This window comes from Musa acuminata, chromosome BXJ2-4, assembly GCF_036884655.1.
Source record: "Musa acuminata AAA Group cultivar baxijiao chromosome BXJ2-4, Cavendish_Baxijiao_AAA, whole genome shotgun sequence".
Taxonomy (NCBI): Eukaryota; Viridiplantae; Streptophyta; class Magnoliopsida; order Zingiberales; family Musaceae; genus Musa; species Musa acuminata.
The window spans coordinates 27,633,389-27,777,567 of NC_088341.1; the positions used below are offsets into that span (position 1 = coordinate 27,633,389).

Genomic DNA, 144,179 nt, shown 5'->3' on the forward strand with positions numbered 1-144,179 from the left:
CTTTGATTCTTATATTGTCGTTATCTTCGAATCCCAATTTTTAGAAAGTGATCATAAAACTTTATTAGCAAGTTTAAAATTCAAAAAATATTTGCCAAGAGCTTTTAAACCATTGACGATATCCGTAAAATGGGTGTACATGTCTCCAATGATTTTGTTTGGTTTCATATGAAATAACTCAAAATCATGCATTAAAATATTTATCTTAGAATCTTTAACTCTACTAGTGCCTTCGTGTGTAATTTCAAGAGTGTGCCAAATCTCGTAAGTCATTTAGCAAATAGAAACTCGATTGAATTTATTTTTATCTAAGGTGTAAAACAAGGCAATCATAGCTTTAGCATTCAAAAAGAAAGTCTTTTTCTCCAACTCATTCCAATCGTTTATTGGAAGAGAAGACTTTTGAAAACTGTTTTCCACAACACTTCGTAAATTTAAATCCAAAGAAAGTAAGAAAACTTTTATTCGAGTTTTTCAATATGTGTAGTCTATCCCATTGAACATAAGAGGATGAATGATAGAGTGACTCTCTTGAAAGTCAAAAAGAGTCATTTCTCTTGGGTGTTAAACCAAATGAGAATAATGTGGCTTTGATACCAACTGTTAGGATCGAGTCAACACTGAGGAGGAGGGGGGGGGGGGGGGGGGGGGGGGGTGTAAATTAGTGCAGCGATAAAAACCACATCGAATCGGAAATTTCGTTCCAAAAAATCATCTCGATAAAGCCCGTATAGGAAATATGTTTAATTTAAAAGCATACGAAAGCGTAATGAAAGTAAAGCATTTTGCATTGAAAGTAAAGAGCAAAATAGAAATGCAAACTAAATTTTTATAATGGTTCGGTCGTCATGATCTACATCCACTCCTGATTCCTCTTCCGTCGAGGCCTCTAGCATCCACTAACAATCTTCTTTCAACGAGCGAAGATCAACTATCCTTTTACACCCCTCTTCTCCTTTTCATAGGTTTAGGAGATAACCATTTACAAGCACTCACTCATCCCCAAATAGAATTCTAAACTTTAGAACTAGAGAAGGGGATTTCTCAAGTGATTGTTACAGCGTTTTCCCACTTTTATGTTTTCTGAGCTTGTGTTTTTTAATCAGGGATGAGAGGAGTATTTATAGGCTCCAAATGGATTCAAACTTAGAGCCAAAACTAATATCATCCCGGGTCTTCCGGGTATTAGCGGTACCACTGCCAATGCTGGGTGGTACTACCGTTTGTAGCACTAACACTAAGCGATACCATCACCCAATATGAAAGTACAACCACCTGACACCCTACCACTGGGTGGTACCACCTCCCAGACTAGCAGTACCACTACTTGATATAGTCTCAAAGATTGTGTCATCGACGGTTCCACATGTTGGGTCATTGTTTGGGCCTCACTTAGCCCAACATAGCCCAAACTTGGGTCTAATTGGCTCCTAATTGAGTTAGTTCAATTCCAACCCAATTATACCTAAAACCTACTTTAATCTAGATAATTATTACAAAGCTAAATCAAATATTATTCGGCATGTCATTGGTTTATTGACACCTCATCCGATTCTTCGACGCATCATCCTCTCTTGTGGCCTATTGCCCAATCGGCCAATTGACCTCCGCAACTCTGATTTTCTTGGCATAATTTCTGCTCTTCTTGGCCTGATGCTTGAACCCCTGCCCCGAAGCCTTTTGCCAATACGTCGATCGATCCTCCAGCTTGACGTCCAATCTTCTAACATGTTCTACTCCAACCCAACATGATTCTTCCTACTTTAATTGTCTCTCTCTGATCAAAACTTCCTATGTCACTCAAAATGTAGATTAGATCGTAAATACTATCAATTGGTTTTATTATCAAAATCTGAGATTCAACAAGCACTTTTTGCTTCTATTTTGAGATGAGCAATCTAGCAAGTTTTACTCTCCCTTTGTCATTATCAAATAGAAGAGAAGAATACAATGTTATAATTCTTTTCCCTTTACATCAATTTTCAAATCATGACAAAAGGTATACAACCGTCGATATAAAAGAGTTGTACAAAAGAAATTGTAAACATCAAGAAGTCAAGTGATATATTATGGTGTATTTGGATAAGTATAGTAAAAAGAAAGAATCGTAGTAAACGATCTTGATTCATAAAAAAAAATTCTCAAGTTAAGATTTCAAGAAATCAAGAAAAACCATGATTTATATAGATAATTCTCCTCTTTAATAAATGACAAAAAGAAACATAAGAGAATAAAGAAGAGATCTTGATTCACATAAGAAATCAAGAGAATTCATAATTCGATTGGAAAAATCTCATTTAGATTCAAATCATCAAAATCATTTTCATAGTTCAAGAGATTCATAAAAAAAAAATACAAATAGATTCATCAATCTCTTTTTAAAAACTCGATAAGATAGAGATTGAGAAATTTTCAAGAAAAATGCATTCCCTTTTATTTTTATTTCAATTTCGGCAATTGATTTCATATAAGCATATCCTTGTTTTTTATGCTAAATCCATGCATCATTGATTAAAATTAAAAAATATAATAGCATAAAAAAAATCACCAAGATCACAAAAATCATCATGATCAAAAGTGTAACACAATTCCAAAACATAAGATTTCAAATCATCATTACTTCAAATCCTTATGCATAATATAAAATCATCAAGCATTAACAATTTCATTACATCATTAAATCATCATGCATGATTTTATTGAATATAAAGCATCTTTAATTAAAATCATTTTATTACTAATAGTTCTAATTCTAATGATCTTTCCTTTATTGTTTTGGTTAGTGAGCTTTATGAAGTATTTTGGATCTCCAATCATAAGTCTTGAGCATCTACTATCAAAATCTCATTTTTGCTCATAGCTTTTGATCTTAGAGATGTCTACAAGAAAGATAGATTTGTTCTAGGTATCCATTTAGGTTTGGGTCCCTCATGATTGGATCTATCTATTCTAATTTTTGGCATTAAGACATTCATGGTTCCTTTAAGAATCCAAACTAATTTATTTCGGTCATACTTTTAAATAAACATTTAAAAGTAAAATGACCATATCTACCATAAAAATTACACTTAACCTTAGAGGTAACATGCAACATGAGTCTTTTTTGGTAATTTATAGTTTTTACCAACTAATTTAAATTCATCATACAAATCATTGAATACATCAAATAATTTATTGTAAGGTAAATATATTTCGGTTGAGTCATTTATCTCATCGTCGAGGGCCATTAAAGAGAAGTTCACCACTTCGTCCTCATCGATTTGCTCCTCATCTTTGGATGTACTCGATTCATCCTATGTCACCTTGAATGCTTTCTTCTTCTTTGGTAGCTTCTTTGATTTATAGCAAGTTATTGTCATTTTTAAATTCGTTTTTAGAATTAATCTTTTTTATGAATTTTTAAATTTTTTTGTCAAAAGTTCAATGTCATCATCACTTGAGCTTTCGCTCGAGTGGTCTTCTATTGTTTGAAGTGTCAAATCCTTCATATTGTTTGAAAGGTTATTCTTAAGTTCATCATGTGCTATACACGTTATTTTAGGTTTGGTACATAGCATAATATATATAATAGATCCTATCGTAAAGGCATAAGGTATCATATCTATGTCTACCCTTTCTACAAGAGTTTTTTGGGGACATACTCTTGGAAAGTGACATTCCATGTCTCATTGGTATGAGACATCTCTTGAAATTTTTTATGCCAAATTTTTTGATAATGGTGTCTATGTACCTGAATTAGGACAAGCTAAGTATCATCTTAGATCTATCTCTATAGTTTCAAATCTCCAAAATGTAGGATGCTTCCTCTAAGTTCTTTATGGAGTAGTGTTTGAATAATCAAGCCTTAACTATGAAGAGCATTCCTATATTATTCCTAATGATTGGGATGTCATCCATATATAACACTAAAAAGATGATAGCACTCTTAATTACCTTCCTATATATACAAGGCTCATCTTTGTTCTTAATAAAGTCATAAGATTTGATCGCTTTATTAAATCTTATGTTCTAACTTCAAGAAGATTGTTTTAGTCAATAGGTGGACTTAAGCAATCTGCACACTTTATTTGAGCTTTCCTTGGATACGAATCTCTCAGGTTGTATCATGTACACCTCCTCCTCAAGGTTGCTGTTGAGAAATGTTGTTTTCATTTTCATATGTCAGATCTCATAATTATAGTGTGTTATAATGACCAATAGAATTTGGATGAACTTCAGCATGACTACAGATGAGAAGGTCTCGTCATAGTCAACACTTTGCCTTTGATGATATCCTTTAGCCACCAACCTTGCCTTATAGATCTCTACCTTTACATCTACTCTGATCTTCTTCATGAAGATCCACTTGTAATCAATGGGTATAATACCCTCAAGTGCATCAACTAGGTTCCAAACCTTGTTAGAGTATATGGAATCTATCTTGGAACTCATGGTCTCTTGTCACTTTCTAGAGTCTATACTCGTAATAGCCTCATCGTAGGTTTGAGGATCAATATTATTAATGTCATTACCCTTGATATGTCTCATATATCTCTTAGGAGGGTTGGACACTCTATCGAACTTTGAAAAGTTGAAACTTGTGTGCTAGGTACCTAAACAGACTTATTCTATAGAATGGTGCTTGAGTTAGGTTCTCTAACCTCGCTCAACTCTATCTTGCTCTCACTATTTCTACCAAGAATGTATTTCTTCTCAAGGAACACTACCCTCTTAGCAACAAAAACTTTTTGGTCCTCTAGGTTATAAAAATAATACCTATAAGTTTCTTTAGGGTATTTCACGAACTTGCACTGTTCCATCCTTGATTTCAACTTGTCGGGATTATATCTCCTAACATAGGCAGGGTAGCCCCAAATCTTAACAATCTTAAAATTGAACTTCTTCCCTTTCCATATCTTATATAGTATAGACACTATCACTTTAGATGGAACTTTGTTCAGAAAGAAAGTTACAGACTCTAGGGCGTACTCCCAAAAAAAGATGGTAGGTCGACAAAACTCATTATAAACAACACCATGTCCGATAGCATATGGTTCCTTCTTTCCGATACACCATTAAGTTGAGGTGTATAAAGAGGGGTCTGTTGGGATAGGATATCATAGTCGTTGATCTGATTGAAGAGTATTGATATTCTTTTCAGTTTGGTTTTCTATCTCATTCTGGTATTCTCTAAATTTCTCAAAGACTTCGGACTTGTACTTCATTAAATACATATGTCCGTACCTAAAGAAATCATCCATGAATATAATAAAGTATGAATAACCACCTATGTCTTGAGTCAACATAGGACCATGTACATTAGTATGTACGAGTCTTAGCAACTCAATGACTCTCTTTCTAGTTCTACTAAATGGAGAGTTTGTCAATTTTCCTTGAAGGCAAGACTTACAAGTTGCATATGATTCATAATTGAATGGATCTAAGTATTCATCCTTCAATAACATTTGAATTCTTCCCTCGTTGATATGACCTAGCATATAATGTCATAAGTATGCATCATTCACCTCATCTCATTTCCTCTTAGATACACCAACATTCATGACATGTGGAGCAACATCCAACATAAATAAACCATTATTTAATGTTCCTATATTGATAATCTCATCATCTAAAATCAGTGAACAACCATTATTTTTAAAAATTAATTTGTATCTACTATTTGTCAAGCAAGAAATAAAAATAATATTTTTGATGATTGGAAGAACGAAATAGCATGCATTTAATGCAAGAATAGCTCCATCAAGCAATTGTAGGGTAACCTCACTAACGACAATAATAGCAACCTTTGCGCCATTCCCCATCCTAAGGTCTATCTAGCCTCTTACTAATCTCCTAAGCTTTGCTATGACATGCAACGAATTACAGATATGAGATGCACTATCAATATCCAATACCCATGCTTTATCATAACTTTCTAATATATGGAAATCAATTATGAATATACCTGAAGCTTCTATAGGCTTCTATTTCACCTTTTTTGCAAAGTACTCTTTGTAGTTTTTCTTCTCGTGCCCATCTTTGTTGTAGTGGAAGTATTTTCTTTTATCTTTTGTTGGGTCCTTTTTGGCAACCTTTGTTTTTCCTAGCCTACCTTTGCCCTTGCCCTTCTTAAGGGATTTATCTGCCTTACTTTTCTTTATGATCTCACTAACAAACTGGCTTCTCTTTCTTGATGGTGCTCTTAGCCTTTTTCAACATATTAAGGAGCTTAGGAAGAGTCACCTTAAGCTTGTTCATGTTAAAATTTATTATGAATTGTGAAAAAAATCTAGGAGGAACTGAAGTATAAGATTCATACATAGATTATCATCTAGGACCATTCCTAGACCCTTGAGCTTCTCTATCCACTCAATCATCTTAAGGATATGATTATGAACTGATATCCCCTCAGTCATTTTGGCACAGAAGAGACTTTTGGATATCTCATATCGTTGAGTTATTCCCTGTTCCTCAAATAATTTATGAAGATGAAGGAGGATAGATTTAGCATCCATCTTTTCATGTTGCCTTTGTAACTTGGGAGTCATAGAGCCCAACATATAGCATTGAGCAAGAGTGGAATCATCTATATACTTCACATAGCGATCGATCTCATCCTCACTTACCTCTTCCTCAAGCACGAGCATAACTATGCCAAGGACATATACGATTTTCTCCGCCGTAAGAATAATTCTCAAGTTGCGGAGCTAATCGGTATAGTTTGGACTAGTGAGATGGTTGACATTTAGTATTCCACTTCAGGGATTTGCAAGCGACATATTTTTAAAAAGTAAAGATGCAACAAAAAATAAATAACATATAGATTTTGGATTTTATGAAAAAATAATTAAGACATCGATTTTTATCTTAATCTACTCCCACTATTTTCTCACAAAACACATGACACTCTCTAGCATGTGTATCAAAAATCTTTAATAGATTTCTAGTAGTGATCGAGATCCAATTGACGTCTTAGCATGACCTTGAGGGACTCGACCAATCACACTAAGCCTAAAAGGTAGGCAACTCTTATCAATCACAACTCATTATTCCCATCCCGTTTGGCTTCCAAACTATCATAGTCTTGAGGAACTCGAATAATCATAATGTTCGGTTAAGTCAATACCATCATTACAAGATGAGTTTGAAAAATGATATGCCTTTAAACTCGATTAAGCATATCATATCCTTAGGTCACAAGTGACATCTCTATATCATAGGCATGATCTCAAATCCCAATATAAGTGAGTCTCGAGGGATTCGACCAACTCAACCCATATCGAAAATGATTTCCGTCTATAATGATGAAAGGTAACGTGGGTCAATCTAATTGTCTTATGTTTACTGACTTATTATTATTATTTGAGGGGTTTTCAATTTAATATAGTCTCATAGTTAAATATAATGCATCACACATATATATTTAATATATATCTATATCGCATCCATATATATATATATATATATATATATATATATATATATATATATATATATATATATATATATATATATATATATATATCACATAAATAAAAAACCTTGATCTTATCAAGAGTAGGTATAACACTAGAGGAGATAGAATTATATACGAGATATAATGAGAGAGAGAGAGAGGGAGGCTCGCATGTCTCAATAATAATAACACACACATATACACATCATCACACATAGCCCATGATCATTTGTTCACATCATACATCACATGTGTATATATATATGGGACTAACTATGTAATAATTAATTAAACTATTTAATTAATACATGAATTAACTCTTAATTCAATTTGAAAAACTCTGTAGTATCCATACTACAGGGTGTCCCAGGCGGCCTAGAAACCTTGGCTGCATGGGTTCCATGGGCGACTATGAAACCTTCGTTGCTAGGGTCCCCCTTGCGGCCAGCGACCTGGTCGAGGGCAACAAGGTTGCTCTTAGCCATGTAGTCTTTGGCCAAGCCGAGAGCAGTAAGTACTGCTCTTGGGTAAGGCTGCAAGCAGCCTTTGGCCAACACTATAGGGCTGCAATAATTGCTGCCCTTTTTCCTAGTTTTCTGGCAACTATTTTGATGACAAACTAGTGGCCGACATAACCTTTTAAGTGCTAGAATATATGCTGTTCAAATATACGATCGGTATCAAACACAACTACTTTACACAAAAATTGATTCTACGTGATTTAACATAAGATGTAGTTAATAATTGATCTTAGCACGAGTAACCTTGCTCTAATACCATTGTTGAAATACTATAGAGAATATCACATGCACAGTAGAAAATAAAAACAAAAAACTAGTTTCTCAAAATAATCTTATCTAATCGTTGTGTAAAGATTGAGAACGAAAAACTTAAAGCGACAAAACCATATAACTGCATGAATTGGTTTAGATGTTCTCACTTAGGGGAGATCATATATCCCCTAATATGTAAATTTCAGTTCGTTGATGAAGGAGCTCCCAGAAACTCCTCTCTAGCGGTGATTCACACAATTGATACAGCGATGACACACCTCCTCACGTAGCACATTCCTTCCTCGCATTCACGCACCACTACACCGCAGCAGCCAAGGAGGGATCGGTCCCTCTTGCTATCCTCTCACACTAAAGAATGGATAGTCGGCTAGAGGAAGGGGCAGTGAGGAGATGAAGGAGGTGGCGATAGCAATGGTTTAGCTTATGATACTTTAAGCCCCAAGTCATATATAGAGAGCTTTCTTTACTTACCCTAATGGATCATACTTTAATGGGTACTGGATCTCTATCTAATTATCCTGGCTTAATAGATATTAGATCCCTATCCAATAACCACTCTAAGCCTAATTAGGTCTCATCCAATGGATCAAATAAAATATTGGCTTATTGGATATCTCATATCAAATCCTTTACTCGTCACATTGTCCACCATATGTATATGACCCTATAGGCCCAATATCGAGCTAGTCGTTAGTTGTACCTATTAGAACTCCTTTTGACTCAGTGAATTATTATTCCCATAATAATTCACTTAACTCATTGGCTATGGACGTACTAAGCCACTACACTATAGTCTCGAGTCGAGACAAAAGGATCTAATCTATTAGATATGTTTGCTCTCAATTATCATATATCTATGGTCTCTTATCCATCTAATATCCCAAAGGTCGTATACCATATATGGTGCTATCAAACCTATACGATGTCCATCCGAGTCTCACTCTAATCGAATTCTCTCGGAGAACTCATTCTCTCTCAATCTGATTCTCATGCTTATCGATTCATCATGATCCGATTGACCTTGGTTAGAGATTTTCTTGAGTGAGAGTATAAGAGATATTTCTCTCATAATACTAAGAGTGGATGATCCTTTATTGACACTCAATTGGCTTCGTAAGGTTGGCTACCACTCTCGATAACCGATTGTGTTATATCTAGAAGTTCTAAACCTATAAGTCTAGTATCAAAGAAGTGAGTACTCAAATAAGATATCATTGGTGTCTTAAGTCTAGAGACTAAACACATAACTGGGACTGCGGAATCCTTATCTAACGTTGAGGTATCATCAACTATCTAGAATTTCATAAGAGGATCATTCAGTGAACTAATTTTCCAATGAGCACCTATATTATATCTCTTGTGTCTCCACACAAGTAGCTATAAGACTAGTTATCTCCATTATATAATGAGTATATAGCATACCAGTCTATCCGGTTATCTCGATGTCTCTCTCGAGTAACCTATGACCATAAACATTTAGCGATTTATGTTTATAGACGAATTAGTTTCACTATCATAATCTCATCATGATCCAATTCTCATTGTATAGATCCAAGGATATAACAATATATATTTATCATATAATATAAAGTGAAAAAATATCATAATAATAATAGGAAAAAAATTATGCAGCGTATCACATGTGACATCACTCACGTGATTAACTTACAGGGCACTTGTAACTAGCACTCCCAACACTATAAAGGCCCGTCAGGTGACATTAGGAGGCTTTGTTATGGATCCCATATCTAAGAAAATATAGGAGAATCCTAATCTATTTTGTTATTTATAAATCATTAGAATCTCACACTATTTTAAATATCAAAGGGGCTATTGAATCTTATTTTTTTTAAAAAAAAAATTATTAATCAGGATTGTCATTGTCCCCGCTGATTATTTCATTACTCTCTAAGCGACGTGGGATAAAAAAGCTCTTGATATGTATCATTCTTTTATATTTAGATCGAAAGCTAGTATGAAAATATTATTATGTAAGAACTACGGTGTTGGCTTATTATGGTTAAATATATGAATCATCTTAAGTGCATCAGATTTGATCAAAAAAATTACCATACTCTTACTACTTCGGTTCTTGTAGGGCATTCCATATTGCCTAACCTTCAACATGTAGAGGGGTTAGAGGTAGGGCCAGTGTTTTATCCAACGAAGAGGGTAGTATCCATAGAATTCTTGAAACAAATGCTGATATCTACAAGAGAAAGAGTCATTGGCTCTAAGGCCATGGAAAGGCCGAATGAGTTTGAGAGAACTTGCAAAATCTCAACATAGGGGGTTCTATTGCTATTTTTGAGCATGACCAAAATCTTTAACCAATGGAATAGGATTCCGAGTAATGATTGTTAAATTTGAAATTATTTATATTCTTTCATAGAATCCAAATAGCACTACCAATGTTGGATACAATTGACTTGGAGAATTTATTATTTACATGATTTCTTTTAGCCATGCATTATTTTACTATTCATGCATCAAATCCTAAAATTCACTTCACAAGATGATTGTAGTTAAAGGAAATGTTTAACTTTAATTGCATCAAATCCCAAAATCCTTTTGGGAAGTGGTAGGAGAAAAAAAATACGGTTAAAGGATTCTTCTCTCCCTTTACAAATTAGGCAAAGATTCACATAACAATGGACGAAACTAGGTAACTAAATGAAGGTGGATAAGTAATCCCATAATATTTTTTATAAAAATTTTAATTTTTTAAAGAATATTTAGACTCCATACAAACTACTAAATGTTGCTTGAATCCTATCTTCACCACCACCTATGTTTGCCACAAAAAAAAAAATTATAAGTTTCAAAATGATTGTTGGATTCTGATGTTTTAATTTTTGTTTAGAATTCAAATGAACTATAGTAACCATGGTTAATATTTGTTAATCGAAATTGCTTGGATAAATATTAATAATAATTTTAATATTTGAAGGGACACACATTTCATATCAATTTGTAGAGACAAGTACACTATTCCTATCCTCGAAAAGATAAATACATTTCTCCATTCTCCTTAGAATTAACAAGTGAAATTTTAGATAGATGACAAGCTAATTATAAATCTTGCGATAACTGTACAGCTTTGCATACTCAGATAGATTTTATTTTTCTATCACATATTAGATTCTAATGACACTGAGATATTATAATAACAACAATAACCATAACAATGTCATATGTCATAACTATTTAAGATTGGGTATATTAATCTTTTATTAATATTATAATATATAAAAGAAAATATATTTAGTTAAGTCCAAATCACTTACATCTTTATTTATAGTTTCTATTAAACTCTTTTTAAGTCTTTCTTTATCTCTCTTTTCACGATTAATATTAATTAATTTTCTTTTCAAGTCTTTTTTAGTTGTTAATAAATAAAGATTATTCACAAATAGATTTATCTTTTATCAAAACGATATCTAGTTGTTCATAAATAAAAATATTTTTTATTATCTTTGTTAGTAATTTCACACATCAATATTCTCATATTATATCGTCAATATAAATTTTTTGTATATATTTTTTCTTAACTATCAACAAAATATTCCTACCTTGATTTTTATAGGCAAAATTGGAAACTAACTTCCTCAATCACAAGATCGGATGGCTCCTATATTCCCATCACATGTTAGATGATGATATGATGGAGGTATTCTCCTCCGATCATGTCTATGCTTCTTAGGGTAAAAATCATGGACTAGCTGGATGCACGCTGCCAATTTGTTTAGATTTATGGTCATTTGGAAATGATCTTAAGCATATGATCATGGATTTTAATATTTAGCAAAATATATATTTTCCGGAAGCTAATTTTTTGAATAATACCTATGGGTCGTTTAGCCCCTCTTGCTACTCGACGCCCCGCTCCGGTGAGGAATCCTCCTCAGCTAGGTAATACTTGCTCTTTCTTCCTTTTTATTGGCTGAGAGAGAGAGGTTCTGGATAAATAACCATCGTATATATCGGCCATATTATGTTGGTATTATCCATATGCAACTTAGCAACATGTGATCTTGCATTATTACATATCGTTTGCATTAATCTGTTTCATTCAGTTCCAATATGGAACGTTATTGTATATCTGATGTCGGAATAAAATCATTGCCTTGACACTGAACGACTATGATGTGATTGCATTTATAGGAGTTTTATGTTCTTGTTTGTTTAAATTGGCTTGATTTTTTTGGGAAAGTATGTACTATCTACTCTTTATCATTAATAATGTTACTCTACACGAATTTGTTCTTTTCAGCACCAATTCAGACCAATCTCATTGATGGTATCTCATATCTCTAGATGGAGTTTCCTAAACTCATTCGCTCCATCTTCTATGGTACACAGTTGTAGGACACAAAAGACTGGCAAAAGGTTCTTGAAATGTTCAATTGTTAATTACTAGATTTTAATGGAACTGTTTCCAAATGAGAAATTTAATATCTTCGGCTGTTTCAACTTACGTTTGTGTTTTGAAATTTGTGAAAGCTAGTTTGTCATGATGAAGACAAATCTTGTCATTTGTGAACTGTAATATGAAGTACTTGTAATCTGGTTCACCATATTGGTTGAGCTGTATCTGATTTAGCGCAATATTTTAGCTGTTGTAATTAGCTTATCTTGATGCTATTAGATCATTCTGATCTTTTACTTTTTTTCCCTTTTATCCATAGTACTTGAGAAAACTTACTTCCAAACTGAATTGTTTACTGCAGCACATCAGGCACCACCGCCAGCTCCTGCTCAGGGCGGTGGATCAATGAACCCACAAAGAATTTATTGTTGAATACATTTGAACTCTGTCTTACTTTAATTTATCATTGATCACGTATGATATTTTCGTAAGTAAAATTAGTAGTATAAGTAGAAATAAGATTAAATATTTTACTTTTATAAGTATAAACGAAAATATCACGATCATTATTTGGCCTTTTTAAGTAATAATATATCGAGCTTGAGGGAATCGCCTTTTAACTTTGCCTGAAGATGTTTACTGCTGCTCGGATTTGAGAATGTATCAACAACATTTTATTTTGTCGCCTCACTGTCAATCTTTTTTCTTGCTACAGTCGTGATGGTCTTTAAGCACAATTGCTCTTCTAATAGACCAAGTTAGACTTATCACTATGTTGTCGTTAAATTCGTTGGAATGCTCGAATGACAATCTTAAATTGTCTAATTCTCATTTGAAAAAATTGAAACTGATTTTTCCTGGAATTTGTCATGTCAGATCTTTCGAGATTCCTTACACTTTGAAGTCTGCTTTGTTTGGAACAAAAAATTGGAAAATAGCAGTAAGCTTGTGTAGTTATTCCGGTGGCTGCTTCCAGTTTGCTTATGGTCATACAACCTTGTATTCGTATATGGGTAGTTAGTTGTGTTTGGCTTCGTGAAATAATGGTCTTTGTGTTTGGCTTGCAAAAATTTTATAATTATTTAATAATAAGCACAAATGACCCCTAATATATGTGGTAGAAATTATTTATTCAACTATGAATCATTTCCATAAACATGTTTAAATTTGACGTCGAACATTAACATTTGAAATATGTGAACCTAATAAGGGTGAAAATCGATAAAAAGAAAATTATATTCCGGTTTACATCAAATAAAGGATAAAGATTTAGAAATAATTTACTATGCATAAATAAATAAAAAAATTCTTGTTGCTTGAGGAGTTTGCAATAAAATGTATATATGATTTACACATCTTGGAAAAATCATAAAGCATGTAGCAGGCAATTAAAGCAGCTTAATGAATTACTGTTATTGAGAGACCACATGAAAGCAAGTATACCATCTCAATTTTGTACCAGAAGTTGACTGGAACATCACAAAGTAACAAATGAGATGTTAATACATTTTAAAAAATCGATCTTTTCATCTGTAAAATGGGTCTTTGACATTTAATGTAAAAGAGTCTTTTGCCTAGTTTATATTCCACTGACAAATAAAATTCTTATCATCTGACAGAAAAATGATAGGATTGCTTGTAGGGTTTTTTTGTTTTTTTGTTTTTTGAGAAAGGATTGTTTGTTTAGTTGATACAACATGATATAGTTGAACATATACTGTTTGTATCAACTTTACAAGAAGCAGAGAACTTTTAATATTTTCATCAAGACCTGTTCTCACTACATGCATGTTCTTGACTGATGATCCTTGCTTAATTGCCATTTGGATACTTAGAATGATGCTTTGTGTTCTTGGGGTGATGCTCCCAGTGCTAAGATGTTCTCTTCAATTGAAAGAAATTAGACATAGACATCATATGCAAAAGAAGTAATTTTTCTGGGGTAAGTCATCAGCTGATAACATTCCATAAAATCTGGCACTGTTACACAAGGCAAACCTATTACACAATGATCTATGTACAAATCCTGGAGTTGTAAGATGAGATAATTGATAACTTATTCTGGTTCCAATTTGAGATAGGAAGGTTTTGTGGGTAGTATCAATCAGAGTTGGCTCTTGAGAAAGGCCTTGCATAATTTTTTCCATGCCTCTCTGTTTGGTTCTCCTGCCTCTACGCTTGCTTTTGCTGCTTCAGCATGACAGTTCTGCAGGAAACCAAGTCTGGTTACATTGCATGTTCCAAGAAGATCATCATGGCAAAGCCTTTTTAACATAAGAAGGCTTACAAATGCCATTTATGAAAAGTTAGCCAGGAGCAATTTATGGGGGTTTCATGCATCAAATCAGCAGAACTTTTGATGAATGCAGTCATCAAAAGTTACATGCTGACCATCTATAAGAATTAATTTGAATTCAGGAAAATGTTTGAGAACTTCTTTAAATTGACATTTTCAATGTAGTCTCCTATTATCATTTTTAGTATGAATAATCTATCATAGGAGAACAACAAGATCATAAATAACAGTATCAAAAATTGCAGAAACTCTGTCTTAAGAGTACTATTTATACTTAAGAAATTAACAGAGAAAGAGAAGATAGTCTCAGATTGAGACGAGTGATTCAAAGAGAAAATAGTTTTGCAAACTGGATTTGTACGCATGTGTGTCTAAGTATGTGTGTGTGTGTGGTGTGTGTGTAGTCTCCTATTATCATTTTTAGTATGAATAGTCTATCATAGGAGGACAATAATATCATAAATAACAGTATCAAAAATTATGGAAACTCTGTTTTTAGAGTACTACTTATACTTAAGAAATTAACAGAGAAAGAGAAGATAGTCTCAGGTTGTGACAAGTGATTCAAAGAGAAAATAGTTTTGCATTGCACTCTGATATAAAAACTGGATCTGTAGGTGTGTGTGTGAGTGCGGGAGTGCTTCTACAGCTAGTCAATGCATGTTGATTGTGACAAAAGGAAAAGATATCAAATATGATGTTAATCTTACTGCTTAATCTTTCAAGTGCTCTGGCTTTAAAGTTGTATATCAAGGTTTGCATAACATCAAGTAAAATAAGGAATCACAATTGTTCATTTAATGTGTTGTGCTACAACTTGAGTTTTTTCTCTCTTCTTGCGGTCCTTAGTATCAATCCTGAATTATGATCTGTACAGTACATATCAAATTTCCTACTTCCAGAGTATTGAGTGGTAGCATCTCACCTGAATCAGATTAAGTTGGAGGAGCCTATCGATGAGGTGCATGAGGATGTCCTTTGTGTACTCTGGGTGGCCTTGGATTCCCATTACATGGTTGCCATACCTAAATATCTCAATGCCAGTCTTCTCTGACTGAGCCATTACCTCTGCATTAGGAGGCAGCTCCCACACCTGCAGCTAAAACTGGTTATAATCTTACTGAACAAATGAACCATGACTGAATGCATTACAAGTTAGGGGACATGAAAAAAGTTTAGGAACAACTGAACAAGAAACCACATATCAATAACGAACCTCGTCGCGATGACACTCGATGATAGGAAGATGAGAGGGGATGTGGAGAGACGAGAACTGCTTGATGGTGGAATGAGTAGGGTGGATGCAGGTCACTCCTATATCCCACCCTCTTTTGGCTCTGCCAGTCTTGCCGCCCAATGCCCGACTCAAAATCTGCAAGCAGATATAGATGATTCTGAAGCATTAAGTTTCAGTGATGCTGAAGTAGATTGTGAAACAAATATGTCAGAATCAGCAAAAGTCTTATAGCTGCATCATTTTCAGCTTCTCAACAAAACTTAATGAGCAGTGTAAAACAAAAAGGCATGCTTACCACCAGCATCAAAATGAGCAGTCTTGTCAACCATGTCGAAACGAAAAGAGCAAATTATAATTCAAGTTTTTTTATTTGTTCACATGAATCATGTTCCTTTTTTTCATGTCTAATCCTTTAGCTTTAGTTAGAGAATATAGTTGTTTGTCTCATGGTAAAGATTTGATAGGATCTTTATAGTCTTCTCATATGCTCATGGATGTGCATATTTCTTATGCTAGACCATCAATTTTCCATTTTTTCCTTTTTGTTGGAGGAGAAATGCTTCACCATAAATTGTTCCCAATCTGATAACTAAAATTATTCATGCTACAAGTTTGGAACTTGCTAAGACAAGGAATCATGCTTCATTTAATGAACAATTTTCACCAGGTCAGGCTCCATAAATCTTTGAAAAGTGAAGCCAGTGAACTTCGAAATTATTTGTATAGTTCATGTCTACCTTTTGTATATGTTCTTAAGTCAATGCAAATGAGGGCTTTCTTTAGCCAATTAATTAATTTATGCCTACAATTGTCACCTTACTTTGGTCAAAACATTTCTTTTAAAGAGACTTCAGCCAAGTGTTTCTCGTTCTACCTCTGACTTTTATCTCAAAGAACAAAGAAAGAAAAGAGAAGAAAGAAGGTCTCTGACTTGACCTGATCAAATACTAAATTAATTCCAAAGGACAAAGGTGATGTAGAGCCATAGGGACCGTAACAGTACATAATTACTCTTCAATGAAAGCCACCTAAACCATCAAACATATGAACTGCACAATTAAACCATCGATGCTGATGATGACGATGACCGACAAAATTAGAAGATGATTAGTTCTAATTCTCTTCCAAGATGATGCCTTGGAAGCTCAGAATCATCAGATTCAAACTGTGGAATGACCAAAATGGCCTCAATTCCCCTAATTGTCTCACATCTCAGGCATCCCTCGTGAAAACGGGTCGAACACCCGGCGGGCACCAAACCCATGCCTTTGGACTAGCATTCTACAACGGGAGTCGTCAATGAGGAGTACCTGGTGACCGAAGCAGACGCCCAGGAGCTGCTTCTTCTTGGAGACCAACGTCTCGAGCAGGGAGAGGAGGTCGCGGATCCACTGGTCGTCGCCGTGGGCGTCGCTGCAGCTACCGGAGATCACGAAGCCGTCGTAGGCGTCGACGTCCTCCGCGGGGGGCAGCTCGCCGCGCGCCGCGCGGTACACGTGCCACGTCTCGCCTTCCTCCCCCAGCAGGCTCACGAACACCTTGAAGTAGCCGCCATGCACCTTCTTCACGTACTCCGAATCCTCGGCGCACAGGAGCACCGCGAAGCGCCGCCCCTCCGCCTCCCCCTCTCCGTATCCTCCTCCCATATCTTCCTCTCTCTCTTTCTCTCCCTACCTACTGTGTCGCTGTTAGAAGATTAGAGGAGAGAGGAGGAGGTGGAGCTGTCGTCTTGCTTTCTATATACGGAGGAAGACAGATAGCTCTAACGCAACGGAGATGGATGGGAAGGAATGGAATAGGCATTATATAGGGGAAGGAGCATGGAAATGGCCTTGTTGCATGACTTGTATTACAGGAGGAGCCACTGCGTCTGTTGGCATTCGTAGCACCACGAGACATGGGAACGGTGACTAAAGGAAGGCATGTAAAGGGAGAAAGAAAGACACAGAGAATCCAACCAAAAGATTTGCATGGAATTAAGATCTCAGTGCTGTGGTTGGTGGACGTGGCAATGGATGATTGGTGGAAGAGTTTTGTGATGCGTTGGCGTTGCCAAGAGAAATGGTTTTCTGCACTGTTACCAAAATGCTGACGCAGTCAACGCTTGCGTCCACGGTTCTGTGAACCAGTGAGATTAGGGAAAAAAAAAAGAAGCTACATAAGGTTTTTTTTATTTCTCGTAAAAGCAAACGATGGAAAAAAAAATTAAACTCAGGATCATACAATAAATATTAAGTCTTTGTCAATTAAACTAATGAATACCTCGTATGCAGGAAAGTTTAATGCAGGAAAAGAATAATTAACTAAATTTAAGGGATACGGTGGTAAGAATAATCAGCTATATATGCACTCGAAGTCTAGGTTCATAAGCGCGAATAAAATAATACCAAATAGTACATATAATATTAGGTGTATGCGTGTGTTTTTTTTTATTAAAGCATGGGTCTCGGAAAGATCCAAGTTTAAAAACCTTTTACAGATTTTTTTATAAAAATAATTATTTTGCATCACGCCTTTGCCTCCACCAACCTCCCCTCTTCACCATACGCTTAGTAGGCCCACATTATCGATCCCTTGAAAAATTTATTATAAAAAAATAAGTTTATTTAGTGAGATAATACGTAATTATATAGGTGGTGAGAAATAGATTTTCTTCAATCATATGCCCAAATCATATATTAAAATTATGCACTTAAATTTGTAATTGATCTTTAAAACTATAAGAAAGATAAAATTATCATTCCATATTTACCTATATCATGGTCTTCTATCATGCCCTCACAAGATTGAACTTCCGTCAAGGATACTAATCTTGGATTGATGTAATTGAAATATCCTACAGACGAGAGTCTTACGAAGGAGTTTGGTAGTTGACATTTGATAACTTGATCTCTAATAAAGTGGAAGTTGATGGTAACGTGTTTCATACGTGAGTGGAACATCGGGTTAGTGCATAAGTATGTGACATTGATATCATCACAGTATATTATAAGAGTGGATTGAGAGGTAATGTCAAGTTTGTGTAGCAGATTCATAACTCAATTGAATTTTGAGTGATGATAGTGATGGTTTAGTATTCAACTTTAATGATAGATTTTGCGATTATGTTTTGTTTCTTGGAACTTCAATTGATCAGATTTGTTTCAAAGAAAATAACATAAGCTGATGTATATGTTCTATCATCAGTATTGCCTACCCAATCAATATCGACAAAGGCACGAAAATGAAGTTATGATTATTTACAAAGGAGAAGTCCATGATTGAGAGTCCATTTAAGATATCGTAGAATATGTTTTAGTGCAAACCAATACGTAGTGGAGGATTGATACATAAATTATGATAATTTATTAATTATAAATAAAATATCTAAATGTATGAGAAATAAATACTACAAGGAAACAAGTACTTGTTCGTACTATGTAGGATTTGTAGTAGGGTTGTCATCATATAATTTGAGTAACTTAGTTGTGAAGAGTGGGGTGACTATTTTGATATTTTGAATGTTTCTCTTTCATAATAGATCTTGAATGTAATTTTTTTGTAATAAAAAAATCTAAAAGATATAAACATTGCTTCTACTCTCAAAAATTAGCTTTATGTTTTTAAGTTATTGATGGAGAATCGATCTACCAATTGATTAGGGAATTATTTGATCTTCATAAAGTTATTATCTGTAATAATAATGTCATCTATATAGACTAGTAGATATATAATGCATCCCTTTTATTATTGTAGAAATAAGAAGATGTCAGACTTAAAGTTAATAAAGTCAGTTAATATAAAAAATTAGCCAAGTTTGATATACCAAGCTCTTAGAGCTTGGCAAAATCTATAAATAGCTTTTTGTAGTTTACAAACATGATCTAAATTCTAAGGATGGATGAAGCCATGGGGTTGTTGCAAAAAAATATCTTCAGTTAAGGTTTCTTATAAAAAAAATATTGTTAATATGTAGTTGTCGTATATATCAGTCTTGAGTGATAGTCAAGCTCAGAATGAGTCAAATTATCATTAATTTAATAACTAGACTAAAGATCTCTATGAAATCAATACTTGATTGTTGGTAAAATCTTTTGGCCAATAGACGTGATTTATATCTAGAAATGAATCCATTTGGATTTCACTTAATGCAAAAGGTCCACTTACACCTGATGACATTTTATGTTGAGTGAGATGCTACAATTGTTTATGTGGTATTATAGAGTAGGACATCATATTTTTCACATATAGTTTTGCGCTAATATGAAGATTTTTAGGTTTGGCTGATGGTTGTGGGTTTAGTAAACTCAAGTGGAGAGCTTATAGTAATATGGAGATCAAGGATTTGATGCGGTTTAAAGATGTCATTTTTAAAGCATGTTGTCATGTGAAGTCTAGTAGTATTATTAGATTATAGTAAAGGTATGAGAATTAGTGAATAGTTGGTGACATGTACTTGATCGAATTGATGCACTTTGGTATCACTTGGTTGAGGAGAGGATAAAGGTATCATTTGTAGAGAGCATTACTTCATTGGACATTGTAGAGTAATTGGTGGAGAGGTAGATGGAGCAGTTGCATAGGTGGTAAGGTGCTTGGATTAGAGTAATACGAAAGTATAGGTCCAGAGGAGAATTATTGGCTAATATGGTGAGAGGATGTGCTTTAGAGGGTTTGAGGTATACTCATATGAACCTAGTGATAGATAATTATCATAGTGGCTCGTATTGCTAAAGGAGTAAGATTTTGGAAAAGAAAGGTAAACAAAAATAACATGACGTGAAACAAAAACTTTTTGAGTTTGAGGATTGAGCACAGAAAAGTATTATATTTAAGAAAGTACCAAATGAAAATAAAAGACTTGGATTTTTGTGTTAACTTATGTGAAGCATAGGGGCATAGCGAGGGATAACATAAACAATCAAATACTTAGAGTTTATAAAGGTTTAAGGTTTTATAAAATAGTTTTTCAAATGATGACTAGTGTGTTATAGGATTGGGGTGAGCATGCGATTAATAAGATAGACTGTAGTTTGAAAAGCTACTAAGTAAAAGATTAGTGGCATAGAGGCTTAGTGTAAAACTGTAAGATCAGTCTCAACTATATGTTAGTACTTTCATTTGATAGAGCCAACTAATTGAGATATGTATGGTGGTGATTTAAGATGTCATATACCATATAATTATAGATAAGTTATTAAAGCTTAGTATTCATCTCTTCTATTAGAGTAAACTATTTTAGTAGTAGATTAGAAGAAATTCTCGACCAACATTTTATATTTGAGAAGACATAACTAATAATATTTAGTGAAATAATCTATGAAAATGATATAAAATTTAAAATTATCAAAGAAAATGATTGAGACAAGGCTCTATATATTAGTATAAATGATTTCAAATAGTTTGAAGCAAGATATAAAAAATATTTCAAAAGGTACTATATGATTTTTATTATAAAGGCAAGAATGAGTTATAATTCTACTTGATTTAAAAATTAGAATGGAATAACGGGTGACTAAGGTGATGATGTCACATATTGATTGAAGTAGTAATTAAAGTAAGAGTGATTGCCTGAGTGTTTTATGAAGTTGATTACCACTCGTAGATGTTATCTTTATTCTGACCTATGAATAAGGATACCACCGTTCTCAAATCCTTTACAAAAAATGAGTCCGAAAAGAACACAATAGATATGTTATTTTGTTTATAAATTTGAGAGATAGAAATAAGATTTCTTTTGATGTGAGGTGTACATAAAATATCATTGACTTAAAAGTATTTATGTGTGAATTAAGTATTGTGGAACTTGTGTGTGATAGGGATTCCATTACTATTACCAATAATGATATTTCATTGCCTCTATAATCGGTGTGGATAGATAAATTCTATAAATATTAAGTAATATGATGAGAAGTATCCATGTCAATAATCTAATTGCTTAGTTAAGGAATAAGTAATTAAAGTATTCATGATGTTTGCTTGAGGCCAGTTGGGTGTAGTAGTAGGCTTAGGTTGAGATCGATAAATTTATATTGTGTGTCTAATTTTGTCACAAAACTAGTAGATGACTTTCTGTTGATTATTATTATTGAGATGTCAAAACTACTGATAGTTATAGTTGAAATTATTTCTGGAGTTGTTTGGGTTGAAGTTGCTACTATAGTTAGAGAATTGATAGTGAAATAGAGAATGATGGCTTTATTTATTACCTATATATCTAGGAGGTATCTTGTTCGGTCCTTTATTAAAGTTTTTGTTGTTTTGATTGCCTTTTTCATTTGATTTTTTATTGAATTAAGTTGTGATATTTGGCCTCATCTTTCTCTCTTTTCATTTTAGATATGTTTTATGATCAATTAGCTTGTCATATAGTTCTTTAAATAATATTGGTAAGTCATGTGCTCAAATTATTATCGTTAGTTTCTTATATTCGTCTCCTAGGCCATTGAGAATATGAAAAATAACTTCTTTATCACTTAGGAGATAACCTATTAAAATCAAATCATCTATAATAACTTTTAAATTTTGCATATAATCAACAATAGTACTTTCCTCTTGTATTATTTTATTAACATAGATAAAAGGCTTAACATGTAAGCCCAATAGCGATTGGCGAGGGTGATTCATAACTTGGACTATGCTTCTATTATAGTATTATATGAAGAGATCAGTGGGGTATAAAGCTAATGACTAAGGCTTGAATGACTTGTAGAATGAGACGATCTTATCATAACCATAACTTATAATCAAGATTTTCCATTCGAAAGAGTTCTCTTAATATTTAGATTTTTTTATGAATAACTAAGAGAGCTATCGATATAACCTAATAGATCATATCCAAAGAGGAGATTGGTGAATTGTTCTTGCCAATATGTATAATTATCACCTTTGGAGAGCTTGAAGAGAATTAAAATTGTTGCACTGAAAGATACAAGTCTTATAGATTGAGATAAACTATTATTTCCTAAGGAAACAATAATTAGAGTATTAGATGTAGAGGAGAAAGACATGTTGAGAAGATACTATGATTCAATAGGAAAATCTAGAATCAATTGATGATTTGGTTTGAATGCATAAATGGTAGAGATCTAATCTATTGGAGGAGATCAGATTTGAGAAGTCCATAGGGGAGGATTTGATCCGATGAACAAGATCATATTTAAAAAGTTCATAAGGGAGGATCTAATTTGAGATGTGCAGAAGAGATCAATCTCTTCCATTCTCTCCCTAGTCCTCTCGATCATGAGTGTTAATGGTACGGTCGAAAGAATAGTGGTAAGCAATAGACTATCATCGAGAGGTCAACTATGGACCCAAGGCACTAGTGAGTTTGGCAATTGATGAGAAGGGGACGAGGATACAAATAAAGATGCTTAGTAGGTAGGAGTAGAGGGAATGCCCACCAAGTAGAATTGCATAGTGATAAAGGATCGATGGAGAAGTTGGTCGATCATTAGGGGAAGTTGATCAAATCGGCAAAGTGAAGTGGATTTATTACAGAGTAGATCACGCTAAGAGATTGGAAGGGATGTGTCGTGCGTCTTCGTCTTCAATGCAATGCTAGAATTCGAAAGCAGATAGAGTTATAAAGCAGCAACATGGTAGGCGAGGAATAGGAATAGCACTTGCTAGTGGGCGAGAGGAAGATAGCACGAGGAAGAGGGAGCCTTGTTTGAAGCAAGAAGACTTTGATACCATGAAAAAGTTATTATAAAAGGGATTATTTCATTTATTAAGATAATACATATTTATATAGGTTGTAAAAAAGATATTTTTCTTAATCAGTGCTCAAATCATGCACTTAAATATGTGATTGATCCTCAAATTATAGATTGACTGAGGATTAGAACATGCTAAGAATGTAAATTTATTATTTCATATTTGCCTATATCATGGTCTTCTATTACTCTCATCATCCCATCGTCGCTCGTAGCCCTCGTGTGAGAGCATGTCACTTCCCTCCACCATGTACGAGGTCGCCCCCATACACCTATAGCCTTGTGCGAGGGCTTGCCACCCACTCCACTATAACCCATGGTAATTGCCCCCTCCACCATGCACAAGGCTGCCCCCACTACTTCCCAACGAGCACCGCCATCACAAGTTAGGGCCACGACAATCGATGCTAAGATTCGACGGGCGATGGCTAGGCAAAATTTTTTCAATTTTACAAGGGAAAATGATCTTTTCACCCAATTCTCAGTGAGCACCACCACCATAGAGGGCTATAATGAGGGTCATAAGTAGAAATTTTTTAATGTTACGAGGGAAAATGATATTTTCATACAATTAGGAGCCGCTCTATGATAATTTTTTAAACTGAGATGCTTTACGAAAAAAAATATAAATTATAAGCCTTGTTAAAGCCATTTTCCCTTAAAATATTTTTTTATAATGCATAAAATGAGAACTTTAGCAATAACCTTATGGAGAATTTTTTTTATTCTTAGCTACGTGATACTAAAATCTCTATAAGAGACATGTTTCAGTCTAATTTTTAAATTTTCTTCTAAATTTCGATAGGTTTAAAGAACCATCTCATATATTGAAATAATAAAAATAAATATAGTGTTAACATTTAGATTCTTTGTTATGTTAATTTAGTTTATCTCACCTATTATTAGTGTTAGGATCGATCATCAATCTACATCACAAAGTCAAGCCACTCATTCAATGAAGGCTAACAAAACATAAAAACTAAATTTCCAAGGATGGTGAATGCTCTTTTAAAATGACTCCCTTAAACCGAATCCCTCGTGTCATGTGCATCTCCCGTAAAATTAGTATTATGAATATGTCTGATACTATCACTTCATTCAAGTTAGTAAGATGCTCAATGTGCGAGGTAAAAGTAGGATTTTGATCCGAACCATATGAGAGTCTCCTATTTATGAAATAAAGAGTCAAATATTCTTTGAATAAGAAATATTTCAAAGAATATTATCCTCACGAGTTCCTACCAATGTGGTGAGTTTGACTAATGGGTTCCATATGTCAAGTCCCAGCTGACCCAACCTATTAATTGTATCACCTATCAACCTTGTGGTTCTAAACATAGATAGATCCAAATATCATAAAATAGTTTTTTAATCATTGGTTTCCAAGCTTCATGAATCTCAAGGCAATTTATGTATCATATATTTGATGGATGAAAACCCCAAGCGAATCTAATATCAATATTATAAGACCATGGAAATAGAGAAAAAAAATATTAACATTAGAATTTTGAGAAATCTGAAAACTATGGGAGAATGGGAACCTAGGAAGCACCAAAGATGTCTCTTTAAGATTCCTTGCTACTTTGTCCTTTGCTTGGGACAGTCAGGTATGACACAGCTGGTCCTGTTAGGACAACAGAACATAATTATTTTGCCGTGATATAAGATGGATGAGCCTCAACAACACCAATTCGCATTTGCTTGTCTATCACTAAAAAGGGTGTCTCAACGTGTAGATGGATGTAGAGAAAGAGATCGATAGATTATAGGGAGATAAATGCATATAGAGAGAGAGAGAGAGAGAGATGGATTATATGGATTACAGCACACATCCCACGTTGTGGATGAGTTGTTGTTGCCACAGGAGAGAGCGAGAGAGAGAGAGAGAGAGAGAGAGATGGATTACAGCGCACACATACCTTGTTGTGGACTAGTTGGTTGCTGCCAAGAGAGAGAGAGAGAGAGAGAGAGAGAGAGAGATGGATTACAGCACACATACCACGTTGTGGATGAGTTGGTTGCTGCCAAAACTGCGCTACACAAGTGTGTTTCCTCACGAAACCTAAAAAGGAGGAAGATGTGGTGTTGCCGCCCACACAAAGATATCTCGCCCTCATGCTTTCTCGTCGGATGAGACACACTGCCTACTTGCTTTAGAGTTTCCTATTGGACTGTAAGCCGTTGGTAGACTTTGCTTTTATTTTAGTATGTGGATGTTGTCAGGGAATCCTGCTATCCTGTTGGTTCATGCACTAAGAGATCACCTTGTTTTAATCCACATCTAAACTACGGAATTAATTTTTTTTCAATTTATTTCTCTGATCTCTACATATTCTCAAAACTCTTAATTAATTGCATTAAATCTAAAAAATTTATGTCTTTATTAATTTTGTTAAATCTAAAAATTTTAAGTTGTAAATAATATATGATATGACAGCCTGACTCCATAACATAATTGATCTAGTAATTTATCGATACCTAGACTCATATGGAAGTGGTCTAACCTAATACTCGTAAGTTCATTTAAGTCATTTTGCACTTGTGATATAAGATTAGGCTAAGATATTATAATCTCTTTCATTTAAGGGCTTAAAATTAACGACTAACATAGCTTAATCTCTCTTGATATAAGATTTTAATCTCTCTAATCTCTTTCGTTTAACAATTAATATATCTTAAAATTAAATCATGACATATTACATGTAATAGCCAACCTAATCTCTTCCGATATAAGATTAGCCTAATCTCTTCTAATATAAGATTAGGCTAAGATATTATAATCTCTTTAATCTCTTTCATTTAATGACTAACATAGCTTGAAATTAAGTCATGACATATTACATGTAATAGCCAACCTAACGATGGTTTCACGTTACAATATATTTGTTAGCCCCATCCACTAATAACTATTTTTTACTCGAATTCATTATATTATGATCCAATTGGTCATGGCTCAACATGATAAGATAATTTACCTATTAAAATCTTGAACCTAAATGGCTGACCTAAAATACCTAAATCCAAGTTAATGATAGACCTATCTAGCACTTATAAGTCTGTTTAAGTCAACTTCTACTTTTGTTATGAGATTAAATTAAGATATTAAACGATCAAATTTATATACTTAATACTTCCTTCTATATATGGGTGATAAGTAAATTGAAACCCAACGTAAGAAATTTAAATTAATCGGATGTATATATTTAATGTGTTCCTTGGGTGATTATTAATTTTTAATTTAATATTTTATTCTTAACATGATATGTGCATGTGATTGGGAGTGCAACAAGTCATTTCGGTCAGCAAAATTGGAGGTATTTGATTCGAGCAAAATCAAGTAATTCTTAATGTTTGTTTTAGATAGAAACGGAGGCTTACAAGACAAAGCTTATTCCTTGAAGTAGGGAGGTGGGTATATCTTGTACACTTCGCAGTGTGGCTAATTGGTCAACAATGACTTCAACCTAGGCTATCGTGTCAATCACGACACAACAGAGTGTGGTAGTGCATCAAACTGTATCAACAGATGCCGAAAGCAAAATAATGGGATATGGTGGACTAAGTTGTCCAATTCCATGGATTAAGTAAAGACAATGAACGCACGTTTATTGTCTCTTTTACTTTTATCTTTTTTCTTTGTACAACTCTATACCAAAACTTGATGACTAAGACATCATCCACCTTTTTTTTTTTCTATGACATAGAACATGTGTTATGTTGCTTTATGTTTCAAATTACTGGATAAAAATAATTTTTAAGAAATAGCAAGTCATAATATCCTAACTATATGGGCTAAACCATGATAATCAATATTTTGTTATTAAGCTCTAAAGATTTTAATATTTTGAGTTAAATCAAGAACACTCAAATTATTTTATTATTTCTCGTAGAGTCTTTATTATTAATTTTCTCCTTTCACTCGTTAATATTAATTGAGTTATCTTGTTTAACCATAAAAATCTATAACTCTTGTTGAATAATTTGTACCATCTTTAATAACTTTTCCTTTATATTCTCACGAAACTACACCTATTATTTATGGATGCAAATTATATATATATATATATATATATATATATATATATATATATATAAACAAATATACAAAGTATCATTGACCTAACAAATATATTGTTATGATGAAAATACCACCTCTATCACATTACATTATAATTGAATCTATCTTAAACAAAATATAATTTTTTTCACTTTTTACTCTCTAATTATAAATATTCAACTAACACGAGATGTTTCAAGATGATAAGCATGCAACAAAAAATATATATGTCAATAATATAGTAAATGTAGGTGGTACATACCTTTCGGTTAGTTAGTGACACATATCACTTTTTTTTTCTCTTTTCTTTTATTTTTTTTCCTCCACTAACTTAACATAAATTTTTTTACAAATTATATTCAAATTCTATAATTCATAATTTGGTCCCTAACATTAATCTTTCAATATAAAATTACTTAATGTAAGAAATTATTAAATATTTTTATATTAAATAATTAAAATTTATCATATCATAAATAATTCAAAAATAAAGAATATTACACTCCACCCTCTTACAAGAAAATTTAGTCTTCTAAATTATCATATCCCAATCAATAAAAGTATAGAGGTAAGCGTTCTTCATTTCTTATTTTAGCTTCCAAGTAGATTCTACAATAGAATAGAGTTTTCAAACCACTTTAACAAGGAATTATATGATTCCTAAATATCTTTATTCCAATCTATGACATAACCACTAAGTAAATCCTTATGTGTTTGATATTCTTTCAAAATTTGATTATCAGAATCATTAGTGATGTATAATCTAACTCTAATCTTAATATGTCATCTTAATCTAAAAATTAGGGTTCAATCCCTTTTTTCACCTTATTTCTCAAAAACATCAAATATAGATTTGTAGTTGTTCTTCTATAATTTATTCCATTTTTTTTTTTCTCGATCCTACACTTCTCTCAAAATATTTTTAAATTACAAGTTATTTTTAATGTCACACACCTAACATGAGAGCTCTATCTCAACAACTCAACTCCACATGGACAATACGATAATATTATACCAAATAGATCTATTTCATCACCTCAACTTCACGTGGCTGATATGACAAGACCATAGAGTCGACTCCACATGATCTATACATCATATACACGTGAAGGATACCTCAATTCTATATGGATTGGCCAGTGAGCTTCACATGAGCAACACAACGAAGCATTATACAAACTCCTCACAAAAAGTGCATAATAAGAAGGTGTAACGGTCCTAAGTATATGCTATAAAAAGGACTCATAAGTATGTCTTAAGACAATGAACATATTTGGTTCGACTCATCCAACTTATCAACTTAGGTATTAGAAAAGTATTGTCGAGAGTGTCCTAACATAGTTCTATATGGTTTAGATATTTTCTAGAGGAGTTCAGATCGTTTTTTTGTCCTAAATAATCAATATTTATCTTAACATATATGATGAATTTTTTCTTTAATCTTAGGAGTGGCCACATAAAAATCATCTTGGCAGTTTCTCTTGACTTTCATTAGTAAGCTTTTCTTCTATAAATAATATATTATCAATCTTTCAATCCTATTAAATCAAAATAGAAAATAAAGTCGCACACTCACTCATATCCAAAGTTAAATATGAGTCTAGTCCATTCGAAACTATAGTTTAATATGAGAAAACAAACAAATAATGTGAATAAAAGAAGAAAAGAGTTTAACAAAAACAACTCTAATTCAGGAAAAAAATATCGACGAGAGGAATGGAAGTGAAAAAAAGGAAAAATATTCAAAGAAAATGACAAGAAAATTTTCATTATTATCAGTGGCGGACATGTCCGGTCAATCTACAGCAACTGACCAACACATTCTATGGTAGATTTTTCTTTCGAGATGATATTGAAGTGTCCCCATGTAGCCTATAAAAAAGCATTTTAAATCAAAAAAATATTTCACATATAGGTAAGCTAGATGTCACATGATTTTTCTACATATATGAATATGATATATAAACCTTCTTTTTCTTGTTTGGCTAAGTTGACAACATAATGTATGATGACCTCCATACAAATTTGTATACATTATAAATCATTTTCACCATCCCTACTATAAACCACTGCATGCCGTGAGATACTTTGGATCAAAGGAAAAACAAAAACATGCTTCAAGCTCTCGAATATCTTAATCCTCCAACCAAGCATGTACAAATATTTAACATTTATGACTTGTTATTGTCATCGTGAATACGTTAATCCACATATGTGAAGATCAAGTCGGCACTGACATCACAGATCACACAATTAGACGTAGCCATCTCATCGTACAAATCGTAAGATTGTTTTCTCTAAAGATATTTATGATAAAGACAATATTTTATCCACCACTGACCTAGATTTTTCAAAAAATAAAAATAATATATATTTTATGAAAATAAAATCAAGAAATAAGCTCGCATTTCTTTTACCTAAATAAAAATTCAAAAGCGAAGATTATCATAGAGATTATGTTAATCGAGATTTCATATTAGACTCAAGATAAGCATCATATTCTTTGATAAAAATCCATTATGTACTGACAATATTTTTCGTTTTGAAAAAAAAAAACATAAATTCATTTTCCATGTTCTATTTCCAACCTATTCAAGTAGGTATAATAAGATATATCTTAGCTACCCCACCCTAAATCATTGATATATGCCTGCAACCTACTTGGTCAATTAGGATTGTACTCTCATCGTTCCCCACCTCAAAGTGTGCACGGTGTTCATCTTTTGACCAAGTATTATGCTCTCTCTTATCTCCTTCACTTTTACGATGATGGAATCTTTTCATTTCTTCATTGTCACTTGTCTCTCTCATGTGACAATTTGGTAGGATTGTCTCCATGATCTTTTGAGAGCAACATGCACTATGTAGGATATATATTATAGTGAAGTTTAATTTTCCGGTCATTGGAAACACATACTAATTGAATATATTTCTCTTTTTCAAATTTTGTTGAAATAAAAAATATATTAAAATATTAATATCGGGTCTACCTTGGTCATTAATAATAAGAGAAATGTGGCCAAGTATCCAAAAGAATCACAAAATGAAAAACATCAATGTATCTTGAATTAACAATTTTGTAACAATCTTCAAAAAATATATGTATTAGAGTTTATAAAATTTTCATCTCAATTATTTTTCTTTTATGCTTAAGAAAGTATATTATTTGGTATATTTAGGTGTGTACTGGTGCACAATGTTATTACAGTCATTTTATCATGTAACAAAGATTTTTGTTTACTAAAAGCAACTTGTTAAGTCAGAAATACTAACATAAATTATCAGACCCAAATTAATAATAATATACCCATCAAACTCTCATAAATCAATTCAAATATTTGAATACTTCTAATAGCAGATTAAATTGAAGAGTGTTATAGTTATCATAACAATCAAAGAATATTTGTCAATAAAATTCTAATCTTTGGAGGTTATGAGTATGATTTAATATAGAAGAGAGAGATATACAATAGTAAAAATGGGATCTGTGGCTTTAGGAAAAGGCCTAAGAGAACATACCCTAAACCACTACCAAATCTTAAATCAATTTCACATGAAATTATCAAATGGAACAAGAGAAAGAAAGTGTGCATATAATTTCTTTTACTCAAAATTAGAATATGTCAAACTGAGATAAAGTATAGTATAATCACTTCGGTGCAGTAGGCAATGTTGGTTAGAATGCCAAAATTTGATCCAAGTCCAGCCATGAAAGGATGAGACCAATCATCAATCAGATCACTGGGTACTCCAAGTCTCCAATCCATTTAATAATGCAACTTATAATTGCATACTTGACATCCACCCATGGTTGCAGTAGTCACGTAAAGTAGATGAAGGTTCACAACGTAAGTGACAGCGGAGAAGCACAATTATATCAAGCATTTCATCAGTCTATAAGAGAGTCAGCCATCCACTTGGCATTCCTCTCCCATCACAGTGAAACTCATTGGGTTCAGCCATGTAAGGTCCATGAAATCTATCCATCCTCAAAGCCTCGAGGTTACAAATGCGATCAAGTCGTTTTGATTTATTTAAGACCTTACTCGTGCTCGTTTGGAAAGATTGGAACTCGCTCGTTTATAAGTTCATAAATATTTGATATATTCATGAAGTTATTGTCAAATAAATTTTTAAACTGAAGGTGCTAGTGAAATTAGCTTAGCTAGTTAAGATTTTAGCGGACCATCACAAAGTCTTGGACTCAAATATCATCTTCGCCACTTACCTTTTTACAAAAAAAATAAAAAATATATATAAACTCATCAATAAATTTATAATTTATTGGTAAGTTATATATTCACACATATATGGTTTTTTAATAATATTTTTTAACAAAAAAGAAGGAACCCTAATCATTTGTCAGAGCTCAAAAGAGAATACAAAATAGGAGGCCACTTAGACCTCTGGATAAAGTTTATGTGGTTACATTTTGTAAAATTTTACTAACCAGTGGGCACATTCGTTAGCTTCCTTATATATACCAGTGATTTTATAGGTTTGGAGGCTAACACAATTTGTGAGCCTCGTTAAATTATCATAAAACTAAGTAAACGTTTACTTTATTACCTGCATCTATCTTTTACCAAGCTGGTTTTAGTTTCAGAATCACTTTTGTTTGTTGAAAGAGGATTTGAACTTTTATCAATCAGATTTCTAGAGCCAAGTCAAGATATTATGAGATAGTAATATCATGGTCTATGCAGAGTGGTCATTGATTTGGGTTAGCCTGTGGGTCTTAACTCAATTTACCTTAAATACCTTCAGAAATTATTGTAGTATACTAGCTAGAGCTAAAAAATAGTCCATAAGTTTTATCTTTATGAAAGAGTAAACTAAGGAAAGACATTTACATTACATAAGTTTTATTTTGAAAGAAAAGTCGATAATCCAGTTATATTTGTTGGAATAAATATTTTTGGATAGAAAAGAAATCAACTCACAATAATACTTTAATAAAATAAAAAATAATAACTCATCACTAGTTTAAAATCATAAAGGGAAACAAAAAGTTCACTAAACAAGGATACAAAACTAAAAACAAAAGACTTACTACTCAAGGACGCATTCAAGAGATATAGAATTTAAGAGAGAACTCTAAGAGAGCTTATACCAATATCCTTAATTTCTAAACTCTTTTCTAACCCCTAAACATCAAAATAAGTACTAGTGCATGAAACAACCCTTCATGCATAAGGAATTATGAAATTAAGTATTTTATAATTAGTAACCAACTTTTTTAATGCATTCCTTGGTCATGAAGAAAAGTACATTGAAATAGTTGTAACTTTATCCAAGGAATATGCTAATGAGCTGTCATATTTGAGTGAGCTAAGTAAAAGACTATGAGATAATATTATGGGCTGTACAGAATACCATAGTATCAACTAGGTCTACACGAGCTGATTATAGCAAATTAGATGCTCCCGTGTCAATCTCTTCTAGTTGAAAAAGACTTGTCCTCAGATCCTCGTTTGTTTCATCAACATAATTATGATAAAGACTTAAATCAACCACATTAAATGTTGGGGACACTCCATAATCTTCATATAGTTCGATCTCATAAGCATTCTTGTCAATTTTCTTAAGTATCTTGAATGAACTATCAACCTTTGGTTTCAATTTTCCAAATTTACCTAGTGAAAACCTCTCTTTCCTTAAATGAATCCAAACCAAATCATCTATATTAAACTCCACGTGTTTTCTATGTTTATTAGTAGCTTGTATGTACCTCTCATTTTGTTTCTCAATGGTTGCTTTAACACCCTCATACAACTTTATCTACTTACCCCTTTCATCAACATCTCCACTAAATTGCTTAGTTGTAGAATAAGGGATTAAGTCCAAAGGACCAGTATGATTAGTACCATAAATAACCTTAAAAAGACTTTTACTAATGCTATGATGTATAGAACGATTATAGGCAAATTCAATTTGTGGAAGAATAAGATCTCATTACTTAATGTTCTTGCCAATATACTTTCTAAGCAAGTTTTGTAAGCTTTTGTTCATCACCTCAGTTTGCTCATTAGTTTGTAGATGATGCAAGCTACTGAAATTCAAGGAAGTACCCGGCTTCCTCCAAAGAGTTCTGAAAAAATAACTAAGAAATTTTGAATCTTGATCAAGCACCATATTTCTTGAAATACCATATAATTTATCAATCTCCTTAAAATACAAATCAGCAATATGAAATGCATTATTTGATTTATTGTAGGGAACAAATTGAAACATTTTTGAAAATATATCAACAACAACCATGATAGAATCTTTATTCCTTTGAGTTCTTGGCGGTCTCAAAATGAAATCAAGACTCACTTACTTCCATGGAACATTTAGCACTATCAATAGAGTGTACAAACCAGAATTTTGATTTCATGTTTTTATCAAATGACACACTATATATTGTTTTGCATGTCTCTCAACATCTTTGAACATTTTAGGCCAATAAAATTTTGATTGAACAAGAGCTAGAGTCTTGTCCCTACTAAAATGTTCTCCCAAAATACTATCATGACCTTCAACTAGAATTACTTGTCTCAAAGAATAAGATGGAATACACAAGATATTAGCTTGAAAAAGAAAATAATCAAAGATAGAAAATTATTGAAAGGAACCTGATTTTTAATTCTGCCAAATTAAGTCAAAATTTACATTATTCTTATAGAGATCTTTGAATGTCTTAGATCCAACCATTTTAACTTTTATTACTGATAATAAAGAATACTTTATGCTTAATGCATCAATAATTTCTTTTAACAATTTAAAGACATCATCAGCCTCACTAGTCCATTTAAATTTATCACATTTTTAGGCATTTAGTGATTGGAGCAATAATAGAACTAAAACTCTTGATGAATCTCTTGGAAAAAGAGATTAAGCTATGCAAACTCCTCACATCATGCAATGAAGTAGGTGTTGGCCAATTAAGAATAGCCTCTACCTTACTTTGATCCATCATGATTCCATCTTTTAAACTAATATATCCCAAAAACACAATACTAGGAGTAAAGAAATCATACTTCTTTAGATTAGTATAAAGCTTTTGCTGCCTCAAAATAAGAAAGATCTCTTTAAGATGATTCATATACTCTTCTTCACTCTTGTTGTATACCAATATGTCATCTAAGTAAACTATAATAAAACTTCTAATACATGGCTTAAGTATATGATTCATAAATCTCATAAAAGTACTAGGAGCGTTAGATAGTCCAAATGGAATAACCAACTATTCATATAAGTCTTCTCTAATTTTAAATATTATTTTCTATTTATCTTCAGGCCTCATTCTTCTTTGGTGAAAGTCACTCCTCAAATCAATTTTAGAGAATATAGAAGCACCATACAATTAATCAATTAAATCATCTAACCTTGGAATAGGAAAACGATAGTCAATAGTGATTTTATTGATGACACGATTGTCTACACATATTCTCTAAGAATCATCTTTCTTAGGCACCGACAAGACTAGAACCGTATAAGGACTTATGCTCTCCAGAATCAACATATTTTCTATTAACTTATCTACTTACCTTTGAAGTTCTCCATGCTCCTTGGGACTCACTTTGTAGGCTACCTTATTAGGTAGAATAGCCCTCAGAATAAGATCAATATGAAGCTGGATGTCTCTCAAAGGTGGAAGGCCATGTGAAATCACTTCTAGTGTAATATCTTGAAACTTCTCTAGGATTGGTTTCATGATTGCTTGTATCTCCTTGTGTTGTTCTCCACTACTACTACTAGAGTTGAAACGTGACTACACATTTCTAATTCACCCTTGCATTCACCATATGACATAAAAGCACTAACTTTCTTCTTAGGTGGATTAATTTCATAAGGTTATAATAACACTAAAATAATCTTATTTTTATTTATTTTAAAAAAAATAAGTATGTTTGTAGCCATCATATAACACTCTCCTATCACAATGCCAATGTCTACCTAACAGTAAATGACAAGCATCCATAGGGGTAACATCACACCATACTTCATCTTTATAATATTTGTAAATAGAAAACAAAACTAAACATCTTTTAGTTACCTTAATGTCATTTCTTTTTTGCAACCAACAATGTTGATGAGGGATTATATCCAATTTTAGCTTTTGCACTATCTCTAAATATACCATATTCTCAAAGCTGCCACTATTGATGATCACCAAGCATACCTTGCCATGAGAAGTACATTTAATGTGAAACATATGTTTTCTCACCTAACTTTTATTCTTGGTTACATAGGATACTTATAAGCTACATTGCAATACAATAGACAATCCATGATCAACATAAGTAATCTCTTCCTCATCATCATCATATTTTGATCGTCGTTGGTTTTATTTTCTCCTCCATCACTATGATCTTCAACCAAGTAACAATCCTCATATTTGGACAATCTGAAGCAATATGCTCAAAACTATGACATTTGAAGCTTTTTTTGCCACTTGGAGTAGAAGAATTATGTGTTTGTTTATAGCCAGCAGATCCTTCACCCTTATCTTGCACCTTTGATACCACCTTACTCTAGACAATAGGCTTGAAATTTTTTCCTTTCGTATAGCCTTCTTTTGACCTGTACCGAAAACTCTTTTTAAACTTCTATTGTTTTTTAACTTTTAAAGCCAACTTGCTTACATCAGTAAGGACCAATATGGCTACAATTGAATCACTTTAGCAATCTCATATTTTAGACCTCGTAAGTATCTTGCAATAGTTTGCTCTTCTAGTTCCACAAGCTCACCTTTTAACATGAGATTAAATTCTACTATGTACTCCTCCACACTAAGATGTTTTGCTTGAAACCATAGATTTTGAGAAAGATCTCTGGCCTATAATTGTTAGGTAAATATTTTTTCTTCAACTCCCTTTTCATTTTCTCCCATGTCACGATCTTACTCTTCCCTTAACGTTCTTTTGCTTCTTCAAATCTTCCCACCAAAAAGATGCATTCTATTTGAGTTTGAGTGTCATAAGTTTTACCTTTTTTTATTCTAGTGATTTATAAAAATCAAAAATTCATTTTACTGTATTAAGCCAATCGATAAAGTCATCAACATTGATTTTACCTTCAAATTTTGGAATATTCAATCATAAGTTGCATTTGTTCTACCACTCATCTTGAGCTTCATGTCTTATCCGAAATCTTCTTAACTCCTTTAGGTGAGGATACATATCATCATCAGAAGTAAACTCTTGGACTTCATTTTCACACTAGTTATTTTTTCTTTGAAGTTCTTCAATTATTTTATTTTTTTCTTATAGATTATATAGTAATCTTCATAATGATAGTCTCAATGACTCAATATCATCTTTATGGTCAATACCTTCACCAACTACATCTTTTTCGTTCCACCTTATCATGATTTTTAACCTTTAGCTCTGATACCAAACTGATACAAGGGGTAACATAGAATAAATTTTGAAAGAAAGCTGATAGTATAATTGTATTTGCTCAAATAAGTTTTTCGGTTGGAAAAGGAACGAACTCACGATAATACTTTAATAAAATAAAAAAAGATAACTCACAACTAAGTTTAAAATCATAAAGGGATACAGAAAGTTCCCCATCCCAAAGATAATAAGCAAGGATATATAATTAAAAACAAAAGACTCACCACTTAAGGATGCATCCAAAAAATATAAAGTTTAAAGAGATCTCTAAGAGATCTTCTGTCAATACCCTCAGTTTCTAAACTCCTTTCTAACCCCTAAATACTAAAATAAGTACTAATGTACGAAACAATCCTTCATGCATAGGGAATTATGAAATTAAATATTTTACAATTGGTAACCAACTAGTCTTCTTTGATCATAAAAGGTACTTTAAAACAGTTATAACTTTATCTAACGAATATACTTATGAGTAAGTGTCACTATATATTCATTACTTGTGACTGAAAGCACTCGACAGAAAAACTGGGTTGCAAAGCATGTTTGTAGTAAGCTTTTATAAGTCTATATTGTAATTTCACTCGGTAAATGTTAGTTTGGCAAGTCCCATAGTCCCACATCGGAAAAATCAGACTTGTTGTCTCGTCTTGGAACTATAAATAAGGGCTTGGGCTTTGAAGTCAGATGCACCATAAGAAAAACCTAAGTGTTTGCTTTGGTTTAAATCCATACTCAGTTAAATAGTTTGGACTTATAGTTTGGTTTTTCTTGTTTAGTATTTTCGGGTGTTTTATGGCCTAGGAACATCTTTCTAAGGCATTTGTAATTGTCCCTCTTTTGCAGTAGTAATTTGCTCCTCTTTCGTCCGTGGATGTAGGTCAAAGTCAATTGACCGAACCATGTATATCTGGTGTTCTGGTGTTCTTGCCTCGCTTTTATTATTTTCGTTTTATTGTCTTGTTGGGTTGCCAAAATTACCTTGTGTTAAATTTCTTGGGGCTAGCTCTAACAAACTAGTATCAGAGCCTGGTTCTGGTATCTTTTGGCAACGATGACAATAACAAAGATTGTTGTCGAGAAATTCGACAGAAATGTCAACTTCGGCTTATGGCAACTCAAGATGGAGGCCATTTTAATTCAAGACGGAGTTGATTTTGTACTACAGGGAGCCGAGAGCATTCCAGATGATATGTCAAAAGAAGAGCTTGCGGCAGATGATATGTCAAAAGAAGCGCTTGCGGGTATGGATAAGAAGGCCCGATCAAGCATCATTCTAAATCTCTCTGACGAGGTTTTACGGGAGGTAGCTACGGAGACTACGGCTAAGAGCATGTGAGACAAGCTTAAAGCCTTGTACATGAAGAGGACAGTGGAGAATCGTCTCTACTTGAAGCAGAGTCTATATATGCTTCGGATGATTGAAGGTACATCTATACTCTCACATTTTGATAAGTTTGATTCTTTGGTTATGGATTTGGAGAATATAGATACAAAAATTGATGATGAGGATAAGGCTTTGTTACTCTTGTGTTCTCTTCCCCAATCTTTTAAGCATTTCCGTGATACTTTGATTTATGGAAAAGAAACAGTTTCTTATCAAGAAATTAAATCTGCACTGAAATCTAAGGAGCAAATAGACAGGAATATCACTGGGGAAAGTAGAGAGAATCAGGCTGAGGGTCTGGTTGTTAGGGGGAGAATGGATAAAAGAGAATTTGACAGTAGTATATCTAAATCTAGATCTAAATCCAGACATAGAAATTTGGAATGCAAATATTGTCATAAAATGGGACACATTAAATCTGATTGCTTTAAATTGAAAAATAAATTAAAGCAAAAGGAAAAATTTGTTGAGAAAACTATTGAATCCGCTGAAGTTAGTGTAGCAACTGATGAGAATGTTGAAAATATTTTTTTTGCTATTGGTGACAGGACGAGGTCTAAAAATGAATGGATTTTAGATTCAGGTTGTTCTTATCACATGTATCCCAATAGGGATTTGTTTTCCACATATGAATCTTGTAATGGTGGAATTGTTTTGATGGGCAATAATGCCGCATGTGATGTTGTTGGTAGAGGTATAATCCGAATTAAAATGCATGATGGTATTGTGAGGACGCTCACTAATGTTAAACATGTTCCTGATTTAAAAAAGAATCTCATCTCTTTAGGCACCCTAGAGGCCCTTGGGTGTAAATACACAACTGAAGGTGGAGTTATGAAAGTTTCTAGAAGTGCTCTTGTTGTTATGAAAGCTTGTAGGTCTGGTAGCTTGTATATTATGCAGGGAACTACCGTCACAGGTTCAGTTGCAGTCTCGTCATCATCATTGTCTGATTCTGACATTACCAAATTATGACATATGCGTTTGGGTCATATGAGCGAAAAAGGTTTGAGCATATTGAGCAAAAGGGGTCTACTTTGCGGACAGAGTACTGGGCCACTTGATTTTTGTGAACACTGCATTTTTGGAAAGCAGAAAAGAGTCAGCTTCACTTCTCCGGCAGTTCACAAAATGAAAGGTACTCTTGACTATATTCATTCAGATCTTTAGGGTCCAGCTCATGTTCAGTCTAAGGGTGGTGCTAGGTATATGTTGACTTACATTGACGATTATTCCAGAAAAATTTGGGTTTATTTTCTGAAGCATAAAAATGATGTTTTTCTAACCTTTAAACAATGGAAGGTTTTGATTGAGAAGCAAACAAGTAAACAGATTAAGCGGCTTCGAACAAATAATGACATGGAATTTTGTGAAGGTGATTTTAAAGAATTCTGCAAAAATGAAGGAATCATTCGGCATCGCACTATTAGGATGATGCCTCAGCAAAATGGTGTGGCCGAACGTATGAACAGAACACTCTTGGAGAGAGCGAGGTGTATGATCTCAAATGTAGGGTTGGCAAAGGACTTTTGGGCAGAGGCGATTAATATGGCCTGTTACATTGTCAACCGCGCTCCTTCTGCAGCGCTTAACTTTAAAACTCTAGAGGAAGTTTGGTCAGGTACTCTTGCTGATTACTCTGATTTAAAAATTTTTGGGTGTCCAGCATGCATGCATGTAAATGAAGGAAAATTAGAGTCTCGGGCTAAAAAGTGCATTTTCCTTGGGTATTCTTCTGGGGTGAAAGGATACAGATTATGGTGTTCTGATCCCAAATCCCCAAAATTTATAATCAGTAGAGATGTTACTTTTGATGAATTGTTTATGTTATCTTCTAAAGAGTATTCTACTAGTTGTACAAATGATAGTGTGCAGAATCTGGTGGAGCTTGAGATTGGTAGTTTAGATTCTTTTAAGTCGAACTCTTCTATTCAAAGAATGTCAGTAGATGATCCCGAGTCTACTAACGAAGATGATCTAGAGGAAGAGCAATATTCCATAGCCATGGATAGACCACGGAGAGATATTTGACCACCACAAAGATATGCAAATTTCGTTGCATATGCTTTGTCTGTTGCAGAAGAAACAAGTGAAGTTGGTGAGCCTACTTCCTATGCAGATACAGTTTCTTGTGATAATTCCGCTAAGTGGTTAATTGCGATGAATGAAGAAATTGAATCTCTCCATTGGAATAGAACTTGGGATCTTGTGAAGCCGCCTTCTAGTAAGAAAATTGTTGTATGCAAATGGGATATCATTGTTGAGGGAAAAGTCCTTGTTCAGAAAATTCATACGAAGGACAATCCAACTGATATGTTTACGAAGCCTTTTCCGGTTTACAAGTTCAAGCAGTGCTTGGACTTGGTTGGTGTTCATTGTTGGTGATTGCCCGTTGGGGCTTTTATGAAGAAGGTGGAGCAAGTTTTGTTGGAACATGTCAAGGTGGAGATTTGTTACTTTGGCAAGTCCCATAGTCCCACATCGGGAAAATCAGACTTGTTGTCTCGTCTTGGAACTATAAATAAGGGCCTGGGCTTTGAAGTCAGATGCACCATATGAAAAACCTAAGTGTTTGCTTTGGTTTAAGTCCATACTCAGTTAAATAGTTTGGACTTATAGTTTGGTTTTTCTTGTTTAGTATTTTCGAGTGTTTCATGGCCTAGGAATATCTTCCTAAGGCATTTGTAATTGTCCCTCTTTTGCGGTAGTAATTTGCTCATGTAGGTCAAAGTCAATTGACCGAACCACGTATATCTGGTGTTCTTGTCTCGCTTTTATTCTTTCCGTTTTATTGTCTTGTTGGGTTGCTAAAATTATCTTGTGGTAAATTTCCTGGGGCTAGCTCTAATGATAAATGCTAGGACATAATGGTTAGATATGACCCGTGGATCATTCAGGATTGTCCAAAACAATTAGCGAATCAAAATCGCTCTTCACAAAAGCTATTTGAGATGTAGATTTCTGCGTGCTACTCTTGCTCTTTGCTGCAAAACCAAGAGCAACTCAAAAGATCTTTGTGGCTGATCAGTCTGTTATTGGATCTTCACCAGTGCAGCTATCTTGATCTCCTTAGCATCCATGAAAAGTATTCATCAGCGGAAGAAGAAGAAAAGGAAGAAGAAGAACAGTCACAATCTAAAGGCATCAAGCTACCATACAATAGAAGAGGGTGAAGCCACCATCACAATCGAGAACAGTGGTTAAGCCAACCACCTGCAACCGCAGTACTACTCTACTGAAGCTCTAATACAACAACGACAAGGAGAATCCAAGACTCTGCTCTAAACAGGCCTGATGAGCCTTTATTATTCTTAGGAGATGAGATCGATGCCTTGGAGCAGGAGAGCATCCGCCAAGACCTTGTTCGCAGCCTCCGAGGGGTGGAAGCTGTCCCAGAACACGTAACCGGTGGCGTTGCTGCACGTCCCCGGGGACCCCGCGTTGCAGAGAAGCGATGTCTCGATCGTCCCCGTCCCGCAGCACGCCTTCCTAGCCTCGAAGAACCCTTGCAACCACATCACACTTCAATCGCTAGCTTTGCACGTCTATGGAATGATATCACTGTGTGTCGTAGAAGATTTACGTACCACTCTTTCCCGGGTGGTCGATCAGGTCCAGGAGAGGGTTGTAGATGTCGAAGACGACGAGCTTGAGTTCGGGGTGGCTCTTCTTGAGGGCTTGAGCTGCGGCATTCATCTTCTTGTTGAAGGTGACCGCGTCCTTGTTGAGCCGTGCGACGCAGCCGTTTCTTCCGCCGCCGAACAAGGTGACGGCTGCAGGAAGACAGCCCATCGGTGGCAGCGACGTGACGCCAACACGCCTTCCTCCCATGTTGTACAGATTCTGTCTCATGGAGCAGTTCATTATCATTGACAGATCTTGGTGAGATTCCCAGTTTGCATGGCTCCCTATCATGATCTCTAATAGCGTGCTAATACTACACCTTGAATTCCCTACATTGTTCGATCATTTATGGTTCTAGATTCGCAAATTATGTTGGGTATCCAACCATCATGCTCTTAATTTAATGGCATTAAATAGGGTCTTAATGTGGAGTAGATTGGTCACGTAAACGTAGGTGCCCTCATCTTTATGTGCATGTACTGGCAACAGTCATGTGGTCAAAAAGAACGGTCATTTGTACTGCGTGACATCATTCTTAGTCAGATGAGATTGAATAGTTTGGGCACAATTAATACTGAGAAATTAGCAGTATAGTGAAGAAGACTGTGATGGGGAGTAGATGTGGCTACGTGAATGCTTCTGTTCATTGCACTCTGTTGCTCAAGTAACCTCGTCAAGTTGAGAGAGAGAGGAGACCTGAACAAAAGTGGTGAATGATTGCAGCAGCAGGTCGGAGAACTGATCGGGTGTGTAGCTCCCGCTGAGCAGGGGATTGATGTAGTAGTTCTGCACGTAGTCGCTGCTTCCGGCGCTCAGCAAGTAGATGGCACCGGCGAACAAGGCCGCCGCCTTGGGCTTCCCGGCCACGCGCTCCACCTTCGACTGGTACTCCTTATAGTACTGCAGCTGCTGCGTCAGAGAGATCGCTTGCTGCCAAGAAAAAAAAGGAGTCATGGCCATATTATAGCCACAGCTACAGCCATGGAAGATCAAGAAGCACTCACATATAGGTTTGCAGTGCTGTCGAGGTAACCAGAGGCAGCAGAGGCGAAGTTGGCACCGTGCAAGAGATTGTTCCCTGTGGCATCCTGGCTGAGGTAGGCTGGTGGGTATGAGGTAAATCCAAGGTTCTCCACTGCAGGCAGATGATAAAGATGAGCAGGGAGTTACGTGTTCACTGAAGGTATTGAGATCCAAATGGAGACTCACAGCAACAGAGTTTCCTACCGGTGAAGTCAGTGGCCAGCTTGCCATTGCAGAACCTTCCGGTTGGCGAGTGTTGCGCGAAGTCTCTGCCGTAAGGGGGGAAGTTAGCCCTGACAAGGGTGGAGAGGTGGTTGTTGTTTCCGGCGTCGACGACGGAGTCGCCGAAGATGATGACACCAGGGACCAGGCCTTGGCCCGAGGAGACCCCCACCATTGCAGCCAACACATGCACCACGGAGACCAGGATCATGGTGGTTTCTGTTCTACCTCTCCGAAGACCCATTCTCTCCTTCAGCCTACTGGTTGTGAGAGTGGAGTGTGGGTGGTGAGGAGGTAAAGGTTGTGAAATCAGATATTGTGGAGACTCTGAGTACTGGTGGTGACGGATAGAGGGGGATGGGAAGGCATTTAAGAAGAGCAGAGAGGACGAGAGAGGGAGAGTTGGGTGATGAAAAGGTGAGTAGTTAAAGTGCCATAAGTGAGGAGGGGTGGGAGTATGAATGAAGCTTGTAAAACCTCATTGGCCAAAGAAAACTGTGACATGTTGCATTCCCTTGTAGCTCCAATCTGATTACAGCTGCAGGAAAAACGAAATGGCAACTCAATCTGATTAATTTGAGACTTTATTAAGTGCTACAAAGCATAACTAGATTATCTGTTTAAGGAAGAAAAAGCTCTTCACCATTCACATATTTACATTTCCCAAACATCTTCTAATATGAAATTCTTACACCTTGTGTTCCACTAAACCATCTAAGATGCGGTTCAGATACTATTTCCATGAACAAAGTAAGTCACCAACAATTTTATTAAGCTCAAATTCGAAAGAAAAAGATAAGAGAGTGTACAGTGAGCAGTGGAAATAATATGTCCAAGAGGCTATGCTGCCAACTTTGATGGACTGGGATGAAAAGCATGAGAAGCTAAGCTTCACACTCTTAGCCTCTCTGATGGCATGACATGGTCCCAAAACTTGCTGCTTTGGGTGACACCTTCTAACACTTAGCTCTTCCATCATGAAAATAACATGATAATAAAGCTCCTTGTATCACATGCTTGGTCATCATGTTACCATAGGAAGAGAACCCTTGTTGTTCCTGCTGCAAGACATATGATGGTGTCACTTCAATCCCCCAGAGCTTTAGAACCTGACAAGTTATTTCATACCATACAAGTTACAAAGGAACATAAGACGACATGATACTTTTCTTTCTCAAATGTCAGATTGCCCCCTCAAGCCAAAATCATATACAGGTTTAGGTGATGTAATCAAATTCAGAAAATAGAAATTTAATTTTACTGAGAAGCTTCATTGACCCTAAATAGCAAGATCAAGCAATAAAAAGGATTGAACTGTTCTCATCCGAGTACCCTATCACAAGAATTGATAGAGCAAGACCCTGCATTCGGATATCTACTGGGACCCGAAGTATGATGCTAATAAGCCCAGGCCAAACATAAGAAAACAGAACAGCCGTAAGAATAATTTTAAGGAACGATCAGAATTCATAAGAAGTTTCTCCTCTTGAAGCATCCGCGAAGCTTAAGATGGTCATGGCAAGTTTCAGTTTGAAACTTGGGCCACGCTTTCATGCTAAGAAATGGCATGGATGTTTGATCCAGTTACTGGATCAACAGCCGGTAGGACTCATTGCTCATCTCACAAGTAAACTCATATCCAAGTTCCTGAGCTTGATTCTTAAATTCATGCGTATCCTCCTCTGGCCCTTGGATGCCTACTAAGACATTTGCACCGATCTCACCCTGTCACAGAAAATAAAGATACAAGTCATCATCTTTTCCTCCTTTAGAACAACAGCTTGAATGAAAGCATGCCTTCATTATAACACAAATATTTAGATATCATTAGATGAGATTCTTATGGAACTCAATAAAAACTCCATCACTGAAGATGAAGTTGTTTGGTGATCCTTCTGGATATCTATTTTGTTCATTCATAAGTTTAGCTGAATGAATATTGTGTAGGATTTTTTTTCCATTTCTTTCCCTTCATTGAACAAAAAAGAAAATATATTTGCATCCTTGCATGAATACAGTTTCTTTGAAGTATGTTATAATAGGGAATATATAATAAGTTAATGATTAGCATATAGTAGAAGCAAAGAAGTTTCAAACTTGTGCTCGATTATGAAATAGGCTGAAATTCCACTATGATGTTCAAAATTTAGTTAAAATTAATTATGTCATGAGGCACCATTGCATTATCTGTTCGTAAAAAGTTAGCTTAGTTGTAACATCACTTAAATCTCAAAATACCTGTAAAAGTATAAATTGATTAGTTTCGAAAATGAATGACGAACAAATCCCGATATATCCCAAAGATGATATCTTTATAAGTAATCCAATAAACACTTAATGTGCAAGAGAAAAAAAAAAGAGAAAGGAAAAAAAAAGACTTTAGAAGATAAATGAATAGTTACAAGTTCACGAACAACCACTCACGATTGTTAGACATATTGGCAAGTCCCCATATGCTTTACATGTGAATTTGTAAATCCAATAAACGCTCAACACTATCCCAAACCCCCATCCAACCCTATGTCATCCTTGTGATTCTAAGGTACTAAGATGACTGACGTTTCACATTGCACCATAACTCATAGAAAATAAGCCATGACACGTAAAAATTGGGCCATTTTGGGATAATTGTACCTACTCTGGTGAGCGATCACTCTACAACCCTGCAAACTATTTTTGCTCATATTTTTTAACAAAAACATATAAAAACAAGACAAACATGTTATTAAATATATGTACAAGCAAATAAAAGTGACGAATGATCCATTGACGAAGGTTTGCGAGCACATGATGATTGTGAGCGGCATTATCTCCTACTTAAACTATCGACACTCTTATCAATGCTTGTTTGTAGACTTTAATGACTACTTCATTATGTCATAGGGTATCTTCATACTCCTAATTGGCTTTTGCCCAAGGAAGCTTTTGCCATTTCATTAAGTATTTAATCCGCTTTATTCCATTGAATAATGTTAACTCACTTTTCATAAGAGGCTCTGGTAAGGGTAGTCGAGTTAGAATACTTTGGGAAGTATTTTTCAGATCTGAGTGGTAAGCTTTCGAATTGCTCATTTAGAAGATATTATGAACTAGTCCCTTGTGCACTTTATGCATAAAGGACTAGAGTGATGTTGGTTAGAGCTTCACTTGCTAGTTACAAGTGTCTTGCAAACCAATCACGTGTATGATGACACTTGTGATCCACTATACAATCTATTTTAATTAATACTAATAATGATATTTTCTCACTCTATTTGCATGATATATATATATATATATATATATATATATATATATATATATATATATATATATATATATATATATATATATATATATATATATATATATATATATATATATATATATATATATATATATATATATATATATATATATATATATATATATAGTGATGTCATTGAATCTGTGCAATGAAAAATTGGATCATAATGAGATCAAGATAATGAAACCAATTCGCCTTTAAAAACAGATCCTAAATATTCCTGATCATAGGTTACTTGAAAAGGATATCGAGATAACTAGATAAACCAGTGTACTATATATATACCCATCCATATGATAGAGGCAATTGGTCTTATAATTGCTTGTGTGAGGACACTAGGGATATAGTGCAAGTGCTCATTAGAAAATAAGTTCAATGAATGGTCCGCTTACGGAGTGCTAAATAGTTAATGATACTTCATTGTCAAACAGCGATTCCATAGTTCTAGTTGTATCTCTAATCCTTAGAATTGAGACATCAAGGATGCCTTGCTTAAGCACTTCATTCTTTGATACTGGACTTATAAGTCTGAAAGTTTCAAATCTAGTACAAACGGTCATTGGGAATGACAGCCAACCTTACGAAGACAATTGGATATCGATAAAGGATCATCCACTCTCGATATCATAAAAGAAATATCTCGTATATTCTTACTCACACAAATTCCTAGCTAGGGTCACTCGGATTAAGGGAGAATGAGTTCTTCGGAAGAATCCGATAAGAGTGAAACTCGAATAGATTCCACATGAGCCTGATAGTACTATGCCTAGTATATAGTCTTTGAGATATTAGATGAATGATGGACAATAAATATATAGTAACTAAGGGTAGGTAGGTCAAATGGATTAGATCCCTTTGTCATTTAGGGACTTTGGTTTAGTGGCCTAGTATATCTATAGTCAATAAGTTGAGTGAATTATTATGAGGATCATAATTCACTGAGTTAAAAGGAGTTCTGGTTCAGAAGGGGTTCTAATGGGTGTAACTCATAGCCAGCTCAGTAATTGAGCCTAGAAAGTCACACACATATGGTAGACGACTCGATGAATAGAGGATTGGGTATAAGATATCTAATAAGTCTCATTTACCTCTATTTTAATGGATCCATTGGGTGAGACCCAATAGATCATGAAACTTAAATGGGTTATTGGATAAGGTTCCAATACCCATTAATAAGGTTCCATTAGGGTTTTCATGAAGGGGCTCTCTATAAATATGAGTGGGGCTCAAAGGATCATAAGTTGGACCCCTGGAGCCAACGACCTCATCATCTCTTCCACCCATCTCTCCTTTGCCATGAGCCCCCTCCCTAGTGTGAGAGGACAACAAGAGAGTCAACCCCTGCTTGCTTACTACTACTGCGTGGTGGTGCACTGTCATGAGGAAAGAACCCATAGCAAGGAAGAGGTGTGTCACCATTGTCATCCACTGTGTGGATTACCGCTAGAGAGGAGTTCACGAGAACTTCTTCATCCATCGGACCAGGATATGAGTTTTAGGGGATATATGAGCTCCCCTAAGTGAGAACGTCTCACTCTCTTGGTGTAGTTTTTATGATTTCAAGTTTTACACTCACTTTCATCCCTTAAGGATCGATTTTTTAAGTAAACTAGTTGTATTTTTTTATCGATTTCATATTACAACAGTATATATTTTTGCATTTGAAACATTTGAATGGTAAAAGGCTTTGTCATCAAAGAGTTGACGAAAATACTAGGAAAAGGCAACAAGGGTTGCTACCTGCAATTTGCCCGCAAGCGGGTGTGGCCTGTAGCCTGGCTGAGGGCTACTTGTAACCACTTGGCTGAGAACTCCCTAGTCGAGAGCCCTCCTTGGCCAAGAGCCACTTGGCTAAGGGTAGCAAGGAGTCCTAGCAGCCAGGGAGTCTTAGCCTAAGGACTCCTAGTAGCCAGGGTTTCCTAACTACCAAAGGACTCTAGCCACTAGGGTTTCCTAAGGGATTAAGAGTTAATCCAAAATTGATTAATTAAATATTTTAATTAATTATCACCTAGTTAGTTCGATATGTATATGTAAATGTGATGTATGTAGTGGATAGATGATCATGGAGCATATGTGATAATTGTATATATGTGTATATAATTATTTATTAGAGCCGGTAAGCCTCCCTCTCTCTCATTAGATCTGACATGTAATTCTATCTCTCTAAGAATTATACCTCCTCTTGATGAGATCTAAGTTTTTTATTTATATAATATGTACATTTTGGGCCTACGTGCTTGTGATTAAGTTGTAATTACACAAGAAGGTACGGTTGGAGCATGGAGATATATACAGGACCAATGAGGATGAGACGGATAATCACCGAATATGAAGATGCGCCAAGACACACATAGAGCTTTTGTTTGTGACCAAGCTTTTAGCTTAGGCCTGATCACGCTAGGTCCTTGTCCATGATCATCTAGTGTGGATGTTTATGTATATATATAATATATATTTATTTTTGCACCTACTAGGTGTGTGTGTGTGTGTGTATATATATATATATATATATATATATATATATATATAATGTAAATATATGTTAAATATATGTGTGTGCCATGTTATATTTTACTATGAAACAGAGAAAAATCCCTTTAATAATGAAATTAAGTTAGTAAGCGTGAGACAATCAGATTGACCCACATGACTTTCTATCATTATAGGCGAAAATTATTTTTCGATATGGGCTGAGTTAGTCGAGTACCTCGAGGCTCAACTATATTAGGATTTAAGATCTTTGCCTATGACATAAAGATGCCACCAGTGACTTAAGGACATAGTATATTTGGTCGAGTCCCTCGAGGGTATATCATCAAATCAAACTCATCTTATAATAATAGTATTAACTTAACCAAATATCATGGTTGGTTGAGTCCCTCGAGACAATGATGGTTTAGAGGTCAAAAAGGATATGAATCATAGGAAGTGATTAGTAAGAATTGTCTACCTTTTAGGCTTAGTATGATTGATCGAGTCCCTCGAGATCATGCCAAGATGTCAATTGGATCCTAATCCACACTAAAAATCTACTATAAATTTTTTATTCACATGTTAGAGAGTGTCATGTGTTTCGTGAAAAAATAGTGGGAGTATATTAAGATAAAATTCTATATCTTAATTTTTTATAAAATCCAAAAATCTACATGTTATTAATATTTTGTTGCATCTTTATTTTCAAAAGGGGTAATAGGGTTTTTTAGACAAAAGATAGTTTTGCCCCTCGAAATTTTAGAAATTCAGAATTGTATCCTTATGTCCAAATTATGAAAATACCCCTCATAATTCAAAAAATTCCCTATATATCCCTAATTTTAAAAAAATATTATTAATTAATTAAAAAGTATAATTAGCTATTATTATTATTTATCAGTCCTATATAATGATATTTACATGTGATGTACGATATGGATGGATGATCATGGATCATGTGATGTGTGTGTACTTGTGATTATTATTATTATTGGGGCATGCGAGCCACCACTTTATTTCTCATTTATTGTAGGGCTTACATGCCTATGATTAAGTTATAATCACACGAGGAGGTGCAACGGGAGTGTGAAAATGATAGCGAGACCCACAAGATAGAGACAAATGATCGTGACGCATGAAAATGTGTCGAGATACCAACGGAACCGACAAGGACAAGATGGACGATCACAGAGCATGAAAATCCACCGCTGCATATATCGATCTTGATGCAAGTGATTAGGGTATGATCACATTAGGCTTATTGGCTCGGGCCTGATCATATTAAGATATTGTCCATGATCATCTGGTATGATTGCTCATGTGATTTGTGATTGCTTGTATACCTACTAGATATGTATATATATTTACATGCGATGTAGATATATACTAAATATATATATGTGTGACATGTCATATTATAAGACCAAATCAAAATCTCCTCACTCGACAATATTAAATCGGTAAACATAAGGCAATTAGATTGATCAATATGACCTTTCATCGTTATAGGTAGGGACCGATTATCAACATAGGTTGAGTTGATCGAGTCCCTTGAGGCTCACCAATATCGCGATTCGTTATCTTGCCCTACAACATAGAGATATCATTGGTGACTTAAGGACATAGTATGCTTGGTCGAATCCCTCAAGGGTGTATCATTGAATCAGGCTCATCTTGTAACGATGGTGTTAACTTAACCGAACATCATGGTTGGTTGAGTCCCTCGAGACCATGATGGTTCGGAGGCCAAACAAGATGGGAATCACAAAGAGTTGTGATCGGCAAGAGTTGCCTACCTTTACGGGCTTAGTGTGATTGGTCAAGTCCCTCAAGATTATGTTAAGATGTCGATTGGATCCTGATCCCCACTAGAGATCCGCTAAGGGGTTTTCGATTCACATACTGGAGGGAGTTATATGTTTCACAAGAAAATAGTGGGAGTAGATTAAGATAGAAGTCCATATCTTATTTATTTATTTTTTTATAAAATCTAAATGTTATTTATTTATTCTATATCTTTGTTTTTAAAAAATATCTCTTTCAAATCTCTTACGTGGTATACTTGATATGAACCATATCACTGGTCTGAATTATATGGATTGGCTCTGCAGTTTGAGAATTATTCTCATGGTGGAGAAAATCACGTACATCCTTGATATAATGATGCCTACGCTCGAGGAAGGGGCAAGCAAGTATGAGATCACTCACTATATGAAGTACATAGATGATTCCACTCTTGCTCAGTATTATATATTAGGCTCCAAGACTCCTGAGTTATAGAGATAGTATGAAAAGATAGATGCTAGATCCATTCTCCAATATGTCCGTAAATTATTTGAGGAACAGGGGAGGACTCAGCGATATAAGATATCTAAGAGTTGTTAGGATCGGAGCGGCACTAAGAGGCGGGGGTGAATTAGTGCAGCGGATTAAAACGTCGGTTTTGATAAATCTTTCGTACGATAAAAAACGAACTCGGAAGTGCTTAACTTGAAGGCGTATTCGCAAAGTTGTGTAGCAAAGGTAATGAGGAAATAAAGCAAGTAAGAAGGTTTGCAGTAATGTAAATAGCAGTAATGAAATGCAAACCAGAGATTACGCCGATTTTAAAGTGGTTCGGTCAAATGATCTACATCCACTTGCGAGGCCCCTCTTCGATGAGGCTCCCACCTTCCACTAGCAAATCTCTTGAAAGGGAAGGGAAAATACCCCTCTTACAACTTTTTACAAGCGGTTCACTCTCTTACAGATTTTCAGCAAGAAAGAAGGAGGTGAACACTAGCAAATTGAAAACAAGACTAGCTAAGACTTTTCTAAGACCTTTCTCTCAATTAATTGCTTCTCAAAAAGTTGTAATCTCAGCTGAGATTTGAGGGGTATTTATAGGCCTCAAGAGGATTCAAATTTGGGCTCCAAAATTTGAATTCTCTTTGGTTCCCGATGCTGGCGGTGCCACCGCCTGTCAGTGTCTGACACTGACAGTGGACTGGCGGTGCCATCGCCCAACCAAGCGGTGCCACCGCCCAGTCTGGCGGTGCCACCGCCAGACCCTCCGGTTCACTGGTTGGGCTTTAAATTTAGCCCAAACCAAGTCTAATTTTGGGCCTAGTTGGCCCCTAACCAGGATATAGGATTATCTCTTAATCCTAATCCTAATTACATGTGAACTACATAACTAAAAACATCCTAAGCAAGTTTTCAACCGCGAACGTCGAGTCTTGTTTCAGCGAGTTTTCCGACGAACTTCTTCCGACGGACTCCCAGCAAGCTCCCGATCTTATGATGACTTTAACAAGTAGCTGAGCCTTCTCGGTGATCTCCGTGAACCTCCAACGATCTCTTCGGTGAACTTCCGAAAATTTCAACAGGTTCCCGATTTCTTCTCGGTTAGTTCCGACAGCATCTCCGACGATTCTTCGGACTCTTAAACGTCCATCAAACTTGACTCTGGTATTCTTGCTTTGTGTTTTCTGGTTATCGTAGTTAATCCTACACACTTAACTCAATAATATGGATTAGATCAATTAACCCATCAATTGATTTTATCATCAAAATTTGAGATTCAACAATCTCCCCCTTTTTGATGATGACAATCAATTGATGACGGAGTTACACATAACTCCCCCTATCTATATGTCATATTATGAGAAGATAAAAACACTTGAATTCCATCCCATTGAATTCAAGCATAAACCGATAAGTTCTAACCGTTGAACTTATCGTTATTCTCATTAAGCAATAGTAAATACGAAACTTCGATGAAAATCATTTTCAAGTCGAATGATAAGAGACAATTTTTATTACGACAGGAGATAAAGATTTTCAACGTGAATTTCATGATATAAATGTAAGGCGTGATTTCATATGATCAATCAATCTAAAAACTTATGATATACTTAAGGATTTTGCAAGGCATATAAGATGCGATATATTTAAAGATTTTGCAAGGCATATAAGATATTCATATCACACAAGCTTTTGTCATTCATATAAGTCATGATGCGCATAAGATATTTTCATTAAGTCATGCTATCGAAATGGTATAAGTCATCACTTAGTCATCACTTCTCCGCCTTTGTCATCAACAAAAAGGGAATGAGAATTGAAGCACATAATTTGTGATTATAACATCAGGAATTCAACATTGATCATACAAAAATTCATCATTCAAAATTAAGTATGCTAAAATATTCACGCAGAGTTCATCTTAAAAGAAAATTCAGCATTCATTCATTTTATCAAATCTCTTCTTTCTATAAATAATAAAAAATTATAGGTGTACAAAGGAGAGATTGTGATTAAAAAATTTCAAGTAGTAACTCCAATAAGTCAAGATCATAATTCGAATACAAATTCATTCAAATTCATTCAAATCGTCGACTTGAAACTCATAATCAAGCCATCAAAATCAATTTCGAGATTCATAAAATATCATAAAATCATTAATCTTGATCAGATGGGAGCGGTGTTTGACTCAAGATAGGATAAGGTAATTTAACGTGTCATTTAGAATCGAAAGAGAAGGATCAAATTCACCGAGGAACGGAGAGAGGATGAAAAACTTTTACGAAAAATCCATTCAAACAAGTTTATTTTTAGGGACAATTTAACATTCCTAATTCCCTTCTAATGAATTCAAATTGGTCTTCATTCAAAACTTTTGTAAATATATCTGCTAATTGATGCTTTGTGTCAATGAATTCTAGAACAACATTATTGTTAAGGACATGATCGCGTATGAAATGATGCCTAACGTCGATGTGCTTAGTTCTAGAGTGCTGAATTGGATTTTTAGTAAGACATACGGCACTAGTATTATCACATTTTATGGGAACGTTTTTGAAGTGAATTCCATAGTCTTCTAATATATTTTTCATCCAAACAACTTGTGCACAACATGCACTTGCAGCAATGTATTCGGCTTCCACCGTAGATAGTGCAACTGAATTTTGTTTCTTGGAAGTCCAAGAAACAAGTGCATGTCCCAAAAATTGGCATGTTCCAAATGTACTTTTTCTATCTATCCTGTATCCGCCAAAATCGGCATCTGCATAAGCTATTAAATCTAATTTTTCAGATTTTGGATACCACAATCCTAAATTTGGAGTTCCTTTAAGATACCTAAATATTCTTTTAACACTCTTAAGATGAGATAATTTAGGATTAGATTGAAACCTAGTGCAAAGTCCTACACTAAACATAATATCCGGTCTAGTCGCGATGAGGTAGAGTAGACTACCTATCATTCCCCTATATGTGTTTTGATCAAAATTTTCACTATTTTCATCCATATCTAACTTAGTCGAAGTACTCATAGGGGTGTTTATTGCTTTTGAATTATCCATGTTAAATCATTTTAACAATTCTAATGTATATTTAGATTGGTTAAGAAATATACCATCACTAAGTTGTTTGATTTGTAATCCCAAAAATAAAGTTAATTCACCCATTAAACTCATTTCAAATTCATGACTCATACATTTGGCAAATGATTCACATAGTGATTCATTCGAAGAGCCAAAAATAATATCGTCAACATAAATTTGCACAATAAGAAAATTATTTTTAAAATATTTGATAAACAATGTAGCCTTTGGTAAAATAAGAAAGGAACTAAGCCTTTCATACCAAGCTCTAGGAGCTTGTTTCAAGCCATAGAGAGCCTTAGTCAATTTGAATACATGATTAGGAAGAAGAGAATTTTCAAATCCGGGAGGTTGTTCGACATATACTTCTTCGGAAATAAAACCATTCAAGAAAGCACTTTTGACATCCATTTGAAACAGTTTAAAATTATTACTATTAGCATAGGCAAGGAGCATCCTTATGGCTTCTAATCGAGCCACGGGAGCGAAGGTTTCTTCGTAATCGATACCTTCTTCTTGGTTGAAACCTTTGGCCACTAATCTAGCCTTGTTTCTAACCACGATACCATTTTCGTCTTGCTTGTTTCTAAAGACCCATTTAGTACCAATGACTAAATGGTCACTAGGTCTAGGAACAAGCTTCCATACCTTATTCCTCTCAAATTGATTTAATTCCTCTTGCATTGTAATAACCCAAAAATCATCTTTTATGGTCTCGTCAATGCATTTAGGTTCGATTTGAGAAAGGAAGGCGGCGTTAGCACAAAAATTCTTGAAAGAGGAACGAGTTTGAACCCCTTTTGATGTATATCCTATAATTAGTTCCTTTGGATGAGCATCTATATACTTCCATTCCTTGGGTAAGAAAATTTCGGAAGAAGGTGCATCCAAGTTGTAATTTTGAGGAGGGGGTTCATTTAAATTCAAATTATCAAAACCAAGATCATCATCAAAATTATTTTTCTTTAAATTAGAAATTTCATTAAAAACTACATGAATAGACTCTTCTATTACTAAGGTTTTTTTGTTAAAAACCTGAAAAGCCTTAGAAATGGAAGAGTAACCAAGAAAGATGCCTTCATCGGATTTAGCATCAAATTTTCCTAAGGCATCCCTTTCATTCAAAATAAAGCATTTACAACCGAAAACTTTAAAATAGGAAATATTTAGTTTTTTGTTATTCCATAATTCATAGGGAGTTTTTGATAGGGATGGTCTTATTAGGACCCTATTCATGATGTAGCAAGCCGTATTTACGGCTTCGGCCCAAAAATACTTGGGTAGACTATGTTCATTTAACATCGTTCTTGCCATTTCTTGTAGGTTTCTATTTTTTCTTTCAACTACTCCATTTTGTTGGGGATTCCTCGGAGTGGAGAAGTTGTGATTGTATCCATTAACTTCACAAAAATTTTGAAAGTCACGGTTTTGAAATTCGCCACCGTGATCACTCCGAATTGATAAAATCATGAAACCTTTTTCGTTTTGAGTGAGTTTACAAAATTTAGAGAAACACTTGAAACAATCACTTTTGTGAGCCAAGAAACAGGTCCAAGTGTATCTAGTATAGTCATCCACAATTACAAACGCATATTTGTTTCCTCCTAGACTTATCGTGTCAATTGGTCCAAATAAGTCCAAATGAATCAATTGTAATGGTCTAGTGGTGCTAATTTGAGTTTTTGGTTTGAAACTAGTTTTTATTTGTTTACCTAGTTGACATGCATCGTATACTTTGTCCTTAATAAACTTTATATTTGGAATTCATCGCACTAATTCTCTAGATGAGATCTTAGATATTAGTTTCATGCTTGCATGGCCTAGTCTCCTATGCCAAAGCCAAGCATCATCATTTAAAGCGGAGAAGCACATTTCATTACTCAGTTCATCAAGGTTGATGGTGCAGACATTATTTTGTTTTAATGCAATCATAGTTATGTTATGATTTGGTTTTTCAATAATACACACGTTTGATTCAAATCTAACGATATAACCTTTATCGCATAATTGACTAACACTCAAGAGATTATGTTTCAATCCATCAACTAGTAAGACATCATCAATAGAAAATTTTAATTTGTTACCTATGGTTCCCTTGCCAATGATTTTGCCTTGGTTGTTGTCAACGAAGGTGACGTACCCTTCTTCTTTGCTAGTGAGCATAGAGAAATGAGATGGATCTCCAATTATATGTCTTGAGCATCCACTATCTAGATACCATCTCTTGCTCCTAGCTTGTGATGGTGTATGTTTCTACAAGAAGGGATTATTTTTAGGTACCCATTTTCTTTTGGGTGCCTTAAAAACTGATTTAACTTGTTCATCATATTGCATAGAATTGATCATGGTTCCTTTAGGAAGCCAAATTAGTTTGTTCGGACTAATTTTCTTGAATGGACATTTATAAGTTTTATGTCCATATTTGCAACAAAAGTTGCAATTGCTTTGGTGCCGAACATGTAAGATGGGGCCTTTAATGAAGGTGGTTGGATTTTGGTGAGGACTTCTCACAAATCCGATTCCACTTCTTTTAGGAATGTGCCCCTTATTTGTAAGGATCATGTTCAAAGACTTACTACCAACCTCGAATTTCTTCAAGATGTCCTTAAGTAGCAAGTTCTCCTTTTGGAGAGATTCTAGATCATGGCATTTTACACATGGAGCTAAACTATCATGATATTCAGCTTTTACTTTATCAATATCACAAGTGAGACTATCATGCTCCTTTTTTAGCAATTTATATTTTCTACTAATTGTCTTACATTCATCAAATAACTCATGGAAGGCATTTAATAATTCATAATAAGATAAATCTGCATCAATTAAATCCGTTACCTCTTCTCCGATAGCCATTAGGGCGTAATGAGCAACTTGCTCGGTGTTGGACTCCTCTTCTTCGGACGCGCTTGAATCATCCCACGTTGCCTTGAGCGCCTTCTTCTTTGATGTTCTCTTTTTGGCTTGAGGACAATCGTTCTTGTAGTGTCCCAGTTTTTTGCACTCATAGCAAATCACTTGGTCCTTCTTGTGTTCAAATTTATTTTTTATATTATTTTTAAATTTATTCTTTCTTAAATATTTTTTAAATTTTTGAGTCAAAAGTGCAATGTCATTATCACTGTCCTCATCACTTGATGTTCCTTTCAAGTGGTCTTCTTGTGATGTGAGTGTCATATCCTTCCTGTTCTTTGGAAGGGGGTTCTCGAGCTCGTCATGAGCTTGACATGTCATTTCGTAGGTCATTAGAGACCAAATAAGTTCTTCAAGAGGGAATGTTTTAAGGTCTTTGGCCTCTTGAATGATCGTAACTTTTGGATCCCAACTTTTAGGGAGGGATCTTAAGATTTTAGTTACTAGTTCAAAGTTAGTAAAATCTTTACCAAGAGCTTTGAGTCCATTGATGACATCCGTGAACCGGGTGTACATGTCTCCGATGGACTCACTTGGTTTCATTCGGAAAAGTTCGTAAGAGTGCACAAGGATGTTGATTTTGGACTCTTTCACTCGGCTAGTGCCTTCATGAGTGACCTCAAGAGTTCTCCAAATATCAAAAGTCGAATCACAAATTGAAACACGATTAAATTCATTTTTGTCTAGTGCACAAAACAAGGCATTCATAGCCTTTGCATTTAAAGCAAAAACATTCTTCTCCGATTCATTCCATTCGCTCATTGGAAGAGAAGATTTTTGAAATCCGTTTTCAACAATAGTCCAAAGCTCGAAATCCATGGAAATGAGGAAGATCCTCATACGAGTCTTCCAATAAGTATAATCCGACCCATTAAACAAGGGTGGACGTGTGATAGAATGACCCTCATGTATGCCGGAGTAAGCCATCTCTCTTGGGTATCAAACCAAATATGAGAGTGAGCCTAGCTCTGATACCAATTGTTAGGATCGGAGTGACACTAAGAGGGGGGGTGAATTAGTGCAGCGGATTAAAACGTCGGTTTTGACAAATCTTTCGTTCGATAAAAAATGAACTCGGAAGTGCTTAACTTGAAGGTGTATTCGTAAAGTTGTGCAGTAAAGGTAATAAGGAAATAAAGCAAGTAAGACGGTTTGCAGTAATGTAAATAGCAGTAATGAAATGCAAACTAGAGATTACGCCGATTTTAAAGTGGTTCGGTCAAATGACCTACATCCACTTGCGAGGCCCCTCTTCGATGAAGCTCCCACCTTCCACTAGCAAATCTCTTGAAAGGGAAGGGTAAATACCCCTCTTATAACTTTTTACAAGCGGTTCACTCTCTTACAAATTTTCAGCAAGAAAGAAGGAGGTGAACACTAGCAAATTGAAAACAAGACTAGCTAAGACTTTTCTAAGACCTTTCTCTCAATCAATTGCTTCTCAAAAAGTTGTAATCTCAACTGAGATTTGAGGGGTATTTATAGGCCTCAAGAGGATTCAAATTTGGGCTCCAAAATTTGAATTCTCTTTGGTTCCCAATGCTGGCGGTGCCACCGCCTATCAGTGGTGGTGCCACCGCCTGTTAGTGTCTGACACTGACAGTGGACTGGCGGTGCCATCGCCCAGCTCTCGGGTGCTGGGCGGTGCAACCGCCTAGTCTGGCGGTGCCACCGCCAGACCCTCCGGTTCACTGGTTGGGCTTTAAATTTAGCCCAAACCAAGTCTAATCAGTTGGCCCCTAACTAGGATATAGGATTATCTCTTAATCCTAATCCTAATTACATATGAACTACATAACTAAAAACATCCTAAGCAAGTTTTCAACCGCGAACGTCGAGTCTTGTTTCGGCGAGCTTTCCGACGAACTTCTTCCGATAGACTCCCAACAAGCTCTCGATCTTGTGATGACTTTAACGAGTAGCCGAGCCTTCTTGGTAATCTCCGCGAACCTCCGACGATCTCTTCGGCAAACTTCCGAAAATTTCGACAGGTTCCCGATTTCTTCTTGGTTGGTTCCGGTAGCATCTCCGACGATTCTTCGGACTCTTAAACGTCCATCGAACTTGACTCCAATATTCTTGCTTTATTTTTTCTGGTTATCGTAGTTAATCCTGCACACTTAACTCAATAATATGGATTAGATCAATTAACCCATCAACTGATTTTATCATTAAAATCCGAGATTCAACAAGAGCCTCTTTTGTGCTAGGATAACTAAGGGGACACTAGTTCAGAACCATGTTCTAAAGATAATTGAGTGGATAGAGCAACTCACAAGTTTGGGAATGGCCCTAGAGGATAACTTATATGTGGATCTTGTGCTTCAGTTGTTAGGACCGAGAGCACTAAGAGGGGGGGGGGGTGAATTAGTGCAGCGGAAATCTTTCAGCGATTAAAAACGAAAGCTACGTTCGTTCGATAAAAACTATTTTGATGCAAAAGCCGATTCTAAGATTACTTATGATTAAGTGCAGTTTACGTCTAAACACAGTTTGCGTCTAAGCGCAGTTTACGCAGTTTGCGTCTAAATGCAGTTTGCGTCTAAATGCAGTTTGCATCTAAATGCAGATTGCATCTAAGCGCAGTTTGCATCTAAGCGCAGTTTGCGTCTAAGCTCAGATTGCGTCTAAGCGCAGTTTGCGTCTAAGTGCAGTTTGCATCTAAGCACAGATTGCGTCTAAGCGCAGTTTGCGTCTATACACAGTTTGCGTCTAAGCGCAGTTTACATCTAAGCTCAGATTCGGAAAGATCTGAACTTAGACACTCGTTCGTAAAAGCGCAGAAGGCAGTTTGCAGTTATAAATGGAATCAAAACGTAAACGTAAACTGCAAAGAAACTCGTTCGTAAAAGCGCAGAAGACAGTTTGCAGTTATAAATAGAATCAAAACGTAAATGTAAACTGCAATGTAAAGATTGTACGAAAACACCGATTTACATCTGAATGCAGATTCGGAAAGATCAAAACTTTGAAACTTGTTCGTAAAAGCGCAGAGAGCAGTAGCTATGTAGGAGGTTTGCAGTAATGATAAAGTGCTCAAAATAAAAGCAAACCAGAGATTTAGAGTGGTTCGGTCAGTCTTGACCTACTCCACTTTTGGCTTCCTCCACCGACGAGGTCACCGACGTCAACTAGAGGCCTTCCTTCAATAGGCGAAGGCCAACTGCCCTTTTACAATTTCACTCCTTTTGACGGGCTCAGGAGACAACTCTTACAGAACCTTTCTCTCCTCTCTTTACAACTCAAGACTTAAAGAACAGAAAGAGGAGAACTTTTGGACTTTACACAAATTTGAGCTCTTAGAATCACAGAAAAGATCAAGAATTCGGTGTAGGTCTGTATCTTTTCAGTGCTGAATGGGTGGGGTATTTATAAGCCCCAACCCAGTTCAAATTTGGAGCTCAAAACGATCAAATCCCGGAATTCCGGGATCAGGCGGTTGCACCTCCTGACTGGGGCGGTTGCACCGCCTGGCAGAGCTCGAAGACTAAGCCTCTGGGCGGTGCTACCTCTGTCAGGGGCGGTTGCACCTCTCTGCTAGAGCTCGAAGACCGAGCTCAGGCGGTTGCACCGCCTGACTGGAGAGGTTGCACCGCCTGGCAAAGCTCGAAACTTGAGCTCTGGCGGTGCTACCTCCTGACAGAGGAGGTTGCACCGCCCAGTCTCGCTCGGAGACTGAGCCCTGGGCGGTTGCACCTCTTGGCTGGGGCGGTTGCACCGCCCAGTCTCGCTGGGAGACATAGCCTGGGCGGTGCTACCTCCCTGCCTGGGCGATTGCACCTCCCACAGCAACCTGGGTCCGAATGGGTTGAACCATTCGACCCAATTTGAGTTCTTCATGGGCCCAATTTCCCCAGGATTAAGCTAATGGGATCACCTCCCATTTCTAACTTAATCAAAGTGCTAACTACGATTAGTTCCTAAGACATATTCTGCAGCTTGCTTCGGTGCGTCACTCGCTTCTTCCGGCGAGTTTCCGGCGAACTTCCGTCGATCATCCGATGAACCCTCGGTGATGCTCCTGCGGACTTCCGGCAAACTCCTGGACTGCGACGATCCACTTGGCAAGTTCCGACGAGCTCCTTTGGCAAGCTTCTGGACTTCTCGGATTTGTTCCCGCAGAACCTCCGACGACTGTCCGAACTTCCGTCGAGCTCTCGAACTCCCAACGTGATCATTATCATGACTCCGGCGCAACTCCTGGCATATCTTACTTTCATCGTAGTTAATCCTGCACACTTATCTCAACACATACATTAGACAACAAATAACAATTGACTTCATCATCAAAATCCGAGATTCAACAATCTCTCCCTTTTTGATGATGACAATCAATTGATAATGGAGTTAACCTTAACTCCCCCTGTCTATATGCCATACTTCTTGAATTTAAAAACTTTATAAATTCAATAGACATATTCCCATCATGATTCCTATCATAATGTATCTCTTTGAAGATGATGTCAAGGCTTGACATACATTTTCAAATATAACAAGTTTGAATGATGGTTATTGTAGCAATTCATCATACTGTATGATATCGACATGTAAAGCTGTGAAGCAAGATTTTGATATCATTACATGATGTACACATTTCGAATATTTTAGCAAGTGTAGCATTGCATCACATGGTAAGATATCAGTTCGTACGATGCAAATTTTTGTTTGATATCTTGATACAGGGCATATGGCAATCATATATTTCTTGGTGATGCAAGTATGGCCTAATCATAGCATCAGTGATAGCAACCATATCAACATCAGTAATAGCAACCATATCATTATCAGTGATAGCAGGTATGGCCTAATCATAACATCAGTAATAGCAACCATATCAATTCATATTTTTCTCCCCCTTTATCATCAACAAAAAGCATGGTAGCATTATCAAAAAGCATGGTAGATGTGATTCCAGCAGGTTATCAAGCACATAAAGGAAGGCATGACACATATAATACTTTGAATATCTCTTCTCCTTGTTATGTTATAGTTCGTTGCTTGAAGGAGGAAACTCATTTTTCAAAAAGTTTTCATAAGAGTGTACAGGAAAATCCTATTTTTAGCATTCAAACCGAAAATAAGATGAACTTCTTACATGCATTCGGATATGAGTAAGCTACTGATTTTCAAAAACATTTGTCACATAATTTCCAACATGTTATTTGATCAAGTGATACCAAGGCATGTAATAGTAATCAATAACGTCCGAAAAATAATTTTAACTAGTTTAAGTATTCGGACACATCAACATTCCTAATTCTCTTCTTATGAAATCAAATTGTTCTTCACTTAGAGGTTTTGTAAAGATATCAGCTAGTTGATGTTTCATATCAATGTCATATTGCTAACTTATCAACTACATTGGTATGTCACTTTATATTTATCAAGGCATAAGGTTTTCAAAACATTTAGTTTCAATGTAAAATCTGAGATAAACAACAAGAGATGTTTGTAACTTTGCATATGCTTACAGATCAATGTAAAGAGTAACATATGGAGTTTACAACATATCAGGTAACCATATCAAAGACAAAGTCCTTCATGATGAGTAACATAAGGAGTTTTCAACATGCCATATTAAAGACAAAGTCCATGAGGAGTTTATAACAACAACGGATGATTGTGTTCATACAAGCTCATTCATGAGGTGGAAGGTTAAAGTGCCTAAATAAAGAGTCAAATTGTCGATGAATTTGCTGCAACTCAGTTAGGATTTGATCTTGTCGAAGCTCAAGCCGTTCTTGTCTTTGTTCAAATCGGTCCATCCGAATCCCAATATCTTCGATAGATGATGTGTGAGTTTGCTCAAACGGATGTGTTTCCTCAAAGGGACAGATCGGAGGAGATTGGGTACCCCTAAAGACTGGTGTTTCCGGTTCTGGTTCAGGTTGACGGGGATCAGTTCTTCTTGGCATTCTAACCCAGTTACCGTTTCTATAAAAACATCTTAATCGGTGAAGTAGATTTTTATTAATTATGCTGAATCTATCTACTTTTATTACTTCTTCTTCCGGTGGTATTAGAATATCATAGGCATTCATTATTCTAGTTATTATACCACCATATGGGAGCATCATGTCTTTCTTAGATAGTTCCAACATGTTTTGTTGGATAAGATAACCAAGACAGATGTCATTTCCTTTCATGATCATATACATAGTTCCTAATTCTAATTGGCTTACTTCATCATGATGATATTGTTTAGGAAGAATGATGCTAGTTAGGATGTGATGAAGTACCTTAGTGTTTAGAGGCAGTAAATGTTCACAACTTTTAGGAACAAATTCTAAGTTCGGATTGGCAAAAATTGTTTGTAGGGCTTCAACGTATGTTGTTCCAACATTTTCATCATCCCATGATCCTCTAAAGTAAAGTCCTCTACTTTTCATGGGAATGCCTATCATGTCGCAAATGAATCTATCCGTAATTGAAATATGTTATCCTAAGAGATAGGTGGACATCCTTTCTTCTTCATCTACTAGTATGTTGTTGTAAAACAATCTTACTAGTCTTGGATAGATGAGTTCATTAATTTATAAGATAGGGAGTAGATCTAAGTTTGCAAACCACTAGATTGTCTCTAAGTCTCTTAGCTCACTTAAATCTACGTATTTTCCCTTGTTGACATTCCTAAGTTCAAAAGAGGAAAATTTTTCAGCATGGTATTTTGAATCGAAAAGGGTGGAATCAAAGTCTTCTACTAATCTCCTCTTTCCTTTGTCCCTTGAGGATCTTCTAGATCCCATAACTACTGCTGTTTAGAATAATAGTGATGAGCAAAAGTAAATGAATCAAGAACCAGAGTTTAAGGGCTTCTTAGAGAGTACCTTAATGAGATCTTCAAGAGAGGGATCTTCAAGAGAGGGAAGGAATGTTGATGCTTTGCTTCGAAATGAAGAGTATTTGGGATGCTAAGATGGGGGAAATGGGGATGGAGGAGACTTAGGAGAGTAGAGGAGGGAAGGAAATGAGTTGGGGTCGGTTTCACCGCCGGCCCTAGCTTGAGTTATAAAGGGGCAGAGTTGCGGACGGTTGCACCTCTGGCTGGAGCGGTGCAACCGCTTGCAACACGTGACAGCTGGAGGTGCTACCTCCAGCTGGGGCGGTGCCACCGCCTGGTGAACACTTGTTCTGATCTGAGAATTTTTCTGTCTTGAGGAGAGTTTTCATTCCCAGTAATCAACTTTACTTACGTAATTACGTAAGAATTTTCATTTTAAGACAGGGACTTTGGCACGATCAAGGTAGATTTTTAATGTGCACATTCTCAATGTTGTACACATGTTTGTGATAGTTTCTTCAAGTTGATAAGTCTTGCAAGTTCATGACAGAGTTAGTCATTTCATGATACGAGTTAAATTAGAAGGTTATGAAAGGATGAAATTGATGGGTTCAAAAATCCAAGGATATGTGAATTTGGGAATCATACGTTTCTAATTCTTGAAAAGTTAAACAGGATTGTATCTAGGTTGCATTTGTGATTTTACCCTTGTTGTTGTTTCCGAAGGTGACATAGCCTTCGTCTTTGCTAGTGAGCTTAGAGAATTGAGATGGATCTCCGGTCATATGCCTTGAGCATCCACTATCAAGGTACCATCTCTTGCTCCTAGCTTGCGATGGTGTGGGTTTCTACAAGAAAGGATGATTTTTAGGTACCCATTTGCTTTTGGGTGCCTCAAAGATAGATCTACATTGTTTATCATGTTGCATAGAGTTTATCATGGTTCCTTTAGGAACCCAAATCAATTTGTTTGGACTAATTTTCTTGAATGGACAATAATGCGTCTTGTGTCCAATTTTGCAACAAAAGTTACATTTTGCTTGGTGTTGAACATGTAAGATGGGGCCTTTTATAAAGGTGGTTGGATTTAGGTGAGGACTTCTCACAAATCCAATTCCACTTCTTTTTGGAACGTGACCCTTGTTTGCAAGGATCATGTTCAATGACTTGCTACCAACCTCGAATTTCTTCAAGGTGTCCTTAAGTAGCAGGTTTTCTTTTTGGAGAGTTTCTAGATCATGACATTTGATACATGAATTTAAACTATCATGATATTCAATTTTTAACTTATCAAAATCACAAGTAAGACTATCATGCTCCTTTTTCAGCAATTTGTATTTTCTATTGATAATCTTGCATTCATCAAATAAGTCATGGAAGGCATTTAATAATTCATTGAAAGATAAATCAGCATCTAATAAATTCGTTACCTCCTCTCTGATGGCCATTAAGGCGTAATGAGCAACTTGCTCGATGTTAGACTCCTCTTCTTCAGACACGCTCGAATCATCCCATGTTGCTTTGAGCGCCTTCTTTTTTGTTGTTCTCTTTTTGGCTTGGGGACAATCACTCTTGTAGTGTCCCGGCTTTTTGCACTCATAGCAAATAACTTGGTCTTTCTTGGGTTCAAGTTTACTTTTAGTGTCATTCTTAAACTTGTTTCTTTTAATGAATATTTTAAATTTTCTTGTTAGAAGTGCCAAGTCATCATCACAGTCCTCATCACTTGAGTTTTCTTTCAAGTGATCTTCCAAAGTTCTAAGTGCCATATCCTTCCTGTTCTTTGGAAGGATGTCTTCTTGCTCTTCATGAGCTTTGCAAGTCATCTCGTAGGTCATTAATGACCCAATTAGTTTTTCAAGAGGGAAGTTGTTTAGATCTTTTGCCTCTTGAATAGCAGTGACTTTAGGATCCCAACTCTTAGGAAGGGATCTTAGAATCTTATTTACGAGCTCAAAATCCGAAAAACTTTTTCCGAGTCCTTTTAGACCGTTGACAACATCCGTGAAACGGGTAAACATGTCGCCAATAGTCTCACTCGGTTTCATTCGAAAAAGTTCGAAAGAGTGTAACAAAAGATTGATTTTTGACTCTTTCACTCTACTTGTGCCTTCATGAGTCACTTCGAGTGTGTGCCAAATATCAAATGCAGTTTCACAAATCGAAACACGATTAAACTCGTTTTTATCAAGTGCGCAAAATAAGGCATTCATAGCCTTTGCATTAAGAGCGAAAGCCTTCTTCTCCGAATCGTTCCAATCGATCATTGGAAGAGAAGACTTTGAAAAACCATTCTCGACAAGATTCCAGAGTTCAACGTCCATAGAAATAAGAAAGATCCTCATTCAGGTCTTCCAATAGGTGTAGTCCGTCCCATTAAACATAGGTGGACGTGTAATGGAATGGCCCTCTTGGTTTCCGGCGTAAGCCATCTCTCTTGGGTTTTAATCCATTTGAGAGTTAACCGGGCTCTGATACCAATTGTTAGGATCGAGAGCACTAAGAGGGGGGGGGTGAATTAGTGCAGCGGAAATCTTTCAGCGATTAAAAACGAAAGCTGCGTTCGTTCGATAAAAACTATTTTGATGCAAAAGTCGATTCTAAGATTACTTATGATTAAGTGCAGTTTACATCTAAACACAGTTTGCGTCTAAGCGCAGTTTACGCAGTTTGCGTCTAAATGCAGTTTGCGTCTAAATGCAGATTGCGTCTAAGCGCAGTTTGCATCTAAGCGCAGTTTGCGTCTAAGCTCAGATTGCGTCTAAGCGCAGTTTGCATCTAAGCGCAGTTTGCGTCTAAGCGCAGTTTGCGTCTAAACACAGTTTGCGTCTAAGCGCAATTTACGTCTAAGCTCAGATTCGGAAAGATATGAACTTAGACACTCGTTTGTAAAAGCGCAGAAGGCAGTTTGCAGTTATAAATGGAATCAAAACGTAAACGTAAACTGCAAAGAAACTTGTTCGTAAAAGCGCAGAAGACAGTTTGCAGTTATAAATAGAATCAAAACGTAAATGTAAACTGCAATGTAAAGATCGTACGAAAACACCGATTTACGTCTGAATGCAGATTCGGAAAGATCAGAACTTAGAAACTTGTTCGTAAAAGCGCAGAGAGTAGTAACTATGTAGGAGGTTTGCAGTAATGATAAAGTGCTCAAAATAAAAGCAAACCAGAGATTTAGAGTGGTTCGGTCAGTCTTGACCTACTCCACTTTTGGCTTCCTCCACCGACGAGGTCACCGACGTCAACCAGAGGCCTTCCTTCAATAGGCGAAGGCCAACTGCCCTTTTACAGTTTCACTCCTTTTGACGGGCTCAGGAGACAACCCTTACAGAACCTTTCTCTCCTCTCTTTACAACTCAAGACTTGAATAACAGAAAGAGGAGAACTTTTGGACTTTACACAAATTTGAGCTCTTAGAATCATAGAAAAGATCAAGAATTCGGTGTAGGTCTGTATCTTTTCAGTGCTGAATGGGTGGGGTATTTATAGGCCCCAACCCAATTCAAATTTGGAGCTCAAAATGATCAAATCCCGGAATTCCGGGATCAGGCGGTTGCACCTCCTGACTGGGGCGGTTGCACCGCCTGGCAGAGCTCGAAGACTGAGCCTCTGGGCGGTGCTACCTCTGTCAGGGGCGGTTGCACCTCTCTGCCAGAGCTCGAAGACCGAGGTCAGGCGATTGCACCGCCTGACTGGAGAGGTTGCACCGCCTGTAGATCTCGAAACTTGAGCTCTGGCGGTTCTACCTCCTGACAGAGGAGGTTGCACCGCCCAGTCTCGCTCGGAGACTGAGCCCTGGGCGGTTGCACCTCTTGGCTGGGGCGGTTGCACCGCCTAATCTCGCTGGGAGACATAGCCTGGGCGGTGCTACCTCCCTGCCTGGGCGGTTGCACCTCCCACAACAACCTGGGTCCGAATGGGTTGAACCATTCGACCCAATTTGAGTTCTTCAGGGGCCCAATTGCCCCAGGATTAAGCTAATGGGATCATCTCCCATTTCTAACTTAATCAAAGTGCTAACTACGATTATTTCCTAAGACATATTCTGCAGCTTGCTTCGGTGCGTCACTCGCTTCTTCCGGCGAGTTTCCGGCGAACTTCCATCGATCATCCGATGAACCCTCGGTGATGCTCCTGCGGACTTCCGGCAAACTCCTGGACTGCGACGATCCACTTGGCAAGTTCCAACGAGCTCCTTTGGCAAACTTCTGGACTTCTCGGATTTGTTCCCGCAGAACCTCCGACGATTGTCCGAACTTCCGTCGAGCTCTCGATCTCCCAACGTGATCATTGTCATGACTCCGGCGCAACTCCTGCTGCATGTCTTACTTTCATCGTAGTTAATCCTGCACACTTATCTCAACACATACATTAGACAACAAATGACATTTGACTTAATCATCAAAATCCGAGATTCAACATCAGTCCCTATCATATTCCTTTGTACAGTTCATAATGAGTTTTAATATAAACAAGCTTGAGGTGACTATCCTTGAGCTCCTCAATATGTTAAGGGAGGTCAAGAGTATTATAAAAAAAGAGAAGCCAGTTCTCTATACTAGTGAGACCAGAAGAAAAATGAAGGCAAAAAAGTCCCTTAAGAAGGGCAAGGGCAAAGGCAGACCGGGTAAAGCAAAGGTTACTAAAAATGACCTGACAAAGGACAAAGGCCAATGTTTCCACTATAACAAATATGGGTACTGGAAGAGGAACTACAAAGAGTACCTTACAGAGAGAGTGAAACAGAAGCTTGGAGAAACTTAATATACATTCATGATCAGCCTCCATTTGTTCGACTCTTATGATAACACATAAGTATTGGATACCAGTAGTGTTTATCATATTTGCAATTCGTTGTAGATTCTGGCAAGACCTAGGAGATTGGCGAGAGGCGAGATGAAACTTAAGATGAACAATGGAGCAAAAGTTGCTGCAGTAGCTATTGGTGAGGTCACCCTACATCTACTTGGTGGAGCTATTGTTACATTTGATGTATATTATTTTGTTCCTTCTATTATCAAAAATATTATTTTCATTTCATGTTTGACAATTAGTTAGTGGATATAAATAATTTTTGAGAATAATGGTTGTTTAATACTATTAGATAATGAGATCATCACAAGAGGAACATTGCATAATGGTTTGTTTATGTTAAACACAACTCTACATATCATGAATATAAGTATGTTTAAGAGGAAACGAGATGCGGTGAACAGTGCATACCTGTGGCATTATAGGCTAGGTCATATCCATGAGGGAATGATTCAAAAGTTGTTAAAAGATGTATATCTAGATCCATTCGACTATGAGTCATATGCAACTTGCGAGCCTTTCTTTCATAAAAAACTTACCAAAATATATCACATAGTGATATATGTGGACCAATGTCAACTCATGTCATAAGTGGTTACTCCTACTTTATTAATTTTACTGATTATTTCTCAAGGTATAGATATGTGTACTTAATGAAGCACAAGTCTAAGGTCTTTGAGAAATTCAGAGAGTATAAGAATGAAGCGGAGAACCATATTAGAAAGAGTATCGAGACTCTTCCATCAAATCGAGGAGATGAGTACTTGAGTACAGAGTTCACTCAGTTCCTTAAGGACCAGGGGATTCTATCGCAATGGATACCTCCTTATATACCTCAACTTAATGTTGAATCTCGGATTTTGATGATGAAGTCAATTGTCATTTGTTGTCTAATCTATGTGTTGAGATAAGTGTGCAGGATTAACTACAATGAAAGTAAGACATGCAGCAGGAGTTGCGCCGGAGTCATGACAATGATCACGTTGGGAGTTCGAGAGCTCGACGGAAGTTCGGACAGTCGTCGGAGGTTCTGCGGGAACAAATCCGAGAAGTCTAGAAGCTTGCCAAAGAAGCTCGTCGGAACTTGCCAAGTGGATCGTCGCAAGTCCAGGAGTTTGCCGGAAGTCCGCAGGAGGATCACCGAGGGTTCATCGGATGATCGACAGAAGTTCGCCGGAAACTCGCCGGAAGATGCGATTGACGCACCGGAGCAAGCTACAGAAATTGTCTTAGGATTTATCATAGTTAGCACGAATGATTAAGTTGAAAATGGGAGGTGATCCCATTAGCTTAATGTTGGGGCAATTGGGCCCCTGAAAAACCCAAATTGGGCCGAATGGATCAACCCATTCGGACCCTGGTTGCTGTGGGAGGTGCAACCGCCCAAGCCAGGAGGTAGCACCACCTGGGCTAAGTCTCCCAGGGAGACTGGGTGGTGCAACCGCCCCAGACAAGAGGTGCAACCGCCTGGGCTCAGTCTCCGAGCGAGACTGGGCGGCGCAACCTCTCCTGACAAGAGGTGGCACCACCTGAGCTCAAGTTTCGAGCTCTGCCAGGCGGTGCAACCGCCCCAGTCAGGAGGTCAACCGCCTAAGCTCGATCTTCGAGCTCTGGCAGAGAGGTGCAACCGCCCCTGACAGAGGTGGCACCGCCCAGAGGCTCAGTCTTCGAGCTCTGCCAAGCGGTGCAACCGCCCCAGTCAGGAGGTGCAACCACTTGATCCCGGAATTCCGGGAATTGACAGTTTTGAGCTCCAAATTTGAACTGGGTTGGGGCCTATAAATACCCCACCCATTCAGCACTGAAAGGAAGAACTTACACTCGAAATCTTGATATCTTTCTGTGATTCTTAGAGCTCAAAACTGTTGTGAAGACCAAAAGATCTCCTCCTTCTGTTCTTCAAAGTTTGAGTTGTAAAGAGAGGAGAGAAAACTTCTGTAAGGGTTGTCTCCTAAGCCCGTCAAAAGGAGTGAATCTGTAAAAGGGTGGTTGGCCTTCGCCTATTGAAGGAAGGCCTCTAGTTGACGTCGGTGACCTCGTCAGTGGAGGAAGCCAAAAGTGGAGTAGGTCAAGATTGACCGAACCACTCTAAATCTCGGTTTGCATTTCCTTTGAGCATTTTACCTTCACTGCAAACTTCTCAATAGCTTACTGCCTTCTGCGATTTTACGAACGAGTTTCTAAGTTCAGAATTTTTCGAATCTGCGTTTAGACGTAAATCGGCTTTTCTCGTACAATCATCATATTTCAGTTTACGTTTACGTTTTGATTTCAATCATAACTGTTTACTGCCTTCTGCGATTTTACGAACGAGTTTCTAAGTTCAGAATTTTTCGAATCTGCGGTTAGACGTAAATCGACTTTTCTCGTACGATCATCATATTTCAGTTTACGTTTACGTTTTGATTTCAATCATAACTATTTGCTGCCTTCTGCGATCTTACGAATAAGTTTCTAAGTTCAGAACTTTCTAAATCTGCGTTTAGACGTAAAACAGTTTTTATCGAACGAACGCAGCTTTCGTTTTAATCGCTGAAAAATTTTCGCTGCACTAATTCACCCCCCCCCCTTAGTGCTCTTGATCCTAACAATTGGTATCAGAGCTCGGTTAACTCTCAAACAGATTAAAACCCAAGAGAGATGGCTTACGCCGAAAACCAAGAGGGCCATTCTATTACACGTCCACCCATGTTTAATGGGACGGACTACACCTATTGGAAGACCCGAATGAGGATCTTTCTTATTTCTATAGACTTTGAACTTTGGAATCTTGTCAAGAATGGTTTTTCGAAGTCTTCTCTTCCAATGATCGATTGGAATGATTTGGAGAAGAAGGCTTTCGCTCTTAATGCAAAGGCTATGAATGCCTTATTTTGTGCACTTGATAAAAACGAGTTTAATCGTGTTTCGATTTGTGAAACCGCATTTGATATTTGGCACACACTCGAAGTGACTCATGAAGGCACAAGTAGAGTGAAAGAGTCAAAAATCAATCTTTTGTTACACTCTTTCGAACTTTTCCGGATGAAACCGAGTGAGACTATTGGCGACATGTTTACCCGTTTCACGGATGTCGTCAACGGTCTAAAAGGACTCGAAAAAAGTTTTTCGGATTTTGAGCTCGTAAATAAGATTCTAAGATCCCTTCCTAAGAGTTGGGATCCTAAAGTCACTGCTATTCAAGAGGCGAAAGATCTAAACAACTTCCCTCTTGAAGAACTAATTGGGTCATTAATGACCTACGAGATGACTTGCAAAGCTCATGAAGAGCAAGAAGACATCCTTCCAAAGAATAGGAAGGATATGACACTTAGAACTTTGGAAGACCACTTGAAAGAAAACTCAAGTGATGAGGACTGTGACGATGACTTGGCACTTCTAACAAGAAAATTTAAAAAATTCATTAAAAGAAACAAGATTAAGAATGACACTAAAAATAAACTTGAACCCAAGAAGGACCAAGTTATTTGCTATGAGTGCAAAAAGCCGGGACACTACAAGAGTGATTGTCCCAAGCCAAAAAGAGAACAACAAAGAAGAAGGCGCTCAAAGCAACATGGGATGATTCGAGCGCGTCCGAAGAAGAGGAGTCCAACACTGAGCAAGTTGCTCATTATGCCTTAATGGCCATCGGAGAGGAGGTAACAAATTTATTAGATGCAGATTTATCTTTCGATGAATTATTAAATGCTTTCCATGACTTATTTGATGAATGCAAGATTATCAATAGAAAATATAAATTGCTAAAAAAGGAGCATGATAGTCTTACTTGTGATTTTGATAAGTTAAAAACTGAATATCATGATAGTTTAGATCCATGCATCAAATGCCATGATCTAAAAACTCTCCAAAAAGAAAACTTGCTACTTAAAGACACCTTGAAGAAATTCGAGGTTGGTAGCAAGTCATTATACATGATCCTTGCAAACAAGGGTCACGTTCCAAAAAGGAGTGGAATTGGATTTGTGAGAAGTTCTCACCAAAATCCAACCACCTTCATAAAAGGCCCCATCTTACATGTTCAACACCAAACCAAATGCAACTTTTGTTGCAAACTTGGACACAATACGCATTATTGTCCATTCAAGAAAATTAGTCCAAACAAATTGATTTGGGTTCCTAAAGGAACCATGATAAATTCTATGCAACATGATAGACAATGTAGATCTATCTTTGAGGCGCCCAAAAGCAAATGGGTACCTAAAAATCATCCTTTCTTGTAGAAACCTATACCATCGCAAGCTAGGAGCAAGAGATGGTACCTTGATAGTGGATGCTCAAGGCATATGACCGGAGATCCATCTCAATTCTCTAAGCTCACTAGCATAGACGAAGGCTATGTCACCTTCGGAGACAACAACAAGGGTAAAATCGTTGGCAAAAGAACCATAGGTAACAAATCCAACTTCTTTATTAAAGATGTTTTGTTAGTTGATGGCTTAAAACATAACCTCTTGAGCATTAGTCAATTATGTGATAAATGATACATTGTCAGATTCGAATCAAATGCTTGCATCATTGAAAAACCACACAAAAACATGTCTATGATTGCATTAAAACAAAATAACGTATACACTATTGACATCAATGATTTGTGTAATGAAATATGTTTTTCGGTTTTGAATGAGGATGCTTGGCTTTGGCATAGAAGATTAGGTCATGCTAGCATGAAACTAATCACTCAAATATCATCTAAAGAACTTGTAAGAGGAATTCCTCATATCAAGTTCATCAAAGATAATGTATGTGATGCTTGCCAATTAGGTAAACAAATTAAGGGTAGTTTCAAAACTAAGAATCAAATAAGCACCTCTAGGCCCTTTCAATTGATCCATATGGACTTGTTCGGACCAATCTCTACATCGAGTCTAGGAGATAGCAAATACGCCTTTGTCATTGTTGATGACTATAGCAGATATACATGGACCTACTTCTTAAAACAGAAAAATGAATGCTTTAGATATTTTACCAAGTTTTGTAAACTTGTTCAAAATGAGAAGGGTTCTATGATTTCGTCAATTAGAAGTGATCATGGTGGAGAATTTCAAAACCATGATTTCCAAGAATTCTGTGAACTCAATGGATACAACCATAATTTCTCTACTCCAAGAAATCCTCAACAAAATGGGGTAGTAGAAAGAAAAAATCAAAATTTACAAGAAATGGCAAGAACCATGTTGAATGAACATAGCCTACCCAAATACTTTTGGGCCGAAGCCGTAAACACTGCATGCTATATTTTGAATAGAGTTCTAGTAAGACCCTTACTCACCAAAACTCCTTATGAGTTATGGAATAACAAAAAACCCAATGTTTCATATTTTAAAGTCTTTGGGTGTAAGTGTTTTATCTTGAATGAAAAGGATAACTTAGAAAAATTTGATGCTAAATCCGATGAAGGAATCTTTCTTGGTTATTCTTCGGTTTCTAAAGCTTTTCGTATCTTCAATAAAAGAACTTTAATTATTGAAGAATCCATTCATGTTGTTTTCAATGAGATTTCCGAAATTAGGAAAAATGATCTTAATGATGATGTTAATTTTGATTCTTTGAATTTAAATGAAACCCCGTCTCCAACTAGCAACTTGGATGCATCCACTTCCCAGATTTCCTTACCCAAGGATTGGAAGTATGTAGATGCTCATCCTAAGGAGCTAATCTTAGGAGACACATCAAAGGGGGTTCAAACACGATCTACTCTTAAAATTTTTGCGCCAACGCCGCTTTTCTCTCCCAAATTGAACCCAAATGTGTTGATGAAGCCATGAAAGATGATTCATGGATTATCGCAATGCAAGATGAATTGAATCAGTTTGAGAGAAATGAGGTGTGGATGCTTGTTCCTAGGCCAAATGACCATTTAGTTATTGGTACTAAATGGGTCTTTAGAAACAAGCAAGATGAAAATGGTATCGTGGTTAGAAACAAGGCTAGATTAGTGGCCAAAGGTTTCAACCAAGAAGAAGGTATCGATTACGAAGAAACCTTCGCTCTTGTGGCTCGATTAGAAGCCATAAGGATGCTCCTTGCCTACGCTAGTAGTAATAATTTTAAGTTGTTTCAAATGGATGTTAAAAGCGCTTTTCTTAATGGCTTTATTTCCGAAGAAGTCTATGTTGAACAACCTCCTGGATTTGAAAATAATGGTCTCCCTAATCATGTGTTTAGATTAACTAAAGCTCTCTATGGTTTAAAATAAGCTCCAAGAGCTTGGTATGAGAGACTTAGTTCTTTTCTTATTGAAAATAATTTTATAAAAGGCAAGGTTGATACTACATTATTCATCAAGAACTTTGAAAATAATTTTCTCATTGTTCAAATTTATGTTGATGATATTATCTTTGGTTCTACGAATGAATCTCTCTGTGAATCTTTTGCTAAAACTATGAGTCTTGAATTCGAAATGAGTTTAATGGGAGAGTTAACTTTCTTCTTAGGTTTACAAATCAAACAACTAAGCAATGGCATCTTTATTAGTCAAACTAAATATGCTATGAATTTACTAAAGAAGTTTAATATGAATAACTCAAAAGCTATTAACACTCCTATGAGCACCTCCACTAAGTTAGAAATTGATGAAAGTGGAGAAAGCTTCGGTCAAAAAACTTATAGGGTTATGATAGGAAGTTTATTTTACCTCACTATAATTAGACCAGACATCATGTTCAGTGTAGGACTTTGTGCTAGATTTCAATCAAACCCTAAGATATCTCATCTCAAAGCAGTTAAAAGAATACTCAGATATCTTAATGGTACCACAAATCTAGGATTATGGTACCCAAAATCAGAGAATTTTGAGTTAATTGCTTATGCTGATGCGGACTTTGCTGGCTGTAGATTAGATAGAAAAAGCACATCAGGAACATGTCAATTCTTAGGACATGCCCTTGTTTCCTAGTCATCTAAGAAACAAAATTCGGTTGCACTATCGACAACCGAAGCTGAATATATTGCAGCAAGTGCATGCTGTGCACAAGTTGTATGGATGAAAAATACCTTAGAAGATTATAAAGTTCATCTTAAAAATATTCCCATTAAATGTGATAACACAAGTGCAATATGCTTAACAAAGAATCCTATACAACACTCAAGAACAAAACATATTGATATTAGACATCACTTTATACGAGATCATGTTACTAATCATGATGTAATCATAGAGTTCATTGACACTAAACATCAACTAATCGATATTTTTACAAAACCTCTAAGTGAAGAACAATTTGATTTTATAAGAAGAGAATTAGGAATGTTGATGTGTCCGAATACTTAAAATTACTTTTCGGACTTTATTGAATGATCAAATCACTTGATTGCCATGTGTTGAAATGTTTTAGTTTTTGTAGCATAATCTTGTCCGAATGCATGAAAGAATTCATCTCATTTTCGGACTCGCTTAACAATTGGAATGACAAAAATCAAACACACTCTTATGAAAAATATTTTTTTTGGATTTGATAAAATGACTTTCCTCCTTCATGCACAAAGAATTATAACATACAAGGAGAAGAAGTATTCAAAGCATTATACTTATCATGTCTTCCTTTATATACTTGATAACTTGCTTATATTGTTCTCCTGGTATCACATCTACCATGCTTTTTGTTGATGACAAAGGGGGAGAAATATATGAATTGATTTGATGCTATAAACACTGATGCTATGATTACGCCATGCCTGCATCATCAAGAGATACATGAAGAGATGCCATATATAGAAATGCAACACTTGCTAAAATATAAGAAATGTGTGCATCATGTAATGATATCAAAATCTTACTTCACAGCTTTACATATTGATATCTTACAATATGATGAATTGCTACTATTACCATCATTCAAACTTGTAATGTAAAATTTGAAAATGAATGTCAAGCATTGACATCATCTTCAAAGAGATACATCATGATAGGAATCATGATGGGAATATGTCTCTTGAATTTATAAGGTTTTAAATTCAAGAATGACTTATCTCAAGTATGGCATATAGACAGGGGGAGTTAAGGTTAACTCTATTATTAATTGATTGTCATCATAAAAAAGGGGGAGATTGTTGAATCTCGGATTTTGATGATGAAGTCAATTGTCATTTGTTGTCTAATCTATGTGTTGAGATAAGTGTGCAGGATTAACTACGATGAAAGTAAGACATGCAGCAGGAGTTGCGCCGGAGTCATGACAATGATCACGTTGGGAGTTCGAGAGCTGGACGGAAGTTCGGACAGTCGTCGGAGGTTCTGCGGGAACAAATCCGAGAAGTCCAGAAGCTTGCCAAAGAAGCTCGTCGGAACTTGCCAAGTGGATCGTCGCAAGTCCAGGAGTTTGCCGGAAGTCCGCAGGAGGATCATCGAGGGTTCATCGGATGATCGACGGAAGTTCGCCGGAAACTCGCCGGAAGATGCGATTGACGCACCGGAGCAAGCTGCAAAAATTGTCTTAGGATTTATCGTAGTTAGCACGAATGATTAAGTTGAAAATGGGAGGTGATCCCATTAGCTTAATCTTGGGGCAATTGGGCCCCTGAAAAACCCAAATTGGGCCAAATGGATCAACCCATTCGGACCCTGGTTGCTATGGGAGGTGCAACCGCCCAAGCCAGGAGGTAGCACCACCTGGGCTAAGTCTCCCAGGGAGACTGGGCGGTGCAACCGCCCCAGCCAGGAGGTGCAACCGCCTGGGCTCAGTCTCCGAGCGAGACTGGGCGGCGCAACCTCTCCTGACAAGAGGTGGCACCGCCTGAGCTCAAGTTTCAAGCTCTACCAGGCGGTGCAACCGCCCCAGTCAGGTGGTGCAACCGCCTGAGCTCAATCTTTGAGCTCTGGTAGAGAGGTGCAACCGCCCCTGACAGAGGTGGCACCGCCCAGAGGCTCAGTCTTCGAGCTCTGCCAGGCGGTGCAACCGCCCAGTCAGGAGGTGCAACCACCTGATCCCGGAATTCCGGGAATTGACAGTTTTGAGCTCCAAATTTGAACTAGGTTGGGGCCTATAAATACCCCACCCATTCAGCACTGAAAGGAAGAACTTACACTCGAAATCTTGATATCTTTCTGTGATTCTTAGAGCTCAAAACTGTTGTAAAGACCAAAAGATCTCCTCCTTCTGTTCTTCAAAGTTTGAGTTGTAAAGAGAGGAGAGAAAACTTCTGTAAGGGTTGTCTCCTAAGCCCGTCAAAAGGAGTGAATCTGTAAAAGGGTGGTTGGCCTTCGCCTATTGAAGGAAAGCCTCTAGTTGACGTCGGTGACCTCGTCGGTGGAGGAAGCCAAAAGTGGAGTAGGTCAAGATTGACCGAACCACTCTAAATCTCGGTTTGCATTTCCTTTGAGCATTTTACCTTAACTGCAAACTTCTCAATAGCTTACTGCCTTCTGTGATTTTACGAACGAGTTTCTAAGTTCAGAATTTTCCGAATCTGCGTTTAGACGTAAATCGGCTTTTCTCGTACGATCATCATATTTCAGTTTATGTTTACGTTTTGATTTCAATCATAACTGTTTACTGCCTTCTGCGATTTTACGAACGAGTTTCTAAGTTCAGAATTTTCTGAATCTGCGTTTAGACGTAAATCGACTTTTCTCGTACGATCATCATATTTCAGTTTATGTTTACGTTTTGATTTCAATCAGAACTGTTTACTGCCTTCTGCGATCTTACGAATAAGTTTCTAAGTTCAGAACTTTCTAAATCTACGTTTAGACGTAAATCGGTTTTTATCGAACGAACGCAGCTTTTGTTTTAATCGCTGAAAAATTTCCGCTGCACTAATTCACCCCCCCCTCTTAGTGCTCTTGATCCTAACACTTAATAGTGTATTTGAAAGGAGGAATCGTACACTGTTAGATATGCTGCAATCCATGATGAGCTTTGCCGACCTACCCATCTTATTTTGGGGATATGCCCTAGAGACCACAGCTTACCTTCTAAATAAAGTTCCAACTAAGTCGATAGTGTCTACACCATATAAGATAGGAGAAAGAAAGAAGCTCGATCTTAAGATTGTTAAGATTTGGGGCTGCCTTGCCTACATTAAAAAGACACAACCATGATAAGTTAGAATCGAGGACGAAGCGATGCAAGTTCATGGGATACCCCAAGGAAACTTATGGATATTATTTCTATTATGTTGAGGACCAAAATGTCTTTGTAGCTAAGAGAGCGGTGTTCCTTAAGAATGAACACATTCTTAGTAAAGATAATAGGAGTGCGATAGAGTTAAGCGAGGTTAGAGAACCTAGCTCAAGCACCATTTCACAGCCCGAGTTTGTTCAGGTACCTAATACACAAGTTTCAACTTTATGCAGGTCTGATAGAGTATCATATCCTCCTGAGAGATATGTGGGACATATTAGAGGAGAGGATGTTGAGGATATTGATCCTCAGACCTACGAGGAGGCTATTATGAGTATAGACTCCGGGAAGTGGCAAGAAGTCATAAATTCTGAGATGGATTCTATGTACTCCAACAAAGTTTGGAACCTAGTTGATGCACCCGAAGGTATTGTATCCATCGGTTGCAAGTGAATCTTCAATAAGAAGATCAGAGTAGAGAGAAAACTAGAGACCTATAAAGCAAGGCTAGTGGCTAAGGGGTATCATCAAAAGCAAGGTGTTTATTATGACGAAACCTTCTCACCTATAGCCATGCTAAAATTCATCCAAATTCTATTGGGCATTACAGCACACTAATTTTAGCCATACTAAAATCCAACCAATATTTATTGTGAGTTCTTGGTTCCTCTTCGAGAAACTAAAACCATGTAGTAGTCATCACCTCCCATTAAGCATAGAGAGTTTAGGAATGGAATTGGCACTATCTTCATCATGAGCATGAACTTCATTCCGACATCACCTGAAAGTTGTCCAACAACATCGCCATCATGTTTGTGCTACTGCTCTATATCCCAATTTTGATAGGGACCACCTTTACTAACCCGGAGATCTGCTTAGCCTTTGAATTCACAGTCTTCATCCGACTTTGACTTTGATCTAGGTTCATCCCAATTCGCCTTGCTTCTTAGTCAGCTTTGAAATTATAGGTAGTGCTAGTGTCCACTATCGCATGGGTTGTTTAGTCATTTAGCTTAATGTTCCCATATATTAACTCACTGCTCCCTACTTTCTATTACTTCATCTTCATGTTCTCTCCCACTTGACCTCGCAATAAGTTTAATAAATGCATTGCTCTTATCTATAGTCCTTGCGACTTCTTATCGTCGTTATTGGATTCTGAACTATTCGAACTAAGGGTGACGACCTTGTCTTTATTCGATCTAGGGTGATGGATTAATGTTGTCATTGTTTTGAGTACTTATTTTTGTCAGCAATCCCTCACCATGTGTGATTCTCCACATAAGAAGCATTTGCCATGGTTTGGGATCCTGTCTTTTGAACTCAGCCCTTTGTGGAAACTCTTTTTTTGTCGCTCGATTACGACTCCTTCCCTCGTGAATACTTAGATGGGTGATTATTTGAATATTGCTTCTTCTTCCCCAAGTCTTTCGAAAAAATAAAGTCAGTGAGATTTTCTGTAACTATGATTGTTCCAACTAAATCAATGATATTCCGTTGATGCAATTCCTATTGTACCTATGACTTTAGGCCATGGATGAAATTGAATAACTTATCCTTCTCAGACATGTCTTGTATATCCAACATCAATACTAAAAACTACTTTATGTAGTCTTGAATGGAAGTGCTTTGGTGGATTGTCTCAATTTTCTTCTTATAATGAACTCAATGTTCTTGGATAGAAACTAAGTAATTAACTCTTGCTTCGAGTCCTCTTATGTGTCCACTTGACATTGATCTCATTGGATCTCTTTCCATTGTGTTTGTCACCAAAGTTTTACATCCTCATTCAGATATATAGTTGCTATCAAAACTTTAATTTCTTCATAATCGGGCATTATAGCTTGAAAGTACTATTCCATGTTAAATAAAAAATTCTCAAGCCCCTTCGCATCCCAACACCCCTGTAGCAATATGACTCAAGTGCTCTCAATTCTTGTGACAAAGCAATGTGGGTATTATTCCCTCTCACATTAAAATCCCATGTGACAACATAATCTAGGACATGAGTTTCGCCACAACATCATGTAGGTGCTGTATAAAGTCTTTAGTATCTTTTGTTAATCGATCTACTCATGACTCGACTTGTTGATTCGAGATTTCACCTCCTTTTACGAATTCTCTATGCCAAGAAACCTTCGTTAGCCCTAATATAATTCCTCTAGACTTGCTTCGAGAATATCAAAGTAGGTTTTCATAGTTGTAAGCCTCTCCTAATGGTTTCTCTTTCTAGTTGGCACTCTAGATTGCACTTCCTCTGCTATAGAGGATAGCCAATTTCTTATTTGTTATTTTCACTATAGTGCTCCTCTTCAGTGGTTTCAACAGCTTGAAGTGAATTTGTCTTTATAGCATACCTTGTCTTGCTCGATTCACCATGGTGCTTCGCTATAGTGAGTTTGCAAACTTTCGCTCTTTGCTCAAATTATTTTTTCACTCTAATACCATAATTTTATGGACTTAGCTAGAATTATCTAAGTCATGAAGCACCCTTGTATAATCCATCCATAAATGGTTAGCCAAGTTGCAACCTCGCTTAGGCCTCAAAAGACTTATAAAAGAACAAATTGATTAGTTCCGAAAACGAGTGATGAATAAGTTCCAACATCTAGGAAAGATGATAGCTTTACAAGTAATTCAGCATCTGTAAAAAAGAAAAGAGAAGAAGGAGAAAATAAGGGTTTTAGAAGGTAAATAAATATTTACAAGTCCACAAATGACTACTTGTCGAGTATTAAGTATATTGGCAAATCTCTATAGGTTTTACGTGTAAACATATAAATCCAATTAACGCCCAACTATCACAGACAAACTTTTAAACATGATGTTTGATGCAATGCTTATGTATGTCCGTATCTTTTGGTATGTTCATGCTTTGCACAACATGTAGAGGGACGGTCGAAGGCTTAATAGTCCCATTCTAGTTGGGTTTGGTGGCCGCTTTAGGCTTGTAAATAAAGGTTGTGTCATGTCGACACTTGTGAGAGATTTTCAATCTGTAATAGACCATTTTTACCCTTTGTTGTGCCACTGTTCAGAGCTTGTAAAGTCTGTTGTTAATTTGCATTGTCTATAAAGTGTTTTCGGAAATGTTTACTTGTGGATCCCGAGTGAGGTATTTTCTCTAACCCGTTTTCTCTTTTGTGAGACCTAAGAGACCATGGGAGGCTTCGGGGAGGCTGACCTTTACGGACGGACATGTAAGGGTGCCACACGACTTAAACAAATCCAGCTAAGTCCGTGACAAATGGTATCAGAGCGGGACAAGCACTCATAGAAACACTTGGCATGCAAACATGGGGGACCTAGCGGGGCTGCGTTAAGGGTAGTCAGCACACGCGCGACCGTTTGGGGGAAAACATACATGGAGATGTAGGGAAAAAGAGTCACTCAGAGGAGCGGGCATCTGAGATTGGCATTTAGAGGAATGGCCAACCCTTCGCACAAGAGGCACCACGAGAACAAGCAAGCTTGGAAAAATATGGAGCACACAAAGGTTGGGATGGTTGAGTTTGAGCTACAGCTCAACGTTGACAACTATACTTGATGATACTTAAGGCAAGCGAGGCGCTTGGTAAAGGATGAGACCATGCAAGGGGGAATGAGTTGCTCAATGACCGAAAGAGTTGTGCAAAGCTCACAGAAGTGAGGGGAATTGCTAACTCGAAGTATTTGGTACTCATGCATGGGCTTGTATGCGGATGATGGAATGTTCGCGGCCATCCCAAGGCGACCGAAACTCGACGCCATGGAGCATTGAAACTTTCTCTTCGACATTTGAAGGATACGTCCAAAGGTAGTTGAAGTGCGCAATGAGTTCAACATGTTGCTAGGCCTTGAGTGGTGCAATGGGGGCTATATTGACGTGGAGTCATAATCTAGTAAGTGCGTTTGCAGGAGGCAGAACAATGTATAATTTGTTCAGCAAATCGGAGTAGTCCAAGGGGATGGTGGTCTCCGAAACGAAGAGAGATGTTGCTCCAATGGTACAGTTATCTAGGATGGATAGATCCCGGTTTCTCCAGAGAAAGAATCATGTGCAACAGACTGCACATGTTGAGGAGGAGTACCTCAAAAAACAACAACTCCACGAAGCTTAATAGACCAAGCAAGCAGCGAGGAGTCGTCACATAATCTCGCTTGAGAGAATGCATTGGTGGATGCATTGCGAGATCAAGTGGGGGAGCGACCCAAAGCAACATAAATGAAGGCACACTTGGAGTCGATATGGAGATCGGACTCAAGGGAGGGCTGACTCGTGGAATGGTGGGTGTGAGGGCCACCATCAACTCAATGCAAAAAGAGGAGCGGAGCAACTTAGGTGTAACTTGGTGAAGTACCCAAGCCGCATGAACGGAGCCAGCATAGAAGATGGAATATGAAGCGGAGGCACAGTGCTTTCCTTGGACAGAGGCCAAGGACATAAATTCTTGTAGAGGCAAGAGCAGGATTATGTTGTTCCATGGGTCCTTCATTCTGACAGAGTGAACACATCTTGCATGGTACCAAAGACGAAGGGAGCTTCTGGGCACATGCACCTTATCTCGGAGAAGCATTTGATGGAGGAACTAAGGCGACTCAACTTGCGAAGGCAAAGTTAGGTTCAGAAGGCCTTGGAACGGAGCAAGAGGACGCGGAGGCGGGTACTCTTGAAGAATATGCCATAGTGTTGCTAGTCAAGTTGCTAGGCAGGAAGCGGTGTGCAGCAGAGATTGTGTTGGTAGGGGCAAAGGCCTAGGATCTAGACAATGGTGCACCATTTTCAGCGAAGTCAGTGGACTTCGGGAGCTACTAGGCGACGGACTGTCCTAGAGTGGTGCTTCATCTAGGTGTGACCCAAGAGTGGGTGGATGAAGGTCAATTGCCAAAGGAGCGAACAAAATCGAAGATGGAAGAGACCCTGTGATGTATTGGCAGAGGCCACACATTGAGGGATCACAATTCGAGTTCATCCCACAAGGATCAGAATGCAATAGAGATGTCACCAGGAGGCGACATGGTGCAACGGATCGTGGTGGAATAGTTCGTGGCAATGCGATACATACGACATAGTCTCGTGAGGGACTAGATCATATAGAGGTATGATCGGGAGCTACTGGAAGCTCCACTTCGGTGAACAACACGACGGTAAGAAGGACTATGGATTCAAGGAGTGAAGGCCATGGTGCCGTAGAGGCGGTTCTTCCGTACGTGCATTGAATTTTGCATCGGATGGAAGCCTTGGTCATCAGCATATGGGGGCTATGTTACACCAAGGGAAAAGTTCGAATGCAAATACCAGTGAGTCCCATGGGAGGGACTTGATCATGCAAAGGTATGATTGAAGTAGTTGGAGAGTTGGACTGCACCAGAGCCCATATTCGCTTAAGGGAGCCCGACAAGTCAAAGGACAAGGTCAAGTAAGCGAACATTACTACCAAGGAAACTAAGGAGAACAGAATCGGTGCAAACCCTACAACATAATGGCAGAGGCCATGCATGGGAGTTGCAGTCTGTCTTTCCATCGACCAAAGGGAGTTGCTTGGAGAACACAGAGGTGTTGAAGCAGGGGGTTGAAAGGGGTAAGGAAGCGACGATGAGTCCAAAGGGACTTAGCTACCCAAAATCAAGCATTAGTTAGAATGGAGGTGGACTTGGAGGAGTGCCACAGAGACATATCTACTGATTGTGAAGAAAAGGGATGCAGATGCGAGACAACGGATAATAGGGCCATAGGCATGGCAGCGCCATGGTACCGCAGAGGCAGGACTTCCGTGAAAGTCATTGATCCCTTACTCTCATGGAGGGAGAGCGCTTGGTCATGAAAGGGGCCGAGGAGGTGGAGCATGTAGAGGCAAACTCCAAGTACCGAGACAAGGCTGAAGGGTAGAGGCCATGAAACTTTATAAGACTGGTGTCAATGACTTCGGGTCATGCAAGAATGTACGACTAATGAACGAAGCAGGCAGTACGCGGTGTTGTACCTTTGCTACTCAATAGAGTATGCGACCGAGTTGATGGAGAAGACGATACAATCCCAAAGGCAACCAAAACTACTAGAGACTTACTCCAAGTTGGGGTGAAAACTTCCTGTATTCCAAAAGTTTGATAGCATTGAGAAGGTGAATCACAATAACTAACTCAACACAAGGAGTACAAACACTTCAAGTGCTTTAGAAGTGTGAGCAAAGAGCAGACGAAGGACAATAACCAGCTCGATGCATGGAGTACAACCTCGAGGAGGTGAGCGAAGTCAAGTAACCTTTCCCTTCTCAACTCTTAAGAGAATGGGCAAAACTGAGTACCCCAATTCTCTTATCTATCCAATAAAGGAGCTCTACACAAGTTCAAAGACCCTTGATAATGGAAGACAATAGTTATCAAATCCTCACCAACGGTGATCACTACTGAGAGTAGATTGTCTGCTTCATTTCCCAACGAAATGCCAATTGAAGGCGGAAGTGATGCGAACCTACTTGGAAGTGACAACTAAGTGAAAGAAGAGTCAATGGGAAATTTTATGGAGAAAAGACCCAAAACTTCATAAGTTTGTGAGACGATGCTCGTTAAAGCTCCAACAAGTATCCACCCAGTTCAAGCAGCATGAGGCATTTGAGAGACTGGCGCATAGTAAGGATGGTCTTTTTCCTTCATCTGGAGGATTCGCAGGAACCAACATGGATCAACACAACTCAGCCAACCCCACACTAGAGTTAGAGTCATTGGCGAGTTGAAGTAGCATGGTGGATCGACGGTTCGACTACTCAAAAATAACAGCGGAGAACAGTTGGGAGCCAAGAGGCGCATTGCAGTTGGAGTAGAAGATTGAAGACTCAGCAAAGGCGAGCAGTTGCAATGTTGGCAAAGGCTTCGACAAGGACGTCGAAGGAATAAGTGGGGGAGAATGTCACGGATAAACTTCTAAACAGGATGTTTGATGCAATGCTTATGTATGTCCGTGTCTTTTGGTATGTTCATGCTTTACACAGCATATAGAGGGACGGTCGAAGGCTTAATAGTCCCATTCTAGTTGGGTTTGGTAGCCACTTTAGGCTAATAAATAAAGGTTGTATCATGTCGACACTTGTGAGAGATTTTCAGTCTATAGTGGACCATTTTTACCCTTTGTTATGCAACTGTTCAGAGCTTGTAAAGTCTGTTTATAATTTGCATTGTATATGAAGTATTTTCGAAAATGTTTGCTTGTGGATCCCGAGTGAGGCGTTTTCTCTAACTCGTTTTCTCTTTTGTGGGCCCTAAGGGACCATGGGAGGCTTCGGGGAAGCTGACCTTTGCGGACAGACATACAAGGGTATCGCACGACTTAGGCAAAAACAGCTAAGTCCATAACACAACGCTACCCCAAACACCCATCTATCCCTATATCACTTGAGTGGTTCTAAGGTGCTCAAATGGTTGATGTTTCACACTATCATAGCCTATAGAAAATAAGCTATGGTACGTAAAGTATTGCGAGTAAATGATATTCATCCGTGACAATAAATTTAAGGAGTGCAAGAATTATGTAACAGCACCTGGCTTCTTTGGGAAAATAAAATAACAAATTAGTTTATCTAGGATATTTGACCAACCTCCCATCTGAATAAGCATTGGAGATAAGTTGAATAGTTGATACCATCACAAGCCTCCAAGCAACAAGCACAAAAACATATACAGAATACATGATGAACCAATTATAAATTAAAAACAAATAGTGGAATAATTAGACCAAAAATATAATACAAAGGAAAAGTTTTATACTTGTCCATTGAAAAATAAAAATATAGGGATATAAAGAGAAATAAACTTTTGTATATGAATAAATACTAGTAGGCCATAACACGCAGTGGAATTAAATGAAATCACAATCAAATAGTGTTGAATCTCGGATTTTGATGATGAAGTCAATTGTCATTTGTTGTCTAATCTATGTGTTGAGATAAGTGTGCAGGATTAACTACGATGAAAGTTAGACAAGCAGCAGGAGTTGCGCCGGAGTCAAGTTCATGATCATATTGGAAGTTCGAGAGTTCGACGGAAGTTCGGACGGTCGTCGGAGGTTCTGCGAGAACAGATCCGAGAAGTCCAGAAGCTTGCCAAGCGAAGCTCGTCGGAACTTGCCAAGTGGATCGTCGCAAAGTCCAGGAGTTTGCCGGAAGTCCGCAGGAGCATCACCGAGGGTTCATCGGATGATCGACGGAAGTTCGCCGGAAACTCGCCGGAAGAAGCGATTGACGCACCGAAGCAAAGCTGCGGAAATTGTCTTAGATTTAATCGTAGTTAGCACGTTGATTAAGTTGGAAAATGGGAGGTGATCCCATTGGCTTAATCTTGGGGCAATTGGGCCCCTGAAAGACTGAAATTGGGCTGAATGGAACTAATCATTCGGACCCTGATTGCACCAGGAGGTGCAACCGCCTAGGCCAGGAGGTGGCACCGCCTGGGCTAAGCCTCCCAGCGAGACTGGGCGGTGCAACCTCCCCAGCCAGGAGGTGGCACCGCCTGAGCTCAGTCTTCGAGCAAGATTGGGCGGTGCAACCTCCCTGACAGAGAGGTGGCACCGCTTGAGCTCGGTCTTCGAGCTCTGGCAGAGAGGTGCAACCGCCTCAGTCAAGAGGTGGCACCGCCTGGGCTCAGTCTTCGAGCTCTGCCAGGCGGTGCAACCTCTCCAGTCAAGAGGTGCAATCGCCTGATCCCGGAATTCCGGGATTTGATCGTTTTGAGCTCCAAATTTGAATTGGGTTGGGGCCTATAAATACCCCACCCATTCAGCACTGAAAAGATACAGACCTATACCGAAATCTTGATCTTTTCTGTGATTCTAAGAGCTCAAAAGTGTTGTTAAGCCTTTAAGTCTCCTCCTTCTGTTCTTCAAGTTTTTGAGTTGTAAAGTGAGGAGAGAAAGGTCTGTAAAGGTTGTCTCCTGAGCCTTCAAAAGGAGAGAAACTATAAAAGGGCAGTTGGCCTTCGCCTATTGAAGGAAGGCCTCTAGTTGACGTCGGTGACCTCGTCGGTGGAGGAAGCCAAAAGTGGAGTAGGTCAAGACTGACCGAACCACTCTAAATCTCTGGTTTGCGTTTATTTTGAGCACTTTATCATTACTGCAAACCTCCTTCATAACTACTGCTTTCTGCGCTTTTACGAACAAGTTCTAAGTGCTGTTCCTTCAGAATCTGCATTCAGACGTAAATCGATGTTTTCGTACATTACAGTTTACGTTTACGTTTTGATTCTGCAAAACTGTCTTCTACGCCTTCACGAACAAGTTTCTAAGTGCTGATCTGTCCGAATCTGCTTTCAGATGTAAACCAGTGTTTTCGTACGATATTTACATTGCAGTTTACGTTTACGCCTTGATTCTGCAAAACTGTCTTCTGCGCTTTTACGAACGAGTTTCTAAAGTTCAGATCCTTTTGAAACTGCGTCTAGACGTAAAATTGCGTTTAGACGTAAAACTGCTCAAACTGTATTTAGACGTTTTAAACGTAAACTGAGTTTAGACGTAAGTCTGCGTTTAGACGTAAATCTGCGTTTAGACGTAAATCTGCGTTTAGACGTAAATCTGCCTTTAGACGTAAAACTGCGTTTAGACGTAAACTACGTTTAAACGTAAAACTACGTTTTAGACGTAAACTGAGTTTGGACATAAATCTGCGTTTAGACATAAATCTGCGTTTAGACGTAAATCTGCGTTTAGACGTAAAACTGCGTTTAGACGCAAACTGCATTTAAACGCAAATTGTGTTTAGACGTAAACTACATTTAGACGTAAACTGCACTTAGTCATAAGTTATCTTTGAGTCGGCTTTTGCTTCAAAACTGATTTTTATCGAACGAACGCAGCTTTTGTTTTTAATCGCTAAAAGATTTCCGCTGCACTAATTCACCCCCCCCCCCCCCCCCTCTTAGTGCTCTCGATCCTAACAATTGGTATCAGAGCAAGGTTAACTCTCTAACGGATTAAAACCCAAAGAGAAATGGCATACGCCGAAAACCAAGAGGGGCATTCTATTACGCGTCCACCCATGTTCAGTGGGACGGACTACACCTACTGGAAGACCCGAATGAGGATCTTTCTTATTTCTATGGATTTTGAACTGTGGAATCTTGTCGAAAACGGATTTTCGAAGTTATCTCTTCCAATGATCGATTGGAATGATTTGGAGAAGAAGGCTTTCGCTCTTAATGCAAAGGCTATGAATGCCTTATTTTGTGCACTTGATAAAAACGAGTTTAACCATGTTTCAACTTGTGAAACTGCATTTGATATTTGGCACACACTCGAAGTGACCCATGAGGGCACAAGTAGAGTAAAAGAGTCAAAAATCAATTTTCTGTTACATTCTTTCGAACTTTTTCGGATGAAACCGAGTGAAACCATTGGCGACATGTTTACCCGTTTCACGGATGTTGTCAACGGTCTAAAAGGACTCGGAAAGAGCTTTTCGGATTTTGAGCTTGTTAATAAGATACTAAGATCCCTTCCTAAGAGTTGGGATCCTAAAGTCACTGCTATTCAAGAGGCAAAAGATCTGCGAAATTTCCCTCTTGAAGAACTAATCGGGTCATTAATGACCTACGAAATGACTTGTAAAGCTCATGAAGAGCAAGAAGACATCCTTCCAAAGAACAGGAAGGATATGGCACTCAAAACTTCTGAATGCCACTTGAGAGAAAACTCAAGTGATGAGGACTGTGATGATGACTTGGCACTTCTAACAAGAAAGTTTAAAAAGTTCTTTAAAAGAAACAAGTTTAAGAATGATGCAAAAAATAAACTTGAACCCAAGAAGGACCAAGTAATCTGCTATGAATGCAAAAAGCTGGGACACTACAAGAGTGATTGTCCCCAAGTCAAAAGGAGAACATCAAAGAAGAAGGCGCTTCAAGCAATATGGGATGACTCAAGCGCATCCGAAGAAGAGGAGTCCAACACCGAGCAAGTTGCTCATTACGCCTTAATGGCCATCGAAGATGAGGTAACAAATTCAATAGATGCAGATTTATCATTCGATGAATTATTAAATGCTTTCCATGAATTGTTTGATGAATGCAAAAATATCAGTAGAAAATACAAATTGCTGAAAAAGGTGCATGATAGTCTTACTTGTGAGTTTGACAAGTTAAAAGTTGAACATCATGATAGTTTACATTCATGTATCAAATGTCATGATTTAGAAACTTTCCAAAAAGAAAACCTGCTACTCAAGGACACCTTGAAGAAATTCGAGGTTGGTAGCAAGTCATTGAACATGATCCTTGCAAACAAGGATCACGTTCCAAAAAGAAGTGGAATTGGATTTGTGAGATGTCCTCACCTAAATCCAACCACTTTTATAAAAGGCTCCATCTTACATGTTCAACACCAAGCAAAATGCAACTTTTGTTACAAAATTGGACACAAGACACATTGTTGTCCATTCAAGAAAATAAGTCCAAACAAATTGATTTGGGTTCCTAAAGGAACCATGAAAAATTCTATGCAACATGATAAGAAATGTAGATCTATTTGTGAGGCACCCAAAAGCAAATGGGTTCCTAAAAATCATCCCTTCCTATAAAAACATTAAAATTTTAGGCCGAAACAAGAAATAATATTCTGCTCCTTGACTCTCGATAGGCATAAACCAAGAGTCAAAAAGGAACTCACAACGCTTAAGTAACAAGTGGAAGTTGTGAAATCACAAATACGATTTGGATACAACCTTATTAGAAACATATGATATCCAAATTCACATATTCCCTTGATCTTCGAACCCGTCAACACTATCATCTACGAATTAATTCTTGTATCATGAAGAAACTAAATATGTCATGATCTTAAAAGGGATACCAAACAAACTATCAACATACGTATGACATATGCACGTTAAAAGACCAATCTTAATTGCTCTGAAATGAAAAAACTCTCCTCAAGGCAAAGACTCCCTGATCAAATCACATTAGGTGCTCATTGGCTGCAGGCGGTGGCACCTCTCCAGCTGGCGGTGGCACCTCCAGCTACCACGGGTTGCCAGAGGTTGCACCGCTCCAGCCAGAGGTGCAACCGCCCGCAACTCTGCTTTTTTAAACCCACGCTAGGGCCGGCAGTGGAACCGACCCCAACTCACTCCCATTTCCTCCTCTACTCTTCCAAGTCTCCTCCATTCTCATTTCACTCCTCTAAGCCTTCCAAATACCTCCCATTTCGGAGCAAAACATCAAGAATCCTTCCTTCTCTTGAAGATTTCACAAAGGTACTCTCTAAGAAGCCCTTAAATTCTGTGTTGTTCTTCATTTACCCTTGCTCATCATCATCCCTCTAAACAGCAGTAGTTATGGGATCTAGAAGATCCTCAAGGGACAAGGGAAAGAGGAGTTTAGTAGAAGAGTTTGATTTCACTCTTTTCGATTCAAAAAACCATGCTGAAAAATTTCCCTCTTTCGAACTTAGATGTATCAATAAGGGAAAATACGTAGATCTAAATGAACTAAGAGACTTAGAGACTATCCAATGGTTTGCAAACCTAGATCTACTTCCAATCTTGCAGATTAACGAACCCATCTATCCTAGGCTAGTTAGATTATTTTACAATAACATACAAATAGATGATGAAGAAAGGATGTCCACCTATCTTTTAGGACAACACATCTCAATCACTGATAGGTTCATTTGTGATATGATAGGCATTCCCATAAAAAGCATAGGACTTTACTTTAGAGGATCATGGGATGATGAAAGTATTGGAACATCCTATGTTGAAGCCTTAGGAACAATCTTTGCCAATCCTAACATAGCATTGGTTCCTAAAAGTTGTGAACATCTATTGCCTTTGAACACTAAGATACTTCATCATATCATGACTAGTATAATTCTTCCTAAACAATACCATCATGATGAAATAAGTCAATTAGAATTAGGAACTATGTACTTAATCATGAAGGGACATGACATCTGTCTTGGTTATCTTATCCAACAAAACATGTTAGAATTATCTAAGAAAGATATGATGCTCCCATATGGTGGTATAATCACAAGAATAATGAAAGCTTACGACATTCTAATACCACCAGAAGAAGAAGTAATGAAAGTAGATCGATTCAGCATAATAAACAAAAATCTACTTCACCGACTAAGATGTTACTATAGAAACGATAACTGGGTTAGAATCCCTAGAAGGACTGATCACCCTCAACCTGAACCAGAACCGGAAACACCAGTATTTAGGGGTACCCAATCTCCTCCGACCCTTCCCTTTGAGGAAATACATCCAGTTGAGCAAACTCATACATCCATCGAAGAAATTGGGATTCGAATGGATCGATTCGAACAGAGACAAGAACGGATTGAACAACGACAAGATCAAATCCTATCTGAGCTGCAGCAAATTCATAGTCAATTTGACTCCTTGTTTAGGCACTTTAATTTTCCACCTCATCAATGAACTTGTTGAACACCTATTGTTGTTGTAAACTTCTTATGTTACTTCTGATGTGCTGGCTGTAAACATCTATCGTGGGAAACATATATCTTGCGCCTTGTGGTAAAAGTTATCTCAGATTTTTATGGTATCATTATTGCTTGGTATGTGATGTGTCCAAATTAAGAATGTTGTGCTTTGAAACTAAAAGTTTTGAAAACCTTGTGCTTTGATTTCATTCTGAATTAAGAATGTCGATGTGTCCGAATAGATAAATTTGTTAAAATTATTTTTCGGACTATGTTGAATGATCAAATCACTTGATTGCCATGTTTCTATGATTATATGTGAAAATCTGTAACAAAATCTTGTCCGAATGCATCTTATTCAACAGATTTTCTCATACACCTTCATGAAAAATAAGTTTCTGAAATAAATTTGATGAAGTGATTCATGTGTATGTATTCCATCCTGCAAAATCTTTATAAAAGGGGAAGAAGTATTTAAAGCAATCAATGTAAAATTCCTCTATAAGCTTGCTATTATTACTTTCCTGGTATCATAATGTTTTTTGTTGATGACAAAGGGGGAGATATATGAATTGATAAACACTGCTATGATTATGCCATCCTTGCATCACCAAGAGATATATGAACATGTGCTAAAGTTTGCATTATGCCTTGAGTTGATATCTTATCATGTGAAGAAAATACAAAACTTGCTAGAATATTTCAAATGTGTGCATCATGTAATAGTGCTTCACAGCTTTATATGATAATGTTCAAACTATATGATGAATAGTTACAAACACAATCATACAAACTTGATGATGTATGTCAAGCCTTGACATCATCCTTGAAGAGATACATCATGATGAGTATCATGATGGGAGTATTGATAAGTTTAACTGATCTAACTTATCAATACGTCACTTGAATTCTTAGGTATTGAATTCAAGGTTGACTTATCTCAACTATGGCATATAGACAGGGGGAGTTAAGGATAACTCCATTATCAATTGATTGTCATCATCAAAAAGGGGGAGATTGTTGAATCTCGGATTTTGATGATGAAGTCAATTGTCATTTGTTGTCTAATCTATGTGTTGAGATAAGTGTGCAGGATTAACTACGATGAAAGTTAGACAAGCAGCAGGAGTTGCGCCGGAGTCAAGTTCATGATCACATTGGAAGTTCGAGAGTTCGACGGAAGTTCGGACGGTCGTCGGAGGTTCTGCGAGAACAGATCCGAGAAGTCCAGAAGCTTGCCAAGCGAAGCTCGTCGGAACTTGCCAAGTGGATCGTCGCAAAGTCCAGGAGTTTGCCGGAAGTCCGCAGGAGCATCACCGAGGGTTCATCGGATGATCGACGGAAGTTCGCCGGAAACTCGCCGGAAGAAGCGATTGACGCACCGAAGCAAAGCTGCAGAAATTGTCTTAGATTTAATCGTAGTTAGCACATTGATTAAGTTGGAAAATGGGAGGTGATCCCATTGGCTTAATCTTGGGGCAATTGGGCCCCTGAAAGACTGAAATTGGGCCGAATGGAACTAACCATTCGGACCCTGATTGCACCAGGAGGTGCAACCGCCTAGGCCAGGAGGTGGCACCGCCTAGGCTAAGCCTCCCAGCGAGACTGGGTGGTGCAACCTCCCCAGCCAGGAGGTGGCACCGCCTGAGCTCAGTCTTCGAGCAAGATTGGGCGGTGCAACCTCCTTGACAGAGAGGTGGCACCGCCTGAGCTCGGTTTTCGAGCTCTGGCAGAGAGGTGCAACCGCCTCAGTCAAGAGGTGGCACCGCCTGGGCTCAGTCTTCGAGCTCTGCCAGGCAGTGCAACCTCTCCAGTCAAGAGGTGCAACCGCCTGATCCCGGAATTCCGGGATTTGATCGTTTTGAGCTCCAAATTTGAATTGGGTTGGGGCCTATAAATACCCCACCCATTCAGCACTGAAAAGATACAGACCTACACCGAAATCTTGATCTTTTCTGTGATTCTAAGAGCTCAAAAGTGTTGTTAAGCCTTTAAGTCTCCTCCTTCTGTTCTTCAAGTTTTTGAGTTGTAAAGTGAGGAGAGAAAGGTCTGTAAAGGTTGTCTCCTGAGCCTGTCAAAAGGAGAGAAACTATAAAAGGGCAGTTGGCCTTCGCCTATTGAAGGAAGGCCTCTAGTTGACGTCGGTGACCTCGTCGGTGGAGGAAGCCAAAAGTGGAGTAGGTCAAGACTGACCGAACCACTCTAAATCTCTGGTTTGCGTTTATTTTGAGCACTTTATCATTACTGCAAACCTCCTTCATAACTACTGCTTTCTGCGCTTTTACGAACAAGTTCTAAGTGCTGTTCCTTCAGAATCTGCATTCAGACGTAAATCGATGTTTTCGTACATTACAGTTTACGTTTACGTTTTGATTCTGCAAAACTGTCTTCTACGCCTTCACGAACAAGTTTCTAAGTGCTGATCTGTCCGAATCTGCTTTCAGACGTAAACCAGTGTTTTCGTACGATATTTACATTACAGTTTACGTTTACGCCTTGATTCTGCAAAACTGTCTTCTGCGCTTTTACGAATGAGTTTCTAAAGTTCAGATCCTTTTGAAACTGCGTCTAGACGTAAAATTACGTTTAGACGTAAAACTGCTCAAACTGTATTTAGACGTTTTAAACGTAAACTGAGTTTAGACGTAAGTCTGCGTTTAGACGTAAATCTGCGTTTAGACGTAAATCTGCGTTTAGACGTAAATCTGCCTTTAGACGTAAAACTGCGTTTAGACGTAAACTACGTTTAAACGTAAAACTGCGTTTTAGACGTAAACTGAGTTTGGACGTAAATCTGCATTTAGACGTAAATCTGCGTTTAGACGTAAATCTGCGTTTAGACGTAAAACTACGTTTAGACGCAAACTGCATTTAAACGCAAATTGTGTTTAGACGTAAACTGCACTTAGTCATAAGTTATCTTTGAGTCGGCTTTTGCTTCAAAACTGATTTTTATCGAACGAACGCAGCTTTTGTTTTTAATCGCTAAAAGATTTCCGCTGCACTAATTCACCCCCCCCCCCCTCTTAGTGCTCTCGATCCTAACAAATAGAACACTAAGATATACGTGAAAAATCCCTCCAATGTGAAGGGTAAAAACCATGGAGCAAACTAGAGATAATCTACTAAAAGAATAATGAATATACAAATCTTAATCTCTTTTCCAAAACCCTAGCAACAATCACAAGAGAAGAACTGGGATACAAAGATCATGTCACTATGCACAAAATTCTAAATCCTCCATAATTCTCCTCAAGTAATCACAGTAAGAATCTACTATAGATTTAATCTAACCTGAGATGAGAACACTACTGAATGATTGAAAACAGTCTCTCTACGTTGTCCTTATTTTCTTCCCTTTCTTTCTCCTTAGATTTCTGTCTTTTTCTCCTCCTTTTTGCTGCTGCAAGGATCTCACCTGCTACCCTTGTTGTTGCCCTATTTATGCCTATTTTCGTAGCCACCACACATCTCCCTAATATAAATTAGGGTCAGGTTAAGAGAGGAGGTGAGCTGTGGGCTGTTTAAACCCACTATGGGCTGAACCATGGGCTGTCAGCCCAACAACCTCCACCTTCAACTCATAAAGGAGACTATCCCATGACTCCTCAATCTGAAGCCATGCTGACCAGTTGTCGACATATCTCTTATCTTTCTTTTGGTAAAGTCTTTATCAACATGTCTGCTCCGTTGTCATCTGTGTGAATTTTCTGAAGCTGCAACTACTTCTCTTCAAGTACATTTCAAATCTAGTGGTATTTAACATCTATATGCTTTGGTTTGGAATGAAACATTGGGTTCTTACACAAATGGATGACACTCTGGCTGTCACAATGCACCACATAATTTTTCTATTTTAGCCTCAATTCTTGTAAGAATTCTTTCATCCATAACATTTATTTACAAACTTCTATAGTAGTAATATATTCTGCCTCTGTGGTGGAAAGAACAATACACCTTTGCAATTTGAATTGCCATGACATAGCTCCCCCTACAAAAGTAAGTACATAACCTGATGTGGACTTCCTCGTATCTATATCTCTTGTCATATATGCATCTATGTAACCTGTCAACATAGGTGATCCACCTCTAAAGCTTAAACAAACCTTGGAGCTCACTCTAAGATATCTAAAAATTTACTTCACTACTACCTAGTGCTCTTTGCTTGAATTTGCAAGAAATCTGCTAGTAACACCTGTTGCATATGCAATGTCTGGTCTCGTACATACCATTATATTTATTAAACTTCCGACTACTGAAGCATAAGGAACCTTTTGCATCTTCTCCTTCTCCTCATCACTTGACGGACTCTGTTCTGAGCACAACTTGGAGTGATATGTAAGTAAATAACCAATTAGTTTTGCATTGCTCATACTGAATCTTTCCAATACCTTCTCGGTGTATTTCTCCTGTGACAACAAAATCTTCTTATTTTTCCTATCACGAGAAATCTACACACCTAGTATTTACTTTGCTGGCCCTATGTCCTTCATTGCAAAAGACTCACTCAGTTCCTTCTTTAACCTGTCAATTGTAGACATATCTTTCCCAAGAATAAGCATGTCATCAACATAAAGTAAGAGAATAATAAAATTCTCACTAAACCATTTGATGTATACATAATGATCTGAAGCCATTCTTTTGTGTCAATTTTCTGTCATAAATGAATTAAACTTTTTGTACCACTGTCTTGGAGCTTGCTTTAGCCCATACAAGCTCTTCTTCAACTTACAAACAAAGTTCTCTTTACCTTTGACTTTGAAGCCTTCTGGTTGTTTCATATAAATTTCCTCCTCCAAATCACCATGAAGGAAAGCTGTCTTCACATCTAATTGATCAACCTCTAAGTCCTGGCTACAGCAATACCAAAAGCAACATGAAAAGAAGACATTTTAACAACAGGAGAAAAAATCTCTTCAAAGTCAATACCTTTCTTTTGACCAAAGTCTTTCAACCTGAAAACCCACTTATTCTTCAAGGTCTTCATTCCATTTGGTAGTAACACCAAATTATAAGTGTGGTTCTTCTGAATAGCATCCATCTCTTTCTACATAGCAACTAACCACTTCTCTTTCTGCTCACTTTTAACTACTTCCTAGTAACTCTCTAGTTCACCTACATCAGTAAGCATCATATACTCATCTGTAGAGTATCTTCTGGAAGGTTGACATTGTCTAGAAGATCTTCTCAACTGAGGTTTTATAGGAAGTTGCTCTTTAACTTCTTCTTGCTCAACATATCCTATAGATAGATCAACATCAGGCTCTACACCATCTTCCTACACATCTCCCCCATCACCCTGATATACTGGAGGAGTAACTAGGTCACAATCGGCTAATCCTTCTACGAAAGTCTTGGCAGGTGTCTTCTTCTTCAAATCCTCAAAGGTTTGATCATCAAAGAATACCACATCTCTGCTTCTAAACATTTTTATGTTTTTCTGGATCCCAAAGCCTATAACCAAACTGATTATATAAGTAACTAAGAAAAATACATTCTTTAGTCTTACCATCCAGCTTGGACCTCTCATTATCTAGAACATATGCAAATGCACGACAACCAAACACTCTCAAATGCTTGTAGAAAATATCTTTTCCTGACTGTACATACTCACATCAACTATAGTCCTCAAGGCCTCATCTCAAAACCTTTTAGGTAGCTTAGCTTGTGAAAGCATACATCTAATCTTTTCCATAATGGTGTGGTTCATCCTCTCTGCAATAGCATTATGCTGAGGTGTACCAGGAACTGTCATCTTATGTTAGATAATATGTGACATGCAATAATCATTAAATAATCTTGTGTACTCACCACCATTATTTGATCTTATGTATTTCAATTATCTTTCTATCTCTCTTTCAACTCTAGCATGAAACTCTTTGAAGATATTAATAACCTGATCTTTGGTCTTCAAAGCATAGACTCAAACTTTTCTGGAAAAATCATCTATAAAAGTGACAAAATAAAGTGCACCACTGATATCAGGAACATCAACAGATCCACCAAGAGTTTTTATCCTCAAAGGATCACATACATCTATATAAACACGATCTAAGACATGTATTTTTCTAGACATAGCAAAATTAGCAAATGAAACTCTATGTTGTTTACTAGCCAAACAATCAATACAAAGGTTCAGATGTGTACCTCTAAGGTTTGGCAATACTTCTCTCTTGGAAAGAGCTTGCAGCCCCTTCTTGCTCATGTGTCCTAGTCGCTTATGCCATAACTCCATGCTGAAATCTTTCTCTATAGCATTTAATTGCTTACCACAAGCTTTGGCCTACAACCTGTATAAGGTGTGACATTTCTTTCTACTAGCCACAATAAGAGAACCCTTACTAAGCTTCTATTGCCTTCTGTGAAATCTACTTTCATAGTCTTCATCATCTAGCCTTCTAACTGAAATTAAATTCAGCCTCAAGTCAACCACATGTCTCACATCCTTAAGCACCAACTTGCAGCCAAGGTTGGTCTTTAAATGGATATCATCCATGCCAATGATGTCTGCCATGTCATAATTGCCCATCTTGACAACACTTTTCCAGACCTGTATATAGCAAAAAACTTCCTCCGTGGTGTAGCATGATAAGAAGCACCTGTGTTAATTACCCACTCAAGATTCTGATACACATAAGAAAAAATATCATCAAAATGAGACAAAATCAAATAATCACCACCCTGCACTATAACTGTAGTATTATATTTTGATTGTAGACTCTACTTCTTTTCCCTTTTTCTTGTTCTTCTTAGGTTGCTTACATTGATTCTTGTAATGTTCTTTCTCATCATAGTTATAGCAAACAATATATTTTCTTGATCTTGACTTGCTTCTACCCATACGTGAACTGCTTCTAGACTTTGACTTTTCTCTGTTCTCTGAGATAAATGTTTATGAATCATTCTAAGATGTTGTTGAATTCTTTCTTCTAAACTCCTTATATAATAAACTGCTTGTTACTTGACTCATGGTGACAACACCATCTGGCATAGAATTACTGAGGGAAATCACCAATCTCTCCCAACTTTCTAGCAATGAATTAAGAAGTAATAATGCTTGCAACTCATCATCAAGAGACATTTTCATAGAGGATAACTCGATAGTGATACTCTACATTTCATTCAAATACTCAACAATATAAGCACCCTCTCTATATTTTAGGTTCATAAGTTTTCTGATCAAAAAAGCTTTGTTGCCACCTATTTTTCTTTCATAGAGACTTTTCAACTTTTTCCAAAGAGAATATGCAGAAATTTCAGTAGAAACATAATGAAAGACACTATCATCAAGCTATTGTCAAATAAACCTAACTGTTTTTCGATCTAACCTCTTCCACTCATCATTTGTCATAGTTGTGGGTTTTGCACTATCCCCCTGCAAAGGTCCATACAAATCTTTGTAATACAAGATATCTTACATTCTTAGTTTTCATATCATCCAATTATTTTTATTCAAACTAATCATACGAGAAACACTACTAGCCTCCATGTTCAAATACAAAAATTAAATCACCAAAACCCCTGATATCGGTTGATGGGATATAAAGAGAAATAAACTTTTGTATACGAACAAATACTAGCAGGCTGCAATAGAATTAAATGGAATCACAATCAAATAAAATATCATGATATACGTGGAAAACCCCTCCAATGTGAAGGGTAAAAACCACAGGGCAAACTAGAGATAATCCATTATAAGAATAATGAATATACAAATCTCAATTTCTTGCCCAAAACCCTAGCAACAATCACAAGAGAATAACTGGGATATGAGGATCATGTCACTGTGCACAAAATTTTAAATCTTCCCTAATTCTCTTCAAGTAATCACAGTAAGAATCTACTGTAGATTTGATCCTGAGATGAAAATACTGTTGGATGATTGAGAATAGTCTCTTTGCATTATCTTTGTTTTCTTTCTTTTCTTTCTTTTTGGATTTCTATCTTTTTCTCCTCCTTTTTACTGCTACAAGGATCTTACTTGCTACCCTATTTATGTCTATTTTCACAGCCACGACATACCCTCCTAATATGAATTAAGGTTAAATTAAAAAAAATAGGTTTGTGAACTGTTCAAGACTAAACTATAGGCTGTCGCGCCATTAGCACTAAAACCCATCATAAATATCTTTTTCCAGATATCTATATATGAAATTTGTGGATTAGGTTCTTTAGTATTCAGCACCTGAATATTTCTCTTTTTATCAAGGAAGATAAATACCATAAATATTTATATTTTTCCAAGAATAAATTTGAAATTTTAAACTCGATATTAGAACAATTGAAATTGGATCCAGAAGATGCCATTTGAATGAAAGAAGATAATGGAATTTATCTCTCCACTTGATGCTCTACAATCTATATGGTTTCTCTATGTTCTGGTTAATAAAATCAAACGAATTACTACTGTTTCAGTTAGAAATGGCCTAAAAAGTTTTATAGAAAAAAATCTTCCTACTAAGCTGATGATGGACGTGATCTGACTCATGGCCCTGCAGACCTTGTTCAGGCATAGTCGAGGTCCAGACTTGCTCGGCTGCAAGTCCTTTACAACAGTTGTACATCCCTTCAGTACCCCTGTTGGTGTTCTGCTGACAATCCAACCACCAGCATTATATCTCTTATGGAGCTCCCTGACACGAACCACAGGCCCTTTGGTTGATGCTTGCCACCACTGCCTACGTATCTGTGCAAGGCTCTCGCCCTCCAGTCATAATTGCATGTCCAGCTGCACCCATTGACCGTACTTGCCTGAGCTCATGAAGAAGGTGGGGCCTTCTGGTTGCTGAGGTCTAGCAGCGGCAAGCTGAGCCAATAACAGTGGAGCAGTTGCAAAGGCAGAAAGCAGTGGTGTGGGGGAGGTGCTGTTCCATCCTTCAACGGAGATGTACATCGGCATGGCAGTGATAATGGTGTAAGAGTGCGATGATGGGTAACAGCCATCATTATGATCATCATATCTCTCTCTCTCTCCTTGTTGTCTTCTTTCGATTTACTAATCTAACCAAACTTGCGTCTGAGTCGAGCTGAACCGGGCTAAGGCCGAACCAACTACAGAATTGAAACTGCTGCTTTCTACCACAAATGAGGTGAATCATAAATCATGCCTTTCCTCCGAATTACTTATTACAAATGGGTGTTCCTTGTGCCATGTGCATCACCCTATTACATAGTACAATAAATGTATACATTTGCATATATATATATATATATATATATATATATATATATATATATATATATATATATATATATATATATATATATATATATATATATATATATATTGAAAACACACATGCAATTGAACAGACATTAGGACATAAGTTGAAACACTAATCTAATTGACAAGCCTCAAAAAGAATTCAAACCAACAAATATCATATACGGTAAACCCATATCCAGACCCAGAAAATATACATTCTGATAGAGGAAGTGACTTGTTGATATGGCTAATTTGCTTCAATTGCCATTTTGGCAAGCAGGCATGGAAAAAGGCAACCAGCCAGTTAAAGTTAAATATGACATGCTACCTTTATGTGATCCTAATTGTCTCGAGTGATTGGAGAACCAAAAAAATAGATAGAGAAAATGAGAGGCTGTGTCATCTCAGTTTTTTTTGGATCTTTTGGAACTCAGGAGAAGAAGAGAAAAAGTATTTCCCAGTATCATAGTAAAGGACAGAACCAATCTCTGAAGGATGATTCATGGAAAATAAATATTTTAGACACATACACAATCTTATAAAACTTCATCTGTTGTGAAACCTATTCCATTCATGCAATACTTCTCCAGCTTTGCTATCTCTTTTCACCCTTTACGCCTCCCCCCTTCTCTTTTCTGTATTACATAATTCTTGTCCTCTACGTAGTAAGTTTGATATTCTTACTGTCTTTTGCGTCAGAAGAAAAGAAAAGAAAACTTCACATCATCTATTTGTTCTCTTGCAAAAGTGTAGCATCAGCTTAAGCCAATAGGGTAATCCCAAGTGTATTAATACCCAAGTAACTTATGAAGTATCTGAGATGATCCTTTGTCAAGTCATCGTTAGTAAGATTGATGATACGAAAGTCAGTATGAAGTCCGACACTGCAAATATCAACTTCCAATTGCCTTTAACAAAAGAAGCAAAACATCTTAACACCACACAAAGTGCAAGACCATATGTAAACAAGATATCCAAGGAAAGGAAGAGTGAGCTAAAATAATAAAAGATGAATTGTGATGTGCTTTTTACTTTCCATATGAAAATCCTATTGATATTATTTTTCTAAATCTAAAATTTGTTGGGCTGATGGCCCATATTCAGCCCATGTGGGCTTTATCAGCCCACAGCCCACACCCTCTCTTAACCTAACCCTAATTAAGATTAGGGGGGTGTGGTGGCTGCGTTTTAGAGGCAGATTAAGGCTATAAAAAGGCAGCAACGAGGCAGATCTTTGAGGTCACGGGATTCCAAAGAGAAGAAGGAGATCAAGGCAGAAAAGGAAGAGAAAGAAAGGGAAGAAGACAAGGACAACGCAGAGAGACTGTTCACAATCATCTAGCAGTGTTCTCATCTCAGGTTAGATCAAATCTACAGTAGACTCTTGCTGTGATTACTTGGGGAGGTTTTAGATATTGTGGGCAGTGACGTGATCCTTGTATCCCAGTTATTCTCTTGTGGTTGTTGCTAGGGTTTTGGGCAAGAGATTGAGATATGTATATTCATTATTCTCATAGTGGATTATCTCTAGTTTGCCCCGTGGTTTTTACCCTTCACATTGAAGGGGTTTTCCACGTATATCTTGGTATTCTGTTTGATTGTGTTTCCATTTTATTCCGCTGCGTATTTTGTTCTTCTAGTATTTGTTCCTATACAAAGGTTATTCCTCTTTTTATCCCCATCAACTGGTATCAGAGCGGGGTTTTGGTGATTTAATTTTTGTATTTGAACATAGAGGCCAGTAATATTTCTCGCATGATTAGTTTAAATGGAAATAATTGGATGATATGGAAACCAAGAATGGAAGATCTCTTGTATTGCAAAGATTTGTATGGACCTTTGCAGGGGGATAGTGCAAAACCTACAACTATGACAGATGATGAGTGGAAGAGGTTAGATCGAAAGACAATTGGGTTTATTAGACAGTGGCTTGATGATAGTGTCTTTCACCATGTTTCTACTGAAATTTCTGCATATTCTCTTTGGAAAAAATTGGAAAGTCTCTATGAGAGAAAAACAGCTGGCAACAAAGCTTTTTTGATCAGAAAACTTGTGAACCTAAAATATAGAGAAGGTGCTTCTATTACTGAGCATTTGAATGAAATGCAGAGTATTACTAACCAGTTATCCTCTATGAAAATGTCTCTTGATGATGAGTTGCAGGCATTGTTACTTCTCAGTTCATTACCAGAAAGTTGGGAGACACTGGTGGTTTCCCTCAGTAATTCTGCGCCAGATGGTATTGTCACTATGAGTCAAGTAACAAGCAGTTTGTTGAATGAGGAGTTGAGAAGAAAGAGTTCAGCAACATCTCAGAATGATTCACAGTCACTTATCTCAGAGAACAGAGGAAGGTCAAAGTTCAGAAGCAGTTCACGTATGGGTAGGAGCAAGTCAAGATCAAGAAAAGATATTGCTTGCTATAACTGTGGTGAGAAAGGACATTACAAGAACCAATGTAAGCAACCTAAGAAGAACAAGAAAAAGGGAAAAGAAGTGGAGTCTACAGAATCAAAGGATAATACTACAGCTACAGTGCAGGGTGGTGATTATTTGATTTTGTCTCCTTCTGATGATATTTTTTCTTGTGTGTGTCAGGATCTTGAGTGGGTGATTGACACAGGTGCTTCTTATCATGCTATACCTCGGAGGGAGTTTTTTGCTACATACAGGTCTGGAAACTTTGGTGTTGTCAAGATGGGCAACTATGGCACAGCAGACATCATTGGCATGGGTGATATCCATTTAAAGACCAACCTTGGCTGCAAGTTGGTACTTAAGGATGTGAGACATGTGGTTGACTTAAGGCTGAATTTAATTTCAGTTGGAAGACTAGATGATGAAGACTATGAAAGCAGATTTCACAGAGGGCAATGGAAACTCAGTAAGGGTTCTCTTGTTATAGCTAATGGAAAGAAATGTCATACTTTGTACAGGTTGCAGGCTAAAGCTTATGGTGAGCAGTTAAATGCTACAGAGAAAGACTTCAGTATGGAGTTGTGGCATAGGCGATTGGGACACATGAGCGAGAAGGGGCTGCAAACTCTTTCCAAGAGAGAGGTATTACCAGATCTCAGAGGTATACATCTGAACCCTTGTATTGATTGTTTAGCTGGTAAACAACATAGAGTTTCATTTGCTAGTGCTGCTTTGTCTAGAAAAATGCATGCCTTAGACCGTGTTTATACAGATGTATGTGGTCCTTTGAGGACAAAAACTCCTGGTGGATCTGTTGATGTTCTTGGTATAAGTGGTGCACTTTATTTTGTCACTTTTATAGATGATTTTTCTAGGAAAGTTTGGGCCTATGCTTTGAAGACCAAAGATCAGGTTATTAATGTCTTTAAAGAGTTTCATGCCAGGGTTGAAAGGGAGACAGAAAGGAAATTGAAATGCATAAGATCAGATAATGGTGGTGAGTATACAGGATTGTTTAATGACTATTGCAGGTCACATGGAATCCAACATGAGATGACAGTTCCTGGTACACCTCAGCATAATGCAATTGCAGAGAGGATGAACCGCACCATCATGGAAAAGATCAGATGTATGCTTTCACAGGCCAAGCTACCCAAAAGGTTTTGGGATGAGGCTTTGAGGACTGCAGTTGATGTGATCAACTTATCACCATGTACAGCCCTAGATGGTGATGTTGCAGAGCATGTATGGTCAGGGAAAGATGTTTCCTACAGGCATTTGAAAGTGTTTGGTTGTCGTGCATTTGCACATGTTCCAGATAATGAGAGGTCCAAGCTGGATGGTAAGTCTAAAGAATGTATTTTTCTTGGTTACTCACATGATCAGTTTGGTTACAGGCTTTGGGATCCAGAAAAGCAGAAGGTGTTCAGGAGCAGAGATGTGATCTTCTTTGAGGATCAAACCTTTGAGGATTTGAAGAAGAAGGCACCAGCCAAGACTTCTACAGAAGGATTAGCAGATTGTGACCCAGTTACTCCTCCAGTATATCAGGGTGATGGGGGAGATATGCAGGAAGATGGTGTAGAACCTGATATTGATCTACCTTTAGGACATGTTGAGCAAGAAGAAGTAGGAGAGCAAGTTCCCGCAGAACCTCAGTTGAGAAGATCTTCTAGACAACGTCAACCTTCCAGAAGATACTCTACAGATGAGTATGTGATGCTTACTGATGCAGGTGAACCAGAGAGTTACCAGGAAGCAGTTGAGAGTGAGCAGAAAGAGAAGTGGTTAGCTGCTATGCAGGAAGAGATGGATGCTCTTCAGAAGAACCACACTTATGATTTGGTACTGCTACCAAATGGAATGAAGGCCTTGAAGAACAAGTGGGTTTTTAGGTTGAAGACTCAAGAATATTGTTCTCAACCAAAGTACAAAGCTATTGGTTGTGAAAGGCTTTGGTCAAAAGAAAGGTATTGACTTTGAAGAGATATTTTCTCCTGTTGTTAAAATGTCTTCTATTCGTGTTGCTCTTGGTATTGCTGCTAGCCAGGACTTGGAGGTTGAGCAGTTAGATGTGAAGACAGCTTTCCTTCATGGTGATTTGGAGGAGGAAATTTATATGGAGCAACCAGAAGGCTTCAAAGTCAAAGGTAAAGATAATTTTGTCTGCAAGTTGAAGAAGAACTTGTATGGGCTAAAGCAAGCTCCAAGACAGTGGTACAAAAAGTTTGATTCATTTATGACAGAAAATGGATACAAAAGAACGGCTTCAGATCATTGTGTGTACATCAAATGGTTTGGTGAGGATTTTATTATTCTCTTACTTTATGTTGATGACATGCTTATTCTTGGGAAAGATATGTCTAAAATTGACAGGTTGAAGAAGGAAATGAGTGAGTCTTTTGCAATGAAGGACATGGGGCAGCAAAGCAAATACTAGGCATGCAGATTTCTCGTGACAGGAAAAACAAGAAGATTTGGTTGTCACAGGAGAAATACATCGAGAAGGTATTGGAAAGATTCAGTATGAGCAATGCTAAGCCAGTTGGTTCTCCTCTTACAGGTCACTTCAAGTTGTGCTCAGAACAGAGTTCGTCAAGTGATGAGGAGAAGGAGAAAATGCAAAAGGTTCCTTATGCTTCAACAGTTGGAAGTTTAATGTATGCAATGGTATGTACGAGGCCAGACATCGCATATGTAGTGGGTGTTACTAGCAGATTTCTTGCAAATCCAGGCAAAGAGCACTGGGCAGCGGTGAAGTGGATTTTTAGATATCTCAGAGGGAGCTCTAAGGTTTGTTTAAGCTTTGGAGGTGGACCACCTGTGTTGACAGGTTACACAGATGCAGATATGGCCAGAGATATAGATACGAGGAAGTCTACTTCAGGTTATGTACTTACTTTTGCAGGGGGAGCTGTGTCATGGCAATCCAGGTTACAAAGGTGTATTGCTCTCTCCACCACAGAAGCAGAATATATTGCTGCTACAGAGGTATGCAAAGAAATGTTATGGATGAAAGAATTCTTACAAGAATTGGGGCTGAAACAGGAAAATTATGTGGTGCATTGTGACAGCCAGAGTGCCATCCATTTGTGTAAGAACCCAATGTTTCATTCCAAGTCAAAGCATATAGATGTCAGATACCACTGGATTCGAAATGTATTTGAAGAGAAGCAGTTGCAGCTTCAGAAAATTCATACAGATGACAACGGAGCAGACATGTTGACGAAGACCTTACCAAAAGAAAGACAAGAGATATGCCGACAGTTGGTCGGCATGGCTTCACATTGAGGAGTCATGGGACAACCTCCCTTATGGGCTGAAGGGGGAGGTTGTTGGGCTGATGGCCCATATTCAGCCCATGTGGGCTTTATCAGCCCACAGCCCACACCCTCTCTTAACCTAACCCTAATTAAGATTAGGGGGGTGTGGTGGCTGCGTTTTAGAGGTAGATTAAGGCTATAAAAAGGCAGCAACGAGGCAGATCTTTGAGGCCACGGGATTCTAAAGAGAAGAAGGAGATCAAGGCAGAAAAGAAAGAGAAAGAAAGGGAAGAAGACAAGGACAACGCAGAGAGACTGTTCACAATCATCTAGCAGTGTTCTCATCTCAGGTTAGATCAAATCTACAGTAGACTCTTGCTGTGATTACTTGGGGAGGTTTTAGATATTGTGGGTAGTGACGTGATCCTTGTATCCCAGTTATTCTCTTGTGGTTGTTGCTAGGGTTTTGGGCAAGAGATTGAGATTTGTATATTTATATTCTCATAGTGGATTATCTCTAGTTTGCCCCGTGGTTTTTACCCTTCACATTGAAGGGGTTTTCCACGTATATCTTGGTGTTCTGTTTGATTGTGTTTCCATTTTATTCCGCTGCGTATTTTGGTCTTCTAGTATTTGTTCCTATACAAAGGTTATTCCTCTTTTTATCCCCATCAAAATTGACATCAAGATTTTTCTTGTAAAGAACAAAAGCATCTTCTCTACGTGAATCGTATTTGTATTTGAACGCTGTAAATATTCATAGAACCTACCTGCAAAGGTTTTCTGTGTTTAAAAGAAAAGGATTGATCATTAAAAATAAAGTAGATTGAGGTAATTCTGCAGAATACCAGTTTACAAAATGTCTTAAAAATCCCATGCTTTTCTGGTAGAATGGCTGCAAGTACAGCCTCTCGTTTCCGACCAACATCAGCAAGTTCTGTTACCAACCTTAGCCTATCAAAGTTCATATTTTGCTCCAACAACATTTGCATCTTTCAAACCACAGAATTTGCAGTATGCTTCTGCACCAGCTAGAGAGAAAGCACTCGCTGGTTCTATAATGCTCCTTTTCTCCTCAAACATATTCTGTATCGGAATGTAAACTTTTAGTAATCCAGCATCAATTAATTATTTTGAAATGCACTGCTGGAAAGAGAGCCAAAATTCAACAAGTGGCAAGAAACTAATGTTCAAAGTGATAGGAAATTGAAATAACATGAAGAATAATAACACAAGCATCGAGGATTAAGAAATTGTCTTATGTTGACCCTCCTGTACAGACCATAAGAGGCTTGACGGTCAAAAATATAATTTAACTTAACAAGATCAATCAAGGTCTCATAATTTGATAGTATACAATTGTAAAAAATACATCACCTTGATAGATGCACAAATAGCATCATGACAGACGAGAACCACTCCATCAACTAATTCCCTGCACAAACGAAAGGTCTCTTCTCCAACATCTTTAACAGCCACACCATCTGCAAATCCACCTACTTCCTCTAGCATGATCCTCTGCCCATGATGTAAAGACAATGCCATTGCATTTGTATCGGATGGTTCAACTCCAATTATCTTCACCTGGAGAAGTGAACAAGTCAAATATCACACCAAGGATCACCATCAAATAAAAAATTAACTATATTTTAATAATATCCTAAATAAGCGATGAGGATAGTCTTATAAGATTATTAGACACAAAATCATCTTGATGTATTCCTGTAAGTATACCTAAGCAAACAGTACGAACAATGAAAGCTTATAATAAGCAACATACAATCTGTGTTAAGAGTAACTCGGTTCCCATAGGGAACCTTAAGTCTAAAACTTTGCGAGTTTGCTGTCCGCACAAGATACATAAAATATCATAGTATTATATAAGTTATAGAAAGCACAGCCAAAAAAGATATAATCGGGTTATTCAATAGCTTATGAGTCCTAATATAAAAGTAAAAGTAAGGGTTAAAGGTTTATTTTAGCTTATGTAATTTTGATCATCGACCTTTTAAGCCATTAAGGTTTACTTATGTCTAAAATAATCCTTACAATTTCAAAAATATAAAATATAAGTTCTTCCCATCAAGTCTGAATTAACAAATGTTAGAGTCTACTTACGTAGTATGCTGACTCACAATAAATTATTAATATAATGACATATGTAATTTAGTGGTAAGGTCCATTTAACCCTTGTAATTTTGGTCATGAACCTCTTAAGCCCTTATGGTTTACTTATATCTAAAACAACCCTTACATTTTTAAAAACATAGCATATAAGCCTCTCCCGTCAAGTCTAAGTTTGTTGATATTCAAGTTTGCTTACGTGACATGCTATCTCATAATAAATCATTAATATAATGACACATATAATTTAAGTTTAAAAAAACTATGACTTCCATCAATGGTGGGAGGAGATGTCAGCATAGAAGAGACCACCAACAACAGCACCAAACTGTCGCTGCCTAGTAGGGCGTTGTATACACGCAACCTCTCCCGCACTAGCGATGAGCTCAAGAACTTTTGATCCTACCTTAGGTAAATATGCGTCGACTAGTTTGACACTAGGCACACAGTGGTCTCCTGATCCCTCTTTCTCCTCCCAAGTGTCTTCGTCCCTATCGCCTCCCATTTTATCATCTCCTGCACCCTCACTCGTCGTGCCTATAATATGGTGATCCAACTCTCCTTCACCTTTGCCTCCAATCTCTCCTACCTTTGCCTCTTCGCCTTCGAATACTTGATAGAGGCCTCATTTTTTTAACTTAAATTATACGTATCATTATATTAATGATTTATTATGAGTTAGCATGTTATGTAAGCAAACTCTAATATATATTAACTCAAACTTAACGAAAGGGGCTTATATACTACGTTTTTAAAATTTTAAGAATTATTTTAAATATGGGTAAATCATAAGGACTAAAGAGATCCATGATAAAATCACATAGGCTAAAATGAACCTTAACTCTAAAAACGGTTATCAAGAATATGTCCTTTGTGCATCAACTAGAGACAATTTTAAAAGTAACAATCAACTTATTTTTAATTCAACAAAGTGCCTATATCCTTATGCCCTTCCATTCTCATTGAATCTTTACAATCAACTTAGCACCACTTAGAGGAACCATTTCCACTAGCCATTTTTAACACAGCTCTATTTAGCCAAATGGTAGAATTAAATTTACACTTAAAATGAAACCAAGTTTTACCATATGAAACCATGTTTCTTGATCTGCCATGGAATAGAAGCCCAAACAATACATATCAGTAGACCAAAATAGGAAAATTGAATGAGCTTAATAGTGCAATTTGATTTCACTAGAATAAGAATTGAAACTCTTAAAATATAGATGTATTTCAAAAAGATCAAGTAATACTGTGAAAGAATATCAAATAATATCATGATGGAACTTCTTAGTGAGGAACCATACTTGAAGAAACATATCAAAACTATCCACAAACAGGCCTTTTTCAATTTTTTTTTCCTTTAGTTTGGAAAAAGAAAATTCTAATCTATATTTGGCTTAGTAAAATATATACATGTGCTCAACGAACCACTAGTTTCAATCACAATGTGCTACTCCCTTTAGATTAAATATGCATGATTTACTCTTTAAGACAGAAAAAGTGAGATGCCTGATTAGCACCGACACAAACAGAACTTCATTAAATTCAATTTAGGGTCACATCAAATTTTGAATTTTGATAAATAAAACATATAATATTGTTGCAATGTGTTCCAACCACGAGCATATTCATTCCTGCCAGTCCCAGGTGTTGCTTGGTCTTGTTTGGCTTTAGATCAGAACTTTCACTATCAAAGAGACCAAAAGAGAGGTCAGAAACTCTTGGTATGGTTAATGTATGACATGGACAACCTGTAATGCTTGATAATTCAGCCTATTCAATCAAGAAAGAATCCACCAAGGACCACTCCAACAGCAGGGATGCAAGTGAAGGTGAAAGTAATTTTTAGATTCAAGTATGACAAGTTTAGCACATACCTAATGGAATAGGGGTGGGAAAAGATTTCCCAACTACTCCTGAATGAGATACCAAGGGAGAGGGCTGACCAAGTCTTTTCAATCTCTCAACTAGAATTAGTTTAGGCTATCTACCATTCATTTTCTTTTGACAGGTTTCTGTAATTACTCTTACTATCTATTCCAAGGAGTTTTTAGAATATGTTCTTAGTCTATTTGGAGTCTAAGAGGCCTAGTATGCTTATAATATAGACTAAGCAAGCTGCTTACCTATTAGTACAGGCATTTTGAGAGTTTTAGATGTCTTATTTTGCAAGATTATACATATCCAGCAGACATTATAGTAACCCAAGAGGCTACTTTTGGATATAATTTCTTTAGGCAATTAATTATGTGGTGGTCCAGTACCAATCCTAGTCTCTATTTTGTCGGAAGGCCTTCTCTCCTTCAAGTTGCTATAACTCCGCTAGGAGGGTTATATCCTGTTAAGTAGTCTATATAACCATAAATAACCAAGCATTTAAGAACAAAATACTCTTTGTTAGTACTTCTTGATAACCAGTTAAGTAGCATATCAATCTATGATCTTTGGTTGATAGAATATATGACTGAATGTTCCAATAATAAAAGGATATTTAAGTAGCAAAGGGTAATACGGACATGTATCCAGACAATATATGAACTCTTTTTACATAAGAAGCAATTACTGCTATAAGCCCCTCACCTCCAACTGGTACAAATATTGCATGAAGAGGACCCTTCAGTTGGTGAACAATTTCCATTCCAATAGTTCCTTGACCTGTAATAACATCAGAATGATCAAACAGGTGTATGAATGTGCGGCATTCCTGCTTGGCACGCTGCTTAGTGTATGACTGTGCTTCATCATATGAATCTCTCTTGAGGACAAGTGTTGCTGCACCCAACCTCTCAACAGAGCGCCACTATAAATAAAAAAAATGAAAAATAAGAGGTCGACAACAACTGAAAGCAAAAAACAAAAACACACATGTTAATTTTCACCTTTGTGAATCCCCATCATAGGAAAAATGATGGCTCTGAGCGATTCAGATACCTTAATTTCTGGAGTGTAATTGGCATTAAAATCACAGCATCACAATTCACAACCTAATTTCTGAACAGATAATGCAACCCCTTGTGCATGATTTCTGGCAGAAGAGCATATAACACCTCTATCCAACTGCTCTCTTGAAAGCTTAACCATCATGTTATAAGCTCCCTGTAGCTTAAACGAGAAGACCTGTCAAGAAAGTTCAAGTGTCATTCTAAGAAATAAATTTTCAGAATTCACATAATCAGTAAACTGGAAACCCAATTTCTAAACTTCCTTCAACTCAAAATTTCAAATTTCTCTTATGGTGGGTTAATAGTACAAGAAGCACTCTTTTGTGTATGTTTATACATCCTGTGGTTAGTGCACAGTTGAGTCCATGTAAGAACATCTTATACGCAGTTTAATATGCAATTTAGTGTAATACCTATGGAAAAAAATTATTAAAAAGAAAGAAGCCCTCCTTTTCAATCAAAGGGAAAAAAGGAGTTTCCTTTTTCATTTTGATTGAACCACATTACTTATAGCACCTGAATCAGAAGCAAGAAAACAACCACAAAGAAGAAGACCTGAAAGGGTAAGAGCAGTAAAATGGCCTAATATCTTCTTAAAAGCTCTGGCATTTTGCGCAGAATACTCGACTGGACACTTGTGTTTTTGGAGTGTAAACCATTTTTTTTTTGTTTTTGTTGAGATTAAGACTCATTAGGTTGGTTTATATTATTTTCTTAACTATTTATAATGGTTTTTGGTAAGTTGTTAAAAACACAATATACGTTACATAAAACACTATATAATGATTTAAGATAACTTTATACATGGTATGATTCTCTATCTTTTTACCATATCGTTGATCTCATAACACTAAAACAAGACATTTATAAGCTTCTCATTTTTTCTAGTTGAGGTTAAGAGTCATTAACTAGGTTTAGAATGTATATAGTGTTTATTTGGCAAGATGTTCAAAACACTAAATAGGTTATATGATTCTTTGCATCATATCATATCATTATCATATCATTAGTCCTAGAATATTAAAACAAGACATTTGTAAGTTTCTTTCCTTTTTTTTTTTGCTGAGGTTATGATTCATTAGGGTAGTGTACAATATTTTCCTTTAACTCTTTACGGTGTTTCATGGTCAGGTGTCTAAAATACTATATAGATTACGTAAAATTATATATATTGATTTAAAATAACTATATATGACATGATTCGTTATCTCTTATCATATCATTGATCATAAAACATTAGATTAAGATATTTGTAAGCTTTGTTTTTTTTTTTTTTATTAAGGCTAAGACTCGTTAGGCTAGTTTACAGTATTTTTTGATAAGTAGTTGAAATTATTATATATGTTACATGAAAAACTATAAAATGATCTAAGATAACTATATATAATATGATTATCTATTTCTTACCATATGGTTGGTCCTAAAGCATTACAACAAGACATTTGTAAACTTCTATTTTTTTTTGTTGGGATTAAGACTAATTATGGTGGTTTATAGTATTTTCCTTTAACTCGTTGCAGTGTTTCTCGGTGATGTATCCAAAAGTATCAAAAAATAATATTTATTCATTGCCACTATTTACCTATTAAAGACCACGTTTGAAGGATTAGTCTACCTCTCTTTCTCAATTTGACAAATCAGGATACAACTATCATTGGGATGTTTTTAATCCTTTCCATGCATTCATTAAATTTGTATATATTGGTAGCTCTAGTTGCATCTGAAATAATTTTGCCACTTCACAAAACATTACTAACAAGATTTTTCGATATATATATCATGTAATATCCATGTTGAACTTATGAGAATATCTTCTTAACAGATATAAGAATACCTGAGTTTCAATTACAGAACTATCTAGATATAATTTCACAATTATAATAGAAAACAACATTAAAATTCTTATTTTCAATATCAGAAACGATAAATATAAGTAAAAATAATTTATCTATATCATTTACCCCGATAGGAATGATTTTACCCCATGCCAATTCACCTGTCACAAAAATTGACACCTAAGTAGGGCCCCAAGTCACCAGCCCAAAAATGGTGTCGCAATGTGTCCCGATGTACCCTACATCAATGATTAGTAATAATCATTCTACCTTATTAAGATTAATAACTGTTTTATCTTATCAAGATCAAAGACCATAATGATTAAACGATTAACCTAATCTTATCCTAGGCCACCAGTAAGAAGACCCAAGGATCATGTATAAAAAGAACCCATTAGCTTACCCCGAAAAGGGGCTCTTTCTCCCCTCTTCTCTCTCTCTCTCTACATACTAACTCAGTCATATAGTTTACACTGTTATCTTCTCCCCTTCACTAACTTAAGCATCAAAGGGGCTACATCGGACAACGCTTGGCATTGGCTGATCATGTAGGATCGTCGACCTCCCGAAGATGCCCGGATGACCTAGCCTCTAGAGAGGAACCTTGTAACCAGAAAGATCCCAATCCACCTACTCGACCATCTTGAATTGGGTCCTCACCAATATAATAGCTTCAGATCGAGCTTATGTGATCTCACCTTACCAAGTCTCCTACGTCAACTAAGAAGAGGTACCTAGATGAGCCTACATCTTCAATAATGAATCAACAGAACCGACTCATCAATCGACGACACTCATGATATCATCATTCTAGCATTAGAGAAAGGGTTGAATGTCACAAGCACATCCTTTTGTTACTCCTCCCAACAAATGTTTGAGTGAAAAAATGTTACCTCCGCTCCCAAGACCCTAAAGAAGAGAAGCCACACACCATATATATATATATATATATATTACATAAGAATATAAAAAAGTTATTGTCATCTTCATGTCATCATCTTTTTCCCCTCATAACAAGAAGAAATAATTCAGGACCTGAAGTCGACTAATGAAAAAAATCAGACCGACTATCTTTATCATTTAATAATTAAAAATTCCATGCATGGTGTATTGATTGATCCAAGCACGATTCAAGTATCTATTTTTTAAACTCGATTTAAGTTATACAAATAAGCATGCAGACCAAAAAAGAAAAACCAGAGTAACTCAATAAAAATAATTAATTTATTCTCCTTTTCTTTTCTTTTTATTTGCCTTGCAGTTGATACTTGAGTTTGACTCATCCATTAAATCTAAACCAATTTATAGGTCAGAGAATCTATCGTTAGAATCTAATATTCGATCTCGTCCCCGGCACAATCTTTACGAATCTTGAAGCTGTTTCACCTTGCCGGTCCCTCCTTTGGCCCAACTTTTGAAATTGAACAGCGATCTTGTCTTCTTCGCCCCTGAAGGTTTCTTCCTCGCTGCAGCATCCGAGCAAGCTTCATGATCAATGTCGTCTGCTGGTTGGCTTGAGCCCGAGTGCTTCTTCCTTGCTGCTTCTGCTGCATCCGAGCAAACTCCATGGCCAGGCTCTGCGACTGGCGAGGGATCATGGAATTCAGTACCCTTGGCCTCATCATCTGCTGGCAGCTCCATGCTCTTCTGCACTGGTTCTACCTCTTCTTGTTTCATCAATAGCTCATGCCTCAAGCATGCGAGCCCCTCCTCCATCTCCACGTACCACCGACGCATGCACTGCTCTTGTTGATCAGGCAATTCCTCGATGGATGCCATCCTCGTGTTGTCATCTCCTTCAATCTATGGACATGAGAGGAGGACACAATCGATCAGACAAAAAATATGATGTACTCAATACCTGAAGGATTGGGAGTTTTGTGACCTTCGATGCAGATAGATGTTTTGCTGTCAGTGAGTTCATCTTTCGGTCTAATGCTGTCTTCTCCTCCTGTAGTTGATCATCTGCATCCTTGACTTGTCTCAGCTCCGCTTCGATCTTCGACAACTCGATCTCTCGATCGCCCAGGATTCGAGTCTGCAGATGAAGCTCATCTACTTCGGCCGACTTCTTCTCATTCCCCAGTAGCCATTTGAGCTCTGCTCCCATTTCCTTGAGCGTTTCGATGGCTGCTTGTTGATCGGCAATGACCGCCTCTAGCCTCTGGTTTCGAGCTTCGAGGCAGTCGAGCCGGAAAGCCAGGCAGATCATCTGGAGCTTCGGCAACAGCGATTCCTTCTCTGTCGCACCGCGGTAGTCCCGGAACTCGGATTCCGCTTCGCCTGCTCTGTCCTCCATGGCAGATACAAGACGCTTCAAGCTCTCGTTCTCTCCTTCCATGTTCTTCGAGCACTGCACCTTCACAGGTTCTCTTTGTGCTTCTTCCTGTCCTCGTGAGCTCAATTCAGAGGAATCCATTATGAGGCTTTCGTCTTGGTTTGAGGCATTGGAGGAGGCTCTGTTTCTTGTTCTACTCTTTCTAGTGATAGTGGAGAAAATGAAACCAGCGACAGGAAGGGATAAAGGAACGACAAGATTGAGAAAGTGATGAGGTTGAACTCTGTCTCTCTCGTTCTTCCCCATCTTCATCATACGGCGTCAAAGATTAATTTATCTCTACCATATATAATTATATGGTTGTTCACAGAAAGTGTATAAAATCTAAATACAGTGTTTCCTAATGTGTATAAAATATATTCATACTTAAATAAAGTTTATTTACATTAAAGATATAATAACTTCACAAAAAAATACTTTCTCAATTTATTATGCTCTCACAAAATAGTAATCTCATTGAAAGTTATGTACATTATTTAATGTAATTTTTTTATTTTTTATTTTTAATCCATCGTCTACAAGACGTACTATATAGCATGAGATAAATTATTCAGTGTGCATTTACTATGAAATACTCAACAATATTTTGGGAATGGGTGGATGAAACATGCTCCCAAGTTCCTTTTTTTTTAAAGCAAAGTATTAAATTCATCAGCCATAACATTACGCCAAGATGGCTCCTTGATAGCTCGAGAGACACATGTCCTGGGATTTATGAGTGTGGATGAGTAATTCCTGTGATAATGAAGTGAGTGAAAATGAGTGTGTTAGGGGAAGATTGAGAGGATGAATGTATAATGTCTACAGAATAGTCCATTGACATTGATATTGTGATAGCACCTTGAGTACCTACCCAATCATAAGAGTGGGCGTATGAAAGATAGAATCAATGAAGTTAATATAACATAATGAAAAAAAAAAAGAAGAAGCCAATGATGAGGATTTATACTACCATGTCTGAAAAATATTGTTGGATAACAATATATATATATATGCACTCTAATCACTCACATATCAAAGTGGATTTGGGTTCTAATTTGTGTTTGGTATAGAGTCTTAAGAGGCCAGAACAATATAATTAACTGTGATGAAATTGGATTCCCCATCAGTATTAATGATGGGAGGATGTGCTGTAAGGGAGTTTTATAAAAGAACAAAATTGTAAACCTCTATTTAGGATAAATAAATATAGAGTACACAACATACTTGATGATGGAGAACAATGAGGATGGATGTAATTATCTATAGAGTTGTATATAATTATAAATTCTATAAAACTTTGATATCATATAGAAAACATATTTGTATAAAAGTATAATTGTATCGTTAATTATGACAAATGTATAAATCTAAATAATATGTTTCCTGACATGTATAAGACATGTTCACATCTAAATATAATATATTTAAATTAAAGAAAGTATATTCACACTAAAGTGAACCTTAATCAGGTTGGTAATGGAATGTTGATGGTGCCTTTTATTCCATGCAATTTGACGGCCTATGCAAGGCTTTCCCATTCTTGTCTTGCTTCAAGGGATGTCTCCATGTTGTGCATCTCCTTCGCCACCTCCAAAAGGAGTTTAGCATCCAACTTGTTTTTGGTTTGCACAAGAGAAAAACAACAAAGATAATAAAAATAAAAAGAAAAAAAAACTTAGCTTACAAGTATATCATCCAACAGAAACAAAAATACTTCATTGTACAAAAATTTATGTCAGATGGCGGAGGAAAATATATTTCATAATTTTTTTTTGTACAAATGTCTCATTAACATCTTTATTATATTTGTAACAAAAACAGTAACAAATAAGGATGAGCTTCAACAACATATAAGTCCGATGATATGTCAATCCGTCAATTTGATGATGTGCATCCGATTCTCTTTAGAAAATCAGTTGTTCGAGGTAGTCTTGTTCGAGATTCATATTTCAGCCCGTTATAGATTGAAATATCTATAGAAAAATCAGTTGAATTGTTAGACTATTTTGTTATAATATAAATTCTAAAATTTAAATGAATTAAATAATCACATATGTAGATATACCTTATTGTTGATTACTTGATTCTACCACCAAAACGAACGACAGGCCTCCACGGGTGATGGATCGAGGTCCTCGATCCGATACATCTGCATATCAATATGATACGTTTGTTGGACTCAATCATGAAATTGATCCCATGACATAGTGTATTGATACACCGTATGCCATTGATGTATCAATGTGGTGCTGATCGTAGACTGATCGTCATGAATCATATTTGTCCGAGGTAGCTCTTGAGACATATATTGGTAAATGTCAGAACTTCTACTTTCGCTACTGATCTGCTGTTCTGTATCATATTGTTGCTTAGAGAAGGATGACCAACTATCATCATATTGTTGTTGCCCGTATGATTCTCCATAATACGATGGCTGTGAATACGATGAACCTTTTTCTGTGTCTATATTATGTATGCTCTGTCGTATTTGTTCATATTCATCCATTGCCTTCCCTTCCCCTTCCCCTTCCATGCATAAACTTGACCAGTACCTTGTCGAGTTCCACGATCTGAATCTTGAGTGGTATATATAAAATATTTCTCCTCAGTCCATTCACCACCCTCAAGTTATGTAGACGAGACCAACGACTGCCCGGCATCACCGCCATCATCTGTCGAGGCACTGTTGTTCGTGTTGCTATCATATCTCTGGACCGAGTGAGAAAGAGAATGTGATTGTGAAGGTGTCTCATCGTCCGACTCGATTATTTCTAATGATGCAACTGATGCTACTGCCTTCCCCTTTGGGTTAAATAGGGGAGAGAAGAATGGCTTAAATAGAATGAGAAAGGGCTCCAACGGTCAAATTGACCGTTGGAGCACTGTAGCACTACTATAGTGCACTAACGGTCGATTTCGACCGTTACCGAGCGATACCGGGTGGTAACAGTCGAAATTTCGATCGTTACCACCCGATATTACCCCGTATCGTCTGATACGGGTTTTTTTTAATGTACCGCCCGATAGTAGGTGATCCGCATACCGATAGCCTGTCGGATCGATATATACCACCCATACCGGGCGGTACGATTCGGTATGACAGACCTTACTTTGAAGTGTGTTTCCTAACCTTGTCTTCAAGCCGGCACTGACAGCAGGCCAACCTACTTACCAATGGAGGTTTTTGCTTAGTGTGGCAATCTTGTGAATTTGTTCTGAGTGTTGATATCCATGGTTTCTTATGTATGTGTGAATGACTAGGTCTGCAAAATTGTTGAAGGATCAATTTTCAAAAAATGCTGAATGAAAAGAAAGTTACTGAATTATTGAGAGCAACATGTCAGCGGCAACCAGATAGGGAAAGAAGCATTTTGGAGGTGTCTTTTTTTCGCTGACTTGGTTATCTATTTAGTATTATAAATGTTAAATTTGATCAGCAAATAATGCTCTCTATTAAAAAAATTAAACCATTCTGTCAGGTTATCTTTTTATCGGTTACTGTAATTTAGAGGACCGAGTGACTTATCTGCACTTGCTTATCTTCCTACATGTTATGATTTTCGAAATTTGCAGATGGTCCACCAAAACAATTACAATAATGATGATTTCACGATGGAGTTTGGCATCAAGATGAAGTATGAACTCACTTCTGTCGAACCTCGTGTTTTAGCTGCACCAAAGGTTGTTTTGGTATCATGTCTGAATGTGTATGCATATTATAAAAGCAATATATGTGCCTGTGTTATCCAACAGTTATGGCTATTATGCATATGCATGTATTCCGTGTAGTTGTACGTTGAACTGTAACATGGAACTGTCATGTTCTGGTTGGCAGCTGAAGTACCATGACTCAGGGCGAGAGAAATCCTGAGTCATGTTAATATGCTCTTTAAAATTATTTACTCTGTTGTTAAAGTTGATCATATTATACTACTTTGTTTTAAGTTATAAAATTGTTGAACGAATTCTTTGTGGTTGTACAGAAAATGGTGAATGGTCGCGCTATTGAATATTGGACATGCTTGAGTTTTTCATCACGTTTAGGTAGGATGAAGTATTTCGGTTTTGTGGTGATCTGATTGCCATTTTTAATAGTGCTGGAATGGTTAGGAGTCTTTCTCTTAGCAATTTGTTGATAGTATTTGTTCATTAACATATGCTGCATATGACTTTTGTATGAACTCTGAAAGGTTATCAATCCAAGGCCTTTTGTTGATATTCGATCTGCTCGTTCTGATCATTTGGAATCTGCATTCCTAGACATCAGGAACCAATCCATGGAAACATTGCTATAATGGGAGTAGTTGACAAAAATATTCAGTTACTAATTGTGATTTTGCCCTAGATGCGAGGCTTTTATGGTATGTATTATATTCTATGTTTCTACATACGCTGGATTGTCCAAGTATAACATCTCATGGTATGTACTTTTCCATTTATATTCAGAGGAAGGATCAAGCGAATATGTGAATCTGAGGTTGTAATTGTATCACAATGTTGCATGCCTGGACAGGTGTCTAGGTGTAACAAACAATATCTAGAAAATGTTACTCTAAAAATCAATGTGAAGGTCTGTTACTTTATGTCTATGGAGCTGATGTCACATATCCATTACCAGGCGAAGATTCTTCTCCATCCATCAGCAAGCAGTTCCTAAGAATGCAAGAAACCACCTTGAAGTTGGACTTGCTTACACTCACATGTTATAGTGCTTATTCTTATTTTTGTAAACTATTTTTTTTATGAAAGTGTCACAAAGTTTGTTATTTCGAAAGTGCTAAAAGAACTGCCATATACATTGTTGATTCAATTTAGCTCGTTGCATCTATTGATTAGCCTGAAGTTACCAAGTACGGAGGTCTATTTTCTGGTCAGCAACACAGGCAGGAAATGATCCAAGACCTGTTTACTGTTATCAAGGACACAAATGAAGGAACTCTTTGTGGAGGGATGATAGGTAACTTTGCCCCATGTCAGTCTTGCCTTTTACAGGAATCAGAAACCCCACAGAATAATCTTTCACAGGTTACATATGAATTGATTGTATCATAATGACCTTTGTTTTCATTATATTGCTGAAAATTCCTTCTTATATGCAGGGACGGGGTAAGCAAAGGCCAATTTAGCCATGTCTTACTGTATGAAATGGATGCCATTAGAAAGGTGCTATTTATTGTTCTCAGTGTTACTTTTAACCAAACATAACAAATGATTGATAGTTTCCTAACTAAACATTATAGGCCTATGCCTCTTTGCAACAAGGTTACCTTCTGTAACATCTGTGGACGTTCAGAAGAGTCCCCACACTAGGCTTTTTCCTGAGGTCCACTGTAGTCGTGATTCGACAGATAGAAGCGGAAATACATTACCAGGTTGTTTATTCTGTTTCCATGATTTTAGCTGCTTGTAGGAACTAATTTGGAGTGGCAACTTTAGGAACTGTGGTTGACAAGAAGATCTGCTGTCCCACTGAGTTTGATTTCTATCTTTGTAGCCGTGCTGGCATACAGGTACTTTTGATGACAAGCAAAGGGGGCCTACAACCAAGAATGTTTTCTCAATTCTTGATAGATCCAACTGGTTGTTGCCTTGCACAGGGGACCAGCAGATCCACTCATTATCATGTTCTTATGGATGAAAATAAATGTTCTGCAGATGGCTTGCAGATGTTAACTCACAATTTGTATTATGTGTAAGTGACAATGATCTGTTTAAAACAGTTTTAAACAGCCTTCTTAGTTAACTTATGCACATAATTATCTGCCTATTAAATTGAGTTATGCTTTGCTTTCGATCTGTCTCGGTAGGTAAGTTATGGACCTTTTCTTGTAGCTCCAGCTTGCTTACTCATCATTCCTGTCTTATAAGATGATACCCTTTCTTTTTGACAGTTCCACCAGCGTATTGTGCCCATTTGGTTGGTACTGATAGAGATATAAACAGGAATAACTTTTGTATATGAACAAATACTAGAAGATCATAATACTCAGCGGAATTAAATGGAAGCACAATCAAACAGAACACCAAGATATACATGGAAAATCCCTCCAATGTGAAGGGTAAAAACCACGGGGCAAACTAGAGATAATCCACTATGAGAATAATGAATATACAAATCTCAATCTCTTGCCTTAAACCCTAGCAATAATCTCAAGAGAATAACTATGATACAAGGATCACGTCACTGCCTACAATATCTAAAACCTCCCCAAGTAATCACAGCAAGAGTCTATTGTAGATTTGATCTAACCTAATATGAGAACACTGCTAAATATTTGAGAACAGCCTCTCTGCGTTGTCTTTGTCTTCTTCCCTTTCTTTCTCTTCCTTTTTTGCCTTGTTTTCCTCCTTTTCTTTGGAATCCCGTGGCGGTTTCCTTCTCCCACGTTGCTGCCCTATTTATGCCTTTTTCTACCTCTAAAACGTAGCCACCATACCACCCCTAATGTTAATTAGGGTTAGGTTAAGAGGGGGTGAGCTGTGGGCTGCCCAAGCCCACTATGGGCTGAATCTGTGGGCTGCTAGCCCAACAACCTCCCCCTTCAGCCCATAAGAGAGGCTGTCCCATGACTCCTCAATGTGAAGCCATGTCGACCAGTTGTCGGCATATCTCCTGTCTTTCTTTTGATAAAGTTTTTGTCAACATGTCTGCTCCGTTGTCATCTGTGTGAATTTTCTGAAGCTGCAATTGCTTCTCTTCAAATACATTTCGAATCCAGTGGTATCTGACATCTATATGCTTTGACTTGGAATGAAACATTGGGTTCTTACACAAATGGATGACACTCTAGCTGTCACAATGCACCACATAATTTTCCTGTTTCAGCCCCAATTCTTGTAAGAATTCTTTCATCCATAACATTTCTTTGCATACCTCTATAGCAGCAATATATTCTACTTATGTGGTGGAGAGAGCAATACACCTTTGCAACCTGGATTGCCATGACACAGCTCCCCCTGCAAAAGTAAGTACATAACCTGAAGTAGACTTTCTCGTATCTATATCTCTTGCCATATCTGCATCTGTGTAACCTGTCAACACATGTGGTCCACCTCCAAATCTTAAACAAATCTTAGAGCTCCCTTTGAGATATCTAAAAATCTACTTCACTACTGCCTAGTGCTCTTTGCTTGGATTTGCAAGAAATCTGCTAGTAACACCCACTGCATATGCGATGTCTGGCCTCGTACATACCATTGCATACATTAAACTTCCAACTGCTGAAGCATAAGGAACCTTTTGCATTTTCTCCTTCTCCTCATCACTTGACGGACTCTGTTCTGAGCACAACTTGAAGTGACCTGCAAGAGGAGAACCAACTGGTTTTGCATTGCTCATACTGAATCTTTCCAATATCTTCTCGATGTATTTCTCCTGTGATAACCAAATCTTCTTATTTTTCCTGTCACGGGAAATCTGCATACCTAGTATTTGCTTTGCTGGTCCCATGTCCTTCATTGCAAAAGACTTACTCAGTTCCTTCTTCAACCTATCAATTTTAGACATATCTTTCCCAAGAATAAGCATGTCATCAACATAAAGTAAGAGAATAATAAAATCCTCACCAAACCATTTGATGTACACACAATGATCTGAAGCCGTTCTTTTGTATCTATTTTCTATCATAAATGAATCAAACTTTTTGTACCACTATCTTGGAGCTTGCTTTAGCCCATACAAGCTCTTCTTCAACTTGCAAACAAAGTTCTCTTTACCTTTAACTTTGAAGCCTTCTGGTTGCTCTATATAAATTTCCTCCTCCAAATCTCAATGAAGGAAAGCTATCTTCACATCTAACTGCTCAACCTCCAAGTCCTGGCTAGCAGCAATACCAAAAGCAACACGAATAGAAGACATTTTAATAACAGGAAAGAAAATCTCTTCAAAATCAATACCTTTCTTTTGACCAAAGCCTTTCACAACCAATCTAGCTTTGTACTTTGGTTGAGAACAATATTCTTGAGTCTTCAACCTGAAAACCCACTTGTTCTTCAAGGCCTTCATTCCATTTGGTAGTAGTATCAAATCATAAGTGTGGTTCTTCTGAAGAGCATTCATCTCTTCCTGTATAGCAACTAACCACTTCTCTTTCTGCTCACTTTCAACTGCTTCCTGGTAATTCTCTGGTTCACCTGCATCGGTAAGCATCACATACTCATATGTAGAGTATCTTCTGGAAGATTGACGTTGTCTAGAAGATCTTCTCAACTGAGGTTCTGCTGGAACTTGCTCTCCTACTTCTTCTTGCTCAACATGTCCTGTAGGTAGATCAATATCAGGCTCTACACTATCTTCCTGCACATCTCCCCCATCACCGTGATATACTGGAGGAATAACTGGGTCACAATATGCTAATCCTTCTGCAGAAGTCTTGGCTGGTGTCTTCTTCTTCAAATCTTCAAAGGTTTGATCCTCAAAGAAGGCTACATCTCTGCTTCTAAACACCTTCTGCTTTTCTGGATCCCAAAGTCTGTAACCAAAATGATCATGTGAGTAGCCAAGAAAAATACATTCTTTAGTCTTACCATCCAGCTTGGACCTCTCATTATCTAGAATATGTGCAAATGCACGACAACCAAACACTCTTAAATGCTTATAGGAAACATCTTTCCCTGACCATACATGCTCTGCAACATCACCATCTAGGGTTGTACATAGTGCTAAGTTGATCACATCAACTACAGTTCTCAAAGCCTCATCCCAAAACCTTTTGGGTAGCTTGGCTTATGAAAGCATACATCTGATCTTTTCCATGATGGTGCGGTTCATCTTCTCTGCAATTGCATTATGCTGAGGTGTACCAGGAACTGTCATCTCATGTGGATCCCATGTGACCTGCAATAATCATTAAACAATCATGTATACTCACCACCATTATATGATCTTATGCATTTCAATTTCTTTTCTGTTTCCCTTTCAACCGTGGCCTGAAACTCTTTGAAGACATTAATCATCTGATCTTTAGTCTTCAAAGCATAGGCCCAAACTTTCCTGGAAAAATCATCTATAAAAGTGACAAAATAAAGTGCACCACTTATACCAAGAACATCAACAGATCCACCAGGAGTTTTTGTCCTCAAAGGACCACATACATCTGTATAAACATGGTCTAAGGCATGCATTTTTCTAGACAAAGCAGGACTAGCAAATGAAACTCTATATTGTTTATCTACCAAACAATCAATACAAGGGTTCAGATGTATACCTCTGAGGTCTGGTAATACCTCTCTCTTGGAAAGAGCTTGCAGCCCCTTCTCGCTCATGTGTCCCAATCGCCTATGCCACAACTCCATACTAAAGTCTTTCTCTGTAGAATTTAACTACTCACCATAAACTTTAGCTTGTAACCTGTACAAAGTATGACATTTCTTTCCACTAGCTATAACAAGAGAACCCTTACTGAGCTTCCATTGCCCTTTGTGAAATCTGCTTTCATAGTCTTCATCATCTAGCCTTCCAACTGAAATTAGATTTAGCCTCAAGTCAATCATATGCCTCACATCCTTAAGCACCAACATGCAGCCAAGGTTGGTCTTTAAATGGATATCACCCATGCCTATGATGTCTGTTGTGCTATAGTTGCCCATCTTGACAACACTAAAATTTCCAGACTTGTATGTAGCAAAAAACTCCCTCCGTGGTGTAGCATGATAAGAAGCACCTGTGTCAATCACCCACTCAAGATCCTGACACACAAAAGAAAAAATATCATCAAAAGGAGATAAAATCAAATAATCACTACCCTGCATTGTAGTTGTGATATTATCTTTTGACTCTATAGACTCCACTTCTTTTCCCTTTTTCTTGCTCTTCTTAGGTTGCTTACATTGGTTCTTGTAATGTCCTTTCTCACCACAATTATAGCAAACAATATCTTTTCTTGATCTTGACTTGCTTCTACCCATGCGTGAACTGCTTCTAGACTTTGACCTTCCTTTGTTCTCTGAGATAAGTGCCTATGAATCATTCTGAGATGTTGTCGAACTCTTTCTTCTCAACTCCTCATTCAACAAATTACTTGTTACTTGACTCATAGTGACAACACCATCTGGTGCAGAATTACTGAGGAAAACCACCAGTGTCTCCCAACTTTCTGGTAATGAACTGAGAAGTAACAATGCCTGCAACTCATCATCAAGAGACATTTTCATAGAGGATAACTGGTTAGTAATACTTTGCATTTCATTCAAATGTTCAGCAATAGAAGCACCCTCTCTATATTTTAGATTCATAAGTTTTCTGATAAAAAGGCTTTGTTGCTAGCTGTTTTTCTTTCATAGAGACTTTCCAACTTTTTCCCAAGAGAATATGCAGAAATTTCAGTAGAAATATGGTGAAAGACACTATCATCAAGCCACTGTCTAATAAAACCAATTATTTTTCGATCTAACCTCTTCCACTCATCATCTGTCATAGTTGTGGGTTTTGCACTATCCCCCTGCAAAGGTCCATACAAATCTTTGGAATACAAGAGATCTTCCATTCTTGGTTTCCATATCATCCAATTGTTTCCATTTAAACTAATCATGCGAGAAACATTACTGGCCTCCATGTTCAAATACAAAAATTAAATCACCAAAACCCCGCTCTGATACCAATTGACGGGGATATAAATAGGAATAACCTTTGTATATGAACAAATACTAGAAGACCATAATACGCAACGGAATTAAATGGAAGCACAATCAAACAGAACACCAAGATATACATGGAAAACCCCTCCAATGTGAAGGGTAAAAATCACGGGGCAAACTAGAGATAATCCACTATGAGAATAATTAATATACAAATCTCAATCTCTTGCCCTAAACCCTAGCAACAATCTCAAGAGAATAACTGGGATACAAGGATCACGTCACTGCCTACAATATCTAAAACCTCCCCAAGTAATCACAGCAAGAGTCTACTGTAGATTTGATCTAACATGAGAACACTGCTAGATGATTGAGAACAGCCTCTCTGCGTTGTCCTTGTCTTCTTCCCTTTCTTTCTCTTCCTTTTCTGCCTTGTTTTCCTCCTTTTCTTTGGAATCCCGTGGCGGTTTCCTTCTCCCACATTGATGTCTTATTTATGTCTTTTTCTATCTCCAAAACGTAGCCACCACACCCCCTTAATATTAATTAAGGTTAGATTAAGAGGGGGTGAGCTGTGGGCTGTCCAAGCCCACTATAAACTGAATCTGTGGGCTGCCAGCACAACAGGTACTACATGCAGGGCGAGCACTCAGATACTGGATCTTCTGGCAGAACAAGAGGCAAGCCGGTGGAAGTGCAGCATCTTCCCCTAGTGAAGGATAATGTCAAGGTAGTAATGTTCTCCTGCTGAAGATCTATTTTAGGGTTTTTTGTCTTGGCCAACCTGAGATAGTCTGTGTTTTCTACACCTAGCTGGAAATATGAAATCTCTTTTGGATTTTTGTCTTTCTTTTGTCCCCAGTATCTTCTAACTTAGATCTTCTTGACAGATGCAAACTTTTTGAGACAGTGCAAACATATTTAAAGCTTTTGGTTACGTGAATATGTATACGACCTTGGAAAAATGAAATCATGATAAACTTTTTCTTTTCAATGTATTGTTATACATTGGATGCATATTTATGTGAAGAGTCGCTGCTATTGTTGTTTTGATCATATATTTTTCCAAGTCTGAAGTAGGAAATCTGAGTATTTCATGTACATATCCATTCAAAATTTGACTTATTACTGTTTTGTATTATCTGTGTTCATCATAAATTTGACTTATCCGTATCCATTGTAAATTTGACTAATGGAAGGCTTTTAATTAGATCGTGTGATCATGAGTATTCATGCCTTCAACAAGGCAACAAATGCCACTTTAACTAATGTTTGTTCATTGCCAATCAGTCTTATGTACAAGATTATGGGCAGGTTGATCTTTTACGAGTTGCGTGGTTATTCTATCTTCTGATATAAATAAGAAGAGTATATTCTATGATATGTGATACTAGTATAAGATGAAAGGGATATATATATATATATATATATATATATATATATATATATATATATATATTATAATATAATATAATGAGAAAGATGATATGTGATACAAGTATAAGATGACACGCACATCAAGTAGAAAGTTTCAAATCAAACATTTCACATTATTTTTTTATCAAAGGATAAGGGGCAAAGGTGAGATTTAAGATTTTATTATAAATTATAAAGATCATTATCAACTAAACTAATTAACAATCTTTGAGGAGCATGAGGATTTAAATCTTTGATAACTGAATTTGGTACATGATCACCAAATCAATATTTAAGATGCATATTAAGAATTAATTTTTTAAATTTTAAAAAAAATATAAATATTTTTTAGAAGGAATACACCAATGTAGGTCTGATTAAGGTTTCGGAAATGTGGATTTCGGTTTGGCAAAACCTAAAATCAAACTCAAACTGATAAGGGTCAAATTTGAAACTAGAATTGGAATTTTCGATTTCAGGCTCCACTAGTTTCGATCTGATTCGAGCCAATAAATTTTTAATATTTTTCAAAATAATTTATAATATAAAATTTTATAATTTTATTTTTAAATAAAATATTGATTTACATTCATAATGAGTGTAAATGTGTAATGATATAACAAAAATTAATATAAAATTGAGTAAAATTATAAATATTTAATTACTATCGATGATATACATTTCAATAATCTCTTTGGTTGATGTGTTGAATAGGAGGTTATTGTCTTTATTAATGATCTTTTAGTTTCGTTTTATCGTCTTTGTTTAATTATTGATATATACTTGAATCTCAAATAGTTCAGAGGTCATGCTCGTTTTGGTTTCATGTAGGATTCATTCTTTTATGTTGAAGGCTTACTCGACAGCTACCATCGACGTTAGAGTTGATAGTATTTGTCTTGTAATCTTTGCTAAGATTGAAAATGTTATTGTATATTATGCCTACTATTCTAGAATAGAAAATTTTATATCTATAGTATTGTCACCAAACTCAAAAGAAATTGTTTGTTACATATCGAGCTTGGAGTTGAAGCTTGAGGATCCCTATAGTTTTTTTTTGTTTACTTTGTATTAATAATTTTTCTCCCTTAAAGATTTTCTCAACCTTGCTAACATGATCAGTAAATACAAAAGTTTTGGAGCTACCATGTCTCTGCTATAGTTAGTACTATAATAGTCATATAAGTTAATGTTAAATTTTTCAATATATCTAATTTTATCACCAATATCAAAACTTTTGTAATAAATAGATAAATAAGAAAGTTCAATATATTTTTATCTCTTTCATCAATTCCTTCTTAATTTCTTTCATCGTTGTAAGTTGTGCATACTTGTATTTCTTTTTAAAGTTGTGCATTAATGGTAACCATAGAAAAATATCTATGTATTTTTTTAATGAAATCTCATAAAATAATGTGACTTGCATAATAATCAGGTATTTTTTTCTTTGAAGTATCTCTCAAATATGTTTTTATAATTCCAATCTTTAATATGAAAGGTTAGAACTATTTCCTTTTTGTCTTTTATTTGATTCATTGTCATCTTTTTTTTTTTCTATGAGTAAATAATTTGCCAAATTCATAGATTGAATTTGAATAGTCCATTTGTGAATAATTTGATAATTATTATTTTTGAATCTTTTGCATTTTCATTTGGTTCATGTACTTTTTCCTTAAATAATCACCTAAACTATCTAATCCAATACATATGTAACTAAATAAACCAATGAAATTTCAAAAATATAATTTATCCGTTTTGATTTCATAGTCATTATTATCATATTTAAATCATTTTTATTTTGATATTCTTCTAATGCACCAATAATATTAATACAAACAACTAAAATATTATGTATAGTAGGATAATAAACACCATATAAAAGTATATATTGTATTGTTAAAACTTTTATAATTGTTAAAATTCTTTCACATGCATTCGAATGCTATATATATAAACTAATTTGGTTAATATTACTTATAATAAAATATGTAATAATAATTTTTTAATTCAAAAGATTCTTTAATTAATTCATATATAGAATTTCATTGGGTAGGAAAATGTTTTGGGCCTTTTGCTATTTAATTTATAAAATCTAGTTCATATTTTCATTACTTGTGGATGACCCCATAAGAATAAAATAACTTAGTTAATAGGAGAAATAAAAGTTTCAAAAAATCTCTAAGTTCATCTTATACACATAAATTCAAAACACAGCAAACACATCTAACATGAAAAAGAAAAAATCATGAAAAGCAAGTTGACAATCTTCTTGTAATTATGGAATACAAACAGTATTTGTCGTTGCATTATCAAAACCAATTAAAAACTTAAAAAATCAAATAATACTTTTTAAAATTATTTTATAGTTCTATAAATATTATCAGGTACATTGTTTATCAAAAACTCTAAAAACAATAATTTATTTTTACATGGTTCAATCAATATGTATCCAATGACAAGTGACTACCATTTAAGAGTGCATTTGCTAGTGACACTCCAAATATTAGTACAAATAAAAATATGATCATCTAAAGCTCAAAATAAAAATTATAATTTTTTTAAATAAAAAATATGTAAAGTACGAATAATAGTGATACGAGGAACTCGTTGTGCGAGATTTAAAGCCTCTTGATGGTAATAAAAAAACTTAACTTTTCACAAAAACTAAAAGATATGTAAATTGAAAGAAGGAGTATCACACCCTTTAAATTAACATATTTAAGAGGGATGATGATACCGGGGGGTAATGCAGAATAGATTTCGGAAGAAAGTTGATAGTAAAAAAGGAACGAACTGACGATAAATACTTTATAAGATCAAAAAGAAAGTTCATCACCAAGTTTAAAATTAGAAAGGGATACAGAAAGATTATCACCCCAAGGATAATAAATAAGGATATAAAACTAAAAACAAAAAACACCACTCAAGGACACATCCAAGAGATACAAAGTTTAAAAAAGTACTCCAAGAAAGCTTCTGCCAATATCATAAGTTTCTAAAGTTCTTTCTAACCCCTAAATACCAAAATAAGTACTAGCACATGAAATAACCCTTCATGTATAGGAAATTTTAAAATTAACTATTTTATAATTGGTAACTAACTTCTTTAATTCATTCCTTGGTCATAAAGAAAAGTACTTTGAAACAACTATAACTTTATCCAAAGAATGTGCTCATGAGCTATCATATTTGAGTGGGTTGAGTTGAAAACTATAAGGCAACATTGTGAGCTAAAAAATATATCATATTATCAGCAAGATCCATATGAGCATATTGTAGCAAATTAAGCACTCCTATGTCAATCTCCCATAGTTGAAAAAGACTTCCTCAAGTCCTTGTTTGTTTCATCGACATGATTATGAAAAGGACTTATATCAACCACATTAAATATTAGGGATACTTCATAATCTTCAAGCAGCTTGATCTTATAAGCATTTTTTCCAATTCTCTTAAGAACCTTGAATGTACTATCAACCTTTGGTTTTAAATTTTTAAATTTACTTGATGGAAACCTCTCCTTCCTTAGATGTTTGCTGGTAGCTTGCATGTACCTCTTATTTGCTTTTTTATAGTTGCTTTAACACCCTCATGCAGCTTCTTTATCTACTTAACTCTCTCATTAATATCTCAATTTAGATGTTGAATGAGGGTCCAAGTCCAAAGGACCAGTAGGATTAGCACTATAAGGAAACCTCTCCTTCCTTAGATGAATTCAGACCAAATCACCTACATTAAACTCCATATGTTTTCTGTGTTTGTTTGCAGCTTGCATGTACCTCTCATTTTGCTTTTCTATGGTTGCTTTAACACCCTCATGTAGCTTCTTTATCTGCTTAACTCTCTCATCAACATCTCCACTAAATTGCTTAGATGTCGAATGAGGGACCAAGTCCAAAGGACAAATAGGATTAGCACTATAAATAACTTTAAAAGGACTCTTACCAATGCTATGATGCATAGAATGATTGTAGGCAAACTATATTTATGAAAGAATGAGATCTGATTGCTTAATATTTTTGCCAACATAGCTTCTAAGTAAGTTTCCCAAGCTTCTGTTCGTTACCTCAATATGTCAATCGGTTTGTGGATGATGTGAGCAGTTGAAATTCAAAGAAGTACCAAGTTTCCTCTAAAGAGTTCTTTAAAAATGATTAAAAAATTTAGAGTCTCGATCAAACATTATAGTTCTTAGAATATCATATAATTTAATAATTTTCTTAAAATATAAATCAATAATATGAAATGCATCATTTGATTTATTATAGGAAACAAAGCGAGTCATTTTAAAAAATCTATCAATAATAACTATGATCAAATCCTTGTTCCTTTGAGTTCTTGGTAGTCTTAAAACGAAATCAAGACTCACATCCTCCTAAGGAGCATTTGGCACTGGTAATGGAGTGTACAAATCAGAATTTTGACTTCTTATTTTTGTCAAATGACACACTCGATATTACTTTACATGTCTCTCTTCATATGTCAGAACATCTCAAGCTAATAGAAATTTGATTGAAAAAAAACTAGAGTTTTGTCCCTACCGAAATGTCCTCCCAAAACACTACCATAAGCATCAACTAGAATTACTTATATCAAAGAACAAGATGGAACACACAATGTATTAGCTCGAAAAAGAAAATCATCAAAGATAGAAAATTATTGAAAGGAACCTGATTTATAATTCTGCTATATTGAACCAAAATTCATATCATTCTCGTAGAGATATTGAATGTGTCAAATACAACCACTTTAACTTCCATTGCTAGATTATGTGGCTCTATTGTAATTCATATCATAAAAGTTTATCATCCAAGGTTACTTTGGCAGCTACAAGTCAGATAAAACTTAAGGAGATGAATTACAAATAATATTCATCAAATTTCTTTAATTTATGCTAAGCAGTTCAATAATAGAATAATAACCATGATAATTATTAAACATTAATGCTAAGCAGTTCAATAATAAAATAATAACCATAATAATTATTGAACATTAATCAGCAAAAGAAAACTCATGATAATCATGATAACATATAAATCCTTGTTCCTTTGAGTTCTTGGTAGTCTCAAAACGAAATCAAGACTCACATCCTCCTAATGAGTATTTGGCACTGGTAATGGAGTGTACAAGCTAGAATTTTGACTTCTTGTTTTTGTCAAATGATACACTCGATATTACTTTACATGTCTCTCTCCATATGTCTGAACATCTCAAGCTAATAGAAATTTGATTGAACAAAAACTAGTGTTTTGTCCCTACCGAAATGTCCTCCCAAAACATTACCATAAGCATCAACTAGAATTACGTGTCTCAAAGAACAAGATGGAACACACAATGTATTAGCTCGAAAAAGAAAACCATCAAAGATAGAAAATTATTGAAAGGAACCTGATTTATAATTTTGTCATATTGAACCAAAATTCATATCATTCTCATAGAGATATTGAATGTGCCAAATACAACCACTTTAACTTCCATTGCTAATAATAAAGAATACTTTCTACTCAATGCATCAAAAATTATGTTTTGAACACCAAATTTATGCTTGATTATAAAATTATAAGATTACAAGAACTCTACCCAAGCTGTATGCCTCTTGTTTAGCTTATACTGGTGATTAATGAACTTTAATGTCTCATGATCAGAATATAGGACAAATGACTTAACAAGAAGATACGAACTCTAATGAGATAAAGCTCGATAAATGGCATAAAACTCATTGTCATAGGTAGAATATTTCCTTCTTGTATCATTTAGCTAATCACTAAAAAAAGTAATGAACTTTCCATCTTGACTCAAAACAACATAAATTCTCACATTAGATGCATCACATTCAACTTCAAACACATTGTCAAAATTATGTATACTAAGATAAGAGTTTCAGCCACATTTCTTTTTAAAAAGTCAAAAGTATCATTAGCCTCATTAGTCTATTTAAATTTATCATATTTCATATATTTGGTGATTGGAGCAACAATAGAGCTGAAACCTTTGATGAATCTTCTGTAAAAAGAAGTTAAGCCATGGAAACTCCTCACATCATACAATGAAGCAAGTGTTGGCCAATTGAGGATAGCTTCTACCTTGCTTTGATCCATCATGATTCTAATTTTTGAAATAATATACCCCAAAAACACCACACTATGAGTAAAAAAATTAAACTTTTTCATATTAGCATAAAGCTTTTGCTATCTCTAAATAAAAAAACTCTTTAAGATGATTCATATGCTCCTCTTCGCTCTTGTTGTCCACTAATATATCGTCAAAGTAAACCACAATAAAAGCCCCGATGCAAGGCTTAAGTATGTGATTCATAAATCTCATAAAAATATTAGGAGCATTAGATAGCCCAAATGGCATAACCAACTATTCATCTCCAGGCCTCATTCTTATTTATTCATCCAAATGCCACTCCTCAAATCAATTTTAGATAAAATGGAAGCACCACACTATTGATTAAATAAATCATCTAACCTTGGAATGAGAAAATGATAATCCATTGTGATTTTGTTGATGGAGCAGCTATCCACACACATTGTCCAAGAACTATCCTTCTTAGGCATCAACAATGCTAGAACCGCACAAGGACTCATGCTCTCCCAAATTAAACCCCTTTTCACCAATTCATCCACTTGCCTTTGAAATTCTTCATGCTCCTTGGGACTTATTCTGTAGGCTACCTTGTTAGGTAGAATAGCTCCCGGAATAATATCAATATGATGTTGGATGTCTTTTAAAGATGAAAGGCCATATGGAATCTATTCTAATATAACATCTTGAAACTCCTCCAGGATTGGTTTTATGATTGCTGGTGTCTCCTTGTGTTATTCATTCTCCTCTACTACCACTAGAGCCAAAACATGATAACCCCTATCTAATTCACCTTTGCATTCACTATAGGACATAAAAGTGCTAACTTCCTTCTTTGGTGCATTGATTTCAAAAGATTATAATGGAACTAAAATAATCTTCTTTTTATTCACCTTAAAAGAATAAGTATGTTTGTAGCCATCATACAATGCCCTTCTATTATAATGCCAAAGTCTACTCCAACAACAAATGACAAGCGTCCATAGGAGCAACATTACACCATACTTCATCTTTATAATACTTACTAGTAGAAAACGAAAATAAACATCTTTTAGTTACCTTGATGTCATTTCTTTTTTGTAGCCAACATAACTAGTAAAGATATGGATGAGAGATTATGTCCAACTTTAGCTTCTACACCATCTCTAAAGATAATACATTCTCAAAGCTATCATTATCGATAATCACCAAGCACACCTTACCATAAGAAGTGTATTTAGTGTGAAACACATTCTTTCTCACCCAACTTTCATTCTTGGTCACATAGGACATTTGTAAACTACATTACAATATAATAGACAAATCATGATCAATATAAATAACCTCTTTCTCATCATCATCATATTTTGGTTTGTCGTTGGCTTTATCTTCTCCATCACTATGATCTTCAACCAAAGTAACAATTCTTCTAATTGGACAATATAAATCAATAAATCCAAAACCATGACATTTGAAGTATTTTCAGCCATTTGGGATAGAAGAATTAGGAGGTTTTTTTGCTATCAATAGATTCTTCACCCTTGTCTTGCACCTTCAATATCACTTTGCTTTGGACAATAGGCTTAGAATTTCCTCCTTTTATATAGCCTTCTTTTAAATCATACCGAGAACTCTTTTCAAACTTTTGTTGCTTTTCAACTTTTAATGCTAACTTGCTTACATCATTTAAAGACTAATATGACTGTAGTTGAATAACTTTAACAATCTCATACTTTAGACCTCCTAGGTATCTTGTAATGGTTTGCTCTTCTAGTTCCACAAGCTCTCCTTTTAACATGAAATTATCAAATTCTGTTGTGTACTCCTTCACACTAAGATCTTTTTGCTTGAAATCATAGATTTTGAGAAAGATCTCTTGCCTATAATTGTCAAGTAAATATTTTCTCGTTAACTCCATTTTTATTTTCTCTCATGTCATGATCTTATTCTTCCCCTCACGTTCTCTTTGTTTCTTCAGATTTTTCTACCAAAATGTGGTTCAATCGTATTGCTTTTTCATGATCGAAATTAGTCCTGCATCACTTTTTTCAAACCGTAGATTATATCATAAACTCATCAATTGATTTCATTATCTAAATTTGAGATTCAACAAAAAGGACATTGTGAGCAGTAAAATTGACACATATTAGAAGCATATGCAAAACAACAAAAAAATATATATGCCTATATGAAATAATAAGATACAAACATAAACTTTCATATAATATAATCAAATATAAAAAAATTAAGGATAAGAGCATGCAAGAGCTCAAAGAAATCACATAAGGCTTTATTGAAGAAAAAATTCTAGATGAATTCAATTTCAAAGAGATGAAACAAGAAGAATAGACAAAATTGATAGAAGTTTTATTCTGACAAAATCTGGGAGACATATTGCATGAATTATTTGAATAACTAATTATGTTCTAATTTACTCAATCAAATATTGTTTGAAAGATATATTAGTATACTTTTAGATTAACTGAGTTTTGTATAAATTGAGCCTCTAATAGGGAGTTACAAGTAATTTAGTATCGAAAGGTCAAAAATTATCATCCTTATTTTGTAGAATCTATATAGTCAATTGGATGTTTAAATATAAATTTAAACTCTAAATCTTTTACTTAAAATATAAAAAAAAATATCTATAAGTCTAGTTTTTAAATAATTAAGTTTCATATGAATTAGGATTCCCAACAAAGAGTTACAAATAATTTAGTAATAAAAGATCTGAGAACATTTCTGTTTTACAAAATCCATAGAGTCGATAGAAATAATTTTTTTAGTATATATTTATACTCCAAATCTTTCAAGTAAAATATCAAAAGATAGATCTATGAGTCTAATTTTCAATAAAGTATGTTTTGCCTAACGAGAGTTTCCAAGAAGGAGTTATAGGCAGTTTAGTATCGAAAGGTTAGAAATTACAATATCTGTTTTGCAAATCTATAAGATCAATTGAAATAGAAGTTTGGGCAGTCATTTAAACTCTAAATCTTTTAATTAAGATATAAAAAGAAAGATATATAAGTCTATTTTCAGATGAAATAAATTTTGTCCAAATTATAATTTGATGCAAAGAGTTATGGCTAAAACAAGACAAAAAGGTCAGAATCTCAAAAAATTCTAAATTCAGATTTTTTTATCTAAACAGGATTGATAATAGGTGCAATGCCAAAACTTTTCAAATTTCTTATAATCAAGGTGAAAGCAGATATCATAATTGCTATAGGAAGGTGTTAGAATACTTGCAAAGATTAAATCTCAAATAAAAGAAATTGCTCCAATACCCTAAGCCCAAATCCTTCTTCTTCTTTTCCTTCTTCTCCTCTTCTCCCTTTTCTTCCTCCACTGAATGCTGCCTCTTAGGTTTCCTTCAGGCTGAAGCCAAAGGTAAGAGGCTGTGAGAAATTTTTTTTATTTTGTATGTTTTGTAATCTAGTCCTTGTAATTATCTATATTTACAAATAGGTTCTCAGATTTTTTCAAATAGATCCTCATATTTACAATTAGATCCTTATAAACAATTCAAAATAGGTCTTTATATTACAAATATGTCCAGATGAAAAATTTCATAAATGAGAGATATTACAAGTAGGGCACTTGCAAATTTGCATTTGAATTATCTCCATACCAACTTGTGTTAGATGTTACTTGTGTTAGATGTTTCTTCACAATATGCTTTTGGAATGTTTCATATCCTCCTCCTTTAAATTAAAAAATTGACTATAATAATTACATATGAGATGAAAAGAGCCAATGAATCTTCTTCAAGTGCAACTTGAGGACATCTGGCTTTAGTTTGGTCATGTGTTGGTTTTTTCCGAATCAATATCGATGTTAATATGTTGGCTTTCTTGAGTTGCGACAATCGAATTTTGAAAAGCCTCGTCATTAGTAAAGAAGAGAGCTTAAAAGAGACCAAATAAGCGTTGAAAGTTCAATGAGCGCTTAAACAAATGCATGAGAGAAAAATGAGGAATTTGAGAGATATTTATAGGGTTTTTGAATATTTTTCATTCTAAAATACCTCTAAAACTAGTTATTATATGGTTGTTGTAAGGGGAAATATATTTTTTAATTTTTTTTTTAATTTTAAATTATAAAATGACTAAAATACCCATAAGTAAAACCATTTATATGGTTGTTGGGAGGGACAAACGGATCATTTACCCCTTGGTCAACCATTGGGCTAAACTAAGATTGTTGGGCTCGAACATTTAAGCCCATGATCAATCAACTACTTATTGATTTAATGCTTTTAAAAAAAATGCCAACCAACCATTCTGGTTTCCCAAACCTAGGAATATAAATCGAATATCTACTTTATCACGGATAAAGTTATAAATAGGGTGTTTAATATAATGTTCATGTGTATCCACATCTTTTGGTTTTGTTCATGCTTTGCACAACTTATAAAGGGCTTGCAATAGGCTTAGCAACCCTAGTTTGGTTAGATTTTGTGATCATTTCAAGCTTGTAAATGCAGATTGTATGTAGTCATCATCACATAGAGGCAAAACTGCCTAGAAACATACTATCTAGGTAACTATTTTAAGAGTTTTTTTTAGTACCATAGAGTGGTGTTGAGTGTCAGCCAACCAGCACAACACTCAAGAGCTACTCGGGTGGCACATGGCTGCATAGGACTTTGGGGTAGTGTGTAGGGCTAGTTCATTGTCTTATTCCACAATAATGTCATGTGAGTACTTGTGGGGACTTTTAATCGCGGCAAACCACCTTAGACCCTTTGTCATGCGATCATTTAGAGCTTGTGAAGCTTATATTTATAATTTACATTGCATATCAAGTGTTTGCTGATATGATTGCTTGTGGATTTTAAGTTAAATACTTTCTCTAACCCATCATATCTTTTTTAGGTCTTAAAGAGACCATAAGAGGTTTCAAGGAGGTGGATCTTTTGCAGATGTACATAGGGTGTCATATGACTTAGACAAAACTAGCTAAGACCGTGACAAATGATATCAAAGTAGGACAAGCATACTTAGAAACACTTGACATGCAAATATGAGAGGACCTAGCAGAACTGCATTGTGGGTAACTAGTGTTAATCATAGGTGCACTACAAGTCAATCACGTGAGTGATGACACATGTGACACGCTATGTCATCTTTTTTGCTTATTATTATTATTGGTATTTTTTTACTTTATATTGCATATTTCATATATTATGATGTCCATAGATTTGTGTAATGAGAATCGGATCGTGATGATATCACGATAATAAGATTGATTTGCCTTTAAACACAGATCCTAAATAATCCGTCATAGGTTACTTGAGAGGGATATCAAGATAACCAGATAGACTAGTGTGTTGTATACCCATCTATATGATGGAGACGGCTAGTCTCATAGTTGCTCATGTGGGGACACTAGGGATACAGTGCAACTGCTCATTGGAGAATGAGTTCGTTGATTGATCTGCTCATTGAATACTGGATGGTTAATGATACCTCATTGTCAAACAACGATTCTGTGGTCCCAATTGTATATCTAGTCTTTAGACTTGAGATACTAAGGATGTCTTGTATGAGTGCTCCACTCTTTGATACCAGGATTATAGATTTGAAAATTTCAGATCTAGTACAATCGGTCTTCAAGAGTGGTAGCCAATCTTACGAGAGAAATTGAGTGTCGATAGAGGATCACCCACTCTTAGTGTCAGAAGAGGAATATCCTATGTGTTCTTGCTTAGGTAAATCTCTATCTAGGGTCATTCAGATTGAGAGATAAAGAGTTCTATGGGAGAATCCGATTAGAGCTAGACTCAAGTTGATTCTATATAAGCCTCACAGTACTATGTTTGATATATTATCTCTAGGATATTAGATGGATAAGAGACTATAAATACATAGTAACTGAGGACAAATATGTCTAATGGATTGGATCCCCTGTATTGTCTAGGGACTATGGCGTAGTAGCTTAGTACATCCATAATCGATGAGTCGAGTGAATTATTATGAATATAATAATTGACTAAGTCAGATGAAGTTCTAATATATACGACTCACGACTAATTCTGTTAGGATCAGGAGCACTAAGAGGGGGGGTGAATTAGTGCAGCGGAAAACCTTTTAAGATAAAAACTACGTTCGTTCGATAAAAGTGATTTCGGTAAAGAAGCCGATTCATAAATCACTTCAACTTTTGATTAAGCGAAATGCAGCAATGATATAAATGCAGTTTGCAGTTATGATTCAAATCAGATAATAGGCGCAAACTAAAATATGATATTCGTACGAAGAAACTGATTTACGTCTAAATGATGATTCGTAAATCACTTGATTAAGCGAGATGCAGTTTAAGCAAGGATATAAAGGCAGTTTGCAGTTATGATAGAAATCAAAACGTAAACGCAAACTGAAATATGATGATCGTACGAAAAAGCTGATTTACGTCTAAGCTGATTCGGAAAATGCAAAGCTTGAAACCCGATCGTATATGCGCAGAAAGTAGTAAGCTTTAGAGGAGGTTTGCAGTAAGGGTAATATGCTCAAAGTAAATGCAAACCGAGATTTAGAGTGGTTCGGTCAATCTTGACCTACTCCACTTTTGGCTTCCTCCACCGACGAGGTCACCGACGTCAACTAGAGGCCTTCCTTCAACAGGCGAAGGCCAACCACCCTTTTACAGTTTCACTCCTTTTGACGGGCTTAGGAGACAACCCTTACAGAATTTTCTCTCCTCTCTTTACAACTCCGAACTTGGAAGAAAAGAGGGAGAAGAACTTTTGGCCTTTACAACAATTTTGAGCTCTAAAAATCACTGAACAAGATCAAGATTTCGGTGTTAGTTCATGCCCTTTCAGTGCTGAATGGGTGGGGTATTTATAGGCCCCAACCCAGTTCAAATTTGGAGCTCAAAACTGTCAATTCCTGAAATTCCGGGATCAGGCGGTTGCACCGCCTGGCAGAGCTCGAAGACTGAGCCTCTAGGCGGTGCCACCTCTGTCAGGGGCGGTTGCACCTCCTGCCAGAGCTCGAAGACCGAGCTCAGGCGGTGCCACCGCCTGACTGCGGCGGTTGCACCTCCTGCCAGAGCTCGAAAACCAAGCTCAAGCGGTGCTACCTCTTGTTAGGGGAGGTTGCACCGCCCAGTCTCGCTCGGAGACTGAACCCAAGCGGTGCCACCTCCTGGCTGGGGCGGCTGCACTGCCCAGTCTCGCTCGGAGACTTAGCCCAGGCGGTGCCACCTCCTGGCTTGGGTGGTTGCACCTCCCAACAGAAATCAGGGTCCGAATGGGTTGATCCATTCGGCCCAATTTGGGTTTTTCAGGGGCCCAATTGCCCCAAGATTAAGTTAATGGGATCACTTCCCATTTCTAACTTAATCATTGTGCTAACTACGATATTTCCTAAGACAATTTCTGCAACTTGCTCCGGTGCATCAATCGCTTCTTCCGACGAGCTTCCGGCGAACTTCAGTCGATCATCCGATGAACCCTCGGTGATGCTCCTGCGGACTTCCGGCAAACTCCTGGACTTGCGACGATCCACTTGGCGAGTTCCGACGAGCTTCTTTGGCAAGCTTATGGACTTCTCGGATTTGTTCCCGCAGAACCTCCGACGATTGTCCGAGCTTCCGTCGAACTCTCAAACTCCCAACATGATCATTGTCTTGACTCCGGCGCAACTCCTATTGCATGTCTTATTTTCATCGTAGTTAATCCCGCACATGTAAACAAAACTTCGATCGAGACAATTAATCCTAAGCAATTAACCAAGTTGACCGGCATGTCATTGGTCCCTCGACGCTTCATCCGATTCTTCGGCGCATCGTCCTTTCCTGCGGCCTATTGCCCAATCGGCCAGTTGGCTCTGCAACTCCGATATCCTTGGCACAATACCTGCTCTTCTTGGCCCGATGCCTGAGTCCACGGCCCGAAGCCTTATGTCGATACGTCGACCGATCCACCGGCCCGACGTCCAATCTTCTGACATGTTCCTCCGGCACAACATGATTTTCCTGCTTTAATTGTCTCATCCTGATCGAAGCATCCTGCATCACTCAAAACGTAGATTAAATCATAAACATATATCAAGTAGTTTCATCATCAAAATATGAGATTCAACAAATTCGATATTAGGCCTAGAGAACTACACACATATGGTAGGTATTATGATGAGTAGAGATTTGAATATGAGATATATGTTGGAGCCTCTATCTTATTGGATATCCAGTAAGCCCCTGAATTATTAGATCTTATGGATAAGATCCAATAAGAGCCAATGAGAGATTATTGGATAGAGATCTACTAATCCAAGAGGCTTGACTAATTGGATAGAGATCCAATACCCAATAGGGCAAGATCAATTAGGGTTAAGTGGTAGAAGCCTCTATAAATAGAAGGGCCCAAAATATGTTATAGGTCAGTCACCTCTTGGCCACCCCTCCTATTCTCCTTCCTCTCCTCTCCTCCTTAACTGACAGTCTCAGTTGAGGGCGTGTAGACAGCAAGAAGGGTCGACCCCTTCTTGATCACATGGTGTGCATGGAGAGAAAGATCGTGTAGCGATTTGAGGAGCGTCTTCGCAGCATCTACCATATAGATCACCACTAGAGAGGAGGACAGTTGACCTCCTTCATCGACTCCTATAAATATGAGATTTTTCATAGATATATGATCTCTCTGTAACAAATCTCACTTGATATGTGTGGTTTTTAGTTTTCATGTTTTATGCATTAATCTTCACACAATGACAAGATACTTTTTTTTTTAGAAATCTATGATTTTTGTTTTATATTCTTCTGCTATATATGTGATACTCTAATTAGATATCTTAACACATAAAAAAAAGAAAGGTCTTTTCCTTCATCTGAAGGATCAATAGGAACTAATAAGAATTATCAAAACTCGGTCGACCCCACACTAGAGTCAGAGTCATCAATGAGTTGAAGCAGTACGACAGATTAAAGTTTGACTACTCAACAACAACTATGTGGTTAAGAGCTAAGAGGTATGTTGCAATTGGAGTAGAAGATTAAAGATTCAATAAAGGCAAGGAGATGTAGTATCCACAAAAGCTTTGATAAGGGTACCAAACAAATAAGTGAGGGAGAATGTCACAAATAAAACTATAAATATGGTATTTGATGTAATGCTCGTATATGTTCGTACCTTTTAGTTTTATTTATTCTTTGCACAATATGTAGAGGGATTACAGTAGACTTAGCAACTCTATTTTGGTTAACTTTTGTAGTTGCTTCATACTTGTAAATGCAGGTTATGTGTAGTCATCACGCAAAGGCAAAACTGCCCAGATCCAAGACATCTAATAGCCATTTTAGGAGTTTTTAACTTCGTAGAGTAATATGGAGTGTCAACCAGCACAACACCTAGGAGCTACCTAGGCGACACATGG

At 36.7% G+C, this 144,179-nt stretch overlaps 2 protein-coding genes and 1 pseudogene across 2 annotated transcripts; all 3 read right to left on the reverse strand.

Annotated features, from left to right (window-relative positions):
• Positions 1-14,510: 14,510 nt before the first annotated feature.
• LOC135610196 (gamma-glutamyl peptidase 5-like) lies at positions 14,511-17,926 on the reverse strand. Its single transcript, XM_065104381.1, has 4 exons — positions 17,442-17,926; positions 16,111-16,266; positions 15,820-15,987; positions 14,511-14,804 (listed from the first exon to the last, which is right to left on the reverse strand). The coding sequence occupies exons 1-4, from the start codon at positions 17,775-17,777 to the stop codon at positions 14,703-14,705; spliced, it is 762 nt and encodes a 253-aa protein (XP_064960453.1). The 5' UTR covers positions 17,778-17,926; the 3' UTR covers positions 14,511-14,702.
• A 23,846-nt stretch (positions 17,927-41,772) lies between these two features.
• On the reverse strand, positions 41,773-43,897 carry LOC103981972 (GDSL esterase/lipase At5g03810-like). The gene is made up of 5 exons (XM_009398753.3): positions 43,507-43,897; positions 43,284-43,414; positions 42,976-43,209; positions 42,243-42,498; positions 41,773-42,160 (listed from the first exon to the last, which is right to left on the reverse strand). The coding sequence occupies exons 1-5, from the start codon at positions 43,766-43,768 to the stop codon at positions 41,967-41,969; spliced, it is 1,077 nt and encodes a 358-aa protein (XP_009397028.3). The 5' UTR covers positions 43,769-43,897; the 3' UTR covers positions 41,773-41,966.
• A 1,211-nt stretch (positions 43,898-45,108) lies between these two features.
• LOC135608729 (threonine dehydratase 1 biosynthetic, chloroplastic-like) lies at positions 45,109-117,003 on the reverse strand (annotated as a pseudogene).
• Between the last annotated feature and the right edge of the window lie 27,176 nt (positions 117,004-144,179).

Excerpts from the sequence above, each read along its gene's own strand:
- LOC135610196 (XM_065104381.1), bottom strand. The coding sequence starts at position 17,777 with ATGGGAGGAGGATACGGAGAGGGGGAGGCGGAGGGGCGGCGCTTCGCG. Across the intron at positions 15,988-16,110 it reads TCGAGTGTCATCGCGACGAG|GTGTGGGAGCTGCCTCCTAA; the intron begins GTTCGTTATTGA and ends TTTTAGCTGCAG. Across the intron at positions 14,805-15,819 it reads TCCAACTTAATCTGATTCAG|AACTGTCATGCTGAAGCAGC; the intron begins GTGAGATGCTAC and ends GGTTTCCTGCAG.
- LOC103981972 (XM_009398753.3), bottom strand. The coding sequence starts at position 43,768 with ATGGGTCTTCGGAGAGGTAGAACAGAAACCACCATGATCCTGGTCTCC. Across the intron at positions 42,499-42,975 it reads CATTCACCACTTTTGTTCAG|AATCTGTACAACATGGGAGG; the intron begins GTCTCCTCTCTC and ends TCCATGAGACAG. Across the intron at positions 42,161-42,242 it reads CGACCACCCGGGAAAGAGTG|GGTTCTTCGAGGCTAGGAAG; the intron begins GTACGTAAATCT and ends TGTGGTTGCAAG.